The following is a 138,155-nucleotide window of genomic DNA, read 5'->3' on the forward strand; positions in this document are numbered from 1 at the left end:
AATAGCCCTAATTGAGTATCTACTATGTGAAGACTACTGTACAAAACAATTGTCCACAACGAGTTTTCCAGTCAGAAACGTGTTCTCCGGTTCCTGCTTCGGTTTTGCCAGGGCTGATCTGCGGCGTGAGGAGGGGGCTGGAGAGGGGGAGGGGGCAAACGAGGTGCGCAAAAGGCGACAAATAGGATTAGGTGACCTTGACGGACCTCTAAATACCCCATTGAGGGAAATAACAGTCAGAGATTTGCTCCTCGTTTCCTAGGCCTTGAGGTCATTTTTACAGTCGTGGATAGAGGAGCTGAATTTCTGTTCCCCTGCTGCTTCTGTTTTTATTTGGTGTAGTTGTCCCTGTCTTTTTTTTTAAGTGTTTTAGTGTTTTGTGTCACCTCTCTTTATATACCTGTTGCTAATTAATTCACTCATTCAGTAGTATTTATTGAACACTTACTACTACTTACTTATTTACTACTACAGAAAAGCAGCGTGGCTCAGTGGAAAGAGCCCGGGCTTGGGAGTCAGAGCTCATGGGTTCGAATCCCGACTCTGCCCCTTGTCAGCTGTGTGACTGTGGGCAAGTCACTTCACTTCTCTGTGCCTCGGTTCCCTCATCTGTAAAATGGGTATGAAGACTGTGAGCCTCATGTGGGACAACCTCATTCCCCTGTATCTACTCCGGCACTTAGAACAGTGCTCTGCACATAGTAAGCGATTAACAACTACCAAAATCATTACTATTATTATTATTATCATGTACAGAGCACTGCACTAAGCGCTTGGAATGGACAACTCGGCAACAGATAGAGACAATCCCTGCCCACTGATGGGCTCACAATTTAAACGGGGGAGACAGACAGCAAAGCAAAACAGAACATAACAAAAACAAGACAACGTCATCAAGATAAATAGAATCAAGGAGATATACAGCTCATGAACAAAATAAATAGGGTAATAAATAATATATACAAATGATAAATAATATATACAATAATACATACTAATTCCCTTTCTCCACCTTATATTCATCATCCAATCGTATTTATTAAGCGTTTACTGTGTGCAGAGCACTGTACTAAGCGCTTGTAATTTATATATTTAAATTACAAACGGTCAATAAATTCCTTCGATGATAATCATAATAATTGTGGTATTTGTTAAGTGCTTACTATGGGGCAGGGAGTGTACTAAGCGTTGGGGTGGATCCAAGTAAATCGGGTTGGACACAGTCCCTGTTCATGTGGGGTTCACAGTCTCAATCCTCATTTTACAGATGAAATGACTGAGGCCCACAGAAGGGAAGTGACATGCCCAAGGTCACACAGCAGACAAGTGGCGGAGGCAGGATTAGAACCCATGTCCTTCTGATTCCCAGGCCCAGGCTCTATCCACTACACCATGCTCCTCTCATGGATAGATGATGGATGAGCCCCTTGAAACCCAGGGATTCTGTTTAATTCCCATTTGTGCATTTTTTCTCAGTGCTTAGTACAGTGCTCTGCACCTATTACATATATATGTTATTCTATATTTTTTATTAATGATGTATATATATCTATAGTTCTATCTATATTGATATTGACGTCTGTCTCCCTCCTTCTAGACTATGAGCCCATTGTTGGACAGGGATTGTCTATCTGTTGCCAAATTGTACTTTCCGAGCGCTTAGTACAGTGCTCTGCACTCGGTAGGTGCTCTATAAATATGACTGAATGAATTAATTTAATAAATACTGTTATTAACACTACTTAGGTAGGAGACGACAACATGGTTTTGTTGGAAGAAGAAGGGATCAGAGGGAGAGAGATGAGGAAGTTGGAGAATCTTGAGTTGTTGCGGCTGGTGATGATGATACTAATAATCATATTATATGATAATAATAGTAATCATAATGTTGGTGTTTGTTAAGCGCTTACTATGTGCACAGCACTGTTCTAAGCACTGGGGTAGATATAGGGTAATTAGGTTGTCCCACGTGAGGCTCAGTCTTCATCCCCATTTTACAGATGAGGTAACTGAGACACAGAGAACTTGTGACTTGCCCACAGTCACACAGTTGACAAGTGGCAGAGCCAGAATTCGAACCCATGACCTCTGACTCCCAAGTCTGGGCTCTTTCCTCTGAGCCGGTATCTGATAAGCATTTGCTATTCCAAGCCCTGGGCTGGGCTCTGGCATAGATACAATGCAAATTAATTCAACCGTATTTATTGAGCGCTTACTCTGTGCAAAGCACTGTATTAAGCGCTTCACCAGATCAGACACAGCCTCTGTCCCACATGAGGCTCACAATCTAAGGTGGGGTGTGGCGGGAAAGGACAGGTTTCTAGTCCTCATTTTCCAGAGGAGGAAACTGAGCAGAGAAGCCAGATGACTTGCCCAGGGTCACGGAGCAGCCAAATGGTGGAGTCGGAATTAGAACCCAGGTCTCTTGTCCCCTAGTCCTTTTTTTAAGGCGTTTACAGTGTGTCAAGCACTTGACTAAGTGAGTTAGAGACAAGATCATCAGATCTGACACAGTGTCTGTCCCACATGGGGCTCACAATTTAAGGGGGGGTGGGCAGGGAAGAAAAAGAACAGGTATTTATTCCCTATTTTCTAGAGGAGGAATCTGAGGCAGAAAAGTCAAGTGATTTGCCCAGAGTGACAGAGCAGATAATAATAATAATAATGTTGGTATTGTTAAGCGCTTACTTTTTGCAGAGCACTGTTCTAAGCGCTGGGGTAGATACAGATAAATAAAGAGTTGGGATTAGAACACACTTTTCTGCTGTGGGGCTTTGGGCAAGTCACTTCACTTCTCTGGGCCTCATTGAGCTCTTCTGTAAAATGGGTATTAAGACTGTGAGGTTGATGCGGGACAGGGATTGTGTCCAATCCAATTTGCTTGTATCCACCCCAGCGCTTAGAACACTGCCTGGAATTTAGTAAGGATTTAACAAAAACAGCATGGCCTAATAGAAAGAGCCGGGCTTGGGAGTCAGAGGACGTGGGTTCTAATCCCAGCTCCACCACTTATCTACTGTGTGACCTTGGGTAAACCACTTTACTTCTCTGGGCCTCAGTTCCCTCATCTGTTAAATGGGGATTAAAACTGGGAGCCCCACGTGGGACAACTTGATTACCCTGTATCTACCCCAGTGCTTAGAACAGTGCTCGGCACACAGTAAGCGCTTAAGAAATACCATAATAATAATAATAATGTGGGACAGAGATTGGGTCCAGCCCCATTGAGCCTGGGCTTTGGAGGCAGAGGCCATGGGTTCGACTCCCAGCTCTGCCACTTGTCAACTGTGTGACTGTGGGCAAGTCACTTCACTTGTCTGTGCCTCAGTGACCTCATCTGTAAAATGGGGATTAAAACTGTGAGCCTCACGTGGGACAACCTGATTACCCTGTATCTACCCCAGCTCTTAGAACAGAGCTCTGCACATAGTAAGCGCTTAATAAATACCAACATTATTATTTGCTTGCACCCACCCCAGCGCTGTGCACACCGCCTGGCGCATAGTGAGCGTTTAACAAATACCACAATTATCAAGGGCTTAGTATAGTAAGCGCTTCATAAATGCGATTGAATGAACTCTAAATAAATGCTGGAATTATTACCGTGGCGTGGGACGCGGGGGGATGTCCACAGAGACCATTTCCCCTCCACCCATGGTCGCCTCCCCCCAACAGGGGGTCGTCACTGGCTTGTTAACACTTTGTGAGCCTGGAAAGCAGGAGGAGGGGCCAGGCAGGTCAACCCGGGCGAGGAGAGGATATAAAGAGGAGCCCGGGGGGGATCCGACTCCAGGACCAGCGCTTTGGGGAAGATGCAGCACCCAGAGACGGCACAGGTGAGCTCGAAGGGAACAGGATGCCACGGGGGTGGGTTTCTTGGGGGTTTTGGGGGATTTGTTAAAAGTTTATTGGGTGCCAGGCCCTGTACTGAGAGCTGGGGTACATGTAAGATCATGTGTCCTAATGCTTCAATGCTGTGTGACCCTGGGCAAGTGACTTCTCTGGGCCTCATTTGTAAAATGAGGGATGCAACTGGGCCCAGGGACTCTGTCCAACCCAGTTTGCTTGTACCTACCCCAGCGCCTGGGACACGGTAACAAATACCACCCAGTTATTATTTAAGCCTCAGTTACCTCATCTGTAAAATGGGGATGGCAACGACTTCTCTGGGCCTCATTTGTAAAATGGGGGATGCAACTGGGCCCAGGGACTCTGTGCAACCCAGTTTGCTTGTATCTACCCCAGCGCCTGGGACACGGTAACAAGTACCACCCAGTTATTATTTAGGCCTCAGTTACCTCATCTGTAAAATGGGGATGGCAACGACTTCTCTGGGCCTCATTTGTAAAATGGGGGATGCAACTGGGCCCAGGGACTCTGTGCAACCCAGTTTGCTTGTATCTACCCCAGCGCCTGGGACACGGTAACAAGTACCACCCAGTTATTATTTAGGCCTCAGTTACCTCATCTGTAAAATGGGGATGGCAACGACTTCTCTGGGCCTCATTTGTAAAATGGGAGATGCAACTGGGCCCAGGGACTCTGTGCAACCCAGTTTGCTTGTATCTACCCCAGCTCCCGGGACACGGTAACAAATACCACCCAGTTATTCTTTAGGCCTCAGTTACCTTCTGTGACATGGGGATGGCAACTGGGAGCCCCACGTGGGACTGTGCAACTCGATTTTCTTATATCCGCCCGCGTTCCCCACCTGGGTAATAATTACAGCATTTATTTACTTAATACAGTCGTATCTTTTAAGCATTTACTGTGTGCTAAGCACAGTGCCTGACACAAAGTAGCACAATTATTATTACTATTATATGGCAAGGAAGCCCCAGACAGATGTGAAAGTCAAAGCGTCTACTATGTGCCAGACCCTGCGGTAAGCGCTGGGGCAGACCCGAGCTCGGGATACAGGCCATTTCCCACATGGAGCTCAGTCTTCGCCTCCATTTTACAGACGAGGTAACGGAGGTACAAAGAAGGGAAGGGACTGGGCCAAGGTCACACGGCAGGGTCGGGATTAGAAACCAGAGCCTCCTGACTCCCAGGCTCCAGTAGGCCATGCTGTTTCTCTTTGCAGCGCGGCTCAGTGGAAAGAGCCGGGGTTTGGGAGTCAGAGGTCATGGGTTCGAATCCCAGCCCTGCCGTTTTCCAGCTGTGTGACTGCACTTCTCTGGGCCTCAGTTCCCTTATCTGTAAAATGGGGATGAAGACTGTGGAACCCCACGTGGGACAACCTGATCACCTTTTATGCCCCCAGCGCTTAGAACAGTGCTTTGCGCGTAGTGAGAGCTTAACAAATACCACCATTTTTTTGGTGCCAGGCACTGTACTAAGCGCTGGGGTAGATGCAAGATCACCAGGTTGGACACAGTCCTTGTCCCATGTGGAGTTTACAGTCCTAACTCCCATTTTACGGTTGAGGTAACTGAATCACGGAGAGTTGTCCAAAATAACAGCAGATCCGGCATGAAAATCCACGTCTTCTGCCTCCCAGGTTCACGCTCTATTATTTGTTATTTATTGCGGTATTTGTTAAGCGCTTACTATGTGCCAAACACTGTTCTAAACGCTGAGGTAGACAGAAGATAATCAGGTTGGCCCACATGGGGCTCACAGTCATAATCCCCAATTTTACAGATGAGGTCATTGAGTCCCAGAGAAGTTAAGTGACTTGCCCAAGGTCACACAGCAGACAGTCGCGGATCCGGAATTAGAATCCACGACCTCTGACTCCCAAACCCGTGCTCTAGCCACTAGGCCATGCTGCTTCTCTTTATCTTCTATTTATTGCGGAGTGTTCCGGCGTCTCCAAGGACCATGCTACGAATAACCTGCGAAGAGGACGGATTCCCCCCGACGGTGAAGAGTTCCCCTAAACCACGCAATCACCCCCCCCCCCAACCTCCACCGCCCATAATCAGAAGGTCATGGGTTCTAATCCTGCCTCCGCCACCGGTCTGCTGTGGACCTTGGGTAAGTGACTTCACTTTTGTCCCTCAGTTTCCTAATCTTTAAAATGGGGATTGAAATTGAGCCCCACGTGGGACAGGGACTGTGCCTAGTCCTATTTGCTTGTATCCACCCCAGCATTTAATACAGTGTGTGGCACATAGTAAGGGCTTAACAAATAAGCCACGGTCGTTATTAATCCGTCCCAAGCATGTTAACGAGGTGCTAAAAAGCTCCCTCCCACTCATCCACACCCTCCTAGCTTTCCCTCTCAGAAATAATCATGATAATTGGGGGCTTTGTTAAGGGTTTACTAAGGGCCAAGCACTCTGTTTAGCGCTTGGGTGGCTATTAATTTCCATCCCATTACATACTTGGGGTAAGTCACTTCTCAGTGCCTCAGTTACCTCATCTGGAAAATGGGAATAAAGACTGGGCCCTCTGGGACATGGACTGTGTCCAACCTGATTATCATGTACTTATCCCAAAACTTACTAAGTAGGAAGCACTTAGGAAATACAAAAAAATACCCCAAAACCAAACCTTTCCTGGTGGCCATGCGGGGCAGTTTCTTCCCATTGCCTAAGCAACTGGGCAGAAAAGGGATCCTATTTTTGAGGGGTGGGTGTGCAGGGGTGAGAGGGGCAGGACTACAGCTTCCGCTTATTCAAGCTAAGACGATAATAATTACAACAATAATTGTGGTATTTGTTAATGCCAGGCATTGCTGGGGTGGATCGAGTTAGAGCAAATCGAGTTAGAAACAGTCTGTCCCACGTGAGGCTCAGTTCCAATCGCCATTTTGCAGATGAGGGAACTGAGGCACAGAAATATTGCTCAAGGTCACACAGCAGTCCTGCCTCACAGGCCTCTGCTCTATCCGCTTGGCCACGCTGCTTCTCAGATCTGAATTTTCAGTGTCTGAGATCCAAGTTATGCACTTGGGCATAGTAAGCACTCAGTAAATACTATTATTTTCATGTGGACTGTAAATTCGTAGGACAGGGAATGTGTTTAACAAATACTGTATTGTACTCCCCCATGCGCTTTTTAATGGCATCATTTAAGCGCTCCAACCTCTCTGAACATTGGATGGGTTTGGTTGGGAAAAATCCCAGTCACTCATGATCATCTGGTCATTTTCATTCGTTCGTTCAATCGTACTTATTGAGCGCTTACTCTGCACGAAGCACAGTACAAGAGCTTGGGAGAGTACAATATAACATACACATTCCTTGCACACAACCAGCTCAATCTAGAGGAGATGGATAATATAATATAAATTTACAGGCATAAGTGCTTTGGGGCTGTTGACGAAATGAGCATCCTTCACAAGAATTCAGGGATTTCAGCAATCCTGGGCTTTCCTGCCAGGAGAGAAGCATCATTCCCCATCTTTGTCAATTCGATCAGCCTGCACTCTCTGGTTGTGTCAGAAGGAAAGTGCTTCCTGTTCGGATAAACAGGCTGGGGTGCGGCAACCAGGACCATCAATCCCGTCCCCAAGGATTTCAAGGAATCCAGCGTATTCACTTTTTGCTCAACTCTGCCTATCCAATCTGGGAGCACTCTCCAGTGACTTGAAGAAAGGAAAGTGCCACCTGACTGGATGAGTTTGGTTGGGATGATATGCCGGAGGTGGGTAGGCTTTAGGGATTAGGCAGGACCTTCAGAATTGTTTGGGTTGACTATTCTGGTCATTGTTATCCAGCATGGTCCAAGATGTGGGAGGGTGTCGGGATAAATAAGCAAAGGAGATTGCCAGCAGGGGGGATGAATTTTGCTTGGATTACTTGTCCATCCAGACTGTAAACTAAGCTCTTTGTGGGCTGGGAATGTGTCTACCACGTGTCTAATTGAACTCTTACTTGCAGAGCCCTGTACTAAGTGCTTGGGAGAGAATTGGCAGACACGTTTCCTTCCTAAGAGTTTAGTACAGTGGTATGATAACAGTAAGTGCCAATAAATACCATTGATCCAGATTGCACTCAGACATGCACTAAGGATTGTTGTGTTAGGATTTATCATCCTCCCTCCCACAGGAATTTCAGGTGGTTGGATTTTTCCTGCCGGGAGGGAAGGTTGATGCTCACTTCACTGCTCAACCTTGCCTATCCGATCGGCTTGCACTGTCTGGTTATATTAAAGGGAAAGTGCTTCCCGTTCGGATGAGTTAGGTTTGAGGTGTGACACCAGGACAGAGAAATGGGAATAGTTTCCAGAGTTGAGGGATTTAGTTAGCCTGATTTACAGCCTTTCTAAAATTTGGAATTTGGACTCTGCTTGATTCAAACTTCAAATAATTTCAATAATTTGCTCAACCCACCAATCAATCAATCAGTGGTATTTATTATTACTGTGTTAATTGCTTAACTCCGTGCTGTGGGGCTGAAGGAGGGGTGAAGAGGGTGAGCAAATCTAAGTGAAAGAGATGGAGAAGTGAGTGGTGGAGAAGAGGAAATAAGGACTTAGAACAGGAAAGATCACTTGGAAGATGTGCTGTCACATCTTTGAAGGTGGGGAGAAGAATTGTTGGGTCAGAAGAGGGAGGGTGTTCCAGGCCAGTGGCAGGATGCAGGAGAGAGGTCAGCAGTGAGATAAATTAGATTTTGTGGTACAGTGACATTAGAGGAGAGAAGTGTGCAGGCTAGGTTGTAATAGGAGAACAATGAGGTAAGGTAGGAAAGGGCAAGATGCACCTAAGAAACATTAGGGAAAATGGATTTGGTTGGGTCTCCTACCTAAATGCAGGGGTTTGGGTGGTCAAATGATAATTTCGCTCTACTCAACCGTGATATCTGACCCTGTTGCACTCTTGAGTATATAAAGCAGAAAGCGCCATTGGATTGGATAGATGTGTTTGGGAAGACCTGTGCATTCACACCCCAACTGGCCTGAAGACACTGGACACAAGAAGGATCATGCTTGGTTCGTATAGAGGTTTGGTAGAGTCACCCACAGGAATTTCTGTTGGCTGAGGCTCATTTTGTTGCTCGACTCTGCCTATCCAACCGGGCTGCACTCTCTGGCTGTGAAGTACTTCCCATTTGGATGAGTTCGGTTGGGATGTGATGAACCAGGATGGGCTAAACCCCTGTCATCCCTTCGGAATTTGAACATCATTCCTGAATCTACTCTTTAGTCAACCCAGCCAATCCAACCTGGGAGTGCTCTCCGTTGATGCGCAAGGGAAAGTGCCTTCAGATTGGACGGGTCTGGTTGGGATGTGACGTCCAAGGTAGAAGGGATTAGGATTCTCAGGATAGTTAGAATCGGGAAGGAGCGTGGCCTAGAGGAGTCAGAAGGACCTGGGTTCTGATCCAGCCTCTGCTGCTTGTCAGCTGTGTGACTTTGGGCAAGTCTGCTTTAGTTCCCTCATCCATAAAATGGATCGTAAGCCCCTTGTGGGGCAGGGACTGTGTCCAACCTGATAATCTTGTATCTAGCGCTTAACAAATATTAAAAATGTGTTCCAGGAAATTGAATTGCACTTGGTTCATACAAGTTACTGTCCCTCACACTATCATTTCGGTAACCTGCCAGGAGAGAACAATGCACACTAACAACTCCAAAGTTCCTGTCTCTGTCCCCTTTTTTATGGTCTTTGTAAGTGCTTACTTATGTGCCAGGTACTAACTGTTGGGGAGGTACAAACTAATCAGGTTGGACACAGTCCCTATTCCACTTGGGGCTTAACCATTTACAGAGGGGGTCACTGAGGCACAGAAAAGACCCTTGCCCAGGGTCACACTGTAGACAAGTTGACCCACAAATTTCAATGACACTAGTGGGCTATGCTCAAGGCCAACTCTGTCTATCCGGCTCTGGACACTGTCTAGCCATTCACATCCGTCAATCAAGTAATTGTATTTATTGAGAGCTTACTTTGTGCAGAGCACTGTACTAAGGGCTTGTGTCTCCCTTTCTAGACTGTAAACTATAGATTGTTATATTGTCCTCCCAAGCACTCAGGCTTTGCACACAGTAAGCGCTCAATAAATACGAATGAATTAATGAACAGTAAACGGACACATTCCCTGCCCACAATGGGGTTAGCTAGACAATTAATATAAATGAATTACAGATGTACAAAAGTGCTGTGCGGCTGGGAGGAAGGGATAGAGGGAACAAGTCAGGGGAATGCAGAAGGAATGGGAGAAGTGTAGCCTGAAGTCTTAGAACAATGCCTGGCACAGAGTAAGCACCTGAATAATAATGGTAAGTAAATTAATAATGCTTAAAATAAGTATTATTACTTATACTGCTAGTGATTATTCAACTCTGCCTATCTGGCCTGGTTGCACTCTCTGAGGATATAAAAATCAGAAATTGCTACCAGGTTGGATGTGCTTGGTTGGGTCTTGGCTTCTAAAATGCAGGACTTTTGGGTAGGCCCTTGGTCAGATGAACTGAACTCGTTCTTCGCCCAGCTATGTCTGTCTGACCCAGCTGTACTCTCTGGACATAAAAAGCAGAAAGTGCGACTGGATCGGATCGGTATGGTTGGGATGATCACGGCATGGAAGCAGTTTGGTCTAGTGGAAAGAGCAAGGGCCTGGTTGGGTTGGGTTCTAATCCCAGTTTTTCCACTTATCTGCTGAGTGATTTAGGGAGAGTCATTCCACTGTGCTATGAAATTGGGTAGTGATTCTGATTATTCACTCCCTTCAACAGACATTTCAGTAACCCTTCTGTGGTTTCCTGCTGGTGCTTTTCATTGCTCAACCCTGTCTATCTGGCCTGGGAGCACTCTTGATTTAAAAAAAAAAAGTGCAACCAGATTGGATGAAGTTGGTTGGGACTTTGCTTCCAAGATGGGAATCCTTTAGCCACTTTCCAGAACTCCCAAGACTCTCCAACCTGGTGCTGGAAAAGGGGGGCACGTTTTTGGATAGGTTGGCTTTGGTTGGGTCGTCATTTCCAAAATGCAGCCATTTTACTTCACACTGTCTATTCAACCCAGCTGTACTCTTTGCACATCATTCAATCATTTATTGATTCATCCCTCATCTAATCGACTGATCTCCCTAGTAAGCTCTTTGTGGGCATCTACCAACTCTGAGCTCAGAGCAGTCCTTTGCACACAGTGCTCAATAAATACCATTGATGTAAAAGAGTGTTGGATTGGGGGAGTGTGACAACTAGGAATGGCTACCTCTGTCATTCCCAAATTTGAGCAATGCTGATATATTTTAAGCCAGCTCACCCACACTCTCTGCCAGAGCGATCTGGCGAAACCACTGTCTCCTGAACCAGGAAGGGCAGGCCAGGTTTGTGGTTCAGTCACACTCCAGAAGTATCATAATTAATTGAATGATCATAATGTAATGATGTAATTAATGTAATTAATGATCATAAATGTATTTCTTAAGTAATTGCTATATTCAACCACTGTTCGAAGAATTGATAGTAGATACAAGCTAATCAGGTTGGACACAGTTCTTGTCCCACATGGGGCTCACAGTTTTAATTCCCACTTTACAGATGAGGTAAAATGAGGCCCAGAGAAATGAAGTGACCTGCAGTAGACAGTAGAACTCATGACCTTCTGTCTCTCAGGCCCGTGCTCTTATCCACTAGGCCATGCTGCTTTCTGGTCATACGGTAGGGAAATTGGAATGGGCTTGGTCTAGTCACATCACCGTCCCACCCAAGGAAATAACTCTGCCAGAAGAGAAGGCTCGCTCATTGCTTAATCCAGCCTATCCGGCCTGGGAGCACTCTCTAGTGATATACATGGGGAAATTGCCACCAGGTCAGATGGGTTTGGTTGGCTCACTGCTTCAGTGCATCAGATTGATCTCTTAACCTTGGTGAACCAGCTCCCCTCTCCCACCCTGCCTACCTAACCCGGCTGCACTCCCTGGATGTAGAAAGCAGAAAGTGCGACCGGATTGGGTGAGTTCGGGTGGGGAATCATCTCCAGTCATTCACCACGCTCTCATGGAGTACATATAGTTCTTGGTTAGATTCTAGTCACCGTCACCCAAAGGAATTTCATGGGCTTTCTTGATGTGAGAAAAGGCACCCCCTTCCACCCCCCTCCACCGCCGTCCCCACTGCTCAACCTTGCTTATCCAACTGGGTTGCGCTATCTGTTTGCTTAAAAGGGAAAGTGCTTCCCATTTGGATGAGTTAGCTTGGGGTGTGGCAACCAGGGATGATGGGATGCAGAGTGGGGGAATGGCTACCTGAATGTCTAAACCTTCACCAATATCCACGACCCCAGCTTAGTCCCTCTAGATTGTATGCTCCTTGTGTTGTATGGAATTCGCTCAAGCCGTGGATTGAGAATTTAGAAGAGGAAGTTGGGTTGGGTGAGCCGTGATGTTGGGTCACGGGGTCTTTTGGTCTGTCCAGGGTCGACCAGTCTCCTTGGGCCCTGCTCAGAATTATGTGCATGGCGGTTCCACTGCATCAGTGGAGCCAGCTCGGTGCATATCTTATGTCAAGATACATTTATACCCTTCATGTCAGCTTTCTAATTGTTTCTAATTGTTATTGTTTTGAGACCTCATAAGTGTTTTTAGGTTTGTCTCAAGCTCCTTGTGGACAGGGGAGATCCAGCTTCATTATTCTGAACTTCATAAGTGCAGATCACTTCACTGCCCTAAGTGGGTGCTCAATAAATTGTATTGCTACTTCTATGTGTCTTTGTGAATGACCAGATGTGAGTCGCTCTGCCCTACTTCAAAACCCTACTTAGAGCTCACCTCCTCCAAGAGGCCTTCCCAGACTGAGCTCCCCCTTTTCCCTCTGCTCCCCCTCCACCCCCTCCCTCCTCTCAGCTAAGCCCTCTTCACCCCTTTCTCAATACTCAATAATACTCAATAGTATTCACAACCCCAAATTGTCTTCAATAAATACTCAATATGTGCAGAGCACTGTACTAAGCGCTTGGAATGTACAAATCGGCAACAGATGGTCCCTGCCCATTTACAGTCTAATCGGGGGAGACAGACAAAAACAATAGCAATAAATAAAATCAAGATGATCTCATTAACAAAATAATAAAGATATATGCAGTTGAGCACAGTGCTGAGGGGAGGAAGAGGGGGTAGAGGGGGAGCAATTTGCTGTGTGTCCTTGGGCAAGTGGTTTCACTTTAGACCTCAGTTACCTCACCTGTAAAAGGATTAAGACTGAACCCCATGAGGGACATAAATTGTGTCCAACCTGATTAGCTTGTATCTACCCCATGTTTCTGGCATACAGTAAGCGCTTTACAGATGCCATTAAAAAAAAATTCCTGTGAGGTGAGGAAGGCGCATTTTGACCCCATTTTACAGATGAGGTAACTGAGGCCTAGAGAGGTTAAGTGAACTGCCAAGGGTCATTCAGAATGTCAGTGGCAGAGCTGGAACTAGCACACCCTTGCTGTTTCCACTTCACTCCACTTCCTTCTGTTACCTACTGCTTCCCCTCTAGCTCCCTTTTGTTGATTCTCTGGCCTTACCTCTCATGAGAGGGGGAGGGAGAGGGACTGGAGAGAGGGTTGAGCCCCTCATGTTTGTGAGAATGTGAGGGGGTCCAGGGCAGAGGTGGACAAGAAAGGAGAGGAGAGGAGGTTCAGCCCCTGAGAGACCTCCATCTGTGAAAATGAGGGAGTCCAAGGCAGAGTCAGAAGAGGGAGAAAGTCTGAGGGAGGGTTCAATCCCTGAGAGCCCCATCTTTGTGAGAATAAGGGGGGCCCTGGGATAGATGCAGATGACAGAAAAGATGGGGAGAGAAGGTTCAGCTCCTGAGAGACCTTCATCTGTATAAGAATGAGGAGGCCCAGGGCAGAGGCAGGGGAGGGAGACGACCTGGAGAGAAAGTTCACCCCATGAGAGACTTGATCTGTGAGAATGAGGGGCCGGGGCAGAGGCGGTGGAGGTAGAAGGCTGAAGGATCCTTGGGGTGCATGGTGGTGTTTGTCTTAAAGGCAGTCCTCCCTCAGCGCCTGGGTCAGAGGAGCTCGATAACCATTGGTCACTGATGATGGTTGGCTATTTTTACCCTCCGAGGCCGGAGATGTGGACCCAAGCGGATGGAGTTGCCTAACGGGCCGGTTCCTGATCACCTCCGAGTCATCGGTGGGGGGAGGGTGGGGGGAGGCCGAGGGAGGCAGTTATCCTGGGCACAGCAGGGACGGGATGGCCACTCAACCCTTGCCCACCACCCCTGTTCCTCCACCCACCCCGCTTAGGATGGCTTTGGGAGAGTGGGGCTGGGTCGGATGGGCCACCACCTCCAGCCCCCTGGATTTGGGGGAGCCCCCAAACCTAACTCCCCCGGCCATCAGTAGTCCAGGGTTTGTATTGTACTCTCCTAAGCACTTGGTGCAGTGTTCTGCACACGGTAAGCTCTCAATAAATAAATCAGAGAAGCAGCGTGGCGCAGTGGAAAGTGCATGGGCTTTGGAGTCAGGGCTCATGAGTTCGAATCCCAGCTCTGCCACTTGTCAGCTGTGTGACTGTGGGCGAGTCACTTAACTTCTCTGTGCCTCAGTTCCCTCATCTGTAAAAGGGGGATGAAGACTGTGAGCCCCACGTGGGACAACCTGATTCCCCTGTGTTTACCCCAGCGCTTAGAACAGTGCTCTGCACATAGTAAGCGCTTAACAAATACCAACATTATTATTATTAAATATGAATGAATAACGGAAAGCACATGGGCCTAAATTCCTTGTGGGTCAGAAATGCGATAGCCAAGTGACAACCCCAAATTGTCTTCAAGTGGGACAAGCCCAAGTGCCTGCAGAGAGCAGCATCTGGGATGTGAGCAGCCTGCCGCCATTTTTTTTTAATGGTATTTGTTAAATGCTTACCTTATATCATGTGCCATTCCAAGAGTAGGGGTAGGTACAAGGTAGTCAGGTTGGACTCACTGTAAGTAGGAGGGAGAACAGGAATTGTACAGTGAGGAAATTGAGGACCAGGGAAGTGAAATGACTGGCCCAAGGTCACCCAACAGTCCAGCGGCAGAGCTGGGATTAATCTATGAGGGGAATTCACTGAGCACTTATTGTATACTTAGCTCAGGAGGGAACAATATAGCCGAAGTGGCGGACATGATTCCTGCGAATAGCACCTGTATAATAATAATAATGTTGGTATTTGTTAAGCGCTTACTATGTGCAGAGCACTGTTCTAAGTGCTGGGGTTGATACAGGGTAATGAGGTCGTCCCACGTGAGGCTCACAGTTAATCCCCATGTTACAGATGAGGTAACAGGCACAGAGAAGTTAAGTGACTTGCCCACAGTCACATAGCTAAGTATATAGTTGTATGTGTGGCTGGAGGGGAAGGGGGGCGATTCCTACCTTCAAGAAGATTATAGTCTAACGTCCCACCTGTTACCCCTCCACTTGGAAAGAGCACAGGCCTGGGAGTCACAAGGTCAGGGGTCCTAATCCCTGCTCTATCACTTGTCTGCTGTGTGTCTGTGGGCAAGTCACTTCACTTCTCTGTGCCTCACTTACCTCATCTGAAAAATGGTAATTGAGACTGTGAGGGACAGGGACTGTTTCTAGCTCGATTCGCTTGTTATCCACCCCGGCGCTTAGTATGGTGCCTGGCACATAGTAAGCACTTAACAAATACCATTATTATTATTGCCTCCTCTCCCTGCCTCTTTCTCCTCAGCCTGCATGTGTTCAAACAGTTGGGAGGGAGAGCCAGCACCGAGTGAGAAACCAACCGAGCTGGAAGATGGGCGTGAAGAGGGAGGAAAGGGTTGTGAAACCCGGGCTTCATCATTCCCCTTTTGAGGTCCCACCCAGCTGGAGGGTCCTGAGGCCCTTTCTGTCGACGCTAACCTCTGCTCCCTCAGACTGTGCCCTCCCTCCAGGCTTGGGGGAGTCTGAACAAGAATGGGGGTCATCCCGATGGGGGTTTACCTCAGCATTGAGAAAAGAGAGGCAGTATGGCCTAGTGGAAAGAGCATGGGCCTGGGAGTTCCGAAGGCTGTGGGTTCTAATCCTGTCAAGTCTGTGGGCAGGGAATGTATCTGTTTTTTGTTATATTGTTTAATACAGTGCTCTTCACCCAGGAAGTGCTCAATAAATAGGATTGAATGAATGAATGGCTCCGCCACTTGTCTGTATGACCTTGGGCAAGTCACTTCACTTGTCTGTGCCTCAGCTACCTCATCGGGGAATTACGACTAGGAGAGCCATATGGGCCATGGACTGTGCTTAACCTGACTACCTTGTATCTACCCCAGAATTTAGGACAGTGCTTGATACATGCTAAGTGCTTAACAAATACCTTAAAAAAAAGAGGCGGAATCAGAGGCTTCCGGTTTCAGTTCCTTTTCCCCTCTGGGAATAGACTTTCCCTGGGCCGGTCTCAGGAAGGTGAGTAGTGAGGGGCAGGCGCTGGAGCTGGGGTTCGCTCGGGGGCTTCCAGGGAGGACACCCCCGCAGCGAGAGGTTCTCTGAGCTGGACAGGTGAGGTTCCTCTTTGGGGTTGGGGCTTGGGCCGAGGGAAGATGGAGCCACGAAGAGTGGGGTGGAGGGCTGGCATTCAGGTTGGGTTCGCGGTTAGGTTTGGGGGTGACGGCTTTCGAGTCCAGACTGCAATGGGTTTTTTGGATGAGGATTGGGGTTACTCGTTGGGATTAGGGTTGGGCTGAGGGTTAAGAAGAGGTTAGGGGAAAGGTTTAGGTTTGGGTTTCAGGGACGTTAACATGAGGGTTTCCGGAAGACGAGGATTTGCCTAACAGGGCATGTGTCTGTCTAAAGTGGCCTCGCCTCGACCTCTCCCCGTGCCCAAGACAGGGGACCCCAGAGCAGTGGGAGATGGAGAGCGGGTGGGGAAGCAGTATTTCATTTTGTGTTGTTTTTTTTTTGTAGAGAGGGGTCTCAATGTCTCAGAGAGGACTCCACCCCCAGTAGGATCCCCTCAAATATCGTAGAAGTTATCTCCCCCTGCCTTCCAGACATCCTCCCCCTGATGCGGCTGATCGCACTGCCTGACTTGGGGGCAGATGAGGCTGTGCTGAGAGTAGAGGTTCAAGAAGGAATTTTCCACCAGCCAGCCGCTGGGTTGAGTGAAGAACGGGATGGGCCAGAAACGGGAAAGTCTCCCCCCTCCAACACACCCTCTGGTGGGCTAGCCCCTGCTAGAGATCTGCGTCCAGGCTGGGCAGCCACCCTGGTAAAGGACACGGGGAGACCCGCAGAGCCCAGAGCAGAGCGTTAGCCGGAACGGAAATGTAGTAGTAATATTACTTACTAAACCCCCACTATGCTCAGAGCACTGCATTAAGCATTGGAAAAAAAAAATATTCACAAGTTAGAATTCAACACGGTCCCTGCCCTCCCAGGCTAAGAATAAGGTGGGGATATTACCACTCCTTGGAATGAGAGTTGAAAGAATCCACCAATCAATCGATAGCGTTTAGGAGAATGTTTGGGAAGATACAACAGTGTTAGTAGGTAGGATTCCTTTTTTTCCTTTATGGTGTTCACTAAGCTCTTACTGTGTGCTGAGCATTGCTCTAACACTGTGGTAGATACAAGGTAATCAGGTAATATCCCACATGGGTCTCATCGTTGTAATCTCCATTTTGCAGATGAGGTAACTGAGGCACAGAGAAGTTAAGTGGCTTGCCCAAGCAGTCAAGTGGAGAAACTGGAATTAGAACCCAGGTCCCAGGCCCATGCTGTATTCACTAGGCAATGCTGCTGCTCAGGCTATGCTGCTTCTCTGTTCTCAAGAAACTTATTGTCCAGTGTGGGAAGACAGATCCTAATAGTCCAAGAGGTTAGAGAGAGTGAGGATTTTAATCTCCCTTTTTCAGTGGGATTCCAAGATGCTTTATTAACATCGGGTTTGAGTGGACCGTCTGCCTCCACTCCACCTCCCAACCCTGTCTCCTCTACAGGTTCCTCTTTGGGGACCCTCGGCATCCACCATCTTGGATCCTTTTGGCCGGAGGCGGAGATGACATGTAGCATCCGCAGTCGACTGGCCGAGTACCTGGAAGAACTCCGGGACCCAGAGCTGCGGAAATTTAAGTTCCACCTGGAGGACTTGGCCCCAGCGGCGGGATGGGCCCCCATCCCCTGGGGCCGGACGGAGAAAGCCGATTCCCTGGACTTAGCCCATCTCCTGGTCGCCCATGTCGGAGAGCGGGGTGCCTGGGAGCTGGCGGTCCACGTATTTGAAAGGATACACAGGAAAGATCTGTGGGAGAGAGCCAGGGCAGAGGCGGAGGTGAGGGGTAAGTCGAGGCAGATAATTCCTGTTTAGTCAATGGTATTTTTTTGAGCTTTTACAGTGGGCAGAGCACTGTGCTGACCACTTGAGAAAATACGAGTTAATCGGCTCGATCCTTGCTCTCCCTCTAGACTGTGAACTCGTTGTGGGCAGGGAATGTGTCTGTTTATTGTATTCTCCCGAGCGCTCCAGAGAGTATAATTCAACAGAGGTAGTACCGACATACTCCCTCCCCACAGAGAGTTTCCAGAGAGTTTCCAGAGAGAGTCTAGAGGGGGAGATGGACATTAAACAGGAGTCAATTAATGGTGTTTATTGATTTATTTTAATGGTATTTGTCAGTCACTCTTCTAAACTCAGGGTTAGATACAAGGTAATCAGGCTGGACACAGTCCATGTCCCTCATGGGGCTCCAAGTCTTAATCCCCATTTTACAGATGAAGGAGCTGAGGCCCAGAGAAGCCAAGTGACTTGCCCAAGGTCACACAGCAGAGAAGTTGTGGAGTCGGGACTAGAACCCAGCTCCTTCTGACTCCCAGGCCCACACTCTATCCTCTAAACCATACCGCTTATTGAGTGCTTATTATGTGCAGAGCACTATCCTAAGTAGCAGTGTGGCTCAGTGGAAAGAGCCCGGGCTTGGGAGTCAGAGGTCATGGGTCCGAATCCCGCCTCTGCCACTTGCCACTTGTCAGTTGTGTGACTGTGGGCAAGTCACTTAACTTCTCTGTGCCTCAGGTACCTCATCTGTAAAATGAGAATTAACCGTGAGCCTCACGTGGGACAACCTGATGACCCTGTATCTCCCCCAGCGCCTAGAAGAGTGCTCTGCACATAGTAAGCACTTAACTAATACCAACATTATTATCCTAAGCTCTTGGGAGAGTATGAATTGACAAGAGTTGGTAGACACTTTCCCTCCCCGCGGTGAGTTTACAATCTAGAGAGGCAGACCAACATTAATTAATCAATCAGTGGTATTTATTGAGCACTTACTGTGTGCAGAGCACTTTACTAAGCACTTGGGAGAGTAGTAAGACTGTGAGCCCCGTGTGAGCAGGAACTGAGTCCAACCTGATTACCTTGTATCTATCCCGGCCCTTAGAACAGTGCTCGTCACATAGTAAGCGCTTAACAAATACCAAAATTATTATTATCATGATATAACAGAGTTAGTAGACATGTTCCTTGCCCATAAGGAGCTAAAGTTCCATGGTCTTCACTGGCTCCTCCTTCTGTCCCTTCAGATTCGTCGGGGTCGGTGTTGGGACGCCATTGGGAGCAGAGAAGAAGAGCAGAGCACCTGGTTGAGACCCACGAAGCCCAGGCGACGAGAGGTGAGTGACGGTGCCTTTGTCCACACAGGGGTTTTTATATCCAGGCTTAGCCTCTCCCGCGCTCTTAACACAGTGCTCTGCACACAGTAAATGCTCAGTAAATACAAAGCACTACTTCCTGAAATAGTGAAAGAATTGCTGAAAGAGCTGGCATTTTGGGAAGGTCTTAAAAGGTGGAGAGGGCTGAGGCTCCTCTATGTTCCCGTATATGGGAAGCAGCTTGGCCTGGGAGATGGAAAGAAAGTCGGAAAGTCATGGGTTCTAATCCCGGCTCCACCGTTTGTCTGCTGTGTGACCTTAGGCAAGTCACTTTACTCCTCTGTACTTCAGTGCCCTCATCTGTAAAATGGGGATTAAGCCTGTGAGCCCCACGTAGGACAGGGGCTGAATCCAACCCAACTATTTTGTATCTACCCCAGGGTTTTGAGCAGTGCCTGGCACATAGCAAGCGATTACCAAATACCATAATCATTATTAACTATTATTATTATCATTTGGGGAGGGAGTTCCAGGCCAGGGAAGCCTCACGAGGCAAGGACAGAGATCAGTCAGATGAGAGTAGGGCAATAAAAATAATACTTGTGGCATTTATTAAGCGCTGGCTATGTGCCAAGCACTGTTCTAAGCATTGGGGTAGATACAAGATAATCAGGTCCCACGTGGGACTCACAGTCTAAGTAGGAGGGAGAACTGGGATTGGATTCCCATTTTGCAGATGATGATGATAATAATAATGATGGTATTTGTTAAGCACTTACTACGTGCTAGGCACTGTACTAAGCACCGGGGTGGCCACAAATACATCCTGTTAAGGGAACTGAGGCACAGAGAAGTTAAGCGCTCGATGAATATCATCGATCAGTGGACGGATGGGTCGACCGACCACCCGCCGTGTTGACCCCTCGTCATCTCTCCCGATCCAGACCCCCGGGACGTGTACCGGGAGCACATCCGACGGAAGTTCCGGTTCTTCGAGGACCGTAACGCCCGCCCCGGGGAGTGTGTGAACCTCAGCCAGAGGTACACCCAGCTGCTGCTGATGGAGCGGCACCCCACCCCCCGGGATGCGGCCCCCGTGTCGCCGACCCCCCAGCGGGAGGACGCAGGGGCCCCGGAGCGCCAGCCCGGTCCCCTGCAGCTGGAGACCCTGCTGGAACCGGACGCCTCCTGGCCGGAGCCGCCCCGCACGGTGGTCCTGCGGGGGGCCGCGGGCATCGGCAAGTCCATGCTGGCCCGGAAGATCATGCTGGACTGGGCCGACGGCCTCCTGTACCGCGCCCGCTTCGACTACCTCTTCTACGTCAGCTGCCGGGAGATGAGCCGCGTGGGCCGCGGCAGCCTGGCCGGCCTGATCTCCGGCCGCTGGCCTCGGCGGGAGGCCCCGCTGGCGGACATCTTGCGGAGGCCGGAGAGGCTCCTCTTCGTCATCGACGGGTTCGACGAGCTCGGCCGGACACCCCGGAGGCCCCCGCCGGGCCGGCGGGCCGGCGGCTGGAAGGCCAAGATGCCCGTGGCCGGCCTCCTGGGCGGCCTGCTCGGGAAAGACCTGCTGCCCGAGGCGTCCCTGCTGATCACCACGCGGCCCGCGGCCCTGGCCCGGCTGCAGCCCCTGCTGGAGCAGCCTCGCCACGCCGAGATCCTGGGCTTCTCGCGGGCCGGCCGCCGGGACTACTTCCGCAAGTTCTTCGGGGACGGCCGGCAGGCCTCCCGGGCCTTGGGCTTGGTGCGGGACGTCGAGGCCCTCTCCGCCGTCTGTTTCGTGCCCCTGGTCTGCTGGATCGTCTGCACCTGCCTGAAGCAGGAGATGGAGCGCGGGGAGCCCCCGGGCCAGCCGTCCAAGACCACCACCGCCGTCTACGTCTTCTACCTCCTCAGCCTGCTGCGGCCGGACCCGGGCGGCTCCGGGCCCCGGGGTCGCCCCGTCCTGGCCCCGCTCTGCTCCCTGGCCGCCCACGGCGTCTGGGCCCGGAAGGTCCTCTTCGACGAGGGCGACCTGAGCCGGCACGGCCTGGCCGGCTCCGACGTCTCGGCCTTCCTCAACCTGAGCGTCTTCCAGAAGGACATCCACTGCCAGAGGCTGTACAGCTTCGTCCACCGGAGTTTCCAGGAGTTCTTCGCCGCCCTCTTCTACCTGACCGACGAGGGCGGGCGGGAGGGCGGGAGGGGCTCCCGCCACAGCGTGACCCGGCTCCTGGAGCACTATGGGAGATCGGAGACCGGCTACCTGGCCCTGACCGTGCGCTTCCTGTTCGGGCTCTTGAACGGGGAGAACAAGAGCTACCTGGAGCGGCAGCTTGGGTGTCCGCTCTCCCCCACGGTCAAGGGAGAGCTGCTGGCCTGGATCGAAGCCGGGGCTCGGATCGGGGGCCGGACCCTGGAGCGGGGGGCGTTGGACCTCTTCTCCTGCCTGTACGAGACCCAGGAGGAAGGTTTCATCCGGAGGGCGCTGGACCCCTTCCAGGTCATCGTGGCCTGTGACCTGTCCACCAAGATGGACCACGTGATCTCGGCCTTCTGCGTGGGGAACTGTCGGAACGCGTCTGTCGTCCACCTGGGCAGCGAAGAGTTCAGCTCGGAGGAGGCCGCGGAGGGTCAAGGGCCCGTGGGGACGGAGGGAACGCACCTCGGGGACCAGCCTCTGTCGCCGTAATTACCTGCGTCCCACCTCTTCGTCTCCCGCCGCTCCAAAGTGGAGGGTCTACCTGGGTCCTGTTAGATGGGGGTGTCCTCACCGGAAGACTCGGGGGGCTCACGGTTTCTGGGGCTCCCCTACCTAAATTGCATCTTTTCCCCTCTGGCCCGGATTTGGTTTTATCCAGATACTAGTAATTATATCCTCATCATCAACATCAATTATTATTACTGTACTTAACGCATGGGAGAGTTCAATATGACAGTAAACAGACACATCACTGACCACAACGATTTTACAGTCTGGGGGGCAGATGGACATTTATATAAATAAATAAACGACGGATATGAATATAAATGCGATGGAGCTGGGAGGGGGGATGAAAAAAGGGAGCGTGTTAGGGCGACGAAGAAGGGAGTGGGAGAAGAGGAAAGGTTTAGTCAGGGAAGGCCTCTTGGAGGAGAAGGGCCTTCAATAAGGCTTTGAAGGGAGGGGAGAGTCATTGTTGGTTATGAGGAGGGAGGGCGTTCCAGATCAGAGGCAGGATTTGGGCGAGTGGTCGGGGGAGAAATAGATGAGATCGAGGTATCTACCCCAGCACTTAGAACGGTGCCTGGCACACAGAAGCACTTAACAAAGTTTATTATTATTATGGAATACCATCGATTGATCGATTGATTGGAATGTACAGCTCTTAGACCGGACCCCGATCTCAGTATGAGCCAAGCTAAGGGACGGGTGTTTGGAGGTACTTGGCCAGCTCACCTCTCTCTCTCTCTCTCTCTCTCTCTCTCTCTCTCTCTCTCTCTCTCTCTCTTTCCCCTCCCTGCAGTGTGGAGAAGTGTTGGCTGCCGGACACCTACTGTGAGCATCTCTCCTCGGCCCTGAGGACCAACCAGAACCTAGCGGAGCTCGTCCTCGATCGCAACGCCCTGGGAAACCGGGGAGTGAAGCTGCTCTGTCAGGGCCTGGGACATGCCAACTGCAAACTGCAGAACCTGGGGTGAGTTTCGGCTGCGTCCTTCTCTTCTGCTGCCCCGAAGAACCCTGCCCGGGTTGATCCGCCCCACCCTGCTAGACTCTGGCCGGTGGATTTATATATATATATAAATCTCTGGGAGATACTCCCCAGTTCTCCCAGAGAGGTATTTTTTTTTTACGGTATTTCTTTAGCATTTACTATGTGCCGGGCACTGTACTAAGCACTGGGGTCGATACAAGCTAATCAGGTTGGACACAGTCCTGCCATCACCCTTCACCCTTGAGGGCAGGGATCTCGACTACCAACTCTGTGGCAGTGTATCAATGAATCGATCCACATTTATTGAGCGCTTACTGTGTATAGTGCTCTGTGCTAAGTGACTGGGAGAGTACGTTATAATAGGGTTGATAGACACGTTCCCTGCCCGCAAGTTTACAGTCTAAAGGAGGTGTATCCTCCCAAGCACTTCATTCATTCATTCTTTCATTCAATCGTATTTATTGAGCGCAGAGCACTCTACTAAGCACTCGGGAAAGTACAGTACAACAATAAACAGTGACATTCCTGCCCACAGGGATTTTACAATCTAGCGGACTTCCCCCTGCAACTAGCATCGCGTAGTGGACAGAGCATAGGGTTGGGAGTCAGAAGATGGTGGATTTTAATCCTGGCTCTGCCATTTGTCGGCTCTGTGACCTTGGGCAATCACTTCGCTTCTCTGTGCCTCAGTTACCTCATCTGTAAAATGGGGATTGAGACTGTGAGCCCCAGGTGGGGTAGGGACTGTGCCCAACCCGATTTTTTTGTAGCCACCCTAGTGCTTAAAATAGTGCCTGGCACTTAGTAAGCACTTAAAAAAACACACAATTATTGTTAAGCGCTTATTGCAGTTTCCTCCGGACAGAAGGTGCTTAATAAATATCACTGATTGACTGAAACCACCCCCCCATAGGAAAACTCGTATGGTTCTTATTCTCAGTGTTTGACATCACACACATACATGTCCACACACAGAGGCACATGCATGCACATACTATGGGACTCTGTAGTAATTAGTGGCGTTTTCTGAGCACCTACTCTGTGCCTAGTACTGTAGTAAACGCTTGGGAGAGCTCAAGAGAGTTTATCCCTCAAGGTTGGCCTCTAGACTGTTAACTCAATGAGGACAGGGAATGGGTCTGTTTATTGTTAGATTGTATTCTCCCAAGCACTTAGTACAGTGCTCAGCACACAGTAAGCGCTTAATAAATACTATTGAATGAAAGAAGGAAGCACTCTGATAATCAGCCCAGCCCCACAACACTTAGCTAAATGTTTCCCTTTACTGTAATTTATTTTAATGTCTCTCTCCCCCTGTAGACTTTAAGCTCCTTGAAGGCCGGGATCATGTCTATCAACTCTATATATGGTATTTTCCTAAGTATTTAGTACAGTGCCCTGTACACAATAAGTACTCAATAAATGCCATCGATTAGGGAGTACAGTAGAGTTAGTATCAATCAATTGAAGAGGGGGTAGTGAACGTTTCTAGGCTGAAAGCAAAGAGTGGACTGCCTGACCCCCGCTGACCCTCTCGTTGGCAGCTTGAAGAAATGCCGCTTTTCAAGCGCGGCCTGTCAGGACATCTCTTCCGCGCTCAGCGCCAACCAGAACTTAGTGATGATGGATCTGAGTAACAATGCCCTGGAGGATGTCGGTGTCAAGCTGCTCTGTGCGGGGCTGAGACACCCGAAATGCCGGCTCCAGTCGCTCCAGTAAGTTGGATGAGGGGTTTTTTTGGAGAAACAAGGAGCTCAATATACATCCCTTCCCGGCCGGGGGATGCTGTTAGAGCACAAGGGTGAACCAATATGAGTCTCCTCAATGGGTCACTCTCTCTCTCTCTGTCTATTTATATCTACCTCTCTGCCTCTCTCTTCCCCTCTCCCTCTCTCCATCTCTCTGTCCCTCTCTTTCTCTCCCTCCTCTCTCTCCATCTCTTTCCCTCCCCATCCTTCCCTCCTTCTCTTCTCCTCTCTCTCTCCCTCTCCTCATCTCTGTCCCTCTCTTTCCCTCTCCCCCCCATCTCTGTCCCTCTCATTCTCTCCCTCCTCTCTTTCCCCTTCCCTCTTTCTCTCCCCATCCCTCCCTCTTCTCTTTTCCTCTCTCTCTCCCTCTCCCCATCTTTCTCTCTTCCTTTCTTTCCCTTTCCCCTTCTCCCCTCTCTCTCCCACGGCCACAGGTTGAAAAAGTGCTACTTCAGCTGGGCCGCCTGTGAGGATCTCTCCTCCGTTCTCAGCACCAACCCCCACCTGATGGAACTGGACCTGACGGGCAATGCCTTGGGTGATGCGGGGGTGCAGCTGCTGTGTGTGGGAATGAAGCAGACATCTTGTCGGCTGAAGACGCTATGGTCAGAGCTCGCTCCATTCTCCATGCTGATGGGAATCAACCATGGGCGGGTGGAGAGATTAAGGGGGGCTGGAAATCCAGACATCCCAGTAGGGATTGCTCCTCAGGAGTTCTCCTGTGAGGGTGTTTCCTTGGAATAATAACAGAATTTGTTGAGGATTTGCTATGTGCCAAACACAGTATTAAACACTGAGGTGCAGCAGTGATGTCCATATCTGTAATTTATTTATTTGTGTTGGTGTCTCTCTCCTGCCACTAGACTGCAAACTCATTGTGGGCAGGGAATGTAATAGTTTTTTGTCGTATTGTACTCTCCAGAGAACTAAGTACAGAGCTCTGCACAGAGTAAGTGCTCAATAAATATGATTGAATGAATTGAATGAATGACTACAAGATAATCAAGTAATTATCAGAAAGGTTGATTATCAAGTAATTATCAGATAATCAGTCTCTTTCCCACATGGGGCTCATGGTCTAAGGAGAACACACATCACATTTCCATTTTACAAATGAGGAACTGAGGCCCAAAGAAAGAGCCTGGGCCTGGAAGTCCGAAGGATCTGGGTTCCAATCCCAGTTCAACCACCTGTCTGCTGTGTGACCTTGGACAATTCACTTCACCTCTCTGAGCTTCAGTTAACTCATCTGTAAAATGTTGATTACGACTGCAAGCCTCATGTCTGACATAAATTCGATTCAACCCTGAGTAGATTATATCTACCCAGCCCATAATGCAGTACCAGGCGCATAGTAAGCACTTAACAAATGCCATAAAAAAAGAGGAAATTATGCTTCGTTGATTTCCCTTCATTCAGTAAGTTGTATTTACTGAGCACTTATTGAGTGCAGAGCACTGTACTAAGTGCTTAGGAAACTACAACATACAGAGTCGATGCACACATTCCCAGCCACAACGTGGTCACGGTCTAGAGGGGGAGATGGGGATAAATGGGGATAAAGACCGTGAGCCGCACTTGGGACAACCTGATTACCTTGTGTCTGCCCCAGGGCTTAGAACAGTGCTTGGCACCTAGTAAGCACTTAACAAATACCATAGTTAATAATAATAATAATAATAATGATACGGTCCTCGACCCACATGCGGCTCACAGTCTCAGTCCCCATTTTCCAGATGAGGTAACCGAGGAGTAGAGAAGTGAAGATTTGCCCAAGGTCACCCAGCAGAGCCAGGAGAATCAGCGTGGCTTAGTGGCAAGAGCCCGGGCTTGGGAGTCAGAAGTTGTGGGTTCTAATCTTGGCTCCGCCACTTGTCTGCTGTGTGACCTTGGGCAAGTCACTTAGCTTCTCTGGTCCTCAGTTACCCCATCTGTAAAAATGGGAATTAAAAAATGTGAGCCTCAAATGGGACAATCTGATTACCCGGTATCTACCCAAGCCCTTAGAACAGTACTCGGCACATAGTAAGCGCCTAACAAATACCATAATTATTATTAGAGCCTAGGTTCTTCTCCACTAGGCCACACGGCTTGATTTGTCTTTATCCTCTCCAGGCTAAAGATCTGTCACCTCACAAGGGCCTCCTGCATGGAGCTGGCTTCCGTTCTCAGCGTGGACTGCAGCCTGACGGAGCTTGATTTGAGTCTGAATGATCTGGAGGATGCGGGAGTTCGCCTACTCTGTGAGGGACTTGGCCAGCCCAAGTGCAAACTGCAGAAGCTCCGGTACACGCGTTGCTTTCTCCTTAAATCTCTTCTGCGGGGGATGGGGATAACGATAATAATAAAAATTGTGGTATTTGTCAAGCCCTTGCTATTCCTAGACTGTGAGCCCGTTGTTGGGTAGGGATTGTCGCTTCCGAATTGTACTTTCCAAGCGCTCAGTACGGTGCTCTGCACACCGTAAGCGCTCGATAGATACCGTTGAATGAATGTGCCACGCCGGGGTGGATGTCAGCAAATCGGGTTGGGCGCAGTCCCATGTGGGGATCACAGTCTCAATCCCCACTTTACAGATGAGGTAACTGAGTAACAGAAGTTGTGATAACAATAGTAATAATAATAATCATAACGATGGCATTTGTTAAGTGCCAAGTGCCAAGCACTAGTCATTCTACCCCCCCCCGGGATTCTGCCTCCTCCGGCCCTTGGTAAGTGCACCTGAGGCCCAAGAGCCACTGCCCGCGTAGAAGACGCTGAGAGTGCGCTTGTCCCCCCCGCCCCGTCCCCCCATCTCTCGGTCCGTCCTTCAGGTTGGGGATTTGCCGGCTGACGTCAGCTGGCTGCGGGGCCGTCTCCACGGCCCTCGGGGCCAACGGCCACCTCAAGGAACTGGACCTGAGCTTCAACGACCTGGGGGACGTCGGAGCCCAGCAGCTCTGTGACGGGCTGAACCACCCCAACTGCAAACTGCAGAAGCTCTGGTGAGTTCCTGGAGGATGGGTGGGATGGGAAGAGGAGGGGAGGGAGTCCGCCCGACAACTGTTCCCTGGCCTGGGAGGGTTAAGTATGAATCGGGCACTGGGAAAGAGGGGCTGGGAGCCTCAGGCCTTCAGCTGAGGTGGGATGCAGCCCTGCCGATTATCCTCCTCTGGAAAATCCGTTGGGATGGAGGGCTTGCGTGTGCGTGTGTGCATGTGGTATTCGTTAAATCCTCACTCTGTGCCAGGCACTGTACTAAGTGCTGGAGTAGAGACAAGCTAATGGGGTTGGACACGATCCCTGTCCCACATGGGGCTCACAGTCTCAATCCCCATTTTACAGGTGAGGGAAATGAGATCCAGAGAAGTGAAGTGACTTGTCCAAGATCACCCAGCAGATAGGGCACGGATCAGGAAGTCAGAAGGTCATGGGTTTTAATCCTGGCTCCACCACTTGTCTGCTGTGTGACCTTGGGCCAGTCTCTTCACTTCTCTGGGTCTCAGTGACTTCATCTGTAAAAAATGGGGATTAAGAGCGTGAGCCCAATGTGAGATAGGGACTGTGTCCGACACGATCAACTTGTATCTACCCCAGTGCTTAGAACTGTGCTCGGCACATAATAAGCATTTAACAAGTACCATAATTATTAAATAGCGGCGTCAAGATTAGAACCCAAGTCCTTCAGATTCCCAGGCCGGTGCTTCCCTGCTCTTGACCTAGAATAAGCGCTTAACAAACACCGTAATAACGTGACATTTCCGTGAATCTTTCATTCCCCCACAGGTTGGACAGTTGCTGTCTCACTGCCGTTGCCTGTGAGAGTCTTTCTTCGGTCCTCGCCAAAAATCAGACTCTGACCAAACTGTATTTGACCAACAACGCCCTGGGCGACGCCGGAGTCGGCCTGTTGTGCGAGAGACTGAAACAGCCAACGTGCAAACTGCAGACGCTCTGGTACAAAGCTGCTTGTTTCCTTTAACAGTTAATCAATCAATCAATCAATCCATCAGTGGAGCAAGGGGAACCTAGTGGAAAGAGTTTGGGTCTGGGAGTCAGGGGCCCTGGGTTCTCTTCCCGGCTGCACCGGATGTCTGCCGTGTGACCTTGGTCAAGAACTCGCCTCTAGACTGTCTGTTATGTTGTTATATTGTATATTGTGTTATACTGAGCACTTAGTATGGTGCTCTGCACACAGCAAGCGCTCAATAAATACGATCGACCGACTTCTCTTCTCTGTGCCTCAGTTCCCTCATCTGTAAGAGGGAGATTCAATCCCTGTTCTCCCTCCCTGTGTGGGACCTGATTATCCTATATCTACCCCAGAGCTTATTACAGTGCTTAGCATATAGTAAATGCTTACGAAATACCACCATTCCTATTGATCAATCAGGCATCCCATCAATCCACGGTATAATTATTAATAATAACAATAATAATAACTACAATAATAATATTAAGGGTATTTGTTAAGCCCTTACTATATGCCCAGCACTGTTCTAAGGGCTGGGGTAGATGCCAAGTTATCAGTTTGGACGCAGTCCCAGTCCCACATGGGGCTCCAAGTCTAGGTCGAAGGGAGTAGGATTTAATCCCCCATTTTTGCAAGTGAGGAAACTGAGGCCCAGAAAAGTTAAGTGACTTGTCCAAGGTGATATAGATGGCAAGTGTTGGAGCTGGGATGAGGGCGCTTGGGAGAGAACAATGCACTATCACTGGTGAGTGACTTCTTCAAAAACGGCCATATATATTCCCATTTAGGGATCGTGTCTGCTAACGCCGTTGCCCTGCACTCTCCCCATAGCTCAGCAGAGTGCTCTGCACAGAGTAGAGACTCAATAAATACAATTGATTAATTGTTTAGACATTTGTATGCTAGCTCAATGTGCCTTCAGTCAATCAATCAATCACATTTATTGAAATCCTGTTGGGGGTAGAACACTCTACTAAGCCCTTGAGAACACGATAGAGTAAGTAGATAATGTTCTATGCCCTTAAGATGATTCCAGTCTAGCTTACAATTCACTGTTGGCTACCCCAGTGCTTAGCAGGATGCTTGGCACTTACTTTGTGGTTAATAGACACCATAATTATTATTATTATTATTATTCATTCATGTCTGTGTTCATGGCTCCATCCTCCTCCCTGCTGAGCTTCTAGTACACTTGCTGCCATAGCAGAGAGATAATAATAATAGTATTTGTTAAGCACTTACTATGTGCCAAGCCCTGTGTCAGGCGCTGGGGTAGATACAAGGTAATGAGGTGGTCTCACATGGGGCTCATAGTCTTAATCCCCATTTTACAGATGAGGTGACTGAGACACAGAAGTGAAGTGACTTGCCCCAAGCCACACAGCTGACAAGTGGAGGAGCGGGGATTAGAACCCACTAGTAGACACAATCCCTGCCCTCAAGGAGTTTACAGTCTAGCAGAAATGGAGGGCGCGTCATACAATCCCAAGAAGAACAATGGGGGATGAGGCCCTGATTCTTTCTGCATCTCCTCAGGTTGTTTGGGATGGAGCTGAAGGCGGAGACCCAGAACGCTCTGGCCGCTCTTCGCAGGACCAAGCCCCACTTGGACATCGGCTCCTGAACCCACAGCCCCGCAAGTCCCCTCGCAGCAGCGGAGGGCGGGACTGGGGGGAGATTTCGGGCACTCGCGGGAGGCCGTGGAGGAGGGAGAGGGAAAGGAGAGCAGAAGGGTCCTTCCTGCAGAAGGCCGAGAGATTACGTTTGTGCACGGGTACGTCCGCGCCCTAAGACAAGATGCCCACTTTCCCCTCTCCCGCTGGTTTCCTCTGCTCCTTGGAAATGCCAATTGACCGGAGGTTTTTTGTTTTTTTCATGTTTTATTAAAAAGTCTTTTCTAAATTCACCCGTTTCCATCACTTCTACCCCTGCAACCGCTGAAGCCACTTGGGCATAAGGGATGTGGGTACTTCTTGCCCTGTGGAGGTTGGAGACAGTCGATCAATTATATCCACTGAGCACTTACTGCGTGCAGAGCACTGTACTGAGCATGATGATGATGATGATGATGTATTATTAACACCAACTTCCCCTGCAGCCTGTTCACCTTCGACCGGCCCGAAGGATTCAGAGAAGTGTAGTGCAGAATGCTTGAGGTTACTGGAAAATATTCCCGATTTTTGTGATCTGGAATTGAGCGTGATCTGGAATTGAGCGATCACCGGCCTTGCTCGGCTGTCAGAGGGAATGGTGGGATGGGTAATAATAATAATAATAGCTCTTGTTAACCACTTATTAAATGCCAAGCACTGTTCTGAGAGCTGGGGTAGATACAAGTTAATCAGGTTAGACACAGTCCCTATCCCACATGGGGCTCACCCTCTTAATCCCCATTTTACAGCTGAGGCAACTGAGGACCAGGGAAGTTAAGTGACTTACCCAAGGTCACCCAGCAGACAAGTGGCAGAGGCAGGACTAGAACCCACATACTTCCGGCTCCGCCACTTGTTCCCGGCTCCGCCACTTGTTCCCGGCTCCGCCACTTGCCCGTTGTGTGATCTTGGGCAAGCCAGTTCACTTCTCTGTACCTCAGTTACCTCATCTGGAAAACGGGGATTCAAAGTGTGAGCCCCACATGGGACAACCTGATCCCTCTGCATCTATCCCAGAGCATAGAACAGTTCTTGGCACATAGTAAGTGCTTAACAAATACCATCGTTATTATTAACTCCCAGATCCGTGCTCTATCCACTAGGCCACGCTCCTCACAGTCGTATAATATCCCAGAGCTCTGAGCTCCTGTGGGAAAACCTCTTAGAAGAAGGAGATTATTGTTATATAGTACTCTCCCAAGCGGTTTATACAGTGCTCTGCACACAGTAAGAGCTCAGTAAATGTGAATCAAGTAATGGATGGATGAATGAATGGATGAATGCATGAATGGATGGATGGATAGATGGATGGATGGATGATAATAATAATAATGACGGCATTTGTTAAGCGCTTACTATGTGCAAAGCACTGTTCTAAGTGCTGGGGAGGATACAAGTTGATCAGGCTGTCCCACGTGGGGCCCACAGTCTAATGCCCACTTTACAGATGCCCATTTTACAGATGAGGTAACTGAGGCCCAGAGAAGTGAAGTGACTTGCCCAAAGTCACACAGCTGACAAGCGGCAGAGCCGGGATTTGAACCCATGACCTTTATTTTTATTTTGTTAATGAAATGTACATCGCCTTGATTCCATTTAGTTGCCGTTGTTTTTACGAGATGTTCTTCCCCTTGACTCTATTTATTGCCATTGTTCTTGTCTGTCCGTCTCCCCCGATTAGACTGTAAGCCCGCCAAAGGGCAGGGACTGTCTCTATCTGTGGCCGACTTGTTCATTCCAAGCGCTTAGTACAGTGCTCTGCACATAGTAAGCGCTCAATAAATACTATTGAATTGAAAATTGAATTGACCTCTGACTCCCCAGCCCGGACTCTTTCCACTGAGCCACGCTGCTTCTCGCATCCATGAATGGATGGATGGATGAATGGATGAATAAATGGATGGATGGATGGATGGAGGGAGGGAGGGAGGGAGGGAAGGAAGGAGGGATGAATGGAGGGAGGGAGGGAGGGATGAATGGATGGGTGGAGGGATGAATGGATGGGTGGATGGATGGATGGATGGATGGATGGATGGATGGATGGATGGATGGATGGGATGAATGAATGAATGGGATGAATGAATGAATGAATGAATGAATGAATGAATGAATGAATGGGACTAATGAATGAATGGGATGAATGGATGGGTGGATGGATGGATTCATGGATGGATGGATGGATGGATGGATGGATGGATGGATGGATGGATGGGATGAATGGATGGATGGGATGAATGGATGAATGGGATGAATGAATGAATGGGACTAATGAATGAATGGGATGAATGGATGGATGGATGGATGGATGGATGGATGGATGGATGAATGAATGCTCCCCCCCGCCCCCAGTAGGAGGGGAAGCGGAAACCAGGGACGGTAGGGCCCGCCTACCGTCCCCATGGCAACGGCGAAGCGTCGGGGCCCGTCTCGGCCGGCCGCGGGGGAGCCTGGGAAAGGGAGTCCGCGCGGGCGCCGGAGGGGGCGGGAGCCCGCCTCCGCGGGGGCTGCCGGGAAATGTAGTCTGGCCGCCCGGCGCGCATGTGCGGACCACCCGCCCCCATCCCTTGAACCTCGGGGTTGGAGGTGAGAGGAGAGGGCGTGGGGGGGGCCGGGGGGAGGCGGGAGAAGGGGACGCCTGGGGCCCGGGCCGCGGAGGCGGGAAAAACCTGCCCGGGGGTGCGGGGTGGGGGGGGGGGAGGGAGGGGGGAGCCGCGCGCTGATTGGTCCGTCAGCCCCAAGCCCCGCCCACGGCCCCGGGGGGGGAGGGCGGGGAGAGGCAGGACCCGGCGGCCGCCAGGGGGCGCCAGGGCCCGGGGCCGCCACCACCAGCGTCGTCATGGGATTGCCTAAGCGCTTACTGGGTGCCAAGCACTGTCCTAAACGCTGGGGGAAATAAAGGGCTATCGGTGGCCCGGGGCCCACACTCTTAATCCCCATTTTGCAGTTGAGGTCACTGCAGCAGCCTGGCTCGGTGGAAGGAGGTCATGGGTTCTAATCCCCACCCCTGCTCGGCTGCGTGACTTGGGGCAACTCACTTCACTTCTCTGGGCCTCACTTCCCTCAACTGGAAGATGGGGATTAAGACCTGATGACCTTGTATTCCCCCCCCACCCCAGCGCTTAGAACAGTGCTTGGCACAGAGTAAGCGCTTAACAAATACCAACATTATTAAGCACAGAGAAGCTAAGGGACCTGCCCAAAGTCACACAGCTGACAAGTAGGGGAGGCGGGATTCGCACCCCTGACCTCCGACTCCCAAGCCCGGGCTCCTTCCACTCAGCCACGCTGCTTCTCAAGGAACCTGGGACCCCAGAAGAGCCACCCAGCATTTCCGGCAAGGATAAACAACTCCGATTTATCCCTGAGACTCCTTTCTCATCTTATTACTAATAATAATGATGGCATTTGTTAATAATAATTATTATTGCGGCATTTGTTAAGCGCTTACTACGTGCCAGGCACTGGACTGAGCGCTGGTGCGGATCCAGGCAAATCAGGTTGGACGCAGTCCCCGCCCCACGCTTAGTACAGTGCTTTGCACACAGTAATAATACAATTAACAATAATGATGATGAGGGAACTGAGGCACAGAGAAGTGAAGTGACTTGCCCAGTGTCGCACAGCAGACGAGTGGTGGAACTGGGATTCGGTTCCAGGGGCTTAGATGAGAATTAGATTGGATTCCAGAAGAAGCTGGATTCTGATCGCGGCTTTGCCACTTGTCTGCTCTGTGACCTTGGGCGAGTCGCTTCACTTCTCTGGCCCTCAGTTACCTCATCTGTGAAATGGGAATTGCAACTGTGAGCCCCATGCGGGACAGGGACTGTATCCAACCCAATTTGCCTGTATCCATCCCAGCACTTAATACAGTGCCTGGCACACAGTAAGCGCTTAATAATACCAACACCACTGTTATTATTATTATTATCATCATATTATTATTAACAATAGGGTAGAGATGGGTTTCTAAAGGGGGAAAATTTAAGATTTTTAAACCGTGGGGATGGATGACAAGGGAGGATAAATGTTAATGTCTACTCTTGGGGCCGTAATTGTGGACCAGGTGGACATTTGGTCTGACTTTGTATAAAACATTCGTCCTTTCTGCCCTGCTGGTGGGCCGGGGGTAAGAGAATGGGAACTGGGTGACCTGTATTCTGGCCCCGATGATCGATCGATCGTTTGATCGATCGATTGATTACGATCTGGGTTCTTGCCCCGGTTCGACCTTCAGTACCTTGCGCCGCGCTCAGCGGGGCCCCAGTAAATACCATCCGAAGTCACTCAACATTTAAGAACGAAATCTCCAGGCCGGAGTCTTCCCGGCTTTCCACTGGCACTCCCCTCCCTCCTCCTTCAGGCCCCCACGTCCCTCCCTTCCTCCCCGCCTCTGCCCAGCCCGTTATTCTTTCAGTCGTATTTATTGCGCGCTTACCGTGTGCAGTGTGTCGCACTAATCGCTTGGGAGAGGACAGTATAAGAATGCGGACACAACCCCTGCCCACAACGAGCTTATAGTCGGTTCTGTCCCCAGGCTGCGGGAAGGCCCCGGCCTCGTCCCTCCCGCGGGCCGCCATGGCAGTGACGTTCGCCGACGTGCTGGTGCGGTTCTCCCGGGACGAGTGGGGGCTGCTGGGCCGGCCCCAGAAGGAGCTCTACCGGACCGTCATGAGGGAAAACTACCGGACCGTGGTGTCCGTGGGTGAGGATGACCCCCCCCGCCGCCTCCTCTTCTTCCACACAGCCGGCCCTCGGCTACTCGTCGAAATCTCGCCACAGATCCAAGCCCTGCCCCCACCGGCCTGGTGGGCTCAGACAAGTCGCTTGACCTCTCTGGGCCTCGGTTTCTTCATCTGTAAAATGAAGTGACCATCCCTGCTCTCCCCAACTCCCTCTGATTGCTATCCCTATGCCTCCGGTCTGAGTATCCCGTTTCTGCCTCAGTGCTCACCTCAGCGTATGACACTTGAGAGAGTCATAATAATTGTGGAATTCATTAAGCACTTACTATGTGCCGGGCACTGTACTAAGTGCTGGGGTGGCGTCAAGCAAATCGGGTTAGAAACAGTCCAACGTAACGGACACATTCCGTGCCCGTGACGAGCTTACGGTCTAGAGGGGGAGATAGACATTAATATAAAGGAATAGATGACAGATACGGTCATAAGTGGTGTGGGGCTGGGAGGGGGGATGAATAAAGGGCAAGGAGACGCAGATGGGAGCGGGAGGAGAGGAAAGGAGGGCTCAGTCAGGGAAGGCCTCTCGGAGGAGTTGGGCCTTCAATAAGGCTTTGAATGGTGGGAGAGTAATGGACTCTCAGTTATGAAGAGGGAGAGCGTTTCCAGGCCAGAGGCAGGACGTCGGCGAGAGGTCAGCGGCAAGACAGGTGAGATGGAGGTTAAGCGAGAAGGTTGGCATTAGAGGAGCGAAGTGTGTGGGCTGGGCTGTAGTAGGAGAGTAGCCAGGTGACGTAGGAGTGGGCAGGGTGAGCGCTTTAACGGCAAAACTCGAAGCCCTCCCGGCCCCAGGAGAGACTCTATGGGACCCCTACGCCTCAGCTGCCCCCCAACCTGTCCTCGGATCAGAAAGAACTCTCTGGGGCCCTTCGCCCCCAAGGCCGGGCACAGGAACAAGACACTGGTACCCGCCCGTGGGTGGAGCTGGAGGATGCCCGGGGGAGGGCCGGTCTCTCACGTTGCTTCTCTCCTTTCATGAAGGCCTGGCGGCCCCCCTAGGCCCCGCCCCCCCCCCAGGAGAGGGGTCCCAGTGAGCAGGAGACACTGTCGGGCAGACCCCAGGTGAGCTCAAGATTCCTCCGTCCTTCCTCTCCCTGCCGGAAGCTTCAAATGCCCTCCCCCTGCACCGACAGGCCTAGCCCAGACCCCCGCAGAAGAGGGAGCCTCCCTCTGCGTCGCTCCCCGTCCCCGGTCTCTGGACTGTGGCACTGGGCCTAGGGTGGGGAGGGTGGGTCTCGTCCCGAGGGCCCCGGCCGATGGTGGGGGAGAGGGGGCCGCGGAGCCAAAGCCGGGGGCCGGTGCCGTTGCAGGGGCCGGTGACGTTCGCGGACGTGGCCGTGCGCTTCTCCCAGGAGGAGCTGGAGCGGCTGAGCCCGGAGCAGCGGCAGCTCTACGGCGACGTCATCTGGGAGAACTACAAGAACGCCGTGTCGCTGGGCGAGGACCTCGCTTTTCGTGGGGCCGCGGCGGCGGCAGGGTTAGAAACCCCTCAGCGGCGGGGGCGGGGGGGTCTCCGTATCTCCACCGCCCCCTTCCACCCATCCCCGGCCACGTCCCTCCGACCTATGACCCGGAGACACCCCGGGCCCACGGCGGTCGAGGCGGGGAGAGTCTGGGAGAGAGACTGAGGAGAGAAATGGTGGGGAGGCCCACCGAGTGAGGGTTCGGGGTTAGCGACGGAGAAAGGAAGACTACACAAGAGACTTTTCCTTCTCACCCCTCCCCGCAAGCTTCCTCCCCTCTCCGGAGACTCTCCTGTAGGCAGAGTCTCCATTTCCCCACTGGCCGCCGTGTGGGTCCCCCACCACTCTGGTTTCCCGCTGGAGTCGTGGGGTCCCGTCCCCCCCGGGAAGGCCCTGCTCGGATCCCCAACGCCGCCCCCGACTCTCCCCTCTGAGAGCCAGTTTCAGATCCCCACCCTCCCCTGCCCGTGTCCTTCCACCCTCCCCTCTGGCTCCTCCTTTGAGATGGCAGATATTTCGCCCGCGGGCACCCTCCGTTGGCCCCCTGCCCACATGCACACACATGCAAAAGTGCACCCCCCCCCACACGACACACACATACACCCCCCTCCACACCTGCCCGGCCTCCCCCAGCATCCCCGTGGCTTCTCTCTTTGTTACAGACGCCACCCGGATGGAGAGAAGTACCACCGAGGATCAGGAGGAAGGTGCCAAGAATGCCAACCCGCGGGGCACGGCCCCTAACGACCCCGGAGGGAGGAAGGAGCGGCTCGCGAGTATCGGGACGGAGACTCCGAGGGGGTCCCCAGCGGGCCGAAGGGGACCGCCTCCTCCGCCGGACCGTGCCGGGCTTGGGAAGAACCGTGGCCGGCAGCCCTCCCTCGCCTACCACCGAGGCCGGAGCCGGGGGGTCCCTCCCGCTGCCCACCGCAGGCTCCTAAGCTGAGGGAGCGGAGTGGCGGCCGACGAACTCGACTGGGGGTAGAACGGTGATGACGGGGAGCAGGCCGGGAAAGAAGCAAGGCTCCCAGAAGAAAACGTCTGCCCCTCCTTCTCTCTCTCCTTCCTCATCCGGAACCGTTCCAGCGGAGCCCGGGGCCCTCTGAGAGCGGGAGCTTGGCCACTGAAGCATTAGACATCTCCCTGGACTTTGGGAGCAGGGGGCGTCCCCCGAGTCGTTCCTTCGGCCCTCCGGGGTCCAGCTGGGTATCAAGGGAGCACGTTGCCCAGTGGTGATTTGACCCTTGAGCTTCCCCGACCCCTTTTCCCATGGGACCCGGGCCAGCGGTCCCCGGCGTCCCCTGCCTTCGTACCCCAAAGACGACGCGTTCCACCTTCCAGCGGACGCCACGTTTTGCTGCAACCTTTGGTTTCTGCCCACAAATCCCCCCCGTGGCAGATTTGAAACTAACTTTCCACGGAAAGGGAGAGATGCCTACATAGACTCGGAGGGGTCGGGGCTGTGGGGGGAGATCAGGAAGCGAATTGGAGGAGGAGCTGCGGCAATAAAGTGTTGACCCCCGTGTTCGCCGATGGTCAGTATCGGACGCTCACTGCCCAGGGGAACCCGCTAGACCTGCTCGATCGCCGGGGTCACGACCCTAGGTTCGGATCGGAGAAACAACTCTAGGCAAATACCGTCAAGCGCCTTGAGAAGCAGCATGGCCTAGTGGATAGAGCACGGGCCGGCGAGTCAGAAGGAATGGATTCCTTCCTCTGACTGTTTGCCAAAATACACGAGAGGGTGTGTAGAGGAGGGAGCCAGTTTATATGGCGGATGGATCCCGAGCCTGTGTAACGGTATTGATATGGGGATGGGGACGTCTGCCCTGGTTGCAAAAGACAGAATTACATTCATCCACTCAATCATATTTATTGAGCTCTTACTGGGTGCAGAGCACTGTACTGAGCGCTTGGAAAGTACAATTCAGCAACAGAGACAACCCCTACCCAACAACGGGCTCACAGTCTAGAAGGGGGAGACAGACAGCAAAACAAGTAGACAGGCATCAATAGCATCAAAATAAAGAGAATTATATATATATATACATCATTAATAAAATAAATAGAATAATATGTACATATATATATGTACAAGTGTTGTGGGGCAGGGAAGGGGTAGAGCAGAGGGAGAGTGTCAGGGTGATGGGGAGGGGAGGAGGAGCAGAGGATAAGGGGGACTCAGTCTGGGAAGGCCTCGTGGAGGAGGTGAACTGTCAGTTCCACTCGGCAGCATGGCTCAGTGGAAAAAGCCCGGGCTTGGGATTCCGAGACCGTGGGTTCTTATCCCACCTCCACCCCTTGTTGGCTGTGTGACCTTGGGCAAGTCACTTCACTTTTCTGGGCCTCAATTCCCTGATCTGTCAAATGGAGAAGAGGACTGTGAGCCCCCCATGGAACAACCTGATTATCTTGTATCTACCCCAGTGCTTGGCACACAGTAAGCGCTTAAATACCACTATTATTAGTTATTATTATTTCCCCCCTTCACTTCCCCTCTGCTACGCCCCTTTCCCTCTGCTCCTCCCCCTCTCCCTTCCCCTCCCCTCAGCACTGTGCTCATTTGTATGTATTATTTATTACCCTATTTATTTTGTTAATTAGGTGTACATCCCCTTGATTCTATTTATCGTGTTTATGTTGTTTTGTTTTTGTCTGTCTGTCTCCCCCGATTAGACCGTGGGCCCGCCGTTGGGCCGGGATGATCTCTATCTGTGGCCGAATTGTCCGTTTGAGCGCTTAGTCCGGTGCTCTGCACATAGTAAGCACTTAACAAATGCCACCACTAATTAGAGAAGCAGCCTGGCTCAGGGGAAAGAGCCCGGGCTTGGGAGTCAGAGGTCATGGGTTCAAATCCCGGCCCTGCCCCTCGTCAGCTGTGTGACTGTGGGCAAGTCACTTCACTTCTCTGGGCCTCAGTGACCTCATCTGTCAAATGGGGATTAACGGGGAGCCTCATGTGGGACAACCTGATGACCCTGTATCTCCCCCAGCGCTTACAACAGTGCTCTGCACATAGTAAGCTCATAACAAATACCAACATTATTATTAGTCTCTGGGCCTCAGTGAGCTCATCTGTAAAATGGGGATGAAGACTGTGAGCCTCATGTGGGACAACCTGATGACCCTGTATCTCCCCCAGTGCTTAGAACAGTGCTCTGCACATAGTCAGCGCTTAACAAATACCAACATTATTATAGTAAGCGCTCAATAAATACTATTGAATGAATGAATTAATGAGTGAGTGAATGAATGAATGAATGAATGAACGAACGAACGAACGAATGGTTAGCCGGGCAGTGAGGGACCAGACATACAAGACAAAGTACGCATGCGCGCAGTCCCTCCCCTGCGCGAAGCGAGTTCTAAAATGGCAGTCGGAGGGGGTAGAAAGGAAGTGCGCAGGCGCGCAGACTCCCTCTCCCCCCCCCCTCTCCCCATGCGCGCGGTTATTTCCCGGCGCGCGCCCGAGCCGAGGCGCCTGCGCCCTGGAGACGGCCGTCTGGCGGCGCCTGCGTAGTCGGCGGCGCCTCCTCCCGGCGGCGCAAGCGCGCCTGCGCACATGGGCTCCGAGGCCTGGCCGCCCGGCCTCGGCCCCACGACCCGCCGACCCGGAAGTGCTCGCCGTGGTTAAGAGAGGCGGAAGGGCGGCCGCGGGCCTTTTCCTGTGGGAGCCGGGGCGCCGCGAGGACCGGACGGTGGCGGCGGCGGCGGCGGCGGCGGCAGCCGGAGCCAGAGAACGGACGATCGAGTGAGGGAAGGGCTGCGGGCGAGGGAAGAGAGGGGCTCCGGGTCACCGCCACGACGGGAGCCCCTGCCCCTTGGGCCCTGCCAGGCCACGGAGGGATCCCCCCCACGTGGGACGGCCTCATTCGATCCTCTTCATTCAGCCCTTCCTCTGTGCGGAGCCCTGGACTAAGCGCTGGGAATCGACAGTTCCACCACAGAGACCATCCCGGCCCCACGACGGGCTCACGGTCTAATAACCCCATCGCCTTGTATTCACCCCCCCACACACACCAGCGCTTAGAGCGGTGCCTTGCCCGTAGTAAGCGCTTAACAAATACCACCGTTATTATCATATTTGTACCTATTTATTGCTCCGTTTATCTTGTTGGGGACGTGTCTCTTAACAAATACCACCGTTATTATATTTGTACCTATTTATTGCTCCGCTTATCTTGTTGGGGACGTGTCTCTATCTAATCTCGCCCCCCCCCCATCAGCTTGGGGCAGGTCGCTTCTCTGGGCCTCAATTACCTCCTCTGTAAAATGGGGATTAAAACCGTCAGCCCCACGTGGGGCAATCTCATCACTTTATACCCCCAGCGCTTAGAGCAGTGCTTTGCACCGAGGAAGCGCTTAGCAAATCCCGCCTTTATTATATTTGTACCTATTATTTAATACTCCGTCTTGTTAGGGATGTGTGTCTATCTAATCTCCATCCCCTGCCACATCAGCTGTGTGACTGTGGGCAAGTCGCTCATCTTCTCTGGGCTTCAGTTCCCTCATCTGTATAGTGGGGATTATTGTTATATTTGTATCTATTATTTAATACTCCGTCTTGTTAGGGATGCATCCCTATCTAATCCCCATCCCCTGCCACATCAGCTTTGGGACTGTGGGCAAGTCACTCAACTTCTCTGGGCCTCAGTTCCCTCATCTGTAAAATGGGGATTAAAACTGTCAGCCCCACGTGGGGCAACCTCATCACTTTGTACTCCCAGCGTTTAGAGCAATGCTTTGCACCGAGGAAGCGCTTAGCAAATCCCGCCTTATCATATTTGTACCTATTATTTAATACTCCGTCTTGTTAGGGATGCGTCTCTATCTAATCCCCATCCCTTGCCACATCACCTTTGGGACTGTGGGCAAGTCACTCATCTTCTCTGGGCCTCAGTTCCCTCATCTGTATAGTGGGGATTAAGACTGTGAGCCTCACATGGGACAACCTCATCACCTTGTATTCCCCCCACCCCCAGCGCGTAGAACAGTGCTTTGCACAGAGTAAGCGCTTAACAAATCCCACCATTATATTTGTACCTATTATTTGTTGCTCTGTCTTGTTAACGATGTAACTATATCTGATCCTGCCTCTGCCACATCAGCTGTGCCAAACACCGTTCTAAGTATTGGGAATATGTTCATTGTATTCTCCCCAGGGCATAATACAGTGCTTTTCACACAGTAAAAGCTCAGTAAATGCGGTGGAATGAATGCGTGCAGAGCCCTGTACTGAGTTGCCGAGAGGCGCCTTCCCTACCTGCAAAGTTCAAATAATAAGAATTGTAGTGTTTTTTAAGCACTTAGTATGTCCGGCACTGTTTTAATCGTTGGGTTAGATAGAAGGTAATCAGGTTGGACACGGTCCCTGTTCTACATGGGGCTCAGTTCTTAATCCCCATTTTACAGATGAGGTAACTGGTGCGTAGAGAAGCAAAGTGGCTTGCCCCAGGCCAAATGGCAGACGAGTGGCAAATCCAGGACATCCTGACTCCCAAGACCGTGCTCTTGCCATTAGGCCACACAGCTGCTAACAGTCCGCCGGCTCCCCGGGGAAGGGGAGGAGGGTCTGCCCGCAGCTCTGACCCCCCTCCCGCCAACTTTCCAGGATGGCCGAGTGGGAGACAGCGGCGCCGGCCGTGGCCGAGACCCCGGACATCAAGCTGTTCGGGAAGTGGAGCACGGATGACGTCCAGATCAACGACATCTCCCTCCAGGTAGGGGACGGAGAGGGTGGTGGCGGGGTGGGTCGGCAATCCCGAGGGAGGTGCCCTGACCCGCTCTGCCCCCTCCCACAGGACTACATCGCCGTGAAAGAGAAATATGCCAAGTACCTGCCCCACAGCGCGGGCCGCTACGCGGCCAAGCGTTTCCGCAAGGCGCAGTGCCCCATCGTGGAGCGGCTGACCAACTCCATGATGATGCACGGACGCAACAACGGCAAGAAGCTCATGACCGTGCGCATCGTCAAACACGCCTTTGAGATCATCCACCTCCTCACCGGCGAGGTACGGGGCGTGGGGCAGGTCTTGGCGATGGCTCCCGCCCCGGCCGGGGAGGCAGCAAACACTGAGGGGGTGGGGGGCCGTGCCCGTCGCCGAGAACGTTTTTAGAAGGCAGCTGGGATGGGGAAGAGAGACCCCGGGGCTGTGGTCTGGGTGGATCGAATTCAGGAGACTGAGCGGGGGATCTCTGCGGCTTTAATGTTGCCCCTCACACCCACCCCTTCTCTCCTCGTGCTCTCCCAGAATCCCCTGCAGGTGCTGGTGAACGCCATCATCAACAGCGGCCCCCGCGAGGACTCCACCCGCATCGGGCGAGCGGGGACGGTGCGGAGGCAAGCCGTAGACGTGTCTCCCCTCAGGAGGGTCAACCAGGTGAGGCAGCCGGACTCGCGGAGATGAGCCGGGCCGCGATGGCCCCTTCCTCGCCCCCTTCCCCTCCACCAGCGTCTCAGTGGGCGGGGGGCCACCCGGTCCTGAGAAGAACAGACGGGTGTGAATCGTGGCCAGGTCACTGCCCTCAGCCTGGGAGCCGGAAGCTGTCCGTACCCAACTTCAAACGGGAGGACTTGAGGGGGCCGCTGGAGAGGTCCTTGCGGAGGCCGGAACCCTAAATCTGGTTACTGGGGTGACCTGGAAACTATAGGGTCTCCCAAGTCTGGTGTACTCTCCTAAGCACTTAGTTCAGTGCTCGACACCCATCCGGGAACTCAGTCCATTCGGTTGACCGATGGAGGAAAGGACCTCTACAGTCTACAGTCTTTTCGTTCTGGTCTTCGGGGCCATTTCCAGTCCACACAGAGTGCAGCAGGAAGGTGAATTTGCTACTGCTGCAATTGCATTGGACCAGTTACCATCCGGTTTCTTAGTTTTCTCTTCCTAAAATGTCCCCATATCTGCCCAAACCCCGGCTGTCACCCAGACCCCCCCGGCCCCATCCTGGGAATGCTGAGGAGAAGTTTTCCAGCCATAACTTTCCTCTTCTCCCCGCCTCACCCCAGGGGCCCGATCTTCACCCCCACAAGCAGAAACCTGGGGATTAAGGCAGCCTAGTTAGCTTTCTACTTATTCACGCTCTTCTTCCACCTTGCCCCTAAGTCACACATTTTTTTCCACACTGAACTGTGCTTCGCTCTGGTCTCCTGCCAATCTCTTACTCCCTCCCCTCATTCATTCAATACCGTGTCGACTAACAGCGCACACTCCCCCCACCCCTTCCCCATGTAATTTTCCCCTCCCCCTTCAACTGCTTCAGTCCGTCGATACCACCTTCCTACAGGCTGTGAACACCCGAAGTCCGGGAATCCCGTCTAGTAATTTTACATCCATCAGTCAGTGGTTTTATTGAGTGCTTACTATGTGCACGACCCTGTATTAAGCCCTTGGGAGAGGACAGTGCCAACAGAATTAGCCAACCCGTTCCCTGCTCATAACGAATGTAGTCTAGAAGGGGAGAACGATATTAATACGAATGTGCCGAGTAGAGTGGTCTGCTCACGGAAGGTTCTCGGTGAATAAGTGAGAAGCAGTGTGGCCTAGTGGGTCGAGCAGGGGCCTTGGAGTCAGAAGGTTCTAATCCCGGCTCCGCCACTTGTCTGCTGTGTGACCTTGGGCAAGTCACTTTACTTCTCTGGGCCTCAGTGACCTCATCTGTCAATGGGGATTGAGACTGAGCCGCACTTGGGACAGGGACTGTGTCCGACTCGATTTGTTTGTGTCCACCCCAGTGCTTAGTACACAGTGAGCATTTGACAAATACCGTCATTATTAAGTGCAGTAGTTGGGGGTGATTAGATCAGAACCCCCCCAACGAGGATCAGTGCTCACCTTCACATTGTTCCCCGATCGGCCCCCGCCCCGCCAGCCCGGAGCCAATGCTGAACCTTTCCCTTGGCCGGAAGGGGGTGGGGTTTGACTGGACATTTTTGACCAGAGTTAGTCATTTATTGAGGGATTACTCTGCGCAAAGCACTGTAATAAGCTCTTGGGAGAGTGGTCGGTGCTCTCTCGGGAGGCCGTTGGGGACGTGTGAAAGCGACCCGCGTTCACCGGTCTATCCTGCCCCACTTCCAGGCAATCTGGCTGCTCTGCACCGGGGCCCGCGAGGCCGCCTTCCGCAACATCAAGACCATCGCCGAGTGCCTGGCCGACGAGCTCATCAACGCCGCCAAGGTGGGGAGGCGGGATGGGAGGGCGGGGGGCTGCCTGCAGGGGAGGGAAACTCCAGAAGCCCGAAAGAGGGTGAGGGGATCCTCCCTGCTGACCCTCCCTTTATTCTCTCAGGGCTCCTCGAACTCCTACGCCATCAAGAAGAAGGACGAACTGGAGCGTGTGGCTAAATCCAACCGCTAAAGCCTTTTCCCCCAGGGGGATTTGCTTGAAAATAAATACCGAGCACCCACCCCCGTTGGGGGGCCGCATCCACTCCCGTGCTGAGTTGTGTGCCGTGTCTGGAGGCCGGCGGGAGGGCAGGGGTGGGCGCGGGCAGGTGTGGTGAGCCGGGGTCGAGGGGGTGCGCCCAAGGTGCCGGCCGAGGCGGGCCAGGGGCACAGTTCACGTCCGACACGTCTGGTGGGAAGGGAGGGGTGTCCCATCGCTCGAGCCTGGGATGGCTGGTGCCCGGTTCCCTGGAGAGCGAGGGCGAGGACACGGGGCCTGAGCCTGGAGGCACCCCTGTCTGCCTGTGCTCAGCCACCTGGGTCGAGGGGGGTCTGGTCTGCTGAGATCTGGGGTCTCGGGAGTGGGCTGCGGCTACGCCAGCTTGGGCCCCCAAGTGGCTTTGACCCGTCTCCCGTCGGTCAGGCAGGGTCTCCTTCCCCAACCCCTAATCCTAGGGCCTGGGGTCACCACGTTAGTTGGGTGATGGGGTGCGACCAGGGACTGGAAGCTAAGATCGAGGGCGGGGAATGTTTCTGTTCTATCCAACTCTCCCAAACACTCAGTATGGCGCTCTGCACACAGTAAGCACTCAATAAATGCGATAAACGAGAGCCACGGGGGGAGGAGAGCCCTCTGCAGTCCTCCCCCTCCCCATCGGCCTCGCCCAATGGGTGCCGGCTTCTTCCTGGTGTCGAGGGGGTTAAATAGGTGACGCCAGCTTTGGGAGAATGAGAAGACTCCAGCCCGGGGCATCCCCTGGCATCCACTGACCCGCCCCCGCCATCCGGCCCGGCCCCCGGGGGCCACTTGGGGCAGGCGGACCGGCGGGAGGGGTGAAGGGGTGAAGTGGGGCATGGGAGGGGGCGGCGGTGACGGTTGGCGGAGCTGGGTCCGAAGGGAAGGCAGGTGGGGGGAGTGACGGGTGGCTCGGCGACCAGAGTTGGGGCCGGGGTTACGCGCCCGGACCCTTCCAGGGGAGGGGCCCAGGTCGGCGTCGTGACATCTGTCACCCAACTACTTGGGGGGGACGGGGGCTGCGGGGGAGAAGGCCCGGGCCCGTGTCAGCGGTGGGCCGGGGCCGTCGGACCGGTCAGGCGGGTGGGATCGGCGGGAGGAGGCGGGTGACGGAGGGGACCCGCCCCGGGGTGGGGGGACCCGGGCGGCAGGAGCCAACCCGGCCCTCCCACCGGGATGCCGGAGAGACCGGAAAACCGGGGTGGGGAGAGCCGGGCCGACGGAGGAGGAGGACCTTCCCGACGGGTAAGAGATGGCGTCTCCCCGGCCCCCTCGGCACCTCCGACCCGACCCCCGACCCCACCCGTTGGGCCTGTCTCCCACCTTCCCGAAACCTAAACCCGTCTGGATCCGTTCCTGCCTCCACCGGGCATCGCCCCTGACTCCTGGCCTTGGCGTAGGTCTTACCCGGGATCGGCGTCCCCGTCCCTCCTCCCCGCCGACCCCCTCTTCCCATCTGGGACCCCCCCGCCCCCCATCCTCCTCCGCCCGTCACCGACCTCCACCTGGTGCCCCCCCCCGGGGCATCCCTCTCCATTTCTCCGCAGGCCTCTCCCATGCCTTGGCACCTCCTCCCTTCCTGTCCCCGTCGACCTCGGGGGGCTCGTCGGTCCGGCCCGGGGCGGGCGGCCCCCGGCCCCCCGGAGGAGGAGGACGACGAGGGGGACGGGGATGGAGGGGGGCCCCCCGGGGAGGCGGCCAGCCTCTCCCCGCTCTCGGGGTCTCCTCCCCAGCTCACCCCTCCGGGCTCCCCGGCCTCCCCGGCCTCCTGCCTCATCTGCGTCTCCCCGTACGACGGGCTCTTCCGGACCCCCAAGCGCCTGGCGTGCGGCCACGTCTTCTGCCTCGAGTGCCTCTCCCGCCTGTCGCTGGCCTCCCCGGCGGGGGCCCAGGTCCTGCGCTGCCCCGTCTGTCGCCGCCCCACCCTCCTGCCCGCCCGGGCCGGGCCCCCCGCCCTCCCGACCCACCCCCTGCCCTCCTCCCCGGACGCCCCGGCCGGCTCCGTCCACTTTGACCGCCGCCGGGGCGTCCTGTATGTCCGCCCGCCCCCCGCGGGTCCGGCCAAGCATCCCGTGCCCGCTCCGCTCCGCCTGGGCCGTCCCCGCTCTTCCGCCGGCCTGGGGTCCGGCCGGCCCAACTGGGCCTTCCACGCGGCCGTCACCCTGGGCGTGCTGGTGACCGCCGGGCTGATCGTGTCGGGCGTCTACATCTTCTTCCTCATCCCCCACGCCGCCTCCTCGGCCCACCGCCCGCCCGCGGCGGCCACCTCGCCGCCTCCGGCCGATCCGTCCCCGGAGCCCCCGGCCGACCTCACCTGGCTCCTCCCTCCCTCGCCGGGCTCCCCGGGGCCGCCGGCGGACGGCGGCGAGGGCCGGATCCCCGCCGCCGGTCCCCCCTGGACGGAGCCGGCCGGACCGGGGACCACCCAGAGCCGGATGGAGCCGGACGGCGGCACAGAATCTCCCGCCCCCACGGGCGGACCCGAGGACGGGGGCGAGGAGGGGCCCGAGGCCCCGGAGCCCGGAGCCGGGCGGACGGGGCCGTGGACCCCGCTGGACACGCCCGCCGACGGGAAGCCTCCCGAGGCTCCCTCGTCCAAGCTCCGCCTCGGCCGCCGGACCCCTCCGCGGCCCGAGATGTCACCGGCCGGGGGTCGGACGACGATGGGGAGCGCTGGCCGAGGAGAGGGGTCTCGGCCCGACGGCGTCGCCCGGGCGAAGGGATTGGAGTCGGGACTGAACGCCCGGCGCCCAAGCGGAGAGAGGGACCCGGGCCCGTCCGGCCGACTGCTGTGATTCTGGGGGAGAGGGGCGACTCTATCTCCCCGGTACCCGGGAATCCTGCTGGCACCCGGCAATCCTGCTGCCGTTTCGGAAGGGGCAGGTGATGGGCAGAGAGAGGAGGGAGGCGACCTGGTGATCACTGATGGGGCTCGGGGTCGGGGGGAGCAGGAAATGGGGGGTTTCGAATGATGGTGGTTGACCATTCCCGCTTCCACCGAGGCCAGCAGCGGGGGGGGGGCTGGAGGTGAGACGGGAATAGTAACAATAATAAGATTCGTGGTACCCGTTGAGCGCTTACCGTGCGGCAGGCACTCAACAGATCATCGGGTTGGACACGGTCCCTGCCCCACACAGAGCGTCTTACCGTACGCTCCGTGTGGTCAGGGAATGGGTCCGTTATAGTGCCGTATTGTACTCTTCCAAGCGCTTAGTACAGCGCTCTGCACACGGTGAGCGTTCGATAGATACAATTGATCAGTCCCCGTTTTCCAGATGGAGGGAACCGAGGCCCGGAGAGGTGAAGTGACCCCAAATCACACGGCGGACAAGTGGCCGATCCAGGAGGAGAAGCCGGGTCCTCCCGAGTCCCGGGCCCCCCCGCTCTGTCCACTAGGCCACACTGCTTCCGAGCACTGCCCGGATTGCCGAGAGGAGGCAGGGGTGGGAGAGGGGATCGCTACAGAGGCTTGGCCGAACGGCGGCTGTGCTGACTGGCTCTCCCAGTGCCAGCGACCAGCCAGATTGAATCGGTGGTATTTATGGAGAGCTACTCTGTACTAAGCGCTTGGGAGAGGACAGCGTGAGAATTGGCAGGACACGTTCCCTGCCCACCGGGAGCTCCAGGCTATAGGGAAAGTGTATTGGCCCCCGAAGAGGGTTAGAGTCGATTCCAAGAGGGAGTTGCGATGGATGTCTTTAGGGGAGGGGGAAGGTGTGGTTCCCACCAGGAGGTCTGAGAGCCTCTCCCTCCCTAGTTGAGGAGTCTAATCTAAATCCTTCCTGCCTTCACTGGAAGCAGCGTGGTCTAACTTCTCTTCGCCTCGGTTCCCTCATCTGTAAAATGGGGATTGAGACCGTGAGCCCCACGTGAGACAGGTTGTCTTCACCCCGGTGCTTAGTACGGTGCGGCTCAGCGGAAAGAGCCCGGGCTTGGGAGTTAGAGGTCGTGGGGTCTAATCCCTACTCTGCCACTTGTCAGCTGTGACACTTCGGGCAAGTGACTTAACTTCTCCGTGCCTCAGTTACCTCATGGGGATTAAGACCGTGAGCCCCCCGTAGGACAACCTGATCACCTCGTAGCCACCCCGGCCCTTAGAACAGTGCCTGGCACAAAGTAAGTGCTATACAAATACCATCATTATTATTATTACTAGCCTCAGGGGGAAAAGGCCAGGCTGTGGAGGAGCGAGGAGGGAAACGGGGGGGGGGGGGGATTGGGGAAGGGATTGGATCTCCAAAGTGTTGCCATTGTGATAAAGGCTGTGTGTGTGTGTATGTGTGTGTGTTTTGTCATCGTTCTCTGTTGCTCCTCCCCTGGTCCAGTTTCTTCCTTATCGATCAGCCTTTAGTAATCCTCTAGACTGTAAGCTTGTCATGGGCAGGGAATTTGTCTGTTATATTGTTATATTGTACTCTCCCAAGCACTCAGTACGGTGCTCAGCACGGAGTAAGCACTCAATAAATATGATTAACTGACTCATCAGTCACGTGGCTTAGTGGAAAGAGCCCGGGCTTGGGAGTCGGAGGTCATGGTTTCTAATCCCGGCTCCACCACTTATCAGCTGTGTGACTTCGGCAAGTCACTTCACTTCTCCGGGCCTCAGTTCCCTCATCTGTGAAATGGGGATTAAGCCTGTGAGCCCCACGTGGGACAACCTGATGACCTTGTATCTACCCCACTGCTCAGAACAGCGCTTGGCACATAGTAAGCGCTTAACAAGTAACATCATTATTATCATTACTATTTACTGAGTTCCTACTGTGTGCAGAGTACTGTTCTAATAAATAATTTAGTAATTATGGTATTTAAGCGCTTACTATGTGCCAGGCACTGGGCTAAACGCTGGGGTGGATACAAGCAAATTGGGTTGGACACAGTCCCTGGCCCATATGGGGCTCACAATCTCGCTCCCCGTTTTCCAGATGAGGTCACTGAGGCACAGAGAAGTGAAGTGACTTGCCCGAGGTCAAAGAGAAGACAAGTGGCAGATCCGGGATTAGAACCCATGACCTTCTGACTCCCAGGCCCGGGCTGTATCCAATACACCATGCTGCTTCTGTCCTAAGCGCTTGGGAGAGTATGCTATAACAGAGTGGGTAGACCCGTTCCCTGCCACTGCTTTGCACACAGTAAAGCGCTCAATAAATATCCAGATTTTATCTTGCCGGTCTGGTAGGCTACGCGCTCACCCCCAAGGTCACCCAGCAGACAGGCGGCGGAGCCGGGATTCGATCCCGGATCCTTCCGACTCCCAGGCCCGGGCTCCAGCCACTAGTCCGTGATGCTTCTCCGTCGGTTCTTGCCCCCGTTTGATCGGGGCCGGGGGGGGGGGGGGGGGGGGGGGGGGGGGGGGGGGGGAGAGACGGGCAGATAATGGCCTCCCCCTGGACTCCACACACACGCATCGTTAACATGGATCGTCGAGAAGAGCTGCGTCTATCGCACCAAAAGTATAATTAATCGAAACACGCCGGCACAGGTGCAGCGATGAGGAGGAGGAGGAGCGGGGGAAAGTGGGTCACGGAGAGGGCTTCCGTGCTCTAGGAGGAGGGAGACATTATTATTATTAATAACTTGGTTACTTCATCTTCGTCCCCGGGAGCTAAAGGCCTCAAACCCAGTGCCGGGTGTCCTGGCTCCCGGATCTTGGAGCGACCGAAGTGACCGAAAGCAAACGGGTGTGATCCCAGCCAGCTTCTTGGAAGAGGTGGGTTTCGTGAAGAGATGAGAGGAGAGCCGTGGCTTGGCCAGAGGGGGAGGGCGTTAGAGGGGGGCTGGCGGGGGAGGGGGCTCGGTTGGAACAGGGAGCCCCAGTCCAGACGGTAGCAGGTGGGGGCAGATGGGGTTGGTGAGGGGCAGTGAACCCGAGGCCTTGACGCCATCTGACGCAGGCAGCTTCGGTCGTCCCTGAGGAAGATGCCATCAATGGAACCTGTAACCAGACGAGGGGAGACCCGTTACCGGGGTGGGTGGGTGGCTGGGGGCCAATGCCAGATTCCCACCATGCCCTCTGTCCCGGCGGTTCCCAGAATCGACCCTATCGGAAACACCCCACCTCCTCTTCAGATTTGCCTGCGGCTGTTGGGAGAAGCAGCGTGGCTTAGAGCACGGGCCCGGGAGTCACAAGGACCTGGGTTCTAAGGCCACGTGTCCGCTGTGAGGCCTTGGGCCAGTCGCTTCACTTCTCTGGGCCTCAGTTACCTCCTCTGTAAAATGGGGATTAAGAAAATGAGCCCCCTCTAGACTGTGAGCTCGTCGTGGGCAGGGATTGTCTCTCTCTAGTGCCGTAACGTACTTTCCACAGTGCTTAGTACAATGCTCTGTACATAGTAAGCGCTCAATAAATACGATTGAATGAATTCGGGACGGGGATTGTGTCCAACCTGATTAACTTGCATCTACCTCAGAGATTAGAACAGCACTTGGCACATAGTTAAGCGCTTAACCAGTGCCTCAGTTATTATATAGCATCTCGCCCACAGCATGTTCAGTAAATAGCATTGGTTGACTGAGCAGTTAAAGAAAATCAGGTTGGAATCAGGTTGAGACTCGGGCTGCCTGGGGGCCCGGTCACTGTGGCGTTTCCCTCGGAGCTCCACAGGACAGAAGGTGCAAAAGGAAGGTGGTCCTGTGTTTTTTTTTAAATAAATAGTAATAATAATCGTAAGTGCTTAAATACCAACATTATTATTATTATTTATAATTGTGGTGTTTAAGTGCTTACTAGGTACCAGGCACTGTACTAAGCGCTGGGGTAGATACAAGCAAATCAGGATGAACACAGTCCCTGTCCCATATGGGGCGCTCAGTCTTAATCCCCATCTTACATTTGAGGTCGCTGAGGCTCAGTGAAGTGATTTGTCCCAGGTCAAACAGCAGACAGGTGGTGGACCTGGGATTAGAACCCACAACCTTCTGACTCCCGGGCCCATGTTCTACCCACTAGCTCATGCTGTTTTCCAGCAAGGTTTGAGCGGTCGGGTCCCTCGAGGGATGCTTCGGGGCCTTATCGTTCACCTGAGCCGGGGGGAGACCAAGTTGGGGGATGCCGGGGGGGGGGGGCGGAGGGAAGTTCTCACCCAGATGGGATTGGTGAAGGGGGATGGGAAGGGGCGGGGAAAGGGGCAGGTGGGCACGGAGGGGTCCTCCGCCTGTCGTCGTCTCCTTGGGGGGCTGGGGCTAATGGAGCCAGTCCTGGGCTCACTGCAGGGTCATAGACAGCGGGAGTGGTCCAGACCCGGAGGGCTGCGGGTCAGCCCTCCCGTCGATGGGCAGGGATGGTCTCTACCTGTTGCCGAATTGTCCATTCCAAGCGCTTAGTACAGTGCTCTGCACATAGTAAGCACTCAATAAATAATATTGAATGAATGGACCGGTCAAAGGCCGGGAGACCAGATGAACAATCCGCTAACATCTTGCGGGCCGGTACCTGATTTTCAGCTCAGGTTTCATCTTCTGCACGGTCCTCATCTCCTCCTCCATTTTCTCGCTAAAGTGGGTCTTCCCCAACCTGTGGAAACACAGAGGGGGCTCCATCAGCTAGTCCTCAGCCGGTCAAGGCCCGTGGCGGGGGTCGGTGTGCGGCAGGGACGGACAGGGTCGGGGGTCCGGAGCCTGCTGAACGCCGACCCCTGCCCCGCTCAGCTCTCGGCTTCCCCCGGCCCCCTGCCAGGACCTCCTGGCTCAGGTCACCCCGCTCCCAGCTCTGGGGTCTGAAGGACGGGGACGGGGGCGGGGGCCGGAATTGGACCTGAGAATCTTCAGACCACAACTGGGCTGTTGAATCCCTTTCCAGATCACAGAGATCCCGGCGTCTCCCAGGACGTTGTCGTGCAGGATGAGCTCTCTCAGCTCCCGGTTGATGCCCAGCGCCTGGGACAGATCGGAACAACTCCGCGATGTCAGCTTGCACTTCTGTAACCTGCCGGAAGAGGTAACTGAGGCTCGCGGAAATTAAGTGACTTCCCCGAGGTCACACGACGGACGAGTGGCGGATCCGGGATTAGAACCCAGGTCCTTCTGACTCCCCGGCCAGGCTCTATCCACCAGGTCAGGCAGCTTCCCGACAACTCTCTTGTAGCGTACTCTCCCGAGCGCTTAGCACGGTGCTCTGCACACGATAAGCACTAGGTCGATATGATTAATCGATGAATGAATGGAATTGAGCACTTACTATGGGTAGAGCCCTGTACTAAGCTCTTGGGAGCGTTCAGTACAACCGAATCATTATTATAATTTTAGATGTATAATTATAATATATTTATAATAATAATAATGATATTTGTTAAGCGCTCACTACGAACCAGGCACTGTACTAAGCACCGGAGAGGATACAAGCAAATCAGGTTGGACAGCAGCGTGGCTCGGTGGAAAGAGCCCGGGCTTAGGAGACAGAGGTCGTGGGTTCGAATCCCGGCTCCGCCACCTGTCAGCTGTGTGACTTTGGGCAAGTCACTTGACTTCTCGGTGCCTCAGTTCCCTCATCTGGAAAATGGGGATTAAGACTGCGAGCCTCACGTGGGACAACCCGATTACCCTGTATCTCGCCCAGCGCTTAGAACAGTGCTCGGCACATAGTAAGCGCTTAACGAATACCAACATTATTATTATTCATTTACTCAATCGTATTTATTGAGCGCTTACTTTGTGCAGAGCGCCGTACGAAGCGCTTGCGGGGCTCACCGTCTCAATTCCCATTTTGCAGGTAAGGTAACTGAGGCCCAGAGATGTGAAGCGACTTGCCCCAGGTCACACAGCAGACACGCGGTGGAGCCGGGACTAGAACCCATGACCTTCTAACTCCCGGGCCCGTGCTCTACCCCCTACACCGTGCTGCTTTCCCAGATAGAATTATTACGGGCACGTACGTATCTGTTATTTATTTCTATTAATGCCTGTCTTCCCCCGTTTAGACCGTCAGCTCGTTGTGGGCAGGGAATGTGTCCGTTCTTCCGTTCCATTCAACTCTCCTAAGCGCCGAGTACAGCGCTCTGCACACGGTAAAGCGCTCGATAAATACGATCGAATGAACGAATGGGGGCCACGTTCCCCACCCACGAGGAGCTAAATCGACGGATCGACGCTGCCGTCGGCCTCCGCTCTGTCCCTACTGCAGTCCCCCGGCTCCCGGCCCTCCTCCCCCGTCCTACCGCCGGGCGCGAAGCACCTCAAAGTCTGTAGTTTACAGTTGGGGTGTCTCAGCCCCTCGCAGAGCAGGCAGACCCCCGCGTCTTCGAGGGAGTTGTAACTCAGGTCCAGCTCGGACAGGTCCCGGTTGATGCTCAGGACGGACGAGAGATCCGGACAGCAGTTCAGCGTGAGAGCGCAGTGTCGCAGCCTGAGGGCGGGAGAGAGAAAGAAACCGTCGTTTGGTTGGTTTTTAACGGTATTTGTTAAGCGCTTACTTTGTGCCAAGTACCGTACTAAGCGCTGGGATAGATCCAAATTAATCAGGTTGGACGTTGTCCCTAAGCGCTAAGATAGATACAGATGAATCGGGTTGGACACGGTCCCTGTCCCACGTTGGGCTCACAGTCTTTAATCTCCATTTTACAGATGAGGTAACGGAGGCACAAAATGAAGTGACTCGCCCAGGGCCGCACAGCAGACAAGTGGCGGAGCCAGGGTCAGAACCCAGGTTCTTCTGACTCCCAGGCCTGGGGTCACACCCACGAGGCCACATCAAACATCCAAAGAAGCAGCAGCAGAGTAGCTCAACGGAAAGAGCCCGGGCTTGGGAGTCAGAGGGCGTGGGTTCGAATCCCGGCTCCGCCGCTCGTCAGCTGTGTGACTTTGGGCAAGTCACTTCACTTCTCCGGGCCTCAGTTACCTCATCTGGAAAATGGGGATGAAGACTGTGAGCCCCACGTGGGACGACCCGATCACCTTGTGTCCCCCCAGAGCTTACAACAGTGCTCTGCACCTAGTAAGCGCTTAACAAATACCATCATTATTTATTATTATTAAAGCAGAGATTGAGACTGTGAGCCCCACGTGGGACAGGGACTGCGTCCAACCCGACTCGCTCGCGTCTACCCCAGCGCTTAGTACAGCACCCGGCACATAGCAAGCGCTTAACAAGTACCATAATCATTTGGCCACGCTGCTTCGTCTCCCCCGTTTCCTCATTTCCGGGCCCGGGCTAGGAAGAGAGAAGCAGGGCGGCCTCGTGGGAAGAGGGGGAGCATCTCTCCAGAGAGGAAAGAATCGGGGACTCACAGCAGGGCCTGCAGTTTGCAGTTTGGATGTTTGAGCCCCTCACAGATCAGGCTGACTCCCGTGTCTCCTAGGGCATTATTAAATAAGTCCAGTTTGGTCAAGTTTGCACTGGTGGTCAGCAGAGAGGAAAGAGCCGGGCCACAGGCCGACGTAAGAGCACAACTCTGGAGCCTGTAGGAGAGAGAACAGGGAGGCGCCCATCAGCTTCCCAATCAATCAATCTATCAATCCCCAACACAACCCTTCCTCTTCTTCAAATACCATAGCGACTCCGTGGACACACCCTTTCCAGAACGGCCCACCTTCGGCCGTAAAGTCGTTCTGGGACGTGTATCGGCAGTTTTCTCGGTAAAGACAGGGAAGTGGTTTACCATCTTCCTTCCGCGCCGTGAAACGCCTGAGCCTCCGCCGTTGTCTCCGATCAATGTCTTGATCCCTCCGTCATCCGCCTTTGACTCTTTCTCATGCCGTTGCTGCCCAGCACAGGTGAATCGACTTTATCTGGTGCCTCGGCTTCGACCTCTCCATTTTGAGAAGCCCTTTATGGCAGAGGTCTAAGCTTCATCAGCGTACTCAAACTCTCCTGCCAGCCTCGTTACCTCTATCTACCCCTAGCGCTTAGAACAGTGCTCGGCACGACGTAAGCGCCTAATGAATACCATCATCATCACCATCGTAAGGGGCCAAAGACTGTGAGCTCGTCTCTGGACTGTAAACTCGTGGTGGGCAGGGAATGTGTCGGTTTGTTGTTGCGCTGTACTCTTCCAAACGCTTTGCACACCGGAAGCGCTCAAAAATATGACGGAACTCATTAATTAATTATTCCTAGGAGAGAACCCACCCCTCAGGCGATAATAATTCCAGGATTATTCGAAAACTAGACAATTATGTGTAGTTAAGCACCTCCCAGTGCCGAGGAAGAGACGAGGTAATCGGATCGGACACCCTCCTCGTGGACCTGGTCTAAGAGGGAAGGGAGAAAAGGTGTTTTATCCCCGATCTACTGAGGAGGAAATGGAGGCACAGAGAAGCGTAGCGTTTTGCCCAAGGTCACGCAGCAGGCAAGTGGTGGAGCCGGGATTGGAAGCCAGGTCCTCCCACTCCCAGCCTTGTGTTCTTTCCACTGCTTCTCGAGGGATTTGAGGAAATGAATGTGATTAAACTGAGGGATCCTAAATGTTAATATTAGTTGGGTTAAAAGGAATAATAATAATCACGGTGGTATTTGTTAAGCACTTACAATGTGCCAAGCACTTCACTAAGCTTTGGGAGAAATAGAAGACAAACAGGTCAGACACAGTTCCTGTCCCACATGGGGCTTTTGTCTGAGTAGGAGTGAGGTTAGCTGATTAACTTGCATCTTCCCCAGCGCTTAGCACATTATAGGCATTTAATGAATACCTTGATTATTATTATTATTATTAAGTATTGAGTCCCCAGTTTACAGCAGAGGAAACTTGTTAATGAATTGTACAACGCCTCGATTCTATTTAGTTGGCCATTGTTTTTACGAGATGTTCTTCCCCTTGACTCTATTTATTGCCATCGTTCTCGTCTGTCCGTCTCCCCCAATTAGACCGTAAGCCCGTCTAACGGCAGGGACCGTCTCTATCTGTTGCCGACTTGTTCATTCCAAGCGCTTAGTACAGTGCTCTGCACATTAGTAAGCGCTCAATAAATACTATTGAATGAATGAATGAATGAATGAAACAGAGGCGTGGAGAAATGAAGTGACTCGCCCTAGGTCGCACAGCAGACACGTGGCGGAGCCGGCATTAGAACCCACGTCCTTCTGAATCCCAGGCCCGTGCTCTATCGGGAAAGCGTGGCTCACTGGAAAGAGCCCGGGCTTGGGAGTCAGAGGTCGTGGGTTCTAATCCCGGCCCTGCCACTTATCAGCTGTGTGACACTAGGCAAGTCACTTCCCTTCTCTGGGCCTCAGTTCCCTCATCTGTCAAATGGGGATGAAGACTGCGAGCCCCACGGGGGACAACCTAATTACCTCGTAACTACCCCAGCGCTTAGAACAGTGCTGGGCACATAGTAAACGCTTAACAGATACCATCATCATTGTTATCATTATCCACTAAGCCACGTTATATTCTCTCCCAAGGTCTTGGGACAGCGCTCCGCACACAGTAAGGGCTCAATGAATAGGACCGATTAATTGGTGGGGGCTTACCACAGTGTCTGTAGCTTACAGCTGGGGTGCCTCAGTCCCTCACAGAGCAGGCTCAGCCCGGAGTCTTTGAGGGCGTTGGAACTCAGGTCCAGCTCGGACAGGTTCCGGTCGGTGCTGAGGATGGAAGAGAAGTCCCGGCAGCTGTCCGGTGTGAGCAGGCAGTTCACCAACCTGAGGGGAGGAGACAGAGTCAGAACCCCCAGCCTCACCTGTTGTATTATTGATCAATCCATCACTGGTATTTATTGAGCGTTTACGATAGGACTGACCGACTAAGCGCTCTTCACCCGCTCAGCGCTCAGGGATGTGTCCGTTTATTGTCGTATCGTTCATTCGATCGTATTTATTGAGCGCTTACGATAGGACTGACCGACTAAGCGCTCTCCACCCGCTCAGCGCTCAGGGCTGTGTCCGTTTATTGTCGTATCGTTCACTCGATCGTATTTATTGAGCGCTGACTCTGTGCAGAGCACCGTACTAAGCGTTTGGAAAGTACAATTTGGCAACAGATAGAGACCATCCCTACCCAACAACGGGTTCACGGTCTAGAAGGGGGAGACAGACAACAAAATGAAACAAGTAGGCAGGTATCAGTAGCATCAAAATAGATAAAAATAATAATAGATATATACACGTACCCTGCCAAGCGCTTAGTACAGTGCTCTGCACTCAGTAAGCACTCAACAAATGCAACTGAATGAACGACGGTAAGCGCGAGAGAAGCAGCGTGGCTCAGTGGAAAGAGCACGGGCTTTGGAGTCAGGGCTCATGAGTTCGAATCCCAGCTCTGCCACTTGTCGACTGTGTGACTGTGGGCAAGTCACTTAACTTCTCTGTGCCTCAGTTCCCTCATCTGTAAAATGGGGATTAAGACCGTGAGCCCCAGGTGGGACAACCTGATTCCCCTATGTCTACCCCAGCGCTTAGAACAGTGCTCGGCACATAGTAAGCGCTTAACAAATACCAACATCATTATTAAACCGTAAGCTGATTGTGGGGAGGGAATGTGTCTATTTATTGTTATGTCCTATTCTCCGAAGCGCTTAGTAGAGTGTTTATATCTATAATTCTATGTATTGATATTGATGCTACTGATGCCCGTTTACTTGTTTTGATGCCTGTCTCCCCCCTTCTACACTGTAAGCCCGTTGTGGGCGGGGATCGTCTCTCTTTACTGCTGAATTGTACTTTCCAAGCGATTAGTACAATGCTCTGCACACAGTAAGCGCTCAATCAATATAACTGAATGATTTGAATGAACGAGAGGAAATCCTACTGATTGATTGGGAGGGTGCCACAGGATCAAAAGACACAGTCCCGGCCTCAAGGGGCATTCAGTCAAACGGGGGAGACTGGCAGGCGGGACTCATCTGGGCTGGGCAGGGAATGTTATATCGTTATAGTGTCCTCTCCCAAGCGCTCAGTACAGTGCTCTGCCACAGTAAGCGTTCAGAAGATACGATTGAATGAATGAATGAACGGTTCCATTCCCTACTCCCTTTCAAGCCCTTCAGAGGGTAGAAAATCAGAGGGATCAATCCCCGCCCCGGGAAGATCAGATGCCCCAAAGCCGACCCCGCTCTTCCGCCCCTCCCCGCCCACCCCAAAATGGACAACGTCCCAGGAAGAGAAGGAAGCTGGATTTTACCTCAGGGATTTGAGTTTGCAGTTGGGGTGTGAGAGCCCCTTACTGAGCAGCTCCGCCCCCCGCCTCCCGAGGTTCTTGTTCCTCAGGGCCAGGTGCGTCAGGCCTCGGTTGTTGGCGGAGGCTTCGGAGAGGCTCTCACAGAGCGTGTCCTGCAGCCAGTCTTGTGGCCTTCTGTGGGAAGGAAGGGAAAGGCGGAGTGCGATTCATCTCGTCGTTGCGCGGGGCGGGGGGCCGCGGGGGCGTTGGCTCAGGGGCCCAGTCTCTCCCGCGGCAGCCCCCTGCCACCTTGGATAATGAGAGAAGCCCCTCCTCGTCTGGCTTCTACCCACGCTCCTTCACATCGTCCCACCTCACCTACCCGCTGTCACTACTCCTCGTCTCCCTCTCTCCTCGGTAGTTGCCCGTCCACCTCCGCGTCTAATGGAAACTCCTCACCGTCTGCTTCCGAGCTCTCAATTATCATTACTGTGGTACTCGTTAAGCGCTTGCTACGTGCCAAGCACTATGCCAAGCGTTGGGGTAGATACAAGTTAATCAGATTGGACACAGTCCCCGTCCCGCATGGGGCTCAAACTCTTATCCCCATCTTACAGATGGGGTAAAACTGAGGCCCAGAGAACCGAAGTGACTTGCCCGAGGTCCCACAGCAGACAAGTGGCAGAGCGGGGATTAGAACCCAGATCCCTCCGACTCCCGGGCCCGTACTTTCTGACTACGCCACGTTGCTTCGTTCGTCTGTGAGATGGGGATTTAGACCGTGAGCCCCAGCAGGTGGGACAGGGACTGTATCCAACTCGATTACCTTGCGTCCGCCCCAGCGCTTAGTGCCCGGCACATAGTAAGCGCTTAACGAATGCCCTAGCAAAATACAGCGAGGGCTCCCAGAACGCCCTGATGGAACCGTGACCCTTACCGGTCGGCAGCCACCTCCGGCGTTCTTTCCGCCGCCGCTGCTGCGGCATCTGCTTCCGCAACGTTAAAAAACCTCATCAGTTCGATAGAGCACAGGTTCCGGCTGTTCCGGAGGCAGAAGGCCACCACGATCTGGTCCATCCGGGTGCGGACGTCGATGTCGATCTTCCGGAAGCTCCCCATCGCCCGCTCCACGAAGTCCACCTCCTGGATCTCGTAGAAGCAGTAGAGCCACTGGAGCGTGGGCCCCGGCAGGGCTTCCTTCCGCGCGGACGTGTCGATCCACTCGACCAGGGCCCGCCGGGCCTCCGGGCGCACCACGCAGTCCATCGTCGCCTTCAGGTCGGCCACGCGCTCGCGGTTGAGGAGCCCGAAGAAGAAGCGCACGGTGAGCGTCAGGAAGCCGGTGTCGCACAGCCGGTAGTGCTGGAGGAGCGTCCTCGCGTCCGGGAGGGGCCCCGGCCCCGTCTCGTCCGGGCCCAGCAGGTAGAACAGGGCGGCGAAGAACTCCTGGAAGGTCAGGTGGACGAAGCTGAAGAGCGTCTCGCAGTCGACGTCCTTCTCGAAGACGTCCACGTGCAGGAAGGCGGAGAGGCCGTCTTCCGGAAGGCCGTGCTTCCTGAGGTCGGCCTTCCGGAACAGGATCCTCTGGCTCAGGATCCCGTCCGCCGCCAGGGAGCACAGGCCGCGGAGGTGGGCGGGCGGGACCCGGGAGGGCAAGTGGCGGGCCGGCCTGAGGAGGGAGGACAGGAAGGACAGGTAGACGGCCGTGGTGGTCTTGGAGGCCTGGGCGAGGTCCTCCCTGCGGTCCATCTGCTGCCTCAGCCCGGTGCAGACGATCCAGCAGATCAGCGGGACGAAGCACATGGTGAAGAGGACGTCGTTCTCCTGGATGAAGGCCAGGGCCCGGTTGGCCCGCCCGGAATCCAGGAAGTAGTGGTGGAAGTACTCGGCCCTCTCCGCCTCGGAGAAGCCCAGGATCTCGGCCCGCCGGGGCCACCTGAGGAGCGGGCGGAGGCTCTCGGCGGCGGCCGGCCGCGTGGTGATGAGCAGGGAGGCCTTGGGGAAGAGTCGCTTGCGGATCAGGTGGGCCAGGAGCGACCCGACCGGCCTCTTGTCCTTCCAGTCGACGAACAGGTCGTCGTCGTCGTCCGCCGCCCCCGGCCAGCCGCCCGAGGACCAGCCGAGTTCGTCGAAGCCGTCCACCAGGAAGAGGAGCCGGTCCGACCGCCGGCAGATCTCGGAGAGCGGGACGCCGTCGTCGTCGCAGCACTGCTGGATCAGCTGGACCGCGCTGCGCTTCCTCTCCAGGTTCAACTCCCGGCAGTGGACGTAGAAGGCGAAGTCGAAGCGGCCCGGGTAGAGGGTGCCCGCCGCCCAGTCCAGCATGACCTTCCGGGCCAGCACGGTCTTCCCGATGCCCGCGGACCCCTGCAGGACCACCGTGAGCGGGGGCTCCAGGCCCTCCGCGTCCGGGTCGAAGAGGGCTTCCACGTGGACCCGGCGCGAGACCCAGGAAGTGGGCTGGCGGCCCAGGGCCAGGAGCTCGTGCTGGCGCTGGGCCAGGCTGCGGTGCTCCTCCACCAGCAGCAGCGGGGTGTAGCGCACTTCCAGGGCCACCTTCTCCCCCAGACGGGCGTTCCTCTCCTCCAGGTACCGGAACTTCCACCTCACGTACTTTAAGTACTTCTCCCGGTAATCTGGGCCCGAGGCGTCAAGCGGGTTAGGGGAGGGCGGATTCCTCCTGCCCCCCGGGGCCCAGCCCCCTCCCCTCTCCCAACCCTCTTTCGGGGCACCCCCAGCCCCCTCCCATTCATTCATTCGATCGTATCGGTCCATCCAGCGCTTGCTTTGTGGAGAGCACCGTGCTAAGCGCTTGGGAGACTACCGCAGAACAGCGAGCAGACACGTTTCCTGCCCACATGGAGCTTTCCCACCCTTCATTCATTCAGTCGCATTTATTGAGCGCTTACTGAGACTGTTAGTTCATTGTGGGAAGGGAATGTCACCGTTCATTGAAGCGTGGCTCAGTGGAAAGAGCATGGGCTTTGGAGTCAGGGCTCATGAGTTCGAATCCCAGCTCTGCCACTTGTCGGCTGTGTGACTGTGGGCAAGTCACTTAACTTCTCTGTGCCTCAGTTCCCTCATCTGTAAAATGGGGATTAAGACTGTGAGCCCCACGTGGGACAACCTGATTCCCCTGTCTACCCCAGCGCTTAGAACAGTGCTCGGCACATAGTAAGCGCTTAACAAATACCAACATTATTATTATTATTATTATTGTACTTTCCCAAGCGTTTAGGACAGTGCTCTGCACACGGTAAATGTTTAATGAATGAGTGAAAGAATGAATGAATGAGTGAACGAAAGAAGGGACACATACCCTGCCCGCAACGAGCTTGCCGTCTAGAGGGAGGGAGACAGACGTTAATAGAAATGAATCCCGGGCAGCGGGGCACCCTCAGCCCTGATCGACGGGGCGAGGAAGCGGGGTTCAGAAAAACGTCTGGGCCTAGTGGTCAGGTTGCTCGGCACACAGTTAGCGCTCAATAAATCTTCTAGACTGTACACTTATCGTGGGCAGCGGATGTGTCTCTTTACTGTTGTACTGTACTCTCCCAAGCGCTTAGTATAGTATAGTAAGTATAGTATAATAAGCGCTCAATAGATGCGATTCAATGAATGACAGGGACTGCGCCCAACCTAAATTGGTTGCAACCATCCCGGCGCTTAGTACAGTGCCTGGCACAGAGTAAGCACTTAACAAATGCCACATCATAATTACTAATATTATTGTTATTATTACTAGGAACTGACCTCTGGGCCCATCCCTTCAACGGGGCTGAGGGTGGGATTTTTCGGGGAATTTGACGGGGGGGGAGGTTTCCGAGGGCTGGGCTGGGCTGGGGGTCCTGACCACCTCCCACTTCCCTTGTCTGTGCTCCCAGGGCTCCCATGTTTGACCGCCTTCCCCCCCGTCCAGGGCACGAGACGGGGTTCCCAGACCCCCTCACGGTATACTCACCCTCCGCCAGGCTCACGCCCTCCCACGGCTGCCTGCAGTTGGGATAGAGGCAGACGAGAACGTCACTGTGAGTCTCAAACACTGTGAGCTCGTTGTGAACGGGGAACGTGTCTACCGACACTGTACAATCGGTCTCTCCTAACCGCTTAGCACAATACAATACACACAGTGAGCGCTCTATAAATACAATTGATTGATTGATTCATTTGCTCAATTGTACTGAGCGCTTACTGTGTGCCAAGCACTGTACTAAGCACTTAGGAGAGTGCAAAACAACAATAAATAGACACATTCCCTGCCCACAGTGAGCTTATTGATCGGTCGATGAACCTGGGGCTGGAACGGAGGGGAGCTTGATGGGAGGGGAGTGGGGGACGGCGTGGCCACTCCCCCGCAAAGCTGAGTCTGGGGTTCGATTTGGGGATCTGGGCTTCACTGAGGGGGCTTGGGGATTCGGGGAGAATGGAAGTCCCGAGCCCCAGGTTTGGGCTCAGCCTGGGGTGTGTTGGGGGAGGGGTGTCCAGGGGCAGATGAGGCTGGAGGGAGGGGGTTGATCCCAGCACCGCCCAGGAGTTAGAGGCGGGGGTCCTCTAGACCCCAGGGAGCAGGCCCGGGAACCGGAGTATCTGGGTTCTAATCCCGACTGCATCGCTTGTCTGCTGCTTGGGTGAGTCACTTCACTTCTCTAGCCCGTCAGCTCATTTTGGGCAGGAAACATTTCCGCTATTCTCTTGTCTTGTACTCTCCCAAGTGCTTAGAACGGTGCTCTGCACATAGTAGGCACTCAATAAATACCATTGACTGATTGACTGATTCCCTGAGCCTCAGTTACCTCGTCTGTAAAATGGAGAGTAGGTCTCTGAGCCCCAATAGGGCTGAGGACTGCAGCCAACCTGATGTTGGTAAACACCCCAGCATTTGTACAGGGCCTGTCCTATGTAAACACTTAACAAATATTGTTTTTAACAAATATCCTCCCCCCTCAAATAATAATTATGGTACTTGTTAAGCGCTTACTAAGACAAGCACTGTTCTAAGCGCTGGGGTAGATACGAGTTAATCAGGTTGGGCACAGTCCCTGTCCCACATGGGGCTCACAGTCTTCATCCCCATTTTTTCCAGTTGAGGCACCCGAGGCCCCGAGAAGCGAAGCGACCTGCCCAAGGTCACCCAGCAGACAAGTGGCGGAGCCGGGATTAGAAGCCACGGCCTTCTCGCTCCCAGGCCCCCGGCTCTGTCCGCTACGTCACGCTGCTTCTCTAGAACAGAAGGCGTCTCTTCTATAGTTAGACCGTCCTCTCCCAAGCGCTTAGTAGGGTGCTCTACACACAGTAAGCGCTCAATAAATACGATTTTAAAAAAGCGGGGGAGGGGGTGGGAGGGATGGTACCCGTCCAGCTCCGCCACCAACTGGGGATGTATCTTCCTCATGGCCTGGTAGAGCAGGTTCTTGCAGTCCCGATCCCAGGACAGGCTGTACGTGAAGAGCTTCCTCATCTGATCGAAGCTGGTGGCCCCGGCCAGCACCGTCTGGTACTGCTCCTCCGACAGCACCTTGCCGTGCAGAAGGTCCAGCAGCGGCTTCACCGACGTCACCCGCCCGATCAGCTGCCCCCGGTGCCGGTCCACAAAGTGCTCAGCTGAGGGGAGGAGGCGATGAGTCATTCGTTCGTTCATCCCGTTGTGTTAATTGAGCTCTTACTGTGTGCAGAGCGCCGTACTGAGCGCTTGGGAGAGGACAGTACAACAATAAGAAGACCCACTCCCTGCCCACCACGAATTGACGGTCTAGATGGGGAGACTGCAAGCTCCCGGAGGGCAGGGGACGGGTCCACGGACTCTGTCGGATCGGACTCTCTCAGGCGCTCGGTACGGTGCTCTGCACACCGTAGGCGCTCCGTAAATTCCATTGATCGACTCACTGGTTAATGTCGGTCTCCCCCTCTAGACTAAGCTCCCTGTGGGCAGGGAATCCATCTACCAACTCTGTTGTATTGGACTCTGCCAAGCTCTTAGTACAGGGCTCTGCACACAGAAAGCGCTCTGTAAAGACCATTGTTTGAGGGAGGGAGGGAGGTGCAGCTGACTCTGGGGAGGGGTATGGATCCTGAGGAGCTGGTGGTCCAGGAGGACCTGGGTCCTAATCCCGGCTCTGCCATTTGTCTGCTGCGCGACCTTGGGTAAGTCACTTAATTTCTCTGAGCCTCCGTTCCCTCATCTGTAAAATAGAGATGAAGATTGGGAGCCTCATATGGGACCCGGACTGTGCCCAACTTGATTAGCTTGTAGCTACCTCAGCGCTTAGTACAGTGCCTGGCACAGAGTAAGCATTCAACAGATACCATTAAAAAAAAATAATAAAGGAGGTACCAGAAAACCACGTTGACTCTGGGGTTGGCACAGAAATGGGCAACGGAACCCCCAACCAAGTGCCGGGAAAGGGTGAGGAGAAATGGGGGTGATGGCTTGGACACCCCCACCCACCCGGCTTGGTCAGATTGGTTTGAGGGGGGCGGAGGCCCGGACCACTTGAAAGTCTCCCAAGGAGATGCAGTTCTAGACCGTAGAGACTGTAAGCTCGTTGTGGGCAGGGACTGTATCTCCCTATTTGGGATAGGGACTGTGTCCAAAATGCTTGACTTGTATAATAATAATAATGATAATAATTATGGTATTTGTTAAGCTCTTATTATGTGCCAAGCACTGTTCTAAGCGCTGGGATAGATACAAGGTAATCAGGTTGTCCCACGGGGGGCTCACAGTCTTAATCCCCACTTTACAGATGAGGTAACTGAGTCATAGAGAAGTTTAGTGGCTTGCCCAAGGCCACACAGCAGACTGTTGGTGGAGTCGGGATTAGAACCCATGTCCTCTGACTCCCAGGCCTCTGTTCTTTCCATTATGTCACGCTGCTTCTGCGCGGCTACCTCGGTGGTCAAACAGTGCTTGGCACGTGGTAAATTCTTAACAAGTACCATAATAACAGTTATTATTATATCATACTCTCCCCAGCACTTAGTACAGTGATCCGCACACAGTAAGAGCTCAATAAATACGATTGGTTTATTGATTCTCATGTACCCGCTACCCTACTCACACTCCCAGTCCCCACCTCCACCCCAAGCAAGAGTTTTTTAGGCCTGGGGGGGGGGGCGGGGGGTGTCCCCAGTGCCTCCCATATCGAGTCTGCACCCCAAAACTCCCCAGAGAGTTTGAGGCTCCAAGACATCGCCCTGATCAGATCAAACACCAGAGAAGCAGTGTAGCCTAGTGGAAAGAGCCCGGGCCCGCGAGCCAGAGGAGCTGGGTTCTAATCCCGACCCTGCCCCTCACCTGCTGGGCGACCGTGGGCAAGTCGCCTTTCGGCTAAGCGCTCAGTACGGTGCTTTGCACACGGCATATATGATCGAATGAAAGTACGGGCCTCGGTTTTCTTGTCTGTAAAATGGGGACAAGCTCCCTTTGACCGAATCTGCTAATATCGTACTTAGTACAGTCCTCGGCTGGGTGTATCTACTTAACAGATGACATTATTCTGGTTAACACCTGCCAGAACGGAAGTGTTTCTGATTCACCCCGCTTCCTAGAATGGAAATTTGCTTAGCACTTTCTGTTTCCACAGCCAACCCTCCCCTCCCTCTCCCCCTGCAGCCCAGTCTCAGTTTCTTTTCTTCCTTCCCGTCCTCTCCCACTGCCCGACTCTCCAGGTCCCCCTCCTTCTCCGTGCCGGAGAGGCCTGTGTGGACTTTGAGGGGCAGGGGGATACCGAGGGTCTCCCCCCACCCCACGAAGCAGGCAGACCCAACCCCGGGGTCCTCACGGCCTCTCAGGGGGAGAAAGGAGAGATTCCTTCTAATCCCGGCTCGGCCACTTGTCAGCTGTGTGACTGTGGGCAAGTCACTTCCCTTCTCTGTGCTTCAGTTACTTCATCTGTAAAATGGAGGTTAACTGTGAGCTCCACGAGGGACAACCTGATTACCCTGTATCTCCCCCAGCGCTTAGAACATTGCTCTGTGCATGGTAAGCGCTTAACAAATACCAACATTATTATTATTACTATTATTATTATCTCCAGGAGAAGCAGCGTGACCTAGTGGGTAGACCCCAGGCCTGGGAGTTAGAAAGCCCTAGTGCTCCAATTCCGGCTCTGCCACTTATCTGCTGCGTGAACTTGGGCAAGTCACTTTGCCTCTCTGGGTCTCAGTTACCTCATCTGGACTATGGGGATCGAGGCTGTTAGCCCCACGTGGGACATGGACTGTGTCCAACCCGATTAGCTGTGAGCCCGTCGTTGGGCAGGGATTGTCTCTATCTTTTGCCAAATTGTACATTCCAAGCGTTTAATACAGTGCTCTGCACGTAGTAAAAGCTCAATAAATAGTATTGAATGAATTAGCTTGAATCTGCCCCAGCGCCTGGCACATAGTAAAGCAGTTAAATACCATTTAAAAAAAAATGATCAGACTCTGAGGTAAGAACAGGATCAGGACAAGCTTCCGGCGAAGGGCCGGGGGATAATAATAAATATTAATAATTATGGTATTTGTTAAATGCTATGTGCAGTCCCTGTCATTCATTCATTCAATCGTATTTATTGAGGGCTTACTGTGCGCAAAGCACTGTACTAAGTCCTTGGGAGAGTACAATACAACAATAAAGCAGACACATTCCCTGCCCCCAACGAGTTCACAGTCTAGAGGGGAAGACAGACGATATGACTAAATAAATGGATAGCTAAATGAATAGATTACAGCTATAATATTAATAATAATAACAACCGTGGTATTCATTAAGTGCTTACTATGTGCCAGGCACTGCACTAAGCGCTGGGGTGGATACAAGCAGATCAGGTTGGACACAGTCCCTGTCCTACATGAGCCTCACAGTTTCGATTCCCCCCTTCTACAGATGAGGTCACTGAGGCGCAGAGAAGGGAAGCGACCTACCCTAGGTCACACAGTAGACAAGTGGCGGAGTCGGGATTAGAACCCATGACCTTCTGACCGCCAGGCCCACAAGAAGCAGCGTGGCTCAGTGGAAAGAGCCCGGGCTTGGGGTGTGTCCCTTGTGTTGGTGTCCCTGGGGTGGGTCACTATTAGGAATGAGAGTGCGACCCTTCAGCTTGGCCACTGACTCCTTCTCCCCCCAACTACACTTTTTTCCCCCCTCTTCTTCCTCTCCTCCCCCTTTTCTTCCTCCTCCTCTTCCTCCTCTCCCTTCTCTCCTTCTTTTTCCCCTTTCTCCCCCCTCCTTCTCTCCTTCCTCCTCCCCGTCCTTCCCGTTAATCAATCAGTTGTATTTACTGAGCGCTTACTAGGTGCAGGGCACTGACCCCAGAGCTTGGGAAAGTACAGGGTGTCGGTAAATCGACACCGTTGATTGGTAGACACACTTTTCCTCCCCTCCTCCTTCTCCTCTCCCCTCCTTCCAATCATTCAGTGATATTTATTATTTGCCGTGTGCAGAGCCCTGTACTATGGGAGAGTACGCTAGAACAGAGTTGGTAGACGCACTCCTCCTCCCTCTCCTCTTTCCTCTTCTCCCCCTCCTCACCCATCGAATTGTCCATTCCAAGCGCTTAGTCCAGTGCTCCGCACATAATGAGCGCTCAATAAATACTACTGAATAAATTAAGCCCCCTTCTCCGTCTCCGAAGCACGTGGCTCACTGGCAAGAGACCGGGCTTGGGAGCCAGAGCTCATGGGTTGGAATTCCGGCTCTGCCACTTGTCAGCTGTGTGACTGTGGGCAAGTCACTTCACTTCTCTGGGCCTCAGTGACCTCATCTGGAAAGTGGGGATTAACCGTGAGCCTCACGTGGGACAACCTGATGACCCTGTATCTTCCCCAGCGCTTAGAACAGTGCTCTGCACATAGTAAGCGCTTAACAAATACCAACATAATTATTCTCCCCCTCCTTCTCCCTTTTTCCCCCTCCTCCTCCCCTTTCTCCCCCTCCTCTCCCTTCTCCTCCTCCTCCTCCCTATTCTCCCCTTCCTGCCCTTCCTCCTTCTCCCCCTCCTCCCCCTCCTCCACTCATCCTCCCCCCTCCTCCCCCTCCTCCTCCACCCCTTCTCCCCCTCCTTACCTATCCCTCTTCTCCCCTCCTCCTCCCCCTCCTCCTCCCCCTTTTCCCCTCCTCACTCACCCCTTCTCCCCCTTTTCCCCTTCTCCCCTTCCTCCCCTTTCCCCTCCTCCTCCCCTACCCCTCTTCTCCCCTCCTCCTCCCCCTTTTCCCCTCCTCCCCAATCCCCCTTCTCCCCCTTTCTGCCCCTCCTCCCCCTCCTCCCTCCTCCTCACCTATCCCTCTTCTACCCTCCTCCTCCCCCTTCTCCCCCTCCTCCCTTTTTTCTCCCCCTCCTCCCCCCCTCCGCCCCCTGCCCCGGTCCCGCCGCTGCCCGCGGCCGGGGCCCTCCGCTGCCCGGCCTCCGCCCTGGTGTCCCCGCTCCCTGCCCGGAGGTGCCAGCGGTCTCGGAGCCCCCCGGGCCGGGCCGGTCCCGTCCCGTCCCGTCCCGTCGGTGCCCCCCTCACCCATGGCCCGGGCGGCGTCCTGCGCTGCTCCCACCCCGCAGTCCTCGTCCGGACCTCCCGGCTCTGCCCGCTGCGGCGGGCTCGGTCCCGGGGTCGGTCCCGGGGTCGGTCCCGGGGTCAGCTCCGGGGTCAGCTCCGGGGTCGGTCCCGGGGTCGGTCCCGGCTTCGGCCCCGGGGTCAGCCGGAGGAAATGCGGTCCTCGGGGCCGGGACCTCGGCCACCCACCGCGGGCACAAATCTCAAACCATCCCCGCGGCCGCACAGGAAAATGAAAGTCTCCCCCCAAAAAGCCCCCGATTTCCGGGCCCTGGGCCCGTCCCGGCAGGACCGGGACCCGCCCAGGGGGGACCGGTCCTCAACTCGGCCCCTACGGCTTCTCTCCCCTTTCTCTGTCACCCCTCCTTCTCCCCGCCTTCCTCCGCCACTCCCCCTTCTCTCCGCCTTCCCCTACATCGGGCCCTCTCCCTTTCATTCATTCGATCGTATTGACCGAGAGCTTATTAGTAATATTGGTATTCGTTAAGCGCTTACTATGTGCCGAGCGCTGTTCTAAGCCCTGGGGGAGATACAGGTGGTCTCACGTGAGGCTCCCAGTCTTCATCCCCATTTGACAGATGAGGGGACTGAGGCCCAGAGAAGTGAAGCGACTCGCCCACGGTCACCCAGCTGGGAAGTGGCAGAGTCGGCATTCGAACCCATGACCTCGGACTCCCAAGCTTATTGTGTGCAGAGCACTGGTCTAACGGCTTGGAAAGTGCAATTCGGCAACAGACAGAGACAATCCCTATCCACGATCGGCTCACAGCCTACATCCTCCTCTCCCGCCCTCTCCCCTCCTCCTCTCCACACCTCCTGATTACCTCGAAAAAAAAAATGTGATCTTTGTTAAGTGCTTACTCTGTGCAAAGCACTTGTTCTAAGCGCTGGGGGATACAAGGTGATCGCGGGGCTCGCAGTTTACAGATGAAGTCACTGAGGCACAGACTTGCCCAAAGTCACTCAGCTGACTAGCGGCAGGGGCGGGATTAGAACCCACGACCTCTGACTCCAGAGCCCGGGCTCTTTCCACTGAGCCACACTGCTTCTTTGTGTCTCTTACCCTCTATCTACCCCAGTGCTTAGAACAGCACTCTGCACGTAGTAAGTGCTTAACAAATACCATAATTATTATTATTATCTACCCCAGCGATTAGAACAGTGCCTGGCACATAGCAAGCGCTTAACAAATACTATTATTATTATTATCTTCCCCCTCTCCGTGTCTCACCACTCCTCCTCCTCTTCAGCCTCCCCTGCTCCTCCTCCTCCTCTCTCTCCACACCTCCCACGTTCTCCTTTCCTTCCCCCACCTGCTCCAGGATTCCCTTCTCTCCTTCCTCCTCTCCCGCCTCCCAATCAATCATATATATTGAGCGCTATTGTGGGCAGACCACTGTACTAAGCGCTTGGAAGAGCACAATATAAACGAGCTGGCGAAGATGTTCCCTCCCACAACAAGTCTAGAGGGGAAGACGGACTTAATAATAATAATTATGGCATCTGTTAAGTGCTTACTATGTGCCAGGCACCGCACCAATCGAATACGAGCAAATCGGGTTGGACACAGTCCCTGTCCCACTTGGGACTCGCGGGTCTCAATCCCCATTTTTCAGATGAGGTAACTGAAGTCCCAAGAAATGAAGTGACTCGTCCAAGGTCATACAGCAGACAGGTGGCAGAGCCGGGATGAGAACCCACGACCTTCTGACTCCCAGGCCCGTGCTCCAGCCACTACGCCATGCTGCTTCTCGTGATTATTATAAATCAATAAATTACTGATACGGACGTAAGTACTGAGGGCCTTGAGGGAGAGGTGAATAAAGGATGTGAATCTAAGTGCAAAGGAGACACCCAGGGGAGCGGAAGAAGAGGAAATGAGGGCGTAGCCAGGGAAGGCTTCTTCGAGGAAATGTGCTTTCAGTAAGGCTTTGGAGGTGGGGAGGTGATCGTCTGCCAGATATGAAGAGGGAGGGCGTCCAGGCCTGAGGCGGGATGTGAGCGAGAGGTCGGTGGCGAGGTGGGCCAGATGGAGGTACAGGGAGTAGGTTGGCATTAGAGGAGCGAAGCCTGTGGCTGATGTGGAGTAGGAGAGTAGTGAGGTAAATTAGGAAGGGCAAGGTGATTCAGCACTTAAAAGTCAAGGGCGAGGTGTTTCTGCATGATGCAGAGGAGGATGGGCAACCTTCCCATCTGAGTCTCCCCTCCCTGCCTCCAATCCTCCTCTCTCCTTCCCCTCCTCCTCCCTGCCCCCTCCCATGGCTTCCCCTACCCTTTCCGACCTGGCCCCTCTACCACCTCCCTCCCACTCCTGCCCGTAGCTTCCCTGTTGGGGCACCCAACCGCACTCCACAATGAGGAAATAGAGGCCCCAAGTTGTGAAGTGACTTGTCCAAGGTCAGAGAGCAAACATGGTTTGCGGCGAAGGAGGGTGGCTAGCGAAGCAGCGTGGCTTGGCGGATTGGGAAGTCAATGGGCTCGGGTGTCAGAGGACGTGGGTTCCAGTCCCGGCTCTGCCTCTTGTCTGCTGTGTGACCTTGGGCGAGCCACTTAACTTCTCTGGGCCTCAGTTACCTCATCTGTAAAATGGGGATTAAGACTGTGAGCCCCACGTGGGACAATCTGATTACCTTGTATCTACCCCAGGGCTTAGAACAGTGCTTGGCACCCAGTAAACACTTAAATACCTTTATTATTATTATTATTAAGTGGTAGAGTCAGGATTAGATCCCAGGTCCTCTGTCTCCCAGGCTTGCGCTCTTTCCACTAAGCCAGCCCTCAGTTCTTTCTCTGTTGCTCGGGACCCAGTGTGACTTAGTGAGAAGAACTATCAGGAAACCTGGCTTCTAGTCCCAGTTCTGCCATTTGCCTGTCCTGTAACTTAGTCAATCAGTCAGTGCTATTTATTGAGTGCTTCCCCTGAGCAGAGCACTGTGCTAAGTGCTTGGGAGAGTGCATTACAACAATAAACAGACACATTCCCTGCCCTCAAGTCCTCAGTTTCTTCCTCTGTAAAACGGGGATAAAATACCTGTTCTCCTTTCCTCTTAGATTCTGAGCCCCTTGTGGTACAGGGACCGAATCTGACGATCTTATACCTTCCCCAGTGCATAGGGCTCTGGTACATAGTAACTACTTAATACATGAGTAATCAGTGACATTTTTTGGTGCTTACTGCATGCAGAACACTGTACTAATCTCTTGGGAGAGTACAGTGCAATTGAGCTGGTAGATTTGAAGACCTTACAACCTAGAGGGGTAATAATAATAATTAATAATAACTATGGTATTTGTTAAGTGTTTACTACATGCCAGGCCCTGAACTAACCGCTGAGGTGGATACAAGCCAGTCGGGTTGGACATAGCTCCTGTCCCACAGAGGGTTCACGGTTTCCATCCCCATTTTCCATATGAGGTCACTGAGGCCCAGAGAAGTGAAGTGACTTGTCCAAGGTCAACAGCAGACACGAGGCAGTGCCGGGATTAAAATCCAGATCCTTCTGACTCCCAGGCCCGTGCTCTATCCACAAGGCCAGGCTGGGTGCGGGGGGAGAGGGGTGTTCATGGGTAAATCAGGGAAGGCCCCCAGGAGGGGGTGTTTTGGAAATGAGAAGGTCTGGGTGCTCGTGTCCACCTGCAGTGTGGGATAGGATGTGGCGGAGGGGGAAGCTGGTGCTCCTTTTCCCTCCCCACCCCCACACTGGGCCTCTGACCCATTATATCACGTGGCTCGATTTCCGTCTATTTTCATCTCCGGAGGCCTCAGAGACTGGACAGTCTGTGGGCTCTGAGTCGGCCGCCCTTCCTGCCCCTCGTGCCCCTCCCACCGCGGGCAGTGCGGCCGGCCCAAGCGGGACCCAGCTGTACCCCCAGCAGGGCTGACCCTTGTGAGTGCCCGTCCCCTCGTCCTCCCCCCACCCCCAGCCCTCGACCCCTTCCTCCTCTCTCCTTCCTTCCGGTCCTCCTCCCCCCACCACCCCCAGCTCCCCCCACTCTCATTCCTTCAGTCATATTTATTCAATCACTGTTTTTGGTTGTATCTTCCTCTCCCAAGCGCTTAGGACGGTGCTCTGCACACAGTAAGCGCTCAGTAAATACGACTAAATGAATGAATTTATTGAGCACTTACTGTGTGCAGAGCACTGTATTAAGCACCTGGGAGAGGATGATAGAACAGTAAACGGTGACATTCCCCACCCACAACGAGCTTACAGTCTAGAGGGGGAGACAGACCTCAATACAAATAAATAAAATGACAGATATGGACATAAGCGCTGTGGGGCTGGGAGGGGGGAAGAGCAAAGGGAGCAAGTCAGGGTGATGCAGAAGGGAGTGGGAGATGAGGAAAAGCGGGGCTTAGTTTGGGAAGCCTCCTTCGCCACCCCCCCATCCCCAGATTCCTTCAGAGGGGAGACCTCTGACTCCTCAAAAGAGAGAGTTAGGGCCTGACCAATGTCCAGGGTTGATTCCGTTCTCCCAGGGGACCTGCCGACCCCACGACCACCAGAAAGGCTGAAGGACAGTCTACATCTCCTCCCCTGTTCTCTCTCCCTCCCTCCAGGCTCTTATCTCCTCCTGCCTCCAGGACGTCTCCACCTGGTTGTCCGCCCGCCACCTAAAACTCAACATGTCCAAGACTGAGCTCCTCATCTTTCCTGCCAAATCCTGTCCTCTCCCTGTCTTCCCCGTCACTGTGGACGGCACTACCATTCTTCCCGTCTCACAGGCCCGCAACCTCGGTGTCGTCCTTGATTCCGCTCTCTCCTTCACCTCACATGTCCAATCCCTCACCAAAACCTGCAAGCCTCACCTTCACAGTTTCGCCAAGATCTGCCCTTTCCTCTCCATCCACACTGCTACCTTGCAGGTACAGTCTCTCGTAATATCCCTACTGGATTACTGCTGATCTCCCGTCACCCTGTCTCTCCCCCTTTCAGACTACACTTCACTCGGCTGCCCGGATTATCTTTCTGCAGAAACGCTCTGGGCCTGTCACTCCCCTCCTCAAAAATCTCCAGTGGTTTCCTATCAACCTTCACATGAAGCCAAAACTCCTCATTCTCGGCTTCAGAGCTCTCCATCCCCTTGCCCCCTTCTACCTCACCTCCCTTCTCTCCTCCTCCACCCCAGCCCGCACACTCCGCTCCTCTGCCGCCGCTCACCTCCTCATTGTGCCTCTTTCTCGCCTGTCCCGCCGTCGACTCCTGGCCCACGTCCTACCTCTGATCTGGAATGCCCTCCCCCGTCACATCTGCCAAACTAACTCTCTTTCCCCCTTCAAAGCCCTACTGAGAGCTCACCTCCTCCAGGAGGCCTTCCTGGACTGAGCCTCCCTTTCCCTCTGCTCCTCCTCCCCTCCCCATCGCCTCTACTCCCTCCCTCTGTTCTACCCCCTTCCCCTCCCCATAGCACTTGTATATATTTGTACATATTTATTGCTCTATTTATTTTATTAATGATGTGCACTTATCTGTGATCCTATTTATCTATTTTGATGGGAGTGATGTCTGTCTACTAGTTTTGTTTTGTTGTCTGTCTTCCCCCTCTAGACTGTAAGCACGTTGTTGGGTAGGGATTGTCTCTATCTGTTGCCGATTTGTACTTTCCAAGCGCCTAATACAGTGCTCTGCACCCAGTAAGCGCTCAATAAATATGATTGAATGAATGAATGCTCTGCACACGGTATTATTATTATTGTTATTATGTTATTTGTTAAGCGCTTACTATGTGCCAAGCACTATTCTAAGCACTAGGGTAGATACAAGGTGATCACGTTGTCCCACGTGGGGCTCACAGTCTTAATCCCCATTTTACAGATGAGGATACGGAGGCACAGAGGAGTGAAGTAGCTTGCTGTGGTCACAAAGCAGACAAGTAGAGGAGGCGGGATTAGAATCCACATCCTCTGACTCCCAAAACCAGTCTCTTGCCTCTAAGCCACGCTGCTTCTTAAGTAAGCGCTCAGTAAATACGATTGAATGAATGAATGACAAGTGTCAGACCCAGAAAGCAGGGGAGAATCTCTTATGGGACGTATTGCTCACCCGCTGAGGGCCCCACTTTGGCCTAAGTACACGGGAAGTATGAAAGAGAAAACCCACAGTGAGCTTGCACTCGAACCAGGAAAACAGTTATAAAAATGTGTACAGATCAAGTCGCCAAAAAAAATCATTGAATATGCACTGGAATAAACTTAGATACACGAATGCTGAGTGGTTGCAAATAAGAGCTGAAGGGCTAGAGATGTCTGGTGACCGATGGGTTTATATCGCCTGGGGAGCCAGGAACTTCTTGAGAGCTGCCGCTCGGCCAATAAATCAATCCATCGACGATATTTACTGAGCACTTAAAGTGCGCAGAACACTGTACTGAGCGCTTGGGAGAGTACAAAAGAGTAAGTATACATGATTCCCCCTCCAGGAGCTTCCCTCGAGACTGTAAGCTCCACGTGGGCAGGGATCGGGTCTACTAACTCTGCTGTATTCTATTCTTCCAAGCCCTTAGTACAGTTCACTGTACAGGGTAAACGCTCAATAAATATCACTGATTGATTGATTTTAGTCTTGCTGGGGAGGTAGACACTAAAATCAATTACAGGTAGGAAAAGCAACCCAGTTGGAGGGAGGAGGATTTCATCCCCATTTTACAGATGAGGTAACTGAGGCACAGAAGAGTTAAGTGACTTGCTCAAGGTCACCCAGCAGGTACGTGGCAGAGCCAGCATCAGAACCTACTTCCTCTTACTCACAGGCCTGGGCTCTTTCCATTAGGCCATGATGATTCTTAAAGGAGATGTGATTTCAGTAGGGTTTTGAAGATGGGGAGAGTGATGTTCTATTGTACTGTCCAAAGTGCTTAGTACAGTTCCATTCACAAAGTAGATGCTCAATAAACCCAAATGAATGAATGACGGTCTGCCGGATAAAAAGGAAGGGTTTTCTCCCTTGTGGAAGTGGAACTTTCACCCTGAGGGAAAAAGGAGAAGATGAGGGTAGGGTGAGGAGAGGTCAGGAAAGGGCCAGTAGGGATGGAGGAGTGGTGGACGGAGGCCAGGGAGGCTGGGATTTCCCCACAGCTTGTGGGGAACAGGGGAGGTGGGGACCCCGAGAGGGTTAATGGCGAGGAGGAAGGGTAGGAGGAAGGGACTTTCCAAAAGGTCTCCCTGTGGCAGCCTCCACAGGAATAGCCTCTACGGAAATAGCCTCCACAGTCGTAGTTCCAGCCAGTGGAAGCTGCGAACTAGTGGTAACCTGAGACAGCGGTGGCTTCCGACAAGGTTAGCCCCTGGCAGTGTCGCCTAGTGGATAGAGCACGGGCTTGGGCGTCAGAAGGACCTGGCTTCTAATCCCGGCTCCGTCGCTTGTCTGCTGTGTGACCTTGGGCAAGTCATTTCTCTGTGCCTCATCTGTAAAATGGGGATTAATACCGTCAGCCCGCTGGGGGACATGGACTGCATCCAACCTGACCGACTTGTATCTACCCCAGCGCTTAGTAGAATGGCTGGCGCATTGCAAGCGCTTAACAGATACCATAAAAAAAAACCACAAACAACAACAACAACAAAAATGCCTCTGCCCTCTCGGTGCAGGGGCATAATTGCTTAGGAAAAGCAGCGTGGATCAGTGGCAAGAGCCCGGGCTCGGGAGTCAGAGGTCACGGGTTAGAATCCCGTTTCCGCCGCTTGTCAGCTGTGTGACCTTGGGCAAGTCACTTCCCTTCCTCTGTGCCTTAGTTACATCATCTGTAAAATGGGGATGAAGACTGTGAGCCCCGCGTGGGACAACCTTGTATCTACCCCAGCGCTTAGAACGGTGCTTGGCACATGGTAAGCACTTAACAAATACCAACATTATTATCTGTAAAATGGGGATTGAGTGCGAGGCTCATGTGGGACAGGGACTGAATCCAACCTGACTACCTTGTATCTACCCCAGTGCTTAGAACAGTGTTTGGCACATAGTAGGCGCTTGACAAGTACCATTATTATTAATAATGTTGGTATTTGTTAAGCGCTTACTATGTGCAGAGCACTGTTCTAAGCGCTGGGGTAAACACAGGGGAATCAGGTTGTCTGTCCCACGTGGGGCTCACAGTCTTATTCCCCATTTTACAGATGAGGGAACTGAGGCACAGAGAAGTTAAGTGACTTGCCCACAGTCACACAGCTGACAAGTGGCAGAGCTGGGATTCGAACTCATGAGCCCTGACTCCAAAGCCCGTGCTCTTTCCACTGCGCCACGCTGCTTCTCTATTATTATTATTATTATTATTATTATTATCATCATCATCATCATTAAGGGCTTGACAAGTACCATTATTATTATCATCATCATTATATTATGATCAGCACTGCTAATAATAATAATAACAACAATAATAATAATCACCCCACTTCGGGCGCTTTCTGTGGACGAGCCGGCCACAGAAGTGGGTGTCCCTCGCCCGGCCGCTAGGTGGCAGCTTGAGATTGGAAGTGGCCGCCAGGCTGCAGCGCTGAGTAGCGACCACCAGGGGGCGGTAGGGGGCTCGAGTGTGATGAAATAGTGGTGTTCATCGAGCGCCCGCTCAATGCGTTCATCCATTCATTCAATCGTATTTATTAATAATGATAATAATAATGATGTTGGTATTTGTTAAGCGCTTATTATATGCAGAGCACTGTTCTAAACGCTGGGGTAGGTTATCCCACGTGAGGCTCACAGTCTAACTCCCCATTTTACAGATGAGGTAACTGAAGCACAGAGAAGTGAAGTGACTTGTCCACAGTCCCACAGCTGACAAGCGGCGGAGCCGGAATTCGAATCCATGACCTCTGACTCCCCAGCCCGTGCTCTTTCCACTGAGCCACGCTGCTTAGGGCTTACTGTGTGCAGGGCACTGTACTAAGCGCTTGTTACAATTCGGCAACAGAGACAATCCCTACTCAACAACAGGCTCACAGTCTAGAAGAGTTGTCCAGCATCATCATTATGGCAGGTTCATCACCATCAACATCAGTGGCATTTATTGAGCACCTATGTGCGGAGCACTGTATTAAGCGCTTAGAAGAGTACAGTACGACAGTGTTGGCAGAGACATTCCCTGCTCACAACAAGCTGACAGTCTAATAATAACGCTGGTGTTTGTTAAGCGCTTACTATTTGCCAGGCACTGTTCTAGGTGCTGGTGTGGATACAAGCAAATCAAGTTGGACACAATTCCTGTCCCATGTGGGGGCTCGTAATCTCAATCCCTCTTTTCCAGATGAGGTAACTCCGGCCCACAGAAGTGAAGTGACTTGTCCCAAGGTCACACAGCAGACAAGTGGCAGAGTTGGGATTAGAACCCATGACCTACTGACTCCCAGGCCCTTGCTCTATCCACTAGGCCATGCCGCTTCCCCAGTAGACTGTGAGCCCCACGTGGGATAGGGACTGTGTCCAACTTGGCTTGTTTGTATACACCCCACGCTTAGACAGTGCCTGGCATATAGTAAGCACGTAAAAAATACCATTATTATTATCATTAGTAGACGTTAATATGAATGAACAATTTATAATATATAATCTATATTGTATTTATATATATATACTGTGGATTATAAGAACTTGGGAGAGACACCAGCTCCCAGCCCCTGCCATAACTGTTTCTTTCTCCCAGCAGCCACAGCCCCGCTTCTCCCATCTTTACTCTGTTAATGCTGAGGCAATAAAATAGCTTTTCTCTCAGGGATAGAGCAGGGCAGGGGCAGAGAAAGGCCAGGCCAGGACCAGGCCAGGCCAGGCCAGGACCAGGCCAGGACCAGGACCAGGCTAGAACCAGGACCAGGCCAGGACCAGGCCAGGCAGGACCAGGCCAGGCCAGGACCAGGCCAAGCCGGTAGGGTAAACTGGGGAAACGTAGGGAGGCATCTTCAGGAGAGGATGAGACAAGCAGAGGATTATCCAGAGCTCAGAGCTCACGTGGGCGCTCTGGGAGGTGACGGGGGTCATGACCAGAGTTGTGACCAGGGTCGTTCTGAGGCGAGGGAGTGGGTCAGAGAGGCCTCAGGTGTTCCTTCCCCCTCAGAAGCAGGGGAATTGGTTGCTGAAGGGCAGGGGAGGGGCTAGGAATCTCCAGACTGTAAACTCTTTGTGGACAGGGAATGTGTCTGTTTATTGTTCTATTGGACTCTCCCAAGTGTTCAGTATAGTGCTTTGCACACAGTAAGCACTCAGTGAATACGGTTGATTGAATGAATGACTGAGCCCCAAGGCAGAGCAGGGAGAGCCAGCCCAGCACTATCCTGATTCCCCATTTTGGGTGTCCACAGGGAGACGAGGGCCTTTTGGTGGTCATGGTGGAAGCTGCAGGGATGTGTAGGGGGGCGGTCCACAAGGCTTCTGATTACATTGTGCCCACCCAAAGATCCCCCCCCGACCCAAAACTTCACAAGAATGCCAGGCCTGAGCCCCTCACTTTGGTTCCCTGTCTAATTTTCCCAAGCCCCTCATTCTGGTTCCCTACCTGATTTCCCTGAGCCCTTCACTCTAGTTCTGTGCCTGATTTTCCTGAACCCCTCACTTTGATTCTCCGCCTGAGATTCCTGAGCCTCCCCTTCTAATTTCTCTTGGCTCCAAAGCCAAGAGTCCCAGAGGCAAAAGGGGCAGATAATCCCTCTCCCAGGGGCCTCCTCCCATCTCCAAATTCCATCCACCAGCCCCCCAAATCCCAAAACTGCAGGCTAGGACAACCAACGCTAGGCCCCCACACCATCCACTGGTGAACTCTGATTGCTCTCTCGTTGTAACCCAAGCCCCCCAACCACCACCAGGGCCAGCCCCTTCCCCAAGCTCCACACCAGCCCCCCCAGAGAGGGGAAAGAGCAGCTGCAGACATCTGGAAGCAGAAAGAGGTGTTTCCTGAGCTCCCAGCTCAGCAGGGGGCTTTGTCTCCCTAAGTAAGGAGACCCCCGCCTGCCCACCGGACCCTGCTTCACCCCCTCCATCTGTTTGTCCTGTATAAGGGTGGGCGTAGCATTTTGGGGGGCCAGAAAGGACACACTTTGGCCTCAGGGGTTCCTCCTTCTTAGGGTTCATGAGACCCCTCCCTCTTGGTGGTGGAGAGAGTAGTACTAATAATAATGATGGTATTTGTTAAATGCTTACTATATGCCAGGCTCTGTACTAAGCGCTGGGGTGGATACAAGCTGATAGAGTTGGACACAGCCCCTGTGCCCTGTGGGGCTCACAGTCGCAATCCCCATTTAACAGATGAGGTAATTGAGATCCAGAGAAATGAAGGGACGCCCAAGGTCACACAGCATGGAGCGGGGTTTACAACCCAGACCCATGACCTTCTGACTCCCAGGTCCATGCTCTAACCACTATGCCATGCTGTAGTATAATAATAAATATAACATATAGTAGTAATTGTGGTATTTGTTAAGTGCTTTCTATGTTCCAAATGCTGTACTAAGCACTGGGGTGGATATTCATTCATTCAATCGTACTTATTGAGCGCTTACTGTATGCTAAGTGCTTGGGAAAGTACAACTCAACAACAAATAGTGACTTTTCCTGCTCCCGATGAGCTTACAGTCTGGGGGGGGTGGGGAGACACATCAAAACAAATAAAATGACAGATCTGGACATGAGCGCTGTGGGGCTGGGAAGGGGGGAAGAGCAAAGGGAACAAGTCAGGGCAACACAGAAGGGAGTGGGACATGAGGAAACAAGGAAGTCAGGTTGGACACTGTCCCTGTCCCAGGCTCACAGTCTCAATCTCCATTTTACAGATGAGATAACTGAAGCACAGAGAAGTGAAGTGACTTGCCCAAGGTCACACAGCAGACATGTGGTGGAGCTGGGATTAGAACTCATGACCTATAGTAGTAGTTGTTGTTCGAGACTGGATATTCACCCCACCCTCAACCCCTTAGCACTTACGTACAAATATTTAAATTATGTATTATAAATTACATACTTATTCATATTAATGTCTGTCTCTCCTTTTAGGCTGTGAGATCGTTTGGGGGAGGGAACCTAGCTGCTAATTCTGTTTTATTCGCCTAAGCGTTTAGTACAGTACTCTGCACATAGTAAGCGCTTATAAATACTACTGATTGATTGATAATAGTTGTAGTAGAATTAGTAGTAATTTTTAAAAAAAGATTTTTTTGGTATTTGTTAAGCACTTACTCCTAGCTCCAATCAGCTCTCATCATTATTATTATTAATAATAATGTTGGTATTTGTTAAGTGCTTACTATGTGCCGAGCACTGTTCTAAATGCTGGGGTAGATACAGGGAAATCAGGTTGTCCCAAGTGAGGCTCACGGTCTTAATCTCCATTTTACAGATGAGGGAACTGAGGCACCGAGAAGCTAAGTGACTTGCCCAAAGTCACAGAGCTGACAGGTGGCGGAGCCGGGATTAGAACCCATGACGTTTGACTCCTAAACCCGTGCTCTCTCCACTGAGCCATGCTGCTATCTCTAGTAGTAGTGAAGCAGCTTGGCTTAGCAGAAAGAGCACAGGCTTGGGAGTCAGAGGATGTGGGTTCTAATCCCAGCTCCGCCTCTTGTCTGTTGTTTGACCTTGGGTAAGTCACTTGACTTCTCTGAGTCTCAGTTACCCTGTCTTTCAAATGGGGATTAAGACTGTGAGCCCCATGTAGGACAGGGACTGCATCCAACCTGATTACCTTAGATCTACATAGACACGAGTACAGTTCCTGGTATGCAGTAAGCACTTTACAAATGCCAGTGGAAAAAAAACAAAAACAAAAACAAAACATCTTCCACAGGGAGCTGGGGGGAGGGGGCAGTGTGTGTGTGTACACGTCTGGCTCTGCCTGCATGTGGGTGTCTGGGTCTGTTCACATGTGTCGATTCTGCAACTACTTGGCCCTCACATGCATATTTTTTCCAGCAGGGTTACATCCTCTCAACCCCTATTCCATCAGTTTAAAATAAAAACAAAATGAATCCATACAATCGCCAACCTCTTCTCTTCCCCTCCTCTCCCTTCTCTCCCCCCGCCTTTTCTCTTCCCCTCTTTTAATCAATCAATCGATGGTATTTACTGAACGGTAACTGTGTGCAGAGTACCGTACTAAACACTTGGGCGAGTACAGTACAACAGAGTTGGTAGATGAGGTGTTTTCCCACAAGAATCTCTCCTTTCTGTGCCCAGTGGAGGCTGGTCCCTGGGCAGCCCGTGCTGCAGATTTCCCCAGGCTAGTGTCCCCTCCGGGAGCGGGGCCGGGGCTGTCTTTGCATCCACCCTCACTGACCATACCCCGTCCTGGACCAGGACAGGATCAATGGGTCCATCCCCCTGTTCCTACAGACACCCATTCCTCCCTCTTTGGAAGAGAAGGAGAAGCTATAACCCCTTCAATTCCCCCTTCCCCACACCAGGTCAGGAAGTTCTTCCTCAAATCTAATCTAAATCTCTGCAGCTGCAATCCATTTCCTCTCGTCCTGTCCTCAACGGAGATAGAACAGCTGCTCTGCTCCCCTGAGGAATAATTATTCTGAATTTTTCTCCGCTCCAGACTGAATTACTCTAATTCCTTTCTCCTCTCCTCATGGATCTGATCCCTTGCCCAGCCCTCCCTGCCTGGACCTCTAACTCCTCCTCCTCTTCTCCTCTGAGCCCACCTCCTTCTTGAGTCCAGTATCCACCCCGGGACAGTTGCTGGGGACAGAGCGGGGCAAAGGATGACAACATCCTACATGCCCTGTTTCCACATCCACTCCCTCAAAGTCCTAGACTCCCACCTCCCCCTCTCCCAGATCATCATCGTGGCATCCATTTCGAGCCCAGCTGGCCTCCCCGGACCTCCCCGCTGGAGCTCCATTCTCCTCCGTGGCTGGGCCTGTTGGATGGGGCTGGTGGGTTGGAGCCGGTGGGGAGCTAGACTTGGTAAAAGTGGGGGGCTGGAAAAGGCCTGCCCGACAATCGGGACCCCCATCCGCTGGGCTCGGCAGCAGCGGTGTGCGGTTGGAGACCTGGAGGCCGGGAGGACCTCCCCTGGCTGGGAAGTTTGAGGGCTTGCGGGACTGACCGGCTCCTCAGCTCTAGAAACTCAAGGAAAGTGGCATGACCTAGTGGAAAGAGCACGGGCTTGGGATTCAGATCATGAGGTCTAATTCAGGCTCAGTCACGTCTGCTCTGTGAACTTGGGCAAGTCGCTTTGCTTCTCTGTACCTCAGTTACCTCATCTGTAATGTGGGGGTTAAGACTGTGAGCCCCATAGGGGACAGGGACTGTGTCCCACTTGATTACCTTGTATTTACCCCAGTGCTCAGAACAGGGCTTGGCACATAGTAAGCGCTTAACAAATACCACTATTATTATTATTATTATTATTAGTGTTATTATTAGGCTGGCTGAGTCCCAGAGGTGGGAGGGATGGGGTCTCTTCCCAGTGCCCGGGACCCCAATTTCACCACTGTCAGTCCCTCCAGGGCCCTGTGAGAGAGCTGGGAGTGGGAAGGAGAAAATTCCAAGCTCCTGGACCTTTCCCACTGGACTGTAGACTCACTGAAGACAGGGATCGTGTCTACCTCAGAGAAGCAGCATAGCCTAGTGGATAGAGCCCGGACCTGGGAGTCAGACGGACCTGGATTCTAATCGTGGCTCCGCCACTTCTGTAATGTGTGACTTTGGTCGATTCACTCCTCTGGGGATTAAGACCGTGAGCCTCACGGGGGACAAGGGACCGTGTCCAACCTGATTTGCTAGTAACCATTCCAGCACTTACTATAGTGACCGGCACGTAGTAAGTGCTTAACGAACACCTTTATTATTATTATCGAGGAGAAGCAGCGTAGCTTAGTGGAAAGAACCCGGGTTTGGGAGTCAGAGGTCTTGGGTTCTAATCCTACTCTGCCGCTTATAAGCTGTATGACTTTGGGCAAGTCACTTAACTTCTCTGTGCCTCAGTGACCTCATCTGTAAAAGGGGATGAAGACTGTGAGCCCCACGTGGGACAACCCGATTACCTTGTATCAACCCCAGCACTTAGAACAGTGCTTGGCACGTAGTAAGCACTTAACAAATGCCATCATTATTATTATTACTCTGCCACTTATGAGCTGTGTGACTGGGCAAATTACCGAACTTCTCTGTGCCTCAGGGACCTCATCTGTAAAATGGGGATGAAGAAGGCGAGCCCTACATGGGACCACCTGACGACCTCGTAACCACCCCAGCGCTTAGAACGGTGCTTGGCCCATGTTATTAGGCCCTTAGCCTAGCGCTCTGCACACAGTAAGGGTCCCTGAACACCATCGACTGATTGATTTCCCTGCAGGACTGGCGTGGGAGTGGTGTGGAGTGACGGACACCCCCCAACCGTGACCCCCGCCCTCTCCCACTCCCCCACCGTCGACCCTCCTGCCAGAGAGAGGCGAAGGAGGCGCAGGGGGTAATCCGGGCGGGCTTCCTGGAGGAGGGGCGAGGCGTCCGGCCCGGGGGGGGGAAAGCCTGAAGTTCGGCCGGGGGGGGGGCGGGCAGTCGGAAGCGGTTTATTAGGGGGAGGGGGTGGCCGCCGGCCAGGCCAGGAAGGAGCCGGAATAAGAACCATTTCTGCCTTTCCCGGCGGCAGCGGGGACGAGCGGGGAGCGGAGCCCTCCGGGCGGCCCCCGGCCCGCCGCCGGACTCGAACCCGGGCCCCGGAGGCCGAAAGGGGGAGACGCCCCGCAGCCCCCGCGGCGCAGGACCGGCCAGGCCCCAGAGGTCAGTGGGGGGCGAGGGTCCTGGACTGGGGGTGGGTTGGGGGTCGCGGACGCCCCTCCCTCCCGAAAGCCGGGGTGCTTTGCCGGGGAGAAGTCAGGGCCCCGCCCGCCCTGAGACAGGCACACAGAGACAGAGAGACACGCAGAGAGACGGAGAGAGTGTGTGTCGGGGTTGGGAGGGGCTGATATGGGGGTGTGGGAGGGAGGGAGGGAGGGGCGTTCCCTTTATGGGGGGCTGGGCCGGGCAGATGAAAATTTAGGAGGGAGGGGACTGCCCCTGCCGGGTGGGCTCAGCTCCCTCCCCGGGAGGGCTCAGTCGCCCTAGGGTGGGCTCAGCCCCTCCTCCCTGGATTCTCACAGTGCCTCGATGTCCCCTATCTTGTCACCACCCCCTCCCTCTGGCCTGGAACCCCCTCCCTCCTCTCATCCGACAGACGATGACTCCCCCCACCCCTCAAAGCCTTATTGAAGGCCCATCTCCTCCAGGAGGACTTCCCTGATTAAGCTCACCCTTTCCTCTTTTCCGACTCTCTTCTGAGTCACCCTGATTTACTCCCTTTGTTCTTCCCCCCTCCCAGCCCCACAACACTTATGCCCATATCCGGCATTTATTCCTCTATATTAATGTCCGTATCCCCTGCCTCCAGACTCTAAGCTCATTGTGGTCAGGGAATGTGTCTGTTTATTGTTGTATTTACCTCTCCCAAGTGCTTAGTATAGTGCTCTGCATACAGTAAGCACTCAATAAATATGATTAAAATGAACGAATGAATAAATTCAGCTCCTCCCAAGTGGGCTCAGTGCCCTTAGAGTGGGACACCCTCCACCACCTCCCCATGGTCTCAGTCCCTCACTCGCTCTCCTGGCAACCTCCAGGAGAGAGTGGGAAGGGACGGGAAGAAGCCCCTACCCCAAATCTGGCAGAGCTTGCTGTCTGAGGTCCTCCTCATCATCAGGAAGGAGAGAGAAGTCAAAACAGAAGTCCTAGTCAGTCAGTCAATTCTATTTATTGAGCGCTTACCGGGTGCAGAGTACTGTACTACTCTGGGAGGGTACAACAGAAAAATAAACAGGCACATTTCCTGCTCATAAGGAGCTTACAGTCTAGAGGGAAGACCAACATTAAGATAAATTAATAAATTATGATATGGACATAAGTGCTGTGGGGCTGGGAGGGGGGTTGAATAAAGAGAGCAAGTCAGGGTGATGTAAAAGGGAGAGGGAGAAGAGGAAAGGGGGGCTTAGTCAGGGAAGGCCTCTTGGAGGAGATGGGCCTTCAATAAGGCTTTGAGGGTGAGGAGAGTCATTGTCTGCCAGATTTGAGGAGGGAGGGCAGAATGTGGGCGAGAGGTAGGCAGTGAGATAGATGAGATCGAGGTATAGTGAGAAGGTTGGCATTAGAGGAGCGAAGCGTGCGGGCTGGGCTGTAGTAGGAGAGTAGTGAGATGAGGTAGGAGGGAACAAGGTGATTGAGTGCTTTAACGCCAATGGTGAGAGTTTCTGTTTAATATGGGGGTGGATGGGCAACCACCGGAGGTTTTTGAGGAGTGAGGAGATAGACGTGTCCTGAAAGTATTTGTAGAAAAGTGATCCAGGCAGCTGAATGAAGTATGGACCCGAGTGGGGAGAGACAGGAGGCAGGGAGGTCAACAAGGAGACTGATACAGTAACCAAGGCAGGATAGGATAAATGATAGGATTAACGTGGTAGTGATTTGGATAGAGAGGAAAGTGCAGATTTTACTGATGTTGTCAAAGATGAACTGACAGGATTTTCGTGATGGGTTGAATGAGAGAGAGGAGTCAAAGATAAGGCCAAGGTTCCGGGCTTGTGAGACGGGAAGGATGGTGATGCCGTCTACAGTGATGGGAAAGTGACGGGGAGGACAGGGTTTGGTTGGGAAGATAAGGCATTCCGCTGCTGCTTTATAACAGTTGGGCTTCCCCAGAAAACAGCCTGCCACAAGCCTGGTCCTGCAGCACTGGGGAAGACTTGGGGGCACAGTGGGGCTGGGGCAGGTCCGGAGAAGGACCACTAAGATGAGCAGGGGGTCAGAGAGCTAGGAATCTTCCGTTTGGAAAGGGGCAAGCAGAGCGGAGGCAGAGCCCGGAATCTCACATTCCCGAGGGGCAGGATTGCTGTTCTTCCAACCCCAAAAGCCCTCCGGGCGAGAGGAGACCCCTGGACCTGAGGGACACAGACTGTAAGCTTGTCTTGGGCAGGGTATGTGTCTGTTCTGTTGTTATATTGTATTCTCCCAAGCGCTTAGTACAGTGCTCTGCACAGAGCAAGTGCTCAATCAGTACGATTGACAGACAGACGGACAAACCGAGATGCTTTTTTATCCAGCGCGTTCTGAAGCCCTGTGGGATTCTGGGCCCATGGAAAGCAGCATAAAATACAGGCAGCATCAAGAGCACTTTCGATGAATTCCTGGAGCAGCGATTCCTGGGGCTACAGAAGGGGCCGGTGCTGGGGGGCTGGATGGTTCGGCTAGGATGAGTGAACCCAGGGGAGAGGCCACTCAGGACCCGAGCGTCCATTCTCCAGTGTAGTGGATGGAAGGTTCAGTCTGCCCCTTTTGGCTAACAGCTATCTGGGACGGCTTCCTGGAAGAGGTGAGGGTAGTTGGTTTTGAGTGAGGGAGTGGCAGGGGGTTGGATTAGGCTAGGGAGAGACCTGAGATGGTGGGGATGTGGGCAGCCTCCCCTGGTTGGCAGATGGTGAGGGGCATTAGAGTGGAAGACTTGACCCAACACCCACCTCCCCTTCATACCCATCCTCTTCTGGATGGGGGTTGCTGGACTTTCAGTCTCCTTTCTGCCCCCGAGGGGTTAGACCCTCCCGGTGATGAGCCTCAGGGCAGGCAGTGAATCGGGCAGGCAGTGAAGTAACCTGGTTGGACTGCAGCCAGGTGACCGATCATGACTCACAGGCCCCACCTGCTGTGTGACCTTGGGCAAGTCACTTAACTTCTCTGTGCCTCAGTTACCTCGTCTGTAAAATGGAGATTGAGACTGTAAGCCCCATGTGGGACAAAGGACTGTATCCAACCCGATTTGCTTATATCCACCCCAGTGCTTAATATAGTACCTGACACATAGTAAGAGCTTAACTAATACCATAATTATAATTATTATTAGTAGTAGTAATTTAATAATAATTTCAGTATTTGCGAAGCGCTTATGATGTGCTGTACTAAGCACTGCGGTAGACAAGCTTGTTTTATTTTACTCTCTGTCTCCCCCTTTTAGACTGTGAGCCCGTTGTTGGGCAGGGATTGTCTCTATCTGTTGCCGAATTGTACGTTCCAAGCAGTTAGTACAGTGCCCTGCACATAGTAAGTGCTCAATAAATACGATTGAATGAATGAATGAACAAACTAATCAGGTTGGATATGTTCCCGATTCCACACGGGACTTACGTTCTAAGGGAGAGGAAGAATCCCATTTTATAGATGAGGAGACTGAGGCACAGAATAGTTAAGTGACTTGCCCGAGGTCACATAGCAGGCCCAAGTCATCTGCCTCCTGGGCCCGTACTCTCCCTCTCCCCCACTGACTTCATAAGTAGCAGAACTCTGTCAGCCAACAGCATTTCTTGAGCACCTGCTGGGTGCAAGCGTAGACGAAGCACTTGGGAGAATCCAGTGGAATTAAAAAACATGATTTCTGCCATCCAGAAGTTTACAGCCTAGTCCTTTGGACGGGGGTACCCCCTAACACGCTGGCTCCCCCTCCAAGGCTGTGACCCCAATAGGTTTTACCCTTGGGGCCATCCCGGGCAAGGGAGGGAAAGAGTTGAGAGACCACAGAATCCGGGGGGGCCTGGAGGGTGTTGGAGAGAGAGGGATCCAGAACCCAAGGGTACTGTCTCCCAGTCCACTACCAAATAGGAAGCAGCAGATCTAGACCCTTCCGTTTCTCCTTCGGAACATGGGAGGCAGCTGCAGGATGAGAGATTTGGGGGAGAAATCAGGGTGAACTGTCCGGAAGCTAAGGTTAGGTGACACGGGGAGAGGGCGAGTGAGGGAGCCTGTGGATTCTGCTCCATAAAGGGGGGAGATCTGGGTTGGTCCCATGCACTGACAGGGGCAAATTGACCTCTCTAGGTCTCCAGGAGTTTGAGGCCAAGTCAGGCAGCTGCCCAGGAAAGAGTGGTCAGGGTGGTTCCGTGGGCAGGATGCTCCCTCCGCCAGTGGGCCCGGCCGGAAATGGGTGGAAGTAGGAACGGTTTCCTGTGGGAACCCTGGCCATCACCGGTTCCATGTCCGCCATGGGTTAGGCCCATTTCACATGTGGGAAAATCAAGGCCGAGGTTTCCCTAGTAATGATAATAATAACGGTATCTGTTAAATGCTTATTATGTGCCAGGCTCTGTTCTAAGAACTGGGGTAGTTACAAGGTAGGACACAGGTTGGACACAGTCCACGTCCTACATGGGGCTCACAGTCTTCATCCCCATTTGACAGATGAGGCAACTGAGGCCCAGAGAAGTGAAGTGACTGGCTCAAAGTCACACTGTTGACAAGTGGCAGAGCCCGGATTAGAAACCACATTCGCTGACTCCTGAGCCTGTGCTCTTGCCACTAGGCCATGCAGTTTCTCGTAAATGATGCCCTCGGGGACCAGTCCTGGGGCCGGACCCCTCCCACGGTCCCACCCCCCGCCCTCCCAGAACACCCTCCCAGAACGCCCGTCCCAACCCCATGCCCCGAGCCCCATCACCTGCCAATTCTCCAGCTCAGCATTTTCCCTCTGACTCAGCCGGGGATGCAGAGACATCAAGTCTGGGCCACCCCCTCCCCAAAGAAGGAACTGAAACTCCGAGAGCCTGGAAATAGGCAACAACCCCAACTCCAAGCCTGCACCCTCTCAGGGTGATCGTGAGAGAGGAAGACCCAGAGTTCTGGGGAGGTAGGGCTGGAGATGGGTCAGGGGGAGGACAGGAGGAGAAAGGGGAAGGACAAAAGAGGACTGAAATTAGCTTGTATCTACCCCCGGGTTTAGCACAGAGTAGGCAGGGATTGTATCCGTATATTGTTGTCTTGTATTCTCCCAAACACTTAGTACAGTGCTCTGCACGCAGTAAGCCCTCAGTATACACAACTGGGTGAGTGAACGCTGAAGAAATACCACAGTAATGATGGGAGAAAGCTGGGAGTCAGTATGGGGAGAGGGGCAGGGTGGTCTGGGGGAGGAAGAAGAAGAGGAGGGGCAAGAGAAGCAAGAGGAGGCAAGGGTAGGGGGCTGGCCCTGGGCCGAGGTTGGGGTTGGGGGGGGCGGTGCAGGGCCAGATCCAGCCAGGCCCGGCCTCCAGGGAGGACGCGGGGAAGGGGCCCTCAACCCCGCCAGCTTGCGTGACTCCCTGCCCTATCCAGTCCCCAATCTAAACAATCTTGATTCCTGTTCCCGGGCCGGGCCGGGGCCTGGGTGGTGTCCTCAATGCCAGGAAATGGAGGACATTAGCGTGTTTGTGTTCAAGAGCGCGGCCGGCCGGTCGGCCGGACGGGATGGGGCCAGGCTACCCGGCGGGGCCCCCAGAAGCCTGGGAGGCTGAGGCGGGAGGGGGCTGGGTGAGGGCTGGGAGCTGAGTGGAAGGAGGTGGGCATGAGGGATTGAGCAGGGGGCACAGGGTCGGGGGCAGGGAGTGGGAGGGGCTGGGGGAGACTTGGAGGGGTAGGAAGAGGGAGTCGAGGAAGGGGGCACAAGGAATTGGGTTAGGGGCACAAGGTGGGGAGAGGGAAGATCTGGGGGCTGGGATCAGGGGGCAGGGGGAGGGAGAGGAGGGAGCTGCAGAGTTGGGGGTGTGCTGGGACTAAGGGTGCAGGGGAGTGGGGCGGGACTAGAGGGCTGGGGGAGGGGCATCCCTCTCCCTGTTGATCTTGGCCTTGGTTCCCCTTCCGCCAGGCCCGGCCCCCGCCCGAGTCAGCAGCTGGGAGACGTTCCCCCAGACGGGGCCATGGGATCCCCGATGGAGTGGATAAGGGAGGCTCCGCCCCCCCCAGTCTGTCCCCCAGTCTGCCCGCCCAGTCCACCCTCCCCGTCCACCCATCCAGCCCACCCCAGAACCGGCCCCAGAGCCCGCAGCCAGCACCCGAGCTCGGAGCTGGAACCGCTCAGCTCCGACGGTCCGAGCAGAGGAGGGGGCCGGGTGGATGAGGTCTCGGGCCCTAGGCAGACCCTGGGGAAGTGGGCTGGGGAAGGGGCAGCTGGGCCCAAGGGAGAGCCAGGCCCCCACTCCAGCCTCCGCACCAGGCCCTGCTCCGAACCCTGCCCCCCCAACCCTCCCTCACTCCCGGTCCCCTCTCTCGCTCCGGGACCGGGAGGGCTGGGTGGTCCCTGGGCTCGCGGCCCTTGCCCCTCACAGGAAGCCCATCCTCCCATGGAGGGCATTCATCTGAGAGGATCCTTGCGGTCAGTGCTCCTCCTCAGAGCCAGGCGCATGGGGCAGGAGAGGGAGGCAGCCAGGCAGCTCCTGCTCCCCCAGGGGCGGTTCGGGCCCCGGGGGTTCTCTGCTCATCGCCCACCCCTCTCTCCGATCAGCAGGCATCATGGCCCCCAGCGCCGGCAGGAGCAGCATTGCAGCCGCACTGTTGGCCTCCCTCCTGGGCCTGACGGATGGTGAGTCTGGGATGGGCACCGGGAGACGGGAAGCCTGAGTCCGTCTGGCTTGGTCCACTGGGCTGATGGGTCCCTGGGAGGCGCCTAAGCCGGTGGGGGAAGGGGAAGGCGGGAGAGACCCCACGAGTGTACTCTCGGGGGCCGGGGAACTGGTTTCCCGCCATCAGCCATGCCCCCAGTCCACCCCCAGATCCCACAGTCCAGTCCTCCCCGAGACTCCGGAGTCGGGCTGCCTTTCCATGGCCCTGCGGCTCGCTCGATCCTGCCCCGACCCCAACGAGCCGGGACAACCACCACGGCTCCCCCATCTCCCGGCCTGGCCGAGACCCCTCCCCTGTCCCCCCAAAGCTGAGTAAAGGGGGAGATCGTGTACAGACTGTAAGGAGGGGAGCAGGAGGGAGGGGGGAAGTAGGGGCAGGGTACATCCAGTTGGGGCCGGGGGGCAGAGAGAAGGGGCTGAGACCAGCTTCCCTTTGACTACTCTCTCCACAAGCCCATCTGCCATAGGCTTTGTAGCAAAACAGGGTAGGTTCATGTAGGGCATCCCCTCCAGGGCATCTCCTCCACCATCCCACCACTCCTCCTCAGTTTCCCCTTTTCTCCAGTCACCCTCTCAGTCGGTCAGTCACTCTGGTATTTAGTGAGCGCTTACTATGTGGAGAGCACGAAGCAACAGAATTAGCAGGCACGTTCCCTGCCCGTAGTCAGTCAATCATATTTACTGAGCACTTACTGTGTGCAGAGCACTGTACTAAATGCTTGGGAGAGAACAAAATGCAACAATATAACAGACACATTCCCTCCCCACAGTGAGCTTACAGATGAGAGGGGGACGTCTGGAGCCAAAGCAACATGTCCTAGTGATTAAAGCACGGGCCTGGGAGTCAGAAGGTCATGGATTCTAATTCTGGCTCTGCCCCTTGGCTGCTGTGTGGCCTTGGGCAAATCACTTTGCTTCTCTGTGCCTGTTACCTCATCTGTAAAATGGGGATTGAGACTGTGAACCCCATGTGGGACAAGGACTCCGTCCAACCCGATTTGCTCATATCCACCCGAGTGCCTGCCACATAGTAAGCACTTAACAGATACCAAATTATTATTATTATTATTGTTCTCCGGGCCTCAGTTCACTCACCTGTGAGATGGGGATTCAGGACATTTTCTCCTTCCTCTCAGGCTGTGAGCCCAATGTGGGAGAGGGACTTGTATCCCACCCGATTCTCTTTTTTTCCACCCCTGCGCTTAGTACAGCATTGGGCACACAGTAAGCGCTCGGCAGATACCGCGGTGATTATTATTAGTTTCTGTGGAGGCGCTGGCCCGGGGCAGAGCCGGAGGGCTCTCAGGATGCCGCTGACCAGCCGGGCCGGGCCGGGGGTCCTTCCTGCAGGAAACGTGACGTGCGTGTGTGAGGGGTCTCATTGCCTCCAGAGCACGTGCCGGGGGGCCTGGTGCCTAGTGGCGGCCGTGAGACCCCGGGACGACCCCCCGTACGTCACCAAGAACTGCGGGCGGAGCAACTACCAGGAGACCTGCCTGGGCTTCCCGAAGGAGGTGATCGCCCTGCGCTGCTGCCACAGCCACATGTGCAACCAGAACATCAGCCTGGACCTGCCTCGTACGACCACCCGCCTGCCGTGCACCCCAGTTCCCGGGGACGGGGGGAGGAGACACCCCGCACAGCCACACCCAGCACCCTTCATCCTCACACGTGTGACACCCGCCATACCCAGCCCAACTTACTTGCACACAATTGTAACCCTACTCACACCCAGCCCCACTCACCTGCACGTAATTGTGACCCCCACAAGCATCACCTACACGCAAGGGTGACCTCCCCACAGACCCGGCGCCGCTTCCCTGCCCACAGTTGTGACCCCCTCAGTCTCGCACACCCAGCCCCACTTACCTACACCCAATCACGATCCCACACCTAGCCGCATCTAACCCCCCCCCCCCCCCCCCCGTCGTGAACCCTTAAACACACCCAGCCCGGCTCACCTGGGTGCCATCGGGATCCCCGCCCCCTCCACAATCCCCTTCCCTCCTCCCAGGACCCCTCAGCCCCTCCCCACCTGCACCCACTGGTGACACCCGCCCCCGTCCCGGCCCCAACGCATCCGTGGGGTTCCCAGGGTCAGGAGGGAGTAGGGGGGAGCTGGAATTGAGCCTGGGGGGGAAGGGGCTGATTGAGGCAACTCCCTTCTCTCTCCCCCACCGACACCCCAGAGGAGCCGAGGCCTTCAGGGGAACCACCGCCGAGCGACCAGCTGCCGCTGATCCTGGGCCCGGGGCTGGCGCTGGTCGCGCTGCTGGTGCTGGGGGCTCTGGCCTGCTGGCGGCTGGGCTGGCGCCGCCATCGGAGGGAGAAGCGGCTGCTGCAGAGCCGGGAGCTCGGAGAGTCCAGCCTCGTCCTCAAGACCTCCGACAGCGGGGACAGCCTGCTGGGGGTGAGGGCCCGGGGCTGGGCCGGGGGGGATGAGGCCGGAAACCAGACGAGGAACAGCACGCTGGGAGACACAAGACAGGACGGATGGATGAGGGAGAGAGGTGGAGGCAGAGGCAGTAGACAAAGTGGATAATAATAATAATTATGGTATTTGTTAAGGGCTTACTATGTGCCAGGCACTGTTCTAAGCACTGGGGTAGATACAAGATAATTGGGTTGAACACAGTCCTTGTCCCACACAGGGCTCCCAGTCTTAATCCCTGTTTCACAGATGAGGGAACTGAGGCCCAGAGGAAGTGAAGTGACTTGCCCAAGGTCACACAGCAGACAAGTGGCGGAGACAGGATTAGAACCCATGACCTTCTGCCTCCCAGATCTGTGCTCTATCCATAAGGCCATGCTGGTTGGAGGGAGGGATGAGGGAAGAGGTGGAGGCACAGAGGCAGTAGAAGAGGTAGACGGAGGGAGGGAGGGACAGGCAGGCAGAAGTAAGTGGTCATATAGCCATTCCAACCCTCCCCCTTCCTTCGGGCAGCCCCACACCAGCTGTCTGGGTGCAGAGGTGGGCAGCCTGCCCTCTGACCCCATCAACCACCCCACCCAACCCCCCAGCCTCTGGCCTGATCAGGGAAGTAGCACAGCCTCGTGGCTAGAGCCCAGGCCTGGGAATCAGAAGGACCTGGGTTCTAATCCCAGCTGTGCCATTTGCTGTGTGACCTTGGGCAAGTCACTTCATTTCTCTGGGCCTCAGTTCCCTCATCTGGAAAAGGGGGATGAAGGCTGTGAGCCCCATGTGGAACAGGGACTCACCTGATTAACTTGTATCTACTCCAGAACTTAGAATGGTCCTTGACACATAGTAAGCATTTAACAAATACCATTGTTACTATTATTAATATTTTTATTACTATTATTATTTTGGCCCCAGGACCTACTGGACAGTGACTGCACCACGGGCAGTGGCTCGGGCTTGCCATTTCTGGTGCAGCGGACGGTGGCTCGCCAGATCACACTGGCAGAATGTGTGGGTGAGCAGGGCCGGCTGAGAGAAAGGTTGGGCGTGAGGATGGCCGGAGGAGAATGAGGACCCCCGCTCCCTGCAGAGACCCTAGCCTTCCCTTCCCTCCCCACCCCGGCCCAGGTGCTGCCAGAAGCCTGAGTTTTGACCCTCTTTTGCTCCAGCCTTCCCCCGCCTTCTGTGCGGCCTCCATTCCTAACTCTTTTTTTTTTTAATGGTATTTTGTTAAGCACTTACTGTGTGCCAGGCACTGTTCTAAGCACTGGGTCGAACTGATTCTATGTCCCAGGTGGAGATCACAGCCCTAATCCCCATTTGACAGATGAGGAAACTGAGGCCAGAGAAGTGAAACGAGTTGCCCTAGGTTACATAGCAGGCAGGTGGCGGAGCCGGGACTAGAACCCAGGTCCTTCTGACTCCCAGGCCCGGGCTTTATCCACTAAGCCACACTGTTTCTCAATTCTGCCCCCACTTTCCAGCCAGAACTCTGTCAGCCACCTAGTCAGTGAGAGTCTTGCCCCAGATCTGGGGAACCCTCAACCTTGTCAGGCACTGCCCCCCAGCTCCTTCCCATGAGGAAATTCTTTTAAATGTCTAACTTAAGTCCCTCTTGCTGCAGCCTGAGCCTACCTCCTTTCCTCCGGACCGCAGGGGAGATGGGGAACACTGGGACCCCATCCCCTTTGCCCTCAAGGTCCCTTGGGGAAGGAAGGGGGGGTCATAGAGGGGGCTTGGACAAGGGGCTGACCCCTCCCCGACTGCCCTCAGGCAAAGGTCGCTACGGTGAGGTGTGGCGGGGCCTGTGGCATGGGGAGAACGTGGCCGTCAAGATCTTCTCGTCGCGGGACGAGCAGTCTTGGTTCCGGGAGACGGAGATCTACAACACCGTGCTGCTGCGCCATGACAATATCCTGGGTGAGGGGGCCACCAGCAGCTGCTGGGTGGGGCTGGGACTTGTTGGAGGTCAAGGGCTGGGGGTGCTGGGGGCCTGGGGTCAGCCTGAGGACTGGATCTGGGTCAGGTCTGGGACCTTGGGACGGCCTGGACTCAGGGACTGGGCTGGGGACGGAGGGGGGTGGAGCTTGGGATGGGGTTTGGGCCTAGGTCTAGGACCTAAGGTCTGGCTGGGAACTGGAGAAGGGTCAGAAATGGGGTGGAGGGGCCTGGGGCTGGGAAATCGGTACGAGGCTGGGCAGGGGCTGGGCTGGGAACAGGGGCTGGGGTCCCGAGGGCAGTTGCAGGGCTGAGGGCTTGATGGAAGGCAAAGCAACAATCCAGAGGAATGGGTCATTCATTCAGTCATATTTATTGAGCACTTACTGGGTGCAGAGCACTGTACTAAGTCCTTGGAAAGTACAATTCTTGTTCAGCAGATTTGGGACCACCAGTGGCATCCCCCGACCCCCAGATCAGACCTCCAAACTGGTGTGAGGGAGGTCACTCCCTAAAACCCACAATCCCCAGAGTCCCCAGGGTCCAGATCGAGGGTCACAGACCCCGCGGGGGAGCCCCGGGCCAGACCGTCAGGGGAAGGGAGGGGGAGGGTCACGGGCCACAGGAGGTGACCGGCGCCGGCCCTCTCGGCCCCAGGCTTCATCGCCTCGGACATGACGTCTCGGAGCTCGAGCACCCAACTCTGGCTGATCACGCACTTCCACGAGCACGGCTCGCTGTTCGACTTCTTGCAGCGCTCGGCCCTGGAGCCCGCCATGGCCCTGCAGCTGGCGCTGTCGGCGGCCTGCGGCCTGGTGCACCTGCACATGGAGATCTTCGGCACGCAGGGCAAGCCGGCCATCGCCCACCGTGACCTCAAGAGCCGCAACGTGCTCGTCAAGAGCAACCTGCAGTGCTGCATCGCCGACCTGGGTGAGGGCCGGGCTGGAGGCCGGTGGGGTGGGGTTGGACTGGGGGCCAGTTGGGGGGTGGGGGGCCAGACTGGCGGTTGGTGGTGGTGGTGGGGCCGGGCTGGAGGCCGGCGGTGGCGCCGAGGCCTGTCTAGGGGGAGGTTGTGAGGATGAGGGCCAGGTTGGGGGCCGGTGGTGGTACAACCGGGTTGGAGGCTGGTGGTGGTAGGGGCAGGGCCGGGCTGGGGGCCAGGGATGGTGGTGGAACTGGGCTGGGGGCTGGAGGTGGGGTTAAAGGCCAGCCTGGGGGAGGGGCTGGGCTGGATGTAAGTGTGAGGTGGGACCTGCTTCTGGCGGGGGAGACCAGTCTGCGGGGCCAGGTTTGGAGCGGGAGAGGACTCTTGGGTCCCCTCCCTCAGCCTGGGCAGAGTCCCGGAAAGTGTGGGCTTCTAAGACCTGGGCAGAATCTCTGACCCTGTGCCAGCCCGTCCCCCAGGCCTCCCGACTTGCTCCTCGGGCCCCACCCCTCACTTTTAGGACCCCCTCTGCTCCCCAGCTTCCAAGGCCCCTATACACCTGCTTTGGTCCGTTCCAGGGGCTGGGGTCCCTGGTGTACTCCGGGATGAGATTGCCCACTGTCGGACCGGGCTGGAGAGGGGCGTTTAAACCCAAAGGCAACGGGATGGATGTGATGACCTCTGGAAACCTTGACCAGTCAGGGAGAAAGTATGGTGGCCTCTCTAGGAAAGGGCCAGTCTAATCAGAATAATAATAATGATGGTATCTGTTTAGAACTTACTTTGTCCTAGACACTGTATTAAGCGCTGGGGAAAGGGGGTTCTGAGCCAGCTTCTGGGGGCTGGATTGAGGACCGTGCCCCCTGTGCCCACAGGCCTGGCGGTGATGCACTCCCAGACCAGCGACTACCTGGACCTCGGCCACAACCCCCGGGTGGGCACCAAGCGCTACATGGCGCCCGAGGTGCTGGACGAGCAGATCCGCACGGACTGCTTTGAGTCTTACAAGCGGACGGACGTCTGGGCCTTTGGCCTGGTGCTGTGGGAGATCGCCCGCCGGACCATGGTCAACGGTGAGGGCCCCGCGGGCAACAGGCTGGGGAGTGGGGTTCCCCGGTCCAGCCCCGCCTCCAGGGACAGGTTTGGGCGGGGGGACCAGGATTCTGGGGTCCCAGGCCCACCAAGGGGTATGGGACCACTGGGGGCCTCTTGTTCTTCTTTTTCACTCTTTCTCCCTCTCTTGCTCGCTCTCTCTCACCCTCTCTCACTCTCTTTCTCTCTTATTCTCTCTTGCTCTCCACTCTCTCTTGCTCTCCCACTCTCTCTTGCTCTCTTTCACCCTCTCTTTCTCACTCTCTTGCTCTCCCCTTCTCCCTTGCTCTCTTTCTCTCTCTTGCTCTCTTTGTCTCCGGCTCTCTCTTGGTCTCTCGCTCTCTCTCTCTCACTCCTTTTCTCTTTTGTTCTTTCTCTCTCACCCTCTCTTGCTGTCTCTCACATGCTATACTTGCTCACTCTCGCACTTTCACTCTCTTTCTCTCTCACTCTCTTTTTCTCCTTCCCTCTCTCTTGCTCTGGCCCTCTCTGGCCCTCCCTCCCTCCCCGCTCCAGCCCAGCCTCCGCCACCCCCTCAGCTGAGGCCGTGAAACCCGGCCGGTTTGCTGTGAATTATAAACAGCATAATCTGGTGTCAGCGCCCGGCCTGCTGATTAGCGGGCCGGCGGCCTCCCCGAGGCTCTGTTGTGTGCCGAGCTGATTAGGGGCGGGTGGCCACGGGCAGTCGGAGGACGCTGGCTGGACGGCCGCCCAGAGAGCCCGCGAAGCCCTTGGGCCCGGTCTGACCAGGGAGGCTGGGCCATCCAATCTCTGACCCCTCACACCTGGATCTTCCACCCGATCTCTCCTATCAATTATTCTTTCTAATATCATAGGTGGCAGTCCAGGCGATCAGTCAACAATCATATTGATTGAGCACTTACTGTGTGCAGAGCACTGTGCTGAGCGCTTGGGAGAGTACACTTCAATAGAGTCGGTAGAAATGTTCACTGCTCCCAGTCTTAATCCCCATTTGATATATGAGGTAACTGAGGCACAGAAAAGTTAAGTGACTTGCTCAAGGTCACACAGCAGACAAGTGGGGGACCCGAGATGAGAACTCAGGTCTTTCTGACTCCAGGCCTGTGCTCTATTCACTAGGCCATGCTGCTTCAGACAGATTTATGCAGACGATGCAAAATTAACACCCCAGATTACAGAGAGAGGTTTCTCTCTGTCTCTCTGTTGCTGTTAACCTCCTTCCTGTTGGTTACTTCCAAATCTCTCCCAAGGCCCCCTGTTCATTCCGTCTCCCCACCAACACTTCCCTCTGTTTAGGATGGAGGTTCCCCCAGACAGGCTTCTTCCCTCCCCTACAACCCCTCTTCCGCCCAGGGATGGAACCTCCCGGAATCGTATAGCCCGATCTCAGGCTAACCAGGCAGGCACCAAGGAAGAGAGAGATTCAACTCACCGTGGGCAGGGAACGTGTCTCCCAACTTGTTGCATAGCACTCTCCCAAGTGCTCAGTAATAACGATAATAATAATGATGCTAGTTGTTAAGCCCTTACTATGTGTCAAGTTCTAAGTGCTGAGGTAGATCCGAGCTAATCAAGTTGGACACACTCCCTGTCCCACATGGGGCTCATAGTCTTAATCCCCCTTTTACAGTCGAGGTAACTGAGACACAGAGAAGTGAAGTGACTTCCCTAGGTCCCCCAGCTCTCATGTGGCGGAGCTGGTATTAGAACTCAGGTGCTTCTGTCTCCCAGACCCGTTCTCTATCCACTAGTCCATTCTGCTTCGGTTTCTGTGTACTATGTGCTGCTCTGCACATAGTGAGCGCTCAATAAATACCGCTGATGATGATGGGGAGGATGGCCCCGGGGTCCCCTGCCTCTAGGTAGTACTGGTGACTGGTAACCACTACCCACCCAAGCTTCCCTTGGGCCGTGGCCCTTAGGGACAGGTGGGCAGGCTGGGGTCTTCGGCTGCAGAAACACCCCCCCCCAACCACTCCTCTTGCTGCCTCCCACTGTGCCAGGCATGGTGGAGGAGTACAGGCCGCCCTTCTTTGACCTGGTGCCCAGCGACCCCAGCTTCGAGGACATGAAGAAGGTGGTTTGTGTGGACCAGCAGAGACCGACCATCCACAACCGGCTGGCAGCCGACCCGGTGAGGAGCCGTGGCGGGTGGGGCGGGGGTCTCGGGAAGGGGCCAATTATCCGGGACCCTAGGTCTCGGGCCGTGGGCACCCATCCCTCCTGCTGCGGCCAGTCAATCATACTCAGTGAGAGCTTATTATTATTAATTATTATTATTCCTATTATGGTATTTGTTAAGCTCTTATTATGTGCCAAGCGCTGTTCTAAGCACTGGGGTAGATACAAGCTAATCAGGACAAGTGGCGGAGCTGGAATTAGAACCCAGACCTCTGACTCCCAAGCCCGTGCTCTTGCCACTAGGCCATTCTGCTTCCCTGTGTGCAGTGCTCTGCTTGCTGTATGCAGAGCACTGTCTAAGTGCTTGGGGGAGTACGAGAGAACAATAAACAGACACAATCCCTGCCCACAACGACCTTACAGTCTAGACGGACTGCAGGGTGGCAGAGGGGTCTGAGTGGGCCGAGAGCTACCGAGATCCCCTCCTCCCCTCGGGTCCCATCCTGGTTTTCCCCCCGTGGTGGTTGGGGATGGTTGTGGTTCGGTGAGTCCCCTTGGTTGGTGGTGAAGCCGGGTGGGGGCAGAAGAAGCCCTGGATCTGATCACACCTTCCAACTCTATTGTTGTCTCTTGAGCATTCAGGATGGTGCTCTGCTCACAGTAAGCCCTGAACAAGCATTTGATCAATCAATAGCATTGATTGAGCGCTTTTTGTGTGCAGAGTATACCACTGATTGTTTGGGGAGTGACTTCCAGCCCCATTTGGAGGGGCGGTCAGACAGACTCAGTGCCTAGAGTGCCCTCCCTCCTCGTACAGTGACTCTCCCCTCCTCCAAAGCCTTACTGAAGGCCCATCTCCTCCAAGAAGCCTTCCCTGACTAAGCCCCCTTTCCTCTTCTCCCACTCCCTTCTGCGTCACCCAACTTGCTCCCTTTATTCACCCCCGACCCCCCACCCAAGCCCTACAGCACTTCTGTCCATATCTGTCATTTATTTATTTCTATTAATCTCTCCCTCTAGACAGCTTGTTGTGGGCAAGGAATGTGTCTATTTTATTGTGCTCTCCCAAGAGCTTAGTACAGTGCTCTGCACCCAGTAAGCACTCAGTATATACGACTGATGACTGGCTGACAGAGATCTGTTCCCTCAGGTAGGCAGCCTGGCATATTCCCTGGGGTTAGGGAGGGGGCTCTGGATGGGGCTGTCCAGGTGGAGGAAAGCGGGAGTATGCCCCCTGCCCTGGAGGGAGGAGAAGAAGAACTCAGAAGGCATGGGCTATTTTCCCTCGAGACTGTAAGCTCCTTGTGGGCAGGGAATGTGCCTGTTTATTATCATAAAATACTCTCCCAAGCGCTTAGTACAGTGATCTGCACACAGTAAGCGCTCAATACATATGATTGACCAACTGAGACCGGACACCCTCTTGAAGCTGGTGGGCGGATTGTGGGGGGTGCTTGTCTGTCTAAATGCCTCTTCCCCTTCCCTCTCTCCCTCATCTTCCCGCTCTGCCTTTACCTTCTTTCTCCCCGCCTCCCTCCACCTTCCCCATCTTCCCCCGGTCCCCCATCCCTCCCTCCTTCCGCGTTTTCCCCACTCCCTCCCACCTCAGCTGCTCTCTGTCCTGGTGAAGACCATGCGGGAATGCTGGTACCCAAATCCCTCCTCACGCCTCACCGCTCTACGCATCAAGAAGACGCTCAAGAAGCTCAGCCCCGCACCAGAGAAGCCCAAGGTGGCCTACTAGGTTGACGGCCACTCCAGGGTCCTCGTCGCCCCTCCGTCTCCGCTCCCCGACCGGGGCAGTGGAGTCAACACTCAGCCCCTTCCTCGGCCCCTCCCCGGGGACACCGACCCTGCTGGGGTGGTAGGGAGGGCCTGGGAGCCGTTGGTCAATTGTATTTATTGAGCACTTACTGTGTGCAGAGCACTTTACCAAGCGCTCGGGAGAGTACAGTATAACAATATAACAGACACATTCCCTGCCCACGACAAGCTAACAGTCTAGAGCGGAAGACTGACATTATTAGATATAAATAAATGACACATAGGGACATAAGTGCTGTGGGGCTGGGAGGAGGGAAGAACAAAAGGAGCAAGTCAGGGCGACGTAGAAGGGAGTGGGAGAGGAGGAAAGGAGGGCTTAGGTAGGGAAGGCTTCTTGGAGGAGATGGCCCTTCAATAAGGCTTTGGAGGAGGGGAGATTCATTGTCGGATATGATGAGGGGAGCGTTCCGGGTCAGAGGCGGGATGTGGGCGAGAGGTCGGCGGTGAGATAGATGAGATCGAGGTACGGTGAGAAGGTTGGTATTAGAGGAGCAAAGTGTGCAGGCCGGGTTGTAGTAGGAGAGTAGAGAGGTGAGGAAGGAGGGGGCACGATGATTGAGGGTTTTAAAACCAAAAGTGAGGAGTTTCTGCCGGGATACAGTTAGCTCTCTCTCTCTCTGGCCCCAAAATATCCCCGGCCCCGGCCTGTAGCCCGATGCTTGGGCGCCCGGCCTCTCCTGGCTACCTGGACCCACAGGTGGAGGCTCCTGGCAGGTGCCCAATGGATGCTCAGGAAAGCCCACGGGACTGAACCCTCTCAGAGGCCTGGGCACTCAAGGCTGCAGCCCAGTGTCCGCCCACCACTCTCCCGGAGCAGCTGGAGGCCTGTAGGATGTGGGCAGGGAGCAGGCCCCATCCCCTGGGCTGGGCTCCGGACCTGCAGGGTCTGAGGGGGAGAGCGCCACTCTGGTGGATTACATGACCTGGGCCCCCTGGGCATCCCGAAGCCCGGCCAAGCTGGACAGTGACTCGCTGGCCTACCCAGGAAGGACCGAGGCACCCCCACCCCTGTCCAACTTCAGGATGTCGGAAATACCATTTTCCACCCCTGAGGGGGAGGAAGCCCTGATTTGGAACTTCAGCATCAAGGGTGTGAGGAAGGGGTGACTGAAGTGGGGGTGCTGGGTCGGTAATCCCGTTAGAGGGATGTCTTGGGAATGTGTCACTCCCAGCCCCCTGAGCCGGGAACCCTCCTTGGCCTATCTCCCCCTCTTCCCTCCCCCATACAATAAACTTTTCCCACCACATCACTCTTGACTTGTTTGTACTGGAGCCAAATCCCCTCCTCTGGGTCTCTCCCTGCACCAGAGTCAATTATTTAATATTAATAATAATAATAGTAATGCCATTTGTTAAGTGCTTACTATGTGCCATGCGCTGTACTATGCTTTGGGACAGAGAAGGTGCCATCAGATCCCCCACAGTCCCTGTCCCACGTGGCCTCACAGTCTAGCGGCAAAGGAGGACCGATTTTGAGTCACCATTTTAAAGAGTCACGTAGCAGGCAAGTGGCAGAGCTGGGATAACAATGACGGTATTTGTTAGGCGCTTGCTATGTGTCAAGCACTGTTCTAAGCGCTGGGATTCGAATCCGGGTCTCCTGACTCCCAGGCCCCGGGTTCTTTCCTGTAGCCCCAGGTGGGTTCAGGCTCCTGCTCAGGGCATTCCCCCAAACCAACCCCTCCTCTCGGGGAGCAGTGGTGATCCCCAATTCAGAAGACAGTGGGTGTGTACACACACACATACACTCACACACAGACTCTGTCTCTCTCTGTGTCTCTCCCTGTCTCTCTGTCTCGCTCCGTCTCTGTCTCATGATCCAATGACGCCCCCTGCTGGCTGACTGGTGTCTGAGCGCCCCCCACCCTGCGTTCATTCATTCCCTCATTCATTCAATCGTATTTACTGAGCGCTTACTGTGTGCAGAGCACTGTACTAAGCGCTTGGGAGAGTACAATATAACTATAATATAAACTATATAATATAAATGTATATACCCACAACGAGCTTACAGTCTAGAGGGAGAGACAGACATTAATAAGTAAATTATGGATATGTACATAAGTGCTGTGGGGGTGGGGGGGGGAATTCATTCATTCAGTCGTATTTATTAAGCGCTTACTGTGTGCAGAGCACTGTACTAAGCTCTTGGGAGAGTACAATAACTATAATATAAACTATATGATATATATGTATATATATATATATTATTTATATGTATGTAAGCTCGTTGTGGGCATAAGCAGCGTGGCTCAGTGGAAAGAGCACGGGCTTTGGAGTCAGAGGTCATGAGTTCAAATCCCGGCTCCGCCACTTGTCAGCTGTGGGACTCTGGGCAAGTCACTTCACTTCTCTGTGCCTCAGTTACCTCATCTGTAAAATGGGGATTAAGACTGTGAGCCCCACGTGGGACAACCTGATTCCCTTGTGTCTACCCCAGCGCTTAGAACAGTGCTCAGCACATAGTAAGCGCATAACAAATACCTATATATATATGCCCACAACGAGCTTACAGTCTAGAGGGGGAGACAGACATTAATAAGTAAATTATGGCTATGTACTTTAGTGCTGTGGGGGTGGGAGAGGGAATTCATTCATTCATTCAATCGTATTTATTAAGCTCTTACTGTGTGCTGAGCACTGTACTAAGCTCTTGGGAGAGTACAATGTAACTATAATATAAACTATATAGTATATATATACCCACAACGAGCTTACAGTCTAGGGGGGAGACAGACATTAATAAGTAAATTATGGATATGTACTTAAGTGCTGTGGGGGTTGGAGGGGGAATTCATTCATTCATTAACTCAATCGTATTTATTAAGTGCTTACTCTGTGCAGAGCACTGTACTAAGTGTGTGGGTACTTCCACTGTCTCCCCTGGGCAGGCAATCTTCGAGGTCCTAGGCCCTCCTCCTAGGATCTGGGTCTCTCTGGGAGATCCTTTCCACCTTCTAGCAGCAGCTCTAGCAGCAGCTCCAGGAAATGGCATCCAAAGTCTGGGCTTCCCTTCTTCGTTCTGGGCTCTCCCAGCCACCCAACCCTTTATTTTTGTTGGTGCTTTTTTATGGTATTTGTTAAGTGATTACTGTGTATCAAACCCTGTTCTAAGCACTGGGGTAGATACAAGGTAATCAGGTCAGATGCAGCCTCTGTCCCATATGGGGCTCATTCATTCATTCATTCAATTGTATTTATTGAGCGCTTACTGTATGCAGAGCAGGTATCCCCATTTTGCAGGTGAGGAATAATAATAATAATGTTGGTATTTGTTAAGCGCTTACTATGTGCCGAGCACTGTTCTAAGCGCTGGGGTAGACATAGGGGAATCAGGTTGTCCCACGTGGGGCTCACAGTCTTAATCCCCATTTTACAGATGAGGGAACTGAGGCACAGAGAAGTTAAGTGACTTGCCCACAGTCACACAGCCGACAAGTGGCAGAGCTGGGATTCGAACTCATGACCCCTGACTCCAAAGCCCGTGCTCTTTCCACTGAGCCACGAGGAAGCTGAGGCAAAAGGAAGTGAAGTGACTTGCCCAAGGTCACACAACAAGCAGTTGGCAGAGGCGGGATTAGAACCCAGCTCTTTCTGACTCCCAGGCCCAGGATCTTTCCCCTAGGCCTCATTGCGGTGGCTGAGCCGGCCAATGAGGCCAAGATGGCAGTGACTTCAGAACAGAGGCCCCGGACCCCCTCCTGAGGTGAAATTGGTGGGCATTTATGTCTCCTCTGTCCTCTGAGATGAAGGGCGGGCAGACACACACACACACACACACACACACACACAGACATCGCCCCCCCCCCCCCCCCCCAATCTGGGCGGGCTACATCTCCCCCACTTTCTTTCATTTAAAGATCATACATCGCGGGACCAAATCCAATCAGAGAGGCAACTAATCAGGATAACAGAATCATAGATGGGCCAGCAAAAGAACTCAAAGGGAATTACTGACAAGCAGAGGATGGAACCACGGCACAAGGCAAACCAGGCTCACCAGAGACCAGTCTATCACGCTGGACGATTCAGCTTCCAGTAATAATGATTAATAATTATGGTATTCGTTACCGGTGCCAAGCAGTGGGGAAGATCCAAGATAACCATGTCAGACACGATCCCTGTTAAATATAGGACTTGCGGTCTAAGGGGGAAGGGAGAATCAGGATTTAGAACCCATTTTGCAGATGAGGAAACGGGGGCACAGAGAATCGTTCAATCAGTCATATTTATTGAGCCCTTACTGTGTGCAGAGCACTGCAGGAAACTCTTGGGAGAGTACTTGATTTGCGCGTATCCACCGCAGCATTTAGTAAAGTTAAAAAAACCAAAAAACCACAAATCCAGCCTGTCCTCTCATTTAAGACAGCGTCTTAAGTTGAATCATTTTACGTCGGAGGCGATTTTCCCATTAGGAATAATGTGATAAATGGGGAATCAGTTCCTGACCCGAAATTGGGGAACTCTCCTTGGAACAAAATCACCCAGAATTGCACAACTGGGCAATTAAAGATGAGTAATAGGGCTACATTCCCGTATTGCTATGGAGTCAGAGGGTTGACAAGGTAGGGTAAAAACTCTGTCAGAGACCCCAAAATGAGCCAAACCGGGTGGCAAAATCCTCCACTTCCCGGAGCCCGATTCCAAGTCGGGCACTGGGTCCACCTGGACCCCATCCCAGAAGAATCCGGGCTGCTGGAACCGGCAGAACCAGGGTCCTCATCCGCCTCCGCCAATCCGCCTCCATCTCCTTGGGCCTCGGACAGGCGCTTCCTGCTGATAGGGGACCCTGAGCGGTAAACACAGATAAAGAGATGAAAGAGGAAATCAAGCCTGGGGTGGACTTAAATGGAGATTTTTTTTTTCTCTACCTCCCCAGCGCCGGATAAACCTCCCTCGCTCTCCCGTTGGTATTTCCTGGAATTTCCCAGATTCCAAAACCTCGCTCCCAGGCCTGAGTCAGGACTGAGAATTGGGAAGGGTCAGAGGGCTGAGGTTAGCGGCCCCCTCCACTGAGAAGCCCAGGCTCATTTTGCCCAGTGGGAAGGGGCAGGACCAACAGCAGGGTTAGCTGGGGTAAAGCGCAGCCCTTAGCAGACCCTGACTCCGATCGGCGCAGGAGCCGGCTCTGATCAGCGCAGGCGTTGGCTCCGATCGGCACGGGCGATGGCCCCGATTGGCCAACTTACTCCCCTGAGGCCTTACCTCTGACCCCAGCTCGGGCTTCCAGATGTTTGCTTCCTCTTGGCCGAAAGCTACCTTGTGGGCAGGGATCATGTCTAACTCTACTGCACTGTTCCCTTGCACGTGTTTAGTACAGTGCTGTGCACACAGTAAGCACTTAATAAAGACCACTGATTTTTATGGTATTTGTTAAGCGCTTACTATATGTGAGGCACTGAAGTAATAATAATAATAATAATAATGATGGCATTTGTTAAGTGCTTACTATATGCCAGGTACTATACTGAGCGCTGGGGTGGATACAAGCAAATAGAGTTGGACACAGCCCCTGACTCTCGAGGGGCTCACAGTCTCAATCCCCACTGAGCGGGGATTAGAACATATGACCCTCTGACTCCCGAGCCCATGCTCTATTCATTACGCTAAGCTGTTTCTCAAGTTCCTTGGACAGGGAACGTGTCTACCAACTCTGTTATATTGTCCTCTCCGAAGCGCTTAGTACAGTGCTCTGCACCCAGTAAGCACTCAGTAAATACAGTTGATTAGTCGATTGATTGACCAGAGCTGCCTTCAAGTTATTCTCCATGCCCAGTGAGCGGTTAACAAAAAGAAACGGTCTTAGAACAGACGAGAGTTGGGTTAGGATTCAGGAGGGACTTCCCGCTAATCCGGGGGGACTCACTCAGAGGAAGAAAGGGCACCACCTTTCAGAGATGCTTAGTACAGTGCCTGGCACATAGTAAGGCCCTAACGAATACCACAGTTGAGGTGATTTAGTCATACATGTGGCTCAGAGGCAGGGGGCTGGACCAGATGGGTTCTGGTGGCCCTCTTAGCCAAGCCCTGGGCCTCTGGTTGGGCCCTCTGACCCAGGGAGGCCTCGGGAGTTTCTCCCCTGCCCCGGGACTCCCTCCCAGACCCCGACGGCGAGGCTTCTGGGGAGACTGCTGCGGTGGGGGTGGGGGAGAGAAGCAGTGAGGCTTAGTGATATAGCAAAGTCCTGGAAATCAAAAGGACCCGGGTTCTAATCCCGGCCCCGCCACTCGTCTGTTGCGTGACCTTGAGCAAGGCACTTGAACTCTCTGTTCCTCAGTTACCTCATCTGCAAAATGGGGATTCAGAGTGTGAGCCCCAGGTAGGACAGGGACCGGGTCCAACCTGACTGGCTTGTATCCACCCCAGTGCTTAGTCCGGTGCCTGGCATATGGTAAGCGCTTAACAAATACCGCAATTATTATGATTTGGAATAGAAAGGGAGGACAACTCTCCCAGGGACTCCTCTGTCTTCAGCTGTGGGTCCTTCCTCCCCCTTCCTCAGCCGACCTCGGCTGTTCCCATGGCAACTGTGGAGCGGGAAGAGCCCCGGGTACCAGCCAGGGATTGGGGGGAGGGGCTGGCCTTGAGCTCAAGATGAGGAGATTGAAGAGGGTGGAGAGTGTGGATAGGTTCCAGGAGAAGAGACTCCAGGGGTCTCGGGTGGGCTGGGGGGAGGTGTTAAGATGCCAGGCAGACCAGACTGATGTTCAAAGCAGACCCAGCCTTCCCCAGGCCACTGATGAAGGATGCCCAGAGGAGCTTCGCCACCCCGTCAGCCCCCCAGCTCCCTCTCCACAGCCTCCACCTCCTTCTCATTAGGGGCACCTGCCGATGCCCTTATAATAATAATAATGTTGGTATTTGTTAAGTGCTTACTATGTGCAGAGCACTGTTCTAAGCGCTGGGGTAGACACAGGGGAATCAAGTTGTCCCACGTGGGGCTCACAGTCTTAATCCCCATTTTACAGATGAGGGAACTGAGGCACCAAGAAGTTAAGTGACTTGCCCACAGTCACACAGCTGACAAGTGGCAGACCTGGGATTCGAACTCATGAGCCTTGACTCCAAAGCCCGTGCTCTTTCCACTGCGCCACGCTGCTTCTTCCCTCCCAGGACTCTTGACTCTCCCTGGTCCTGGATTCTCCCAGAGACTCAGTCATCTCTCAGTGTCTTTCACTCATTCTTTCATTCATTCAGTTGTATTTATTGAGTGCTTACTGTGGGCAGAGCACTGTACTAAGCACTTGGGAGAGTACAGTACAACCACAGACACATTTCCCGCTCGCATCAAGCTGTCTTCCCTCTCCCCTTCCTTTCTCATCAGCAGGGTGAACTTGTGGGGGAAAGATCACAGGGCTTGGAGTCAGGAAGCCTGGGTTCTAACCCCGGATCCACCACTTGCCTGCTGAGTGACTTGGGCAAGTAATTTAACTTCTCTGGGCCTCGGTTTTCCTCATCACTGGTAAAAAAAAAAATCAATCGGTGGTATTTTTTGAGAGCTTACTAGGTGCAGAACACTGAACTAAGCACTTGGGAGAGGACAATATAAGACAGTTGATAAAATGGGAGTTAAATATCTCTTCTCCCTTCCCCTAAAACCGTGAACCCATGTGGGACAGGGACTCTGCCTGATCTGAAAATAGTGTGTATTTACCCCAGTGCTTGGCACATAGTAATGATTAACAAACAGCATTATTATTGTTGCTATTATTAGTAGTAATAACAACAATAACAACAACGATGTTAGCAATAATAATGATAAAAATAATAACCCCTTCACCTCTTTTGTGGTAAAATGTCCCATGGCATAGTGGACAGAGCACAGGCCTGGGAGTCAGAAGGTCATGGGTTCTAATCCCAGCTCTGCCACTTGCCTGCTTTTGACCATAGGCAAATCACTTTACTTTCCTGTGCCTCAGTTCCCTCTCTGCACAGTGGGGATTGAGACCGTAAGTCCCACAAGGGCCAGAGACTGTGTCCAACCCGATTATCTTGTATCCACCCCAGCGCTTAGTACAGCACCTGACACACAGTAAGTGCTAAACAAATACATTATTATTAAATATCACATCTTCCTGCTCAGCTCTGACACAGCCTCACTCTCTACCTCTCCCTCTCCAGGAACCATCCTCTTTCTCTCTCTCCCACTCTCTGTCAGAGCTCTGTACTAGGTGCCTGGAAGTCACTAGGCTAGGGAGACATTGTGGACAAATGGAAAAATAATAATTATTTTATTTATTCATTTATTTATTCATTAAGTGCTTCCTATATGCCAGGCACTTTACTAAACGGTGGGGTGGATACAAGCAAATCGGGTTGGACACAATCCCTGTCCCACATGGGGCTCACATTCTTAATCCCCAGATTACAAATGAAGTAACTGAGGCACAGGGAACTGAAGTGATTTGCCCAAGGTCACACAGCAGACAAGTGGCGGAGACAGGATTAGAACCCATGCCCTTCTGACTCCCAGGCTTGTGCTCTATCCACTACACCAGGCTGCTTCCGGCACTCAGTCAAAAGAGCGGGGTTCTAGTATCTACTCTGTCGGCGAGCATGATGTCGCTGGGTAGGGGCAGCCCGAATTAGGGAGGCCTCTCTTGGGAAACTATTAGGGACTGGTCTTGCCACTGCTGCTAGTTATCAGTCAATCAATCAGGGACATCTATGGAATGCTTACTGTGTCTAGGACACTGTCCTAAGCATTTGGGATTGGACAACAGAGTTGGTTGACATGACCCGAGAGGAGCTAACGCTGTAGCTGGGGAGAGAGACGGGAAAATAAATTTCAGGTATGGGAAGCAATAGAAGATGAGCATACGGAGTTGCCGGGGGTAGGGGGAGGCATTCCCCCATCTTTCCCCCAGGTAGGGGCAGATTGAGGGGGTCCCAGCCACCCCTCAAATTTTGATCTCAACACCACTTTAGATTGCAAACTCCTCCAGGGCAAGAGGCTACCTTCTTCAGAATACCAGTTCAGCGCCTTCATCAATTCTGTTTGGGGGGAGTCTGCGACGCTGATGCAATTACAACCCAGCCTTGCTGTTTACCTTTGTCTGCACAGTCCAGACTCCTGTCTCCTCCTCCCCATGAGAATTTCCCACAATAAATGGCTGGAGCAGTGCCAGGGAGAAGTGAAAGAGCATGCGTACATGCCTCTGTGTTGGTGTGCTGTGTGTGTTTGCGTGTGTGTGCGTGCACGCATGTTTCCAGCTATATTATGATTTCTCCAAGATGCCGTTTGTTCAAACTCCCAAATGGAGCTTGGGGCACAAGGGTGGGGGGCAATATTGGAAGGTAGAAGCTGGGGAGGGAAACAGGGAACTTGACAGTTTGTACTGAGCAGAGTATAGATTTCCATGAGACCTGGAATTCTCTCCATCATGCTATGAGGTGTCCCCAACCCCAGCATGGCTAATCCGGGGTACTTTGACCATACTTGGACCCCTCTAGACTGTAGGCTAGGATAGAGACTATATATCCAATCCAAATACCTTGCATCTACCCCATGGGGATTGAGACTGTGAGCCCCACGGGGGACAGGGACTGTGTCCAACCCGATTTGTTTGTATCCACCCCAGCGTTTAGTACAGGGCATAGCTCCTAGTAAGTGCTTAACAAATAGCGGTTATTATTATTAAGAATAATCATAATGATAAGTTTGTTGTGGGCAGGGAACGTGTCTACCAACTCTGTTATCTGTACTCTACCAAGAGCTTAATACAGTGCTCTGCACACAATAGGTGCTCAATAAATACCATTGATTGATACGATTTATTGATCATGCTCTCTGTAGGATCTCAAGATAATATAGCTTACACACACACACACACACACACACACACATGCTCCTCACCCAGGCTAACACAGTGTGGCCTAATGGGTAGAGCACGGTCCTGGGAGTCAGAAGGACCTAGGTTCTTATCGGGGCTCTGCCACTTGTCTGCTGTGAGACCTTGGACGAGTCACTACACTTTCCGGTGCCTCAGTTGCCTCATCTGCCCAATGGGGATGGAGACTGTGAGCCCCACGTGGGGCAGGGATTGTGCCCTGCCTGTTTATCTGGGGTCTGTCCCAGTGCTTCGTTCAGTGCCTGGCGCACAGTAAGTGCTTAGCAAAATTTTTATTATCATTTTATTCTTCCCACAGCACTTGTGTATCCCACAGCACTCGTGTATATATGTACATATTTTTGTATTTATTAATGATGTATATATATATCTACAATTCTATTTATTTATATTGATGCTATTGATGCGTGTTTACTTGTACTTGTTTGTTTCATTTCGTTGTGTCTCCCCTCTTTAGACTGTGAGTCCGTTGTTGGGTAGGGATTGTCTCTGTTGCCGAATTCTCCTTCCCAAGCGCTTAGTCCAGTGTATTGCACACAGTGAGCGCTCAATCAATACGACTGAATGAACAAATGAATCCTATTATTATTATTATTCCTCCCCTCTTCTTCACGATGTTGGCAGGGAACGCGCCTGCCGACTCCGACTCCCTAGTCTTTAGCCCAGTATGTTGCACCCCCCTACTGATTGTCCCCCCCGATTGGTTAATAATAATAATGTTGGTATTTGTTAAGCGCTTACTATGTGCAGAGCACTGTTCTAAGCACTGGGGTAGATACAAGGTGACCAGTTGTACCATGTAGGGCTCACAGTCTTCATCCCCATTTTACAGATGAGGTTACTGAGACCCAAGAGAAGTTAAGTGACTTGCCCAAGGTCACACAGCTAACAAGCGACAGAGGTGGATTAATAGTAATAATAATGTGGGTATTTGATAAGCGCTTGCTATGTGCAGTGCACTGTTCTAAGCGCTGGGGTAGAAATAGGGTCATCACATGGTCCCATGTGAGGCTCACAGTCTTAATCCCCATTTTACAGATGAGGGAACTGAGGCCCAGAGAAGTGAAGTGACTTTCATTCAATAGTATTTATTGAGCGCTTACTATGTGCAGAGCACTGTACTAAGCGCTTGCCTAGTGTACTAAGTGACTTGCCCACAGTCACCCAGCTGACAAGTGGCAGAGGCGGGATTCGAACCCATGACCTCTACCTGCCAAGCCCGGGCTCTTTCCACCGAGCCCCACTGGGCTCTCCTTCGCCCCGCCCTCTTCCTCGTGTCCCCTGGGGAGCGCTTTAAATTCGGCCCAAAGGGGTCGGCCCTTCCCCTTTAAGGCCGCTTCCCTTTAAAGGCGGGGAGGGCGGGGCGAGCTCGTGCGCAGGCGCGGCCGGGAGTCTCTCTCCCCCCCCCTCGGGCGGCCGAGCTCGTGCGCAGGCGCGGCCCCTCCCCGGCGGCCGCGCCTCCTCCCTCCGCGGGGCCGCGCCTGGCGGGCGGGCGGGCGGGCACGTGCGGGGCGGGCGCGCGCGCGCTGAGGGGAGGGCGGCGGCGCGCCGGGCGCGGGCGCGCGCGCTGAGGCGCTGCTGGGCTGCGGCGGCGGCGGCGGCGGCGGTTACTATGGCGGAGTCGGCCTCCTCGTCGTCGTCGTCGTCCTTCCTGCTCCTCCTGCCGCTGCTCGTCTTCCTGCTGCTGGCCGGCGGCGGCGGGGCCGGGCCCCGGGGGACCCAAGGTGAGTCCGGAGGGCCAGGCCGACCCCCGCGCCCCGGCTTCGGCGGCCCCCTCCCCCTTCCAACATGGCGGGGGACCCCCTCCCCTCACCCCCCCTCCTTCCCCTCAAGGACTGGCCGAGGGGCAGGGTCCGGGCCGTGACCCCCGGGGGGCCCTCTGGGGTCGCCTCTCTCTCCTCATCATCCCCCCTCATGCTCTCTGGTGAGCGCTGTGCCCTCTTCTAAACGCTGAGTAACCGCCCCCCGGCTGGGGGAAGGCTCCCGGGCCCGCCTCCCTCCTCCTGGTCGGGGTGTCGGACCGCCTGGCCACGACCCCTGCCCTCGAGGTGTGCTCGGGGATTAGCTATTTATTGCCCAGGGGCCCTTCCCCGCCGCCTAGTACGGCGCTCTGCGCACATTAAGCGCTCAATAAATAGGACCCAGTACACGGGGAGGTGTTTACAGGCGGGGGGGGGGGAGACGCTCTCCCCCCTCCCCTCCTTCGTTCCCTCAGTCGTATTTATTAAGCGCTTCCCGTGGGCAGAGCACTGTGCTAAGCGCTACGTGGCTCAGTGGAAACACCCCGGGCTTGGGAGTCGGAGGTCATGGGTTCGAATCCCGGCCCTGCCACTCGGCAGCTGGGTGACTGTGGGCGAGTCGCTTCTCTGGGCCTCAGTTCCCTCATCTGTAAAATGGGAATGAACACTGTGAGCCTCACGTGGGACCACCTGATGGCCCTGCATCTCCCCCAGCGCTTAGAACAGTGCTCTGCACATAGTAAGCGCTTAACCAATACCAACATTATTATTATAGTACAAATACCAACATTATTATTATTCTTATTACAGCACAACAATAAAGTGACATTCCCTGCCCACACGAGCCTTCCCCACTCATCCTTAAGGGGAAAGAAGAGAGATGGCTTGTGGCAGGTTCTCTGGCCCTGGGATGGATTTGTTCCGTGGAGCCGAGACTGAATGTCAGTTCTTTGTTCCCTTAGCTAAGCACCTCATGGTTTTTGGAGGAGGGTGTGCGTGTGTGTGTGTGTGTGTGTGTGTGTGTGTTTTTTCCTTCCCCCTTCTCTGTGGCATTGTGTAACCCCGCCTGCCGTGAGGCCGTCTGGAAGGTGGGTGAACAGGTCCTGCCCGGTATTAGCTCGTTGTGGGCAAGGAATGCATCTGTTTATTGTTATCTCGTCCTCTCCCGAGTGTTTAGGACAGTGCTCTGCACACAGTAGAAACGAATGTATCGGCGGGGAGGAAAGCGATGCACTGTGCAAGACGACATTTCCCCCCACCCCCGGGTGGGTGCGAGGTTGGAGGGGCTGGAGCCTGAGCATTCTGGAAAAAGTACCCGCTGGAATAATGGTGGTGTTTGTTAAGCGCTTACTATGTGCAGAGCACTGTTCTAAGCGCTGGGGGAGATACAGGGTCATCAGGTCGTCCCACGTGGGGCTCACAGTCCTCAACCCCATTTGACAGATAAGGTCACTGAGGCCCAGAGAAGTGAAGTGACTTGACCACAGTCACCCAGCTGACAAGTGACAGAGCCGGGATTCCAACCCATGACTTCCGGCTCCCAAGCCCGGGCTCTTTCCACTGAGCCACGCCGCTTCTAGAGCAGAGTCCAGGAAGACAGGGTTAAAGGTCACCTGGGCCAAGGTACGCGCTTGGTGACTGACACCTCGGAAGTTGGCATCCGGGGGTGTGGGGGGTTCTGATGTGGTCAGGGGTTTCCACCCGGCCTTCCCTAGAGAGGTCATTTTCTTCTTCTTTAACCTGACCTGTTGTGAAGGGGGTATTGTTCACATTCTCTAACTTTCCAAGGAAGAATGTGTGTGTGTGTGTGTGTGTGTGTGTGTGTTGGGCCCCCTTTCTGTTTGTCGGACAGTCAGACGGAGCACCCGTCAAGCATTCTTGGAGGCCTCTAAACTTGGCCAGACAGCCCAATTTTTCTTTTCCCTTTCTTCCCCGCCCTCCCCCCGACCCCAGGCCCTTGCCAGGGTCGGGTGCACCGGAAATCCCGGTTGCAAAAGGACCCGAGTGAAACGTCAGTTCTGGAAAAGCCAAAGCCCAGGGCCACGGCGAGGACACCCGAAGGCGCCCGGGCCTGCCCGGCTCCCGGCAGGGTGCCGCCGGCGGGAGGAGAGTGCGATGCCGGTCCGTGTGGTGAGCGCCCACTCTCTGATGAGCCTCTCAGGTGGGGCCAAGGGACCAAAATGCAGACGAGGGAAGAGTTTCCAGCCCAATAAGGAAGTGACCTGGCCCCAGGACCGAAGTCCCAGCCTAGGCGTCCTGGTTCTGAATGCCCTCCTGGCTTTTACAGCCTACAGTTAAATGCCGTGTAGTAATAATAATAATAATGGTATTTGTTAAGCGCTAACTATGTGCCCCGCACTGTTCTAAACACTGAAGTAGATACAGGCTTACCAGGTTGTCCCACGTGGAGCTCACAGTCTTAATCCCCATTTCACAGATGAGGTCACTGAGGCACAGTGAAGTTAAGTGACTTGCCCAAAGTCACACAGCTGACAAGAGTCGGAGCCGGGATTAGAACCTATGACCTCTGACTCCCAAGCCCCTGCTCTTTCCATTAAGCCACGCTGCTTCTCACTGAAGGGGTAAAGCAATAATCATAATAATCATGCTATTTGTTAAGCACTTACTATGTGCTACTCCAAGAAGCCTTCCCTGACTAAGCCCTTCTCTCCTCTTCTCCCATTTCCTTCTGCACCGCTCTTACTTGCTCCTTCATTCATCCTCTCCCCCATTCCCACAGCACCTACGTATATATCTGTGAATCATGTATTTATCTACCTGTTTATTTATATTAATGTCTTCCTCCCTCTCTAGACTGTGAGCTCGTTGTGGGCAGGAATATGTCTGTTATATTATACTCTCCCAAGTGTTTAATACAGTGCCTGGCGCACAGTAAGTGCTCAATAAATACGATTGAATGAATGACTGCCAGGCACCGTGCAGAGTCCTGGGTAGATACAAGGTAATCGAGTTGGGCACAGTCCCTGTCCCACATAAGACTCCAAGTCTCAATCCCCAGATTACAAGTGAGGTAACTGAGGCCCAGAGAAGTGAGTGACTTGCCCGAGGTCACACGGCAGAAAGGTGGCGGAGCTGGGACTAGAACCCAGGTCCTTCTGACTCCCAGGCCCGTACTCTATCCACTAGGCCACACTGCTCCTCCGCAGAGTGGCCCAGTAGAAAGAACCCAGGGCCAGGAGTCGGGAGACCTGGGTTCTAATTCCAGCTCAGCTGGGTGAGCACAGGCAAGTCGCTTGGCTTCTGTGCCCGTTTTCTCGCCTGTAACATGGGGATGAAATGGTGATAATCGTAATTGTATTTAAATGCGACTGTGTATCAAGCACTCTGCTGAGCACTGGGGTCGATAGAAGCTAATCAGGTTGGACACAGTCCCTGTCCCATTTGGGGCTCACAGTCTTAATCCCCATTTTACAGATGAGGTCACTGAGGCCCAGAGAAGTGAAGTGACTTGCCCAAGGTCACCCAGTAGACAGGTAGCAGAGCCGGGATTAGAACCCAGGCCCTTCTGCCTCCCAGGCCCATGCTCTATCCACTAAGCCTCCCTCCCCCTTAGACGGTGAACTCCATGAGAGTCAGGAACATTGTTTGGGATGGGTAGTGGTACTGAGAAGCAGGGTTGTCTGGGAGTCAGAAGGACCTGGGTTCTAATCCCGGCTCTGCCACTTGTCTGCTCTGTGACTTTGGATATGTCACTTCACTTCTCTGGGCTTCAGTTACCTCATCTGTAAAATGAGGATTAAAACTGTGAGCCCCATGTGGGAGAACCTGATTACCTTGTATCTCCCCCAGCGCTTAGAACAGTGCCTGACACGTAGTAAGCGCTTAAGAAATCCTACAATTATTATTATTACTAAGAGCTTACTGTGCGCAAAGCCCTGTTCTAAGCACCTGGGGGAACTCTACACAAGTGAGAATCTGACCCGGTCCCTCGCCGTCCCGAAGGGGCTCCCAAACCACAGAAAATGATGGGTGGCATCTGCCAGGATAAGCCACCGCCCCACGAAGCAGGGGGGCACGATAAGCCCTCAGACCTGTGTTCGAGTGACGAACTGGCCGCCAAACATGAGCGAGAACTTCCAGACAGATGTTATCGCTTGGGAGAACGAACTTGGACTCGAACAAGGGGGGTGAGGGGGTGGGGCCGAGCGGACTCTCCTAATAGGGCAAGAATTCCCACCGTCTCGGAGATTTCGCCACTGGCCAAGGCCGAGGCGTGAGGAATGCTTTGGATCCGGCGTTCGGATCAGGCCGGGGAATCTGGTTTCCATTTGCAGCCCCTCGCTGACCGCGAGGGCCGTCCCCGGCGAAGCCTCTCGCCGGCCCCGGGCTCCGTCCCGCGGCCGCCACCCGCCAGGAAACCAGACCCTGGCCCCGAAACACGCGACCTCGCCGGCGCCCCCCCATCCCCCTCTTCCCTTTCCCCCTGTCCGGGGGGGCGGCTAGCAAACCGGATATATTTAGGTGCCCACTTCTGTCCTTCCCTCACCCACCGTGGGCTCCTCTTTCACCTTATCAGAGCAAAGCGCCTGCACTCAGTGGCCAGAGTGCCACTTGTCCTGAGGGTGCCCTGCCACCCAACAGATTCCAGATCATTTTAAGTCGGTTCAACTTGATCCCATTCACACCCCACACCTCCCATCCCCACCTCTGATGAGTCTCGGCCGCGCGTGCCCGGAGCAGGGCAGCGTTCCCGGATAGTTCAGAGGGCCGCAACCGGGCAAGAGGGCAGGCACACGGGCGGGAGTGACCCAACTGGTTACGTGGGTGTGCGGACTGCACCGCGCCGGTGTTGCATAAGAAGGAGAGGCCGAGGGTGACACCGGAGAGGAGAGGCTGGGAGCGGGATGTCCTGAGTGTCGGGGTGTCCCCGCGGAACCCAGGACCTGAGGTGGGAGTGGACAGGGCCAGCAGAGCATCAATAACGATGATAATAGTTATGGTATTTGCCGAGCGCTCTCTATGTGCCAGGCACTGGACTACGTACGCGGGTGGATACTAGCAAATCGGGCTGGACAGAGTCCCTGTCCCCTCTGGGGTTCAGTCTCAATCCCCATTTTACAAGTGGGTAACTCAGGACCAGAGAAGTGAAGTGACTTGCTCAAGGTCACACAGCAGACAAGTGCCGGAGCCGGGATTAGAACTCATGACCGTCTGACTCCCAGGCCTGTGCTCTATCCACTCCTCCATGCTGCTTCATGGCTGTTGGGAGAGCAACCCAATCTCTCAGGAGGCTGTGTGTCTGGCGGAAGGTCAGTCCATTGTATTTACTCAGCGCTTACTGTGTGCAGAGCACTGTACTGAGCGCTTGGGAGAATACAATATGACAGACACATTCTCTGCCCACGAGATCCCAGTTCCACCCCAGCCCATTTTGACCGGGCTTCGATTTCCCCATCTGTGAAATTAGGAGACGATAGCTGTTGTCCCTCATAGGCTGTGAACCCCATGGTGGCAGGGACCGGGTCCGGGCCGATGCTTCTGATTCTATCCCAGCGCTTAGCGCAGTATTTGGTCCCTAGTAGGCAACCTGATAGAGGTCACAGTTCTGAAGCCTCGGGAGCAGGCGGCCTGAAGAGGGGCTTCTGAGCGGGGGCGACGGGCCAACTGCCAGGCATTCACCTTGGCTTCCCGCTCTAAAATCACAGTACGTGAGGTATTTATTAATCGCTTATCGTATGCCGAACACTGTGCTAACCGCTGAGGTAGATGCGATACAGTCAGATCAGATGCAGTCCCTGTCCCCCACGGGGATCAGTCTAAGGAAGAGGAAGTCCGGGCATTCATTCATTCAGTTGTATTTATTGAGCGCTTTAATAATAATGTTAATGTTGGTATTTGTTAAGCACTTATTATGTGCAGAGCACTGTTCCAAGCGCCGGGGTAGATACAGGGTAATCAGGTTGTCCCACATGAGGCTCACAGTTAATCCCCATTTTACAGATGAGGTAACTGAGGCACCGAGAAGTTAAGTGACTTGCCCACAGTCACACAGCTGACAAGTAGCAGAGTCGAGATTCGAACTCATTACCTCTGACTCCAAAGCCCGGGCTCTTTCCACTAAGCCATGCTGCTTCTCAGTGCTTTCAGTGTGCGTCTGAGCACTTAGTACAGCCTGGCCCGTAGGAAACGTTTAACAGATACCATCGTATTCCAGATGAAGAAACTGAGGCACAAAGAAGCTAAGTGACCTGCCCGGAGTCACAGAGCCGGCAAGCGACGGAGCCGGGACTCCCCGGCCCGCGCTCTTCCCACTAGGCCAGGTCGCTGGGCCTTCCTTCCAACCATCCGTCTGGCGCCAGGAACAACAATCCCAGAATCCCGGCTCTGGGAAGGGAGACTCCCCACCTCCGCGCTGGGTCCTCTAGACAGTCTCACCCAGAATAATCAGGGCTTCAGCCCCCTGCTCTCCCTCACACCGCCTCCAAACCCATTCCGGCCTGGAGACACCACCCCCCCACTACACACACACACACACACGCACGCACACACACACACAGTCTGCTGCTGCCCTCCTCCGTCCTTCCCTCACCGTAGCCTCCCAGCTTTCCAGTCTGCACCCCCTCCCCAGGCGGATCTCCCCACACCCCCACCTTGCATAATAATAATAGTATTAAGTTCTGGGGAGATATGAGGTATTCGGGTCAGACACCATCCCTGTCTCACATAGAGCTCATGGCCTAGGTAGGAGGGAGTAGAATTCAGTCCCCATTTTACAGCTAAGTGACTTGTCCAAAGTCACACAGCAGACAGCGGCAGGGCCCGGATGAGAACCCAGGTCCTCTGACTCCCTAGGCCACGCTGCCTCTCCAGGGTAGGGACACCCCGGCTCTATCTCGCTGCCAGTCCCCTGGGAGTGTTTATTGAGCTCCCCACGCTGTGCGGAGCGCTGGACTGATCTCTTGGGAGAGGACAAGAGAGTCGGTAGACGTGATTCCGGCCCTCAAGGAGCTTTGCGCTCCGAATCTCCAGGTAGGGGAAGAAATAGAGGAGAAGGAGATGGGCGCGAGTGATCCGGGGTTGTGGGGAATGGGGGTGAGAGCAAGGTTGATGAGGATGTGGGGGGCAGGGGTAAATTAGACTGTAAGCCCGTCAAACGGCAGGGACTGTCTCTATCTGTTGCCGACTTGTTCATCCCAAGCGCTTAGTACAGTGCTCTGCACATAGTAAGCGCTCAATAAATACTATTGAAATAAATACTATTGAATGAAATTAGAGTCAATCCGGGGAGGTCCCCAGGAGGAGGAGTGAATTTTAGAAGGGCTTTGAATTTGGGACTCTCCCCCTTCTCCCTATCTCTGGGTAGAACCCGGTCAGTCATTATAGGGCATTTACTGAGTGCTTACTATGTGGCGGAGTACTGTACTAAGTGTTTGGGACCAGTAGAGAAGCAGTGTGGCCTAGTGGATAGCGCATGGCCTGGGAGTCAGAAGGACCTGGGTTCCAATCCCTGCTTCGCTACTTGTCTGCTGGGTGACCTTGGGCAAGTCACTTCACTTGTCTGGACCTCAGTGACCTCATCGGTTAAAAGGGGATTAAGACTGTGAGTTCCACATTAGACAGGGACAGTGTCCAACCCAATTTTGGATCCACCCCAGCGCTTAGTACGGTGTCTGGCACATAGTAAGCGCTTAATAAATACAGCAGTTATCACCGTGCAACAGAATTAGTAGACACGTTCCCTGCCCACAGGAGCTTACAGTCTAGAGGTACACCTGGGGCAGTGTCCAGTCAGGGTCACTCTGAGGAGGGGCAGGGGGTCGAGGCTGCCCGCGGTCTTGGGTCCGGCGGCCCTTTCCCCTCCTCGAAGCCCTGATCCGATCCCCGGCATGGCCCGGCCCCCGACCTCAGGCGGCAAGAACCCCCAGCCCAGCGCCATCTTGGGTGGCTGATCTTCCTCCCGGGCGGCCACCCCACTGGGGCTCGGACCCTCCCCGGCAGGCTGGCCGATGCCCCTCGGTCAGGGAGAGGGCTGGCAGAGATGCTGTGGCCAGCCCTCCTGGGGGCCTGCCCTCGCCCACAGCTCCACGGGGCCTCTCAGAGCACCAGCCCCATCCCCACCTCCCGCACCCCCTGCCGCTCCACTCTGTTCCCCCAAACCCAGAACGTCCAAAGGCCCCTCATTCTTCTTTCTCTGTTCCCCTCCTCTCCTCCACCTTCTCTCTCTCCTTCTCTCTCTCTCTCTCTCTCTCTTTCTCACACACACACACATATTCACACAATCCCTCTCCCTCCCTTCCCTCCCCCAACAATCCAGCCTGGGGCTCCGACCTCCCTGCCTCCTATTGACTTATGCTTAGTTCACTTTGAAGTCAGTCACACACACACACACACTCAAAAAAAAACAACGCAAAAAACACACACACTCCCTCCCCACATTCACAGCGTCCTCACACACTTATAAACTTGGGTACGAACCCAGTGGGTTCCCCTCCCCATCACACTGAGGCTCCTGCTTGCTCTTCCAGGGGCCTGGGAAGCAGAGGTGTCTTTGGCCCTGGCGACTTGGGGAGGGGGGGTGGGGGGTCGCTCGCCCCTCTGGGCGTCCAAAGAGACCTCTCCCCTCCTCCCCCCGCCCTCCTCTCTGTCGGAGAAGGCCAAGGGCTTGTTGCACAAGAACAAAGCCGTCAGTCAGTCACGCTGCAGCTCGAGGCCCCAGGCCCAGGCGGGCGGGCATGTTTGAACCGGTCTCTGGAGATGCAGGTTTCCCCATGGTGGTTGATGGAGGGGGGTGGCGGGCGAGGGGTCGGTAGGATTAGACGCCTAGCTTGTCACCTGGCTTTTTTGACTCCCCTTTGCCTCCTTCATGAAGTCCCCCTAGGTCTTCCAAACAGGAGTTTGGGGCAGCGGGGCACGATCTAACTGTCGACCTGGAGGGCCTGACCTTGGTTCCCTGGCTGCTCTGCTGGGGGACCTCCTAACCCCCCTCCACACGCACACCCCACCACCTGCTCTCTTACCTAGTGCCAACTTCACTTTTTGTCTCATATGTTGGCTGTTGTGGAAGGGGAGGGGAGACTCTGTCTCTCTGTCTCTGTCTCGCTCCCCACCCCCCAACCCTCTGTGCCACTCTTTGCTACAAGACCTCTCACTTGGATCAGAGATCAGAATTTGGGTCCCGGGACGGTTCTGTCCCCAGCTTGGACATTTCCAGGTGGGTCTGTGGGGGCCCCCTCCCCTCAGGCCCAGCTGTCAGTCTCCTTGGGCAGCCGGGCCCGAGTTCCCACCAAGAGCAGACCCCGGGGACGGACGCCTGGGCTTTTCCCCCAAACAGAGCCAGGTTCTCGGATATTGGGGTTCAGCAGCAGCGGGGGCGATGCCCCCCGCTCCCAGTCAAGCCTACCGCAGGCCTCTCCATCCAGACCCCAGCCTTCCCTGGTGGGGCCGAGCACCAAGATGATGACGCTCCGGCCCGTCGGCTCCCCCCGTCCAACCCTCCTAAAATCCCCGGATCCGCCCCCCACCACTCCCGTCCGCCAGACCAAGCTGGCCCCTGTCCTGGGGTGGGAAGGGGACGGGGGAGCGGTGAAAGCATGCTGTTGTGTCCCCCTGACTTCCAACCTCCGCTGCCCACCTCGGGAATCGGGGGGCGGGTTCGAGGCCCCGGCTGCTCTGGTTTCTCCCCACCACCCGTCCCCGCACCGCAGACATTGTCCCGACCACAGCCGGAAACCAACCCCAGAAACCACACCACCATCACCCTCGAGTCCTGCCGGGGGCTCCCGCGTCCCCACCTCCCACCCCTTCGGAGCCCAAACAGGGTTTGGGGTTCCAGGCTGCCGTGTTCCCGCTCCTCTCCTGGTGGGGAGAATGGGGGGAGGGGGAAAAACACGTCGGGGGAGGGGGGGTGGGGTTGGGCGTGAGCTTGTCTGGCTCATGAAATCTGACCCAGACCTCCACCACCGCCCCTCCACAAACACACACACTCTCTTTTTCTCTCTCACACACACACACACATATACATCCAACCCTGAATGTCCGCAGACTCATACATATACACAGGCTCACACACTGTGTCTGTCTGGAGAGTGTTCATTCAGTATTTGTTGAGCGCTTACTATGTGCAGAGCACTGTACTAAGTGCTTGGGAAAGTACAGTACAGCAAAAAGAGAGACAATCCCTGCCCACCACGAGCTCATAGGGGAGACAGGCATCAATACAAGTAAATGGACATCAATGGAAATAAAATTGCAGATATATACATAAATGCTTTGGGGCAGGGAGTGGGGAAAAGAGCCAAGGGAGCAAGTCAGGGGGACTCAGAAGGGAGTGGGAGATGAGGAAAAGTGGGGTTTAGGCTGGGAAGGCCTCTTGGAGGAGATGTGACTTCAGTTAGGCTTTGAAAGTAGGGAGGGCAGTTACCCGGCCCTTAGGACCCCTCGGCTCCAAAGAGTCCTCCAGCCTGCCGCTGGGTCTCCCCTTCCCGTCGGTCTAGCAGATGGCGAGGGAGCGGCTCATACCGGAGCACTGTGCCGAGCGCTCACCGGGGTCACCCAGGTAAATGGGACCGGAGCCCGAGTGAGACCCGTCGTCAGGGGAGAGTTAGCGCAAGGCCGCCGTCTTCGAGGAGAACACGGGTCCCACCTGTTCGGGCCCCGGAAAATGGAGTCAGGTGGAGAAAAGAGGAGGGGGTTGTCAGTCAGTCATTCAGTTGTACTTACTGAGCTCTCACTGTGTGCAGAGTACTGTACTAAGAGCTGGGGAGAGAACAATACTACAATAAGTAGACACATTCCCCATCAGGCAGTTATATTTATTGAGCGTTTACTGTTTGCAGAGCACTTTACTTAAGTGCATGAGAGTATAATAAAATAATAAACAAACACATTCCCTGCCCACAATGAGCTCACAGTCTAGAGAAGGAGACAGACCTCAATACAAATAAATAAAATGACAGATATGTATGTAAGGGCTCTGGGGCCGAGCCGGGGGGGATTAATAAAGGGAGCAAGTCAGGGCGACGCAGAAGGGAGTGAGAGAAGAGGAGAGGGAGGCTTAGTCAGGGAAGGCCTCTTGGAGGCGATGGGCTCTCAATCGGGCTTTGAGGCGAGGGAGAGTGATCGTCTGTCGATGAGGAGGAAGGGCGTTTCAGGCCAGAGGCAGGACGTGGGCGAGAGGTCGGCGGAGAGACAGACTGTCCCACCCCGATAGTCAGATGGCGAACTTCACTGTCGGCGGCGCGCGCTTGCGTTCGCATGTGTGTCTGTCTGTCCAACCTTTCTCCGAGCAGCTCCCGGCCCCGGCCTTGATCCCGAACATCACGCCAGCAGGGCCGGGGCCGTTTACCCAGCCCATCTGGGATGGGACAGGCCCCCCCCACCCCCGCCCCCAAACCGACCCGGGAGAGATTTCACCACTCTGCCTCTTTCCTGTCTTACGGCAAGACCGTGTTAGAAACTTCCCAGAAATAACGAGCCCCGCGTGGGGGGGTGTGGGCGTGTGTGTGTGAGAGAGAGAGTGTGCGTGCGAGCGGGTGCCAGGATGACTCACCGCGCGGGAGCCCAGGCATCCAGCAGGGTCTCGTCCGCCCAAAGTCCGCGACCGCCGGGCTCCGGCCCCCTCCCGCCCGACCTCTCCCCGCCCCACCCCCGGCCCGCTGGTTCTCAGAATATCCCGCCTCCGGGTTGTCGCTCTTCCCTTTCCCTCTTCTCAAAATAGCCCCAGGCGCCGTGACTCTGGCTTGGGGGGTGTGGGGGGAGGGCCGCTAGGCCTCGGGACTTGGGGAGCCGGGGCAGCCGGCACCTCGGGCAGGGGTCTGAGCCCCAGAGGTCTGCCAGGTGGGCGGCTCCGGCGCGTCCCCACCTCTCCGTCCCTCTGGGTCTTCACCCGCATAAGGGGACCAAGCAGACCTGCCTCTGCTGCTGTGAGTGCGCTCTGCGGAGAGGAGAGAGAGATGCTCTGACAGCCTAAAGGAGACACCTCAGATGGTTGCTCTTTACCCTCAGTGGCGCGCACACTCTCTTTCTTTCTCTCGTTCCCCTCACTCAGAACCATGCTTGTCCAAAAATGTAAATCCCCCCCTCATTATTTATCTGGCTCCTATGAGGAGGCAGGAAAGCCTGAGTTCCTCTTGATGCTTCGGGGTAAAGGTGACGGTGGGATCAGGCCTAAGGGCCAAGAGGAGCCGAGAGACCCTGCCCCTTCCTGTCACCGTGCGTCATCCCTATCACCCCCCAGCCAAGCCAGCCCCCCCCCCCCCCCCCAGGATAGCAGGCGCGTGTTCGCAGGGCGAAGTCATCTCCCCAGCGCCAACCCCAGCCCCGCTCCGTTCCCCACAGCGCTGATGTGTTCGTGCACCAGCTGCAACCAGGCCAACTACACGTGTGAGACGGACGGGGCCTGCATGGTCTCCATCTTCAACCTGGAGGGCCTGGAGCACCACGTCCGCACCTGCATCCCCGCCGTCGAGCTGGTGCCCGTCGGGAAGCCCTTCTACTGCCTGAGCTCCGAGGACCTGCGCAACACCCACTGCTGCTACTCCGACTTCTGCAACAAGATCGATCTGACCGTGCCCAGCGGTGAGGGCCGCCCCGGTCCCCTACCCCCGGGAGCAGCTGAGCGCAAAGTCTGGGGGGAAGGGAGGCCGGTCGGGGAGGGATATGGGGTGAGCTTTGGCATCGAGCGCTTAGTACACAGAAAACGCTCAATAAGTACGAATGAATGAATCTTTGCCACCGGGGGGTGGGTGCAATTGCTGGGTTGGGCTATGGTGGGGCCAGCCGAACCTTCACTCGTGGGCATCCGTCTCCAGGAAGGGATCAAGAGAGATGCTAGGGCTAGGGGGCTGCCAGAGACGTCGAGAGCTTGAAGCCGGACCCGGGGCTGTGACTGGGGGTTGGAGCGGGTGGGTCCCTGGAGGAGAGATGGGGCAGGGAGCTTCGGTTTACAAAGTCCAAGGACCTCCGCGGGGCAGGTGGTGGGCCCTAGGGGGTGGAAGGGCCTGACGTCCCCTCTCCCCTGATCCCTCTGCCCAGGACACCTCAAGGAGAACGAGCAGCCATCCACCTGGGGCCTGGTGGAGCTGGTGGCCATGATCGCAGGCGCCATCTTCCTCTTCTTCATCATCACCATCGTCATCGTCTCCATCTTCCACCACCACCAGCGCGTCTACCACAACCGGCAGCGCCTGGACATGGAGGACCCGTCCTGTGAGATGTGCCTGGCCAAAGACAAGACCCTCCAGGACCTCGTCTACGACCTGTCCACCTCGGGCTCCGGGTCAGGTACGGTGCCGTCGGGGGCCGCCGGGACTCGCCCGGGAGGGCTCCGCTCGCCCCAGCGCCCGCTGGGTCACGGGGTCACCCGTCTGCCCAGTCCCGGCTCGTCCAGGTTCCCAGAAAAGTGCCCGGCTCCAGCCGGCACCGCCAAAGGGGACGGGTCTTCGTGCCCACCTGCTTCTGGTGGCAGATGATTAGTCCGGGAGGCCCCAGGTGGGGCACTCGGGAATGCAGATGTTGGCACGGCGGGCGGGTGCCTGGTGAATCATTGACCGGGGCCTGCTTGCCCCGGGACTTCGGCCTGATGGGGCAGGGCCGCCGGGCTTCCCACAGCTCGGCTGCCCCCCGCCGAGTCTGGGATCGTGGCTCAGGCGCCTGGTGGGCTCCTCCCACCCCTTCCCCCGGGGAGCCCAAAGTCCTTATTGATCATTTTTTTATTAATAATAATAACTGTGGTACGTGTTGAGCGCTTGCTGTATGCCCGGCACTGTGCTAATGCCAGGGTAGATAGGGTATAGGCAGAGCAGATGTTCCCTGCCCTACGGGGCCCGCAGTCCAAGAGGGAGGGAGTACAGGTATCAATCCCCATTTTCCGGGTGAGGAGACAGAGGCCTAGAGAAGTGACGGGACTCGGGCGAGGCACTCAGCCGGGAAGGGGCGGAGACGGGAGCAGGTCAAGTGTGTGGGGGCGGGGGCGTTGACACGGGGCTGCCGTGCGGCCCGGCTCCGCCTCCGCCCCCGCCCCACGGTGGGCAGCCTCTCCCCGCTGCCTCTGGGCCCAAGGGGTGGGAGCCGGGCCTGCCCTGGGGTCCCACGCTCAGATGTGGGCACGCGGTAGGCAGCGCTCTGCTGCGATGCCCGGCCTGGACGTGGACGGACGCCCACGGGTGGCACTTCGTGGCATCGGCCCTGCTGCCACCCTAGCTGGGGCAGGTTGCGGTGGCCGTCGGGAAGGCATTTTGATGAAGGGCAGAAAACACAGGCTGGTGGTGGGGGGCCCGCCCCCCGGGGCCTTGCTCTCGAAGCTGAACGTGCCCTTTGGGAGCGACCCGACGTTAGTAGGGGAGGGAGGGAGGTTACCCAGGCAGCTGCTTCCCCTGCTCCGTTCCCAGTCCAGGGGAGGGGCCTGGAGCCAAAATGTCGGTCTCGAGCTTCAGCCGCTGCTTCGATTAAGCTCTGCAGCGGGGGCTTCGAAGCGCGAGCTGTATTTAAAAGACGCATATTTTTAGAAGGTGAGAAAGCAAGGGGGGCCGGGTGGAAGAATATCGCGGCTCATTCTCTCCAGCGAGGGAGCTGGGTGGTTAGCGCGGGCGGCAGCGGCCTGCTCCCAACCCTCGACTGCGAGACCTGGGTCACGTGTGTCCGTCTGCCCCCCGCCGCTTTCCCCCGCCTGGAAAATCGGGGCAGTCGGAGTCGCTCCGAGAGCGGGGCGCGGGCGAAGCCGGCAGGGGTTGCCGCCGGCTGGTGATCCTTGGTGCTGAGGCTGCTTGAATGAGCTGATTTGGCAGGGGGAAGGGGAGGCGTGTTCCCCAAATTGGGGGCTGTTTGGCCCGAGCCACTGGTCGTCTGGCTCCCGTCACCTGCTTAGAGTGTCCCCTGCTCCCCCCGTCCCCACTCCAGGGAGAGGCGAAGTTAGGGTCTGTCCTCTGGACTCTGATCGCGGCCTCTCTCCGGCCGGGTCTAGTTAAAAAGTCTCTTGGGAGACCGTTGACCTCTCTCCCGATCCGGGGGCGACCCGGAGCTCCCTCACCCGCCCAGGGACCCATCCTCCTACTTGGACCAGACCCCTATCTTTGCCTGGGGGCGCCGCTCCCTCGTCGGGGAGAGGAGGAGGGACGGGGTGGCCGGGGACCACCGCCTGTGGGTTTTCAAGCCGTCCCCCTCCCCGCCATCCGCCCCCATCTCCATCCTCGCCCAGCAGGGCTGCCGCTGTTTGTCCAGCGCACGGTGGCCCGGACCATCGTCCTTCAGGAGATCATCGGCAAAGGCCGGTTCGGAGAGGTGTGGCGTGGCCGGTGGCGTGGGGGCGACGTGGCCGTCAAGATCTTCTCGTCGCGGGAGGAGCGGTCCTGGTTCCGGGAGGCCGAGATCTACCAGACCGTCATGCTGCGCCACGAAAACATCCTCGGCTTCATCGCCGCCGACAACAAAGGTAACGGGTGGCCATTCGGGGAGGTGAGGCGGGTGGCCATCGTAAGGCTCGGACGGCCACCCCCCCGGACTGAGCGCCGGGTGGACACGGGGTGGGAGTCCCCCTCGGTGTGGCCCCGCACGGGAGGCCACGCTGTCCCGTTGATAGTAATAATAACTGCGGTATTTGTTAAGCGTTTATTACGTGCCAAGCACCGTCTTAAGCACTGGGGTAGACGCAAGATCATCAGGCCCCACACAGGGCTCACAGCTTAAGCAGGAGAGAACAGGGATTGAAGCCCATTTTGAAATTGAGGGAACCGAGGCCCAGAGAAGTGAAGTGACTCACCGTGCTCCCCCCGAAGATGGTCCCGGGTGTCCGCTCGGGGACCCCTCCTCCCACCGACCCTCACTCCGCTCTCCTGTTGGCACGACCCGGTCGGGGCGTCCTGCCCCCAGGGGTCCCTCCCCTTGGTCCTCGTCCCCCGCTCCGGCGAGGTCCCCAGGGTTCCGGCTCCCCCGGGGGCTTGTCCTAACTGACTCTCGTCCTGGGTCCGAACCATCTCTCCGACCCATCCATGTGAATCTGAATCTGCCCCCTTCCCCCAGCCGGCCCCTAATCCCAGTCTAGTCTGGGCGTGTGGTAGGGGCGGGCTGGCAGGCTCACTCTCCCCCGTCCCACCTCCCCCTCCTCTTCCACCACTGTTTCTGCCGGGTCCCCACCCCGACCCTCAGCTTGGAGGTGACCATTCAACCCTTATGATGGCGGAACGTGGTTTGGGGGGGCTTCCCTCTTCCCCTCCCTCTAAACCCCCCTCGAGACTCCTTCCCCTCCACCGTCCCCATCCCGATAGCAGTACCCAAAACTCCCGTTCCCAGGGCCGGGCGAGGACATCAGTGCCACAGGAAGTCAGGTGTGGACTCCGACCCCAGTGATGGGGGTGGGGTGGGAGGCAGGAGGCCCAGAGGAATGGGGAGGGGAGGGCCAGAGGGCACCGTCCAGCTCACTGCATGAGACTGACCGTGCCAGGGCTGGGCAGGGGGGAGCCGACCCCTGGCCCGGGCAGGTTGGGTCCGGATGCCCAGGCCCCATTACCCGCCCTACTTCACTCAGACCGTCGGACCTCCGTGAACAAAGTGTGTTTGTTCAGCCAACCGAGATTCTGGTTTCCTTCTGCGCACCCCTCCCGTTGACACATTTCCCCACCGGCGCACACGCGTATACGAACACGTTACCCTTCCTATCGTCGTCCCCGTCACTTGGACACGCGTGGGTGCACGCGTAACCCCTCTGTCCCCATCCTCCCCAACCCCGGTTCCTGCTGCAGATAACGGCACCTGGACCCAACTGTGGCTCGTCTCCGACTACCACGAGCACGGCTCCCTGTTCGACTACCTGAACCGCTACACGGTGACCATCGAGGGCATGATTAAGCTGGCGCTGTCGGCGGCCAGCGGGCTGGCGCACCTGCACATGGAGATCGTGGGCACACAGGGTAAGGGGGCCCGGGGCCGGTCCCGGGTGGGGCAGTGGCAGATCTGGGCTGGACGAGCCGGTCGGTCAATGAGTCAATCAGTGGTGTTTATTGAGCACCTACCGTGCGCAGAACACTGTACGAAGCACCCGGGAGGGGATAGTGCAGTGGAGTCTGGAGACATGATCGCTGCCCACAAAGAGGTTACCGTCTACAGTGGGCGGCAAGGCAGGTGTTAAATTACAGATTAGGGAAGTGGCAGAGGCTAGGGAAGTGGTCATAAGTGCCGTAGGGCTGAGGGTGGGGTGACTAACAAGTGCTCAAGGGGGACAGATCCAAGTGCACAGGTGATAATAATAATACTAATTATGGTATTTGTTAAGCGCTTACTGTTTCCCAAACACTGTTCTAAGCGCTGGGATAGATACAAGGTTATCAGGTTGTCCCACCTGAGGCTTACCGTCTTAATCCCCATTTTCCAGATGAGGTCACTGAGGCACAGAGAAGTAAAGTGACTTGCCCAAAGTCACACAGCTGACAAGTGGCGGAACTGGGATTAGAACCCACGTCGTCTAATTTCCAAGCCCGGGCTCTTTCCTCAAAGCCACGCTGCTTTAGGGAGAAGGAGTGAAACGAGGATCTCTTGGAGGAGATGGGATTTTAGGAGAGTTTTGAAGGTGGAGAGAGTTATGGTCTGTCATATATGAAGGGGGAAGGAGTTCCGGGCCGGAGGGAGAGTATGGGCAAGGGGTTGACGAGATAGACTAGATGGAGGTACATCGAGTAGGTTGGCGTTGGAAGAGCAAAGCGTGAGGTCTGGGTTGAGGTGGGAAATCAGGAGAGGTACAAGGGGGAGAGCTGATGGAGGGTCTTAAAGCCTATAGTAAGGAGTTTGGTGTGGAGGTGGATGGGCAAGCGCTGGAGATTCTTGAGGAGTGGAGAGACGTGGATTGAATGTTTCGTAGAAAAATGATCCGGGTGGCAGAGTGAAGTACGGACCGGAGCGGGAGAGACAGGAGGCTGGGAAATCAGCGAGGAGGCTGATGCAGTAGTCGAGGCGGGATAGGATAAGGGCTTGGATCAGCGTGGGAGCGGTTTAGACGGAGAGGGAGGGTAAGGGCCTGGAGCTAAGCTACTTGGCCAAGGTAGAATGAACAGGATTGGGGGACGGTCCAGGAGACGAGCCAGAGGGGCTGCACCCGGCTCCAGACCCTAGCCAGGCGATGTCCAGCCTTCCCGTCTGACGGGTGGCCCCAGCGGCTGCTTCGACCCCTGCACTCTCCCATTCCCGCTCCCCACTCCGATCCCGGTCGTCCTCCCCCTCCCTCCCCCCGATCCCAGTCCCCACCCTGATCCCGGTCTCCTCCTCGTCGCCCAGGAAAGCCGGGCATCGCGCACAGGGACTTGAAGTCCAAGAACATCCTGGTGAAGAAGAACGGGATGTGCGCCATCGCCGACCTGGGCCTGGCCGTGAGGCACGACTCCGTCACCGACACCATCGACATCGCCCCTAACCAGCGGGTGGGGACCAAGCGGTAGGACCGGGACCCCGGGCCGGCGAGACGGGGGAGAGGGGCGGGATGCCCCACCGGGGGAGGTCACGCCAGGACTCACCTCCCCCGATCTCGTCTCCGGCGGCTCCAGGTACATGGCCCCCGAAGTCTTGGACGAGACCATCAACATGAAGCACTTTGACTCCTTCAAGTGTGCCGACATCTACGCGCTGGGGCTGGTGTACTGGGAGATCGCTCGCAGGTGCAGCTCAGGAGGTGGGTCCGTCCCGGCCGGGCCGCCCGGGCTCCGAGGTTGGGAGGATGGGCCGGGGGGCTGCCCCCGGGCAGGTCGGGCTGAGACGAACAGTGACATCCCCGTACCCCCCTTCCCGGCCGGAGGATGTGACTGGGCCAGCAACGCCTGCTGGGAAGAATCAGACTGAGGAAGCTCAAGTCGGGCACCCCCCACCCACCCCAGTCTTCGTGCCCTCAGCCTCTCCTACAGGGCCCCGGGGGATGGCAGCCCCCTTGCAGAGGAAGGAGCTGGGGGGTGAGGGTGCTGCTCGCCTCGTGGTTTCCCTGAATGGCATCTCACAGCCCCCTTCCCGCCCATCCCCTCCCCTACCCAGGGATCCATGAGGAATACCAGCTGCCCTACTACGACCTCGTGCCCTCTGACCCCTCCATTGAGGAGATGCGGAAGGTCGTGTGTGACCAGAAGCTGCGGCCCAACATCCCCAACTGGTGGCAGAGCTATGAGGTAAAGGGGTCCCTCCTGCACCCCGCCACATCACCCCCTCCCCCGCCAGGGCGCTCACAAGCAGGGCTGTGCCTCGGGGCTCACCAGCCGGCAGCCTGGGCGTCCACGGGTGAGGGGACCGGAAGGGGTTGCTATAGAGCCCGTACCTTCACCCATCTGGGTGGCCCGGGGTTAGGGGATGGACCGTTCCCAGCTTTGGGGGGAGACATCGACTGATGAAGATAAGCAGGGAGGTCCCTGAGCCCATCCTTACACACACACACACACACACCCCCCACGCCTAGAATGAGTGCCAGGCTGGACGGAGGGTGAGGGCCAAACGGGGAAGACCGCCCAGCCGAGAGGGAGGCGAGCGGCAGCCCTCAACTTGGAGTTGAGGGGTGACCGGGGCCGTGGAGGCAGAGGGTGTAGGCCGCCGGGGCAGCGAGCTGGGTCATGCGGCATCTCCCGGTTGCTCAACTGGCTTCTGTGAACCTTGGGCAGGCGCATGGGCCACTGCTCCAGGGCATGTTTTTCCCCTTTGCCAGGGCCGTCCGGCTCTGGTTTATCTCCAGCTGGCACCAGGGGGGGGTTGTGCACGCTCTCCCTGCATTTTCCAGCTTCTTTATGGACCACGAATTGGTCACCACCCAGGGGGCATCTTAGGGGTGGACGGGGCGCCTCCACCATCTCCTGATGCCCCACCTCTGGTGGGTGCGGGGGTCTCCAGCTGTCGGGCTCTGAGGGCACAGCCGGGCACACGCACGTATATTCCTATGATTGGGCTTTTATCAGTCAGTCGATCATATTTATTGTGCACATACAGTGTGTGCTTAGCAGAGCACAGGTCTGTGAGTCAGAGGACTTAGGTTCTAATGTTTGCTCCACCACTAGTCCACAGTGACCTCGGTTGAGTCACTTCACTTCTCTGGGCTTCAGTTTCCTCATCTGCAAAATGGGGATTCAATCCCCGATCTCCTTCCTTCTTGGCCCCCGTGTCCCATGTGGGACCCGATTATCGTGTGTCTACCCCAGTGCTCGGTACAGTGTTGCGTGGTGTATAAACTCCCTTTTCTGTTTGTCTAATGGTATTCAAGCGCTTACTGTGTGCTGGGCACCGTTCTGAGTGCTGGACCCTGTAAGCCCTTAACAAGTATCTCGAGTATTCTTATTATCGCTAAGCGCTGGGGAGAGGAACTAGAACAGAGTTGGCAGACACGTCTCCCGCCGGCATCCCGGCCTCGCCCCTCGCCTGGGCGGGGTGGAGGGCGAGGGAGGGCTTGTGACGGGGCCTCTGCTCCCCTCCGCCAGGCGCTGCGGGTGATGGGGAAGATGATGCGGGAGTGCTGGTACGCCAACGGTGCCGCCCGCCTCACGGCCCTGCGCATCAAGAAGACGCTGTCCCAGCTCAGCGTGCAGGAGGACGTGAAGATCTAGCCGGGCCGCCGCCCACCCGCCGCCCACCACCGGGACGGGGCGGCGGGCCCCTTCCTCTCAGCCGCCGTGCCGAGCAAGACGCCGGGGCAGCCTGGCTCCCCCACTCGGGGCGGGCCGGGCGGGGTGTGAGACCCGGACTCCTCTTCTACCCACCCCTCCTCCCGTCAGCATGAAGACTTGAGGGATCCTTGGCGGCGGAGGAGGGGCGTCTCGGGCACCCTACCCGCCCGGCCCCCGAGGGGAGCCGGGGCCGCCGGGCCTCCGGGCGGCGGGGGAGAGTCGGCACGGCCGGGTCCCTGCCCCTCCCGGGGCTTTTATCGCGGACCGGCCCCCCCCTCCGCCGGAAAGACCGCGGGGCCCGGGGAGGGGTCGTCGCGCGTGCCGGTCGTGCCGGCCGGATGTGTGCATGAGCCACGAGCGGGGTGTGTCTTCCCTTTGTGCCTAGCCCGTGCCACACTCTTTCGCGTGCGTGCGTGTATGTGTGCGTGTGTGCGTGTCTGTGTCTGTCGGTCAGGGGGTTGGGGGGGAGGGGGTGGCGGGTGCACACGTATGTACTCGAGCTTCTCGTGCATGAGCCGGCGGCCGGGGGAGCCGCGCCCTCCCGGTCCGCTCGGGACTCCGGGGTCTGGGCCGCTCTTCCGTCCGGCCGCCGCGCCCTCCCCACTCCCCCCACCCGCCCCCTCCCCGTGGGACTTTTGAGGGGAGGGGGTCTCCCGGCTCAGGGGAGATCCCGGGCCGGACTCCACGCGGCGGGCCGGATGAGCGCCCCCTCCACGCCCCCTCGCGGGGGCCGCGGTGTACATTTTGGGGGGCGGGGGGTGGGGCTGGGGGGGGCGGGGCTGCATGGGTGTCGTCGTCGTCGTCGTGGATAACCAATCAGGGTGGCTTGCGGGTGAGGAGACGTCACAGCCATTCGGGGACCCCCCCCCCCCCCCCCCCCGCCCCCCCGTGGGGGGAGTGGGCGGAACCAAGCCTCCCGTTCACCTGAAAGGGAGCATCGTTGGGGGTGGTCCTTGGGCTCCGCCTCTCTTGGGTACATGCGCACTCTGAAGCCATAACTTTTAACTGGAGTGGTTTGATGATGATTTTATTTTATTTTCGTTTTTGTTTTGTTTTCTTGGGAGGGTCTGGATTTTAAACTTTTTTTAATGCCGTACTTTGTAAAACAGAAATCTCTCTCTCTCTCTGTGATTACCTCTCAGCCTGTTTGTTTTTAAAGAAATCACTGCGAAAAGGACAAAAAAAAAAAAGGGAAAAAAAAAAGGGCGCCCAAAACGCACAGAGCCTGATCAACACACTGGAACCGTCTCTCCCTTGAGCCCTGCCCGATCCCGTCGTCGGCCGTGGGGGAGGTCGCGGCCGGCTCCCCCAGCCCACCTCCACTGCCCCCTTCCCCACCTCCCGGGCGGCGAAGCTGTGAGTTCTTGGTGCCGGGCGGACCAGGGGCCGGCGGGGGTCCTTCGCATCCCCCCGACCCAGTCCCCCGGGGCTGTGGGAGCGCAGCCGAGCCCTGCCCCCCTTCTGCTGCTGCCCCCCAAAAGCAAAGTCCTAGAGGTGACTTAGACCTCGAAGCCTCAGGGTTCAAAATGCTGGTGCCCCGGGGGGGGAGGGGGGGGGGACCCGGCAGGGTCCCCCTCCTCCCAACGCCCCCGGCAGCTGCAAGGCCTTGGGGGCCAACTCGATCAGGTGAGGGCCTCGAGACTTCTGCAGCCCCCCCCGCCCCGCACACCCCCCAGCCTGATTCTAGGCCAAAACTTGGGGATCTGGGGTGGGTGGGTGGGAAAGAGGGAGCCCAGTTTACCTTCACCGGGCGGCAGGCCCCGGACGTCCGTTTATTTATTTCTCCCGAGCCCCAACTGCCGCCCCCTCCAATCCCCTCCCCGTCTCAGAAACACCCCAGCAGATGACTGTTCGTCCTTCCCCAGCACCCCCACAATCCAGTCACCCTCTAACACTAATCCCTCTCCCCAGCTCCCAACCCCTCTCTAACACTAAGTCAGTGGCCACCTCCTCCCCAGCCCCGCGGCTGGGCGGAGAGAGGAGATGCTCTGGGAGGGGGGGGACCCCTCCCCCCCCATCGCAACCGCGTAAAGGTCCAATCTCAGCATCCGCTGCCTCCATCCCCCCACCCAGCGAACCCCCAAAGTGCATTACCAACTTGTCCAGCCGCTCCCAGGGCTCGGGGCGGCCCGCCCCGACCCCCGCCGGGCCGGGGCAGGAGCAGAGTCTCCGTCCGCCCCCAGCCCGGTCGCCCCCGGCCCCAGCCCGGCCAAGCCGCCGGCTCCCTCGGTACTTCTCGGTTTGTGTTTGCTCCGTCTTACTAGAAAGGACTGTACGATAGCCACTTAGACACTTTACCTCTTCAGTATGCAAATGTAAATACACTGTAATATAGGAAATCTTTTGTTTTAATATAAGAATGAGGCTGTCCAATTTCTGCTGTACATTATTAAAGGTTTTATTCACAGAAGCCCCGCGTCTCTGGCCAACATGGGGGGAGGGAGGGAGGGAGGAGACGGGCAGGTGAACGTCCGGCACCATCTATAGAGCGCTGGGGGACGGGGTGGGGCGAAGGGGGTGTGCAGAAACGACAGATAAGACCCCTCCACACCCTGCCTTCGAGGGGCTGAGAGTCTAGGGGGGAAGAAGGCGGATGGGGGAGTCTTCCATCACTCTAGACCGTAAGCACGTCGTGGGCAGGGAATGTGGCTCCTGCTAATCTTGTTGTATTAATGCTTAGGGTGGTGCTCTGTGCATAGTAAGCGCTCAATAAATCACTGATCGATTGAGAATGGTGGACCAACAGAGCCGCCAGCTTCTCATTGTGAGTACTGAGATGGGAAAAGGTAGGGATTTTAGGGGTGGGGAGGGTCGGGACTGGGAGGGAATAATCAGTCCATGTGGTATTTATTGAGCACTTGCTGCGTGCAGAACACGTGTTTGAGAGAGCACAACACAGGTGATAGTAATAGTTGGGCACTTCCTATGTGGCAAGCATTGTACTAAGCCCTGGGCTTAGACAGGTCGGACTCAGATTCTGTCCCGTATGGGGCTCGCCGTCTAAGGGGAAAGAACAGGCAGCTCATCCCCGCTTTACAGATGAGGAAACTGAGGCACAGAAGTGACTTGTCCAAAGTCACACAGCAGGCAGAGTTGAGATTAGAAGCCAGGTTCGCGTTGGCTCCGATCCTTGGCCTCAAGGATCTTACAGTCTAGTTGGCGGGCTTCAAGGAGCCAATGGCCCAGAAGCCACCATCTTGGGGATCTCTTCAGCCTGATTGGAAACCTTATTGGGTCTTAGCGGGGAGCACGGGTGAGCAAGTGTGGGACCCTCAAATCAAAAAGGCGTGGGGACCACTATGCTTATCACCCCTGTGGAACGGGCACCGCTCAACGGATCCCGAGAAGCAGCACGGCCTAATGGGCAGGGCATGGGCCTGGCAGTCGGAGGACCTGACTCCTGACTCTGCCACTTGTCTGCTTTGTGACCTTGGGTGAGTCACTTCACTTCTCTGGGCCCCAGTTCCCTCGTCTGTGAAATGGGGGTTAAGCCTGGGAGCCCCACATGGGACAGGGACTGGGTCCAACCTGATTAGCTTGTAGGTACTGTAACACTTAGAACAATGCCTGGCACATAGTAAGTGCTTAACAAATACCATTTAAAAAATTTTAATAAAGCCGAGTGGAGGAGTGAATTAGAGCGCTATGGTTTTGAACCACC

General features: G+C 54.8%; 6 protein-coding genes and 8 non-coding genes across 14 annotated transcripts; 13 read left to right on the forward strand and 1 right to left on the reverse strand.

Moving 5' to 3' along the window:
- Positions 1-7,339: 7,339 nt before the first annotated feature.
- MIR1420A (microRNA mir-1420a) lies at positions 7,340-7,437 on the forward strand. Its single transcript, NR_034694.1, has one exon. It is a non-coding gene; the product is annotated as a microRNA mir-1420a (primary transcript).
- Positions 7,438-7,481: 44 nt separating this feature from the next.
- On the forward strand, positions 7,482-7,591 carry MIR1420B (microRNA mir-1420b). Its single transcript, NR_034695.1, has one exon. It is a non-coding gene; the product is annotated as a microRNA mir-1420b (primary transcript).
- Positions 7,592-8,044: 453 nt separating this feature from the next.
- MIR1420C (microRNA mir-1420c) lies at positions 8,045-8,150 on the forward strand. The gene has a single exon (NR_034696.1). It is a non-coding gene; the product is annotated as a microRNA mir-1420c (primary transcript).
- Positions 8,151-10,214: 2,064 nt separating this feature from the next.
- On the forward strand, positions 10,215-10,330 carry MIR1420D (microRNA mir-1420d). Its single transcript, NR_034697.1, has one exon. It is a non-coding gene; the product is annotated as a microRNA mir-1420d (primary transcript).
- A 37-nt stretch (positions 10,331-10,367) lies between these two features.
- On the forward strand, positions 10,368-10,481 carry MIR1420E (microRNA mir-1420e). Its single transcript, NR_034698.1, has one exon. It is a non-coding gene; the product is annotated as a microRNA mir-1420e (primary transcript).
- Positions 10,482-10,707: 226 nt separating this feature from the next.
- On the forward strand, positions 10,708-10,835 carry MIR1347 (microRNA mir-1347). Its single transcript, NR_034699.1, has one exon. It is a non-coding gene; the product is annotated as a microRNA mir-1347 (primary transcript).
- Positions 10,836-11,646: 811 nt separating this feature from the next.
- Positions 11,647-11,741, forward strand: MIR1420G (microRNA mir-1420g). Its single transcript, NR_034943.1, has one exon. It is a non-coding gene; the product is annotated as a microRNA mir-1420g (primary transcript).
- A 29-nt stretch (positions 11,742-11,770) lies between these two features.
- Positions 11,771-11,879, forward strand: MIR1420F (microRNA mir-1420f). The gene is given in 1 exon segment (NR_034709.1): positions 11,771-11,879. It is a non-coding gene; the product is annotated as a microRNA mir-1420f (primary transcript).
- A 6,009-nt stretch (positions 11,880-17,888) lies between these two features.
- NLRP12 (NLR family pyrin domain containing 12) lies at positions 17,889-30,756 on the forward strand. Its single transcript, XM_039913393.1, has 10 exons — positions 17,889-18,168; positions 19,412-19,501; positions 20,401-22,141; positions 22,966-23,136; positions 24,699-24,869; positions 25,337-25,507; positions 27,018-27,188; positions 27,716-27,886; positions 28,668-28,838; positions 30,391-30,756. The coding sequence occupies exons 1-10, from the start codon at positions 17,889-17,891 to the stop codon at positions 30,476-30,478; spliced, it is 3,225 nt and encodes a 1,074-aa protein (XP_039769327.1). The 3' UTR covers positions 30,479-30,756.
- A 4,325-nt stretch (positions 30,757-35,081) lies between these two features.
- On the forward strand, positions 35,082-38,233 carry LOC114814560 (zinc finger protein 667-like). The gene is made up of 4 exons (XM_029072910.2): positions 35,082-35,208; positions 36,123-36,187; positions 36,553-36,719; positions 37,368-38,233. The coding sequence occupies exons 1-4, from the start codon at positions 35,082-35,084 to the stop codon at positions 37,447-37,449; spliced, it is 441 nt and encodes a 146-aa protein (XP_028928743.1). The 3' UTR covers positions 37,450-38,233.
- Positions 38,234-40,346: 2,113 nt separating this feature from the next.
- Positions 40,347-45,138, forward strand: RPS5 (ribosomal protein S5). Its single transcript, XM_029074300.2, has 6 exons — positions 40,347-40,456; positions 42,317-42,425; positions 42,507-42,716; positions 42,957-43,085; positions 44,784-44,882; positions 44,994-45,138. Exons 2-6 carry the CDS (start codon positions 42,318-42,320, stop codon positions 45,060-45,062), a joined length of 615 nt encoding a protein of 204 aa, XP_028930133.1. The 5' UTR covers positions 40,347-40,456; position 42,317; the 3' UTR covers positions 45,063-45,138.
- Positions 45,139-50,524: 5,386 nt separating this feature from the next.
- On the reverse strand, positions 50,525-69,981 carry LOC100090598 (NACHT, LRR and PYD domains-containing protein 3-like). The gene is made up of 11 exons (XM_029074177.1): positions 69,623-69,981; positions 64,483-64,732; positions 63,093-63,124; positions 60,069-61,767; positions 59,156-59,326; positions 57,508-57,678; positions 55,326-55,496; positions 54,274-54,444; positions 52,858-53,028; positions 52,537-52,617; positions 50,525-51,039 (listed from the first exon to the last, which is right to left on the reverse strand). Exons 1-11 carry the CDS (start codon positions 69,624-69,626, stop codon positions 51,030-51,032), a joined length of 2,931 nt encoding a protein of 976 aa, XP_028930010.1. The 5' UTR covers positions 69,627-69,981; the 3' UTR covers positions 50,525-51,029.
- Positions 69,982-85,233: 15,252 nt separating this feature from the next.
- On the forward strand, positions 85,234-102,472 carry ACVRL1 (activin A receptor like type 1). The gene is made up of 10 exons (XM_039913354.1): positions 85,234-85,365; positions 91,913-91,987; positions 93,378-93,605; positions 94,217-94,437; positions 95,365-95,464; positions 96,223-96,369; positions 97,045-97,320; positions 98,191-98,388; positions 100,393-100,523; positions 102,120-102,472. Exons 2-10 carry the CDS (start codon positions 91,918-91,920, stop codon positions 102,252-102,254), a joined length of 1,506 nt encoding a protein of 501 aa, XP_039769288.1. The 5' UTR covers positions 85,234-85,365; positions 91,913-91,917; the 3' UTR covers positions 102,255-102,472.
- An 11,347-nt stretch (positions 102,473-113,819) lies between these two features.
- On the forward strand, positions 113,820-135,257 carry ACVR1B (activin A receptor type 1B). The gene is made up of 9 exons (XM_029074018.1): positions 113,820-113,909; positions 126,222-126,461; positions 126,918-127,166; positions 129,082-129,312; positions 130,619-130,786; positions 132,144-132,300; positions 132,410-132,534; positions 132,888-133,018; positions 134,309-135,257. Exons 2-9 carry the CDS (start codon positions 126,227-126,229, stop codon positions 134,432-134,434), a joined length of 1,422 nt encoding a protein of 473 aa, XP_028929851.1. The 5' UTR covers positions 113,820-113,909; positions 126,222-126,226; the 3' UTR covers positions 134,435-135,257.
- The last annotated feature ends 2,898 nt before the right edge of the window (positions 135,258-138,155 follow it).

Source organism: Ornithorhynchus anatinus, chromosome 10, assembly GCF_004115215.2.
Source record: "Ornithorhynchus anatinus isolate Pmale09 chromosome 10, mOrnAna1.pri.v4, whole genome shotgun sequence".
Taxonomy (NCBI): domain Eukaryota; kingdom Metazoa; phylum Chordata; class Mammalia; order Monotremata; family Ornithorhynchidae; genus Ornithorhynchus; species Ornithorhynchus anatinus.

What these genes read in the sequence shown, in the direction of transcription:
- LOC114814560 (XM_029072910.2), top strand. Translation starts at nt 35,082, where the DNA reads ATGGCAGTGACGTTCGCCGACGTGCTGGTGCGGTTCTCCCGGGACGAG. An exon ending in TGGAGGATGCCCGGGGGAGG is followed by an intron (nt 36,188 to 36,552) that starts GCCGGTCTCTCA and finishes GTGCCGTTGCAG; the next exon opens with GGGCCGGTGACGTTCGCGGA. An exon ending in GGGGCCGCGGCGGCGGCAGG is followed by an intron (nt 36,720 to 37,367) that starts GTTAGAAACCCC and finishes TCTTTGTTACAG; the next exon opens with ACGCCACCCGGATGGAGAGA.
- NLRP12 (XM_039913393.1), top strand. Translation starts at nt 17,889, where the DNA reads ATGACATGTAGCATCCGCAGTCGACTGGCCGAGTACCTGGAAGAACTC. An exon ending in TGCCGGCTCCAGTCGCTCCA is followed by an intron (nt 24,870 to 25,336) that starts GTAAGTTGGATG and finishes CCACGGCCACAG; the next exon opens with GTTGAAAAAGTGCTACTTCA. An exon ending in TGCAAACTGCAGACGCTCTG is followed by an intron (nt 28,839 to 30,390) that starts GTACAAAGCTGC and finishes GCATCTCCTCAG; the next exon opens with GTTGTTTGGGATGGAGCTGA.
- RPS5 (XM_029074300.2), top strand. Translation starts at nt 42,318, where the DNA reads ATGGCCGAGTGGGAGACAGCGGCGCCGGCCGTGGCCGAGACCCCGGAC. An exon ending in TCAACGACATCTCCCTCCAG is followed by an intron (nt 42,426 to 42,506) that starts GTAGGGGACGGA and finishes CCCCTCCCACAG; the next exon opens with GACTACATCGCCGTGAAAGA. An exon ending in TCCACCTCCTCACCGGCGAG is followed by an intron (nt 42,717 to 42,956) that starts GTACGGGGCGTG and finishes GTGCTCTCCCAG; the next exon opens with AATCCCCTGCAGGTGCTGGT.
- ACVRL1 (XM_039913354.1), top strand. Translation starts at nt 91,918, where the DNA reads ATGGCCCCCAGCGCCGGCAGGAGCAGCATTGCAGCCGCACTGTTGGCC. An exon ending in GCGGGGACAGCCTGCTGGGG is followed by an intron (nt 94,438 to 95,364) that starts GTGAGGGCCCGG and finishes TTTTGGCCCCAG; the next exon opens with GACCTACTGGACAGTGACTG. An exon ending in GCGCCATGACAATATCCTGG is followed by an intron (nt 96,370 to 97,044) that starts GTGAGGGGGCCA and finishes TCTCGGCCCCAG; the next exon opens with GCTTCATCGCCTCGGACATG.
- LOC100090598 (XM_029074177.1), bottom strand. An exon ending in TGCAAACTGCAGGCCCTGCT is followed by an intron (nt 54,445 to 55,325) that starts GTGAGTCCCCGA and finishes TCCCGCCCTCAG; the next exon opens with GCTGCGACACTGCGCTCTCA. An exon ending in TGTGGTCTGAAGATTCTCAG is followed by an intron (nt 52,618 to 52,857) that starts GTCCAATTCCGG and finishes GTGTTTCCACAG; the next exon opens with GTTGGGGAAGACCCACTTTA.
- ACVR1B (XM_029074018.1), top strand. Translation starts at nt 126,227, where the DNA reads ATGTGTTCGTGCACCAGCTGCAACCAGGCCAACTACACGTGTGAGACG. An exon ending in CGATCTGACCGTGCCCAGCG is followed by an intron (nt 126,462 to 126,917) that starts GTGAGGGCCGCC and finishes CCCTCTGCCCAG; the next exon opens with GACACCTCAAGGAGAACGAG. An exon ending in CAGCGGGTGGGGACCAAGCG is followed by an intron (nt 132,301 to 132,409) that starts GTAGGACCGGGA and finishes CGGCGGCTCCAG; the next exon opens with GTACATGGCCCCCGAAGTCT.